Raw genomic sequence first — 139964 nt, 5'->3', positions numbered from 1 at the left:
CATAGCTCCGTGTAAAGCGCCGTCTCAGCATCTACACACACCCATCCAAACAAAAGAAAACAATCAACCACAGCACATGGAAAACACGAGAACCCACAATCTGTCGGCGGAAATGAAACAAAAAGCGGCCGGGGTTTACCCCTCCCGGCGGAAACAGTAGAATGACCGTTCTGCCCCTCGCCGACGGTCCTGGGGTCGTTGTGGTCGCTGAAGCCAGACGAGAAGCTCTCCCCCCTCGGGTTGCCGCAATTATCCTTTATCGAAACCTCCGATGACGTCATTTCTTTAAAGAGCTCAGCACAGATCTCTCATCTGAAACTCTCCGCCGCTGCAATTTCTCAACTTTCACACCCACCCTGAGATCTAAGCAGCCAAAACCCTGAGTCCTGAATCCGCCACAAACTTCCACGCCTCCGCCGCTCTCCGCCTCTCTACCTCTGAGACCTCAATCAAAACCCTAGCCCAAAAGCTCGAAACAGAAGCAAACAGCTCAAATTTCCACCACTCCAACGCTCTCTCTCTCTTCGTCAGTCCACAGCTCAACGAAAACCCCTTTCGTTTCAGCCGTCGACGCAGAGCTCCGTCAATTCTCAACCAATCCTCTCGATTCGACCGTCAATGTCAGTCTCTATCTCTTCTCTATCTCCCTATGCAGCTCACCCCCTCTGTCTCTCTCTCAGCATACAGGAAGCAGCTCCGAGCTTTCTCTCTCCTCTCCTCTTCTCTCTCTCTCTCTATCTACTTTCTCTCTCCTCTATGAATCGCTGTGTCTTAAAAATGAAAGTGCGAAACCCTGAGTGGTCAAAACAGCGTGCAATAATTTTCAACCGCAGTCAATTTCTAACCAAGTCCGGGTGATGACCCGTCGTCTCCGGTGACCTTGCCTTTCCAACCGTCTACACCCGGTCGACGCAAACCCCATACCAGCGACCGCTCCCTTACGTATTGGTTTGTTAGTTTTTTTTATAAAAAGTGGTATGAAAAAAAATTGAGCTCAAAAAAGGTGATTGGTAAACATTTAAAAACAACTTATTTTCATAATTTTAGGTAAAAAAAACTGAAAACGTGAAGCAGTAAAAATAAACTTATTCTCACAGCGCAGAAGTAATTTTTTTTTTTTTCAAAACACAGCATGTTTCGTTAATAAAGGCGACTCTCGGGACAGTACAGAACGACGCTCGCGTTTTGCCGTCCCTAGGTGTCGTTTCCTGATTCGCGCGCTTGAGTGCGTGGTGAGTAACGACGTCGAGTACGGTTTCCAGGTTCCAGGTGTTGGGGGACGATTGATGGGGGTGGAGTGAGGAGCAGGTAACGGCGTTAGGGAGTGGAAAAAGTTAATGTATTTATTGGGAAATGGCGTTGTCGTGCTAATAACGGGGCAGGCCTGGATGGATGTAGGAGGGTAGGAGGAGGGGTCGTCTCATAAACCGTGGTTACTTTTTCTTTTTCTCTATTTATTTTTATTTTTTACTCCAAAAATATTTTTACCACGGTAAAAGGTAGAAATTGACCCAATAGGATTCTCTACAAATTCTTTTAATGAAGATTGGTAAATTGTGTCTATTCATCGTACATTATGCGATCAATTTTATTAAGTACTGTTTATATTTAATTTTAAATAAAAATATTTAAAATAATTTCTGACTGTACGATGTACAATGAACGAATATGATTCATTGATTCTCGAAATCCTCACAAAGAGAATCCGGATTCGAAATTGACATCAATGACGAAATGTGTATATATATATATATATATATATATATATATATATTATGGAAAGGTTCTTATATTATTCACATTGTTTTAAAAAATGAAAACTAATGAAAAGCTTGAAAACTTTGAGTTTTAATGATAATGACAAAATAAATGATAAAATGAATAGTATTATGATTGACTTTTTAGTGTAAAAATGTGATTTTTCGTTAAAGTGAACAGTATCGAGAGTTTTTCATTAAAATTCCCTTTTAAAAATTATCGCTTAGATGTTAAGAGGTTGGCCACCGCCTTACTTAATCACTAGGCATTTGAAAATTAAGAAATGATGCCAAGACCTACTTACCTAGAGCCGCTTAGGTGCCAGAATAGAATTACCTAAGCACCCACTTAAGTCGCGACTGTGACTTAGACAAAAAATAGATAATTTTCATTTTATATTTGAATAAAAATGTAGAAATTAACATGTATGGCGAAATATATGTATATTTTTGAAAGGGTTCTTATACCATTCATTTATATTGGAAGGGTTACTTTTTTGGCTGTTAAACAAAAAAAAAAAAAAAAAAGTTGTTGTGAACCCTTATAAACAGGGTGTAAAATGAATTTACCGAAAACACCATGAGTGAAATTAAAAAGAATCATCCTCCTTTGAAAAAAGAAAATCCTCATATTTTGTTCCCTAGTAGGCAAGCATATGGACCAATGTGAAAATCTCATGTTAAAGGTGTTACACATGTATCATATTGGTTCATTGAATACGAACCATGTTGATTTGATCTCTCGATATTTAGTCTCTATTTTTTCGATAAGACGACTTGAAGTTTTAGTTTTATTTAAAGTAGCATTCAACACATATTTCCGTACTTTATACTTTCATCGCTACTATTATAAAACCAAGTCATCGTTTGGGGTTACAAAGCTTCATGGAAAATAATTGGACATAAATGCCCATGAAAATTATATGACTTTCAACAATGGTTTGGAAAATCCCCCCAAAGCAATTCACTAACAGTAGGTGGGTTAAGGTTTCGTCCACTTTTTCACCTTATAATTCTTTTTTAAAAGAAGGACAACCGGTGACAAATCACAGTTATCCACCCCTTTCGAGGGCTGGAAGACTCACAGATGCATTTCAGCCTCTTCCTGATCACAAGTCTGACTTCCATACCAGTAACGGGTTTTTTCACCCTATAATTTTGGCTAAATTGAATTAATATTTCGTGATAAGGTAGTCAGAAAATAGCCTACGTGGTTAAAAACTTGGGATTTAAATCCTTATGGTGAAAATCGTTAGCAAATTTAATTCAAAAGTGAAAATATCTTACAGAACCAAGACATGATTTTATACCAGCCAATTATCAAATGTTGATGAAAATTCTAGATTAGAAAAATTGAGTACAAATGTGAAAAATAAATTGAACTCTATGGCGTACATAGCGAGCCGGGATTTTAAAAAAAATTCGTACACGCAGAAGTTCATGCAAAAAGGCTATTATTAAGTAGTTTGACAATGATTTTTCTGCATTACTTGGTATTACTTGTAGGCATATATCTAAAATTGAAAAATGTAAATAACAAGTCGATACTAATTTATTCTGCCGTGCTTTTCCGTAATAATAGCTCAGAAGGGTTTAGGGAGAAAGGTCTTTTTGTGGTTTGGGAGGGCAAGTCACGTGTTGGGGGAAAGGTTGAAGGAGGTAGGGTGTACCAGAGGAGTAGAGATTGGGGGTACAAAGCGAGTGTGGGCCCACGTGCATTGTCCAGTAGCAGGTGTGTATGGTCTAAACCAACGAATGTGACCTGCTTTTATGTCTACTTGTAGTTGCTAATAGTGCTTAATGTTATTTATTCAAATTTCGATGAAGATGTTTTTTTCATTCTGAAGAACAACTCTCGGGGTTTCGAGTATTCGGTGGAGTGGTGTCTTTGTAGAACTCATAGTATTTTTTAGACACACGAGTCCAAACACATTCACTTGTTTGAGAACTACCCCTCACACTATCTTCCGAGACCCATCTATAAACCCTGCAAAGAGCTTCATCTTCTTTTCGGGTCCAAGCCTTATCTTTCATTGCAAATGAGACCATTTGAAAATTATTGAAAAAATTGAAGGAAAGATTATTGGAAGAGGTAAGAAAATATGAGAATTGAAATGGTGAAAAATTTGTGACAAATGGTGTAAGAATGACTTAGGTATTTATAAAAAAAAATAAGAATTTTTTCTAATTTATTTTTAAAATTTGGCCCAAAAAAAAAATTAAAATCCAACGGTAACTGACTTCAGCTAGCCGTTGTGTTTGAAATTGTGACCCCGCTCAGGTTGCTGGCTGGTTCCTTTGGGCCAACCGGTTGGCCCTTTGGCCCTTTTTGTCCAATGGGCCCACAAGCCATTTGGCCTGGCTCTCGGTTGGAGACGATTTTCAGGTTATTTTCGATCATCTGGCCCTCTGGACCATTCGGTTAGAAATGACCTTAGTGAGGATCCTCGAGCTACGAATGAGAATCCTCTTTGTGTTTGTGAGGATCTCAGAGATCTACCAATCACTTTCATTTATCATACATTGTGCGGTTAGAAATCATTATAATTTTTTTATTTAAAATTGAATATAAACAGTACCTAACAAAAACTGGTCGCACGATGTGCAATGAACGGACGTGAATGGAGGATTCTCATTCTAAAGCAACAACCGGAGGAATCCCAATCTTTGTCCCGAAAAAGGTTGATATCCTATTCCGGTTCAATAATTAAAAAAATCGAAACATTTTACTTTTATTTTATGAGTAATGTTACAATTATTACGTATTTTTATCATATTTCTAATAAAAATAGGACCTGCTAACATATGTATGTTTCATCTCTATTAAAAAGATGAAACAAGTATGTAGTAACATAACATTTTTGTTATTTTACTCGCTAACAATTTCAATCTCAATTTTTAGGGACACAAAAATCCATTAAACAATTCGCCCAAGAAAATAAATAAATAAAAAAACCTACAAAGCAAAGGTTCCTTCTTGACATTCCCTTTCCCTTCACCCTTTTTCTCCAACGAAATTTTTGGGCTATTCAAGCATCTCTCATGTTAGGTGATTATGGTCTGGAAAAAATCATTCGGTGTTATAAAGTGTGAATGACGAATGACACGTTTGGAACTGCTTCAGTAAGTAACACATAAAATTATAAATGTTTTTTATTTAAATAATAATGCTATGAATAAAATACATATTAATAAGAGATTTAGAGCTCGTTTAGATGTGTTTTTAAAATGACTGAAAGTGTTTTTGGTAAAAGTATTTTTGGAAATAATCCTTAGTAAAAATGCAAGTAAAAAATCTTGAAAAAACACTTAAAGTGCTTCCTGGAATACTCACATAACTGATACTTCTTGTAGAAAACACTTTAAGTGCTTATGGACCCAAAAATATTTTCTCCAAAAACGCTTTCAGTCATTTTAAAAGTATATCTAAACGAGCCCTTATACAAAAGCAGTTGGGAAAAACATTTGCTTCTCCAAAGAGCCTTCTACGACCTATTAGCACTTAAAAATTCCATCTGTTCAAAAATTTAGCAAGCTCTACTCAAGTGTACGAATGAGATGAACGAAATGGTACATAGACTATAGACTCGTTTGAAAGTGCTTTTAAAATGACTAAAATACTTTTAAAACCAATCTTTAGTAAAAATTCAAGTAAATTCTTAAAAAACATTTTTAGAAACCTAAACTCAATTTAATCAAAAGTATTTCCAGTCATTTTAAGAACACTTCCAAACAAATCATACACGTTGGATTGTCCATGTAAAGAAAAAAAAAGAACTCTATGTCACACTAATTTATTGGAAATTAAGAAAATGTTATTGTTCTTTAAAATTGCCGTATAAATTGCATGTAATGTACATGCAAGAGAGAAATGGAACCCAAACTTGCATGTGTTCGAGCAAGCTTGTCTAAATTGTGCGGTGACAAGTGTGTCAAGTCACCACCCAAATTATAAAGCAATAAAAGTGAATAAAACGTGAGTATTTTGAGTCACTATAAGCCAATTCTGCCTCCCTCACCTAACTTATCTTTTAAGCAAAATTTTAATTGTTAGCATCGCCACGTTAGTCTAATTTCTTTTGAAATTGAAAAGATTCACAGAGACATTTCAGCTTCTCTTTAACTATCATCGTGTGATTCATCAGAACGATAAAAGAAATCCAAGATATGTTATATATAGTACATGTCTGAAATTCATTTCCGACCACTGACCTACTTTAGTGAGTTTCCCTCACCTAACTTGGAGTGAGGCTATTTACAGGCCCACATGCTAAAGAGATGTGGTACTCTATTTGCCAATTGATGTACCATTTTTGTGTGTAGTGTCACCTCCATTAGGAGAAATTCAACTTGTATTGAACCGTCTACAAAATTATCAAAGTTTCAGAGTTTCATATACTAAATAAATTATATAAGGGTGGGTAAGGAGACAAGTAAGGAATAAATGAAATACGTAAAGTTAACATATGAATTATATAATTTTATGATATATACCACTCATACATGATGACAATTGATCATATTACTGTTACATTTAGTTGCACATGCACATATGACGATATTAGGCAAAATGATTGTTAGGCAAAGTAAAACGTAAAATGCTGGTCAAGAAGACGAAACAAGTTATAGCAACCGCCAAATGTAATGAAAGATTTGATCTTAATTTAGATAGCAGTTAGATATTTTAAACGAAAAATTAGGCTTTCATCTCTATTGCTCATATTTCATTGATTAAAACCTTTTTTTTTTTCAATTTTTTTATCAAGGTCCTTAAATTTTAATATACATCATTAATTATTTTAATAATAAAATAGTTTTTATATTTAAATATATTCATTTAGTCTTAGAAACGTTACATTGGGTATATTTATATTTATGGCTATTTTTTTATCAATATTTTTATTTTTAGTTTGTAACCATTTTTAATTTGCAACCCTTTTTTTAATTTGTATCAATTTAATTTTTAGTTTTAATTTGTACCCTTGTATTAATTCTTTTTTGTGCCTGTACTTTTTAAACTTTTATTATATTTGTACCCTTATTTTTAAATTTATTTGTACCTATTTTTAATTTTTCTAAATGTACTTATGCTAATTTTATGCCTTAAAATATATCAATAGTTATTTTATAAAATTTGTTAATAATTATGTGGGTACATAATTTTTTTGCTATAATTTTTGTGAAGAACAATATTACTCTAAAACTTAAGTATTTAGTATATTTTAAAAATATTATTTGAATGTGTTTGAATTTCATAATTTGTGGGACATTAAATGCATAAATGCATGAGTTAAATCTCTCTAATAAAGCTAAAGACATCGATCAAAATATTTAAACAAACAAAATTTCAATCTAACAATTAAATTTATTAGGAACCGAAACCAAAACGATCATATTTTAAAAATTACATGATACAAAATGATATCTTTGATGGGCCGATAAAATTGATCTATTTAAAGCAGAATGATATGAATATAATTATTTTTCTTTAAATTTAGATCGATCGAATATTTAAAAAATGAAACGAACTGAACGGAAAAGGAATAGCGTGGGCCCCACATCCAGATGGTGTCTCCTAATTAGATTACAACTAATCCAAGTTGTGGGCCCATCCTTGCTCTGCCTCCTCTCCCCTTAGCAGTTTGGACAACCCCCTAATCCCTCTCTCCTGACCCCTAACCCACAGACCAAACCTCGTCATGTCTTTCTCTCACATACCAAATTTACCCCTAACTTTTTCTTTATTTATTTGCTTTGCTAAAGTCACCATGGAAATCTCCATCACCTTTATCACAGCCCCACGTCATCTTACGGACCACGGGCCCAATGACGGTTACGGACCTGAAACGGAACTGAATTGCGTTTTCCGGAATTCAAATGGGAATTCAATCCAGTTAAGGAACTTTATGGGGGAAACTGACTGCTTTTCGTCCACTAATAACGTACGGCCACGTGGAAGTGAAGTCATTTGGGGAACACGTGGGCCTCTCAGTTGAACGCCAGCATGCGCAACCGTCTTTTACGGTTTCTGAAAATTTGGTTGCGAGTCCTAATCCCCACACGGGGTTCGCGTGACTGGGGGTTAGGTGGGGATGGAACGTTACGGGTCTACGTCATTAATCAAATGTAGCACGTCATACTTATTATTTTAATAAACTTTATGCGGTGATTTTCACGCGATTTTTTTTGTTTCTTACACGTTCCTGTTAATTATGACAATTGATTTTTCTTGATTTTATTCGAAGTATCACGTTGATTAAGAATCAGGTACTTTGAACTTGGTTTACGCGACATTATTGTTACAATGGCTTGAATTTGTAAGTTAGGATAAGATGTGCTACGACTATAAACGTAATGTTCAATTTAAAATGCATCACTCACGAATATGACATCAAGGTAAAATAAATAAATAAATAACTATCGTGAATAGTACCTTTTTTTTCTCAATTTAAGACTTTTAAAGTTCACACAATTTTTTTGCTTCTTACGTGTTCCTATTAATCCTGACAATTGATTTTCTTTGATTTTATTCAAAGTATTACGTTGATTAAGAATCAGGTACTTTGAATTTGGTTTCTGCGAAACTATTGTTATAACGGCGTGAATCTGTAAGTTAGGATAAGACGTGCTATGACTATAAACATAAGAAATTATTATTAGCACTAAAAAAATCTCATTTGGCACTCCAAACTTTCTATAATTAGAAAGAAAAATACACTTATTAGGAGTGTATAATGAGATTTTTGGAGTGCTAATAACAATTCTTTAAGCATAATGTTCAATTTTAACTGCAACACTCAAGAATATGACATTAAGGTAAAATAAATAAATAAATAACCATCGCAAATAGTAATTTTTTTTTCTCAATTTATATCTTTTAGAGTAAATATATTGTTATATAAAAATGAATAAAAGAAATGAAATGAAATAATTTTGTGGGAGATGAACATCAAACAACTAGTGTAATCAAGCTATTACGGGATGACCCATTAGTTGGGGACAAATTTCAAGTTTAGATTTCATACGAGACGTACTGGGTTCAATTTATGGTGCTGGTAAGTCACACGATTGTGACTAGAGGAGGTTAAAATGCATCTATGAATTCTCCGGTCCCAAAAAGATAAACTCAATGGTAGGCCACCAACTGGTACATTTTAGAGAAAAAAAACAACAAAATTGATAGGAGTTTCAAAATTAGTGATATAATAATATGAATAATGGAGACAGTCCCAATGAAAATGTAAGACATCTTGAGTTAATTAATCATTTTTTTTAAGTGTGATTAGAAGGAGATAAACATTAACAGCAATAATTAGAAAAGAAATGAAACCTGATGCACGCATATCCTTTCTTTTCGTGGTGGATGCCCTAGTGGGGAAAGGACTATGTCACATAGATTTGAGAAATTTTTATGGCATGGACCCTACATGCATGCCCTTCCTTGTTCTTGTGAGATTTAATTATTTTTGGCCATGTTGTGTGGATTTAGCAAAGAAACTGTATTTTCATGTAAAATCATGAAGAGCGTGGTGGAAGTGTATTTAGCAATGTCAAAAGAGCTTTCAAATAACCAACAAAAACTTTGAAAAATTTTATTTTTCTTAATTGGAGTTTCCTAGATTAAGCATGTGGAGCGTCTTCAATTAGCGTTTTTGATCAAATACATAGAAAATAATTCGAGTTTTAAGTACTTATGTGCTTCTAATAAAAACATTTTATGCGCGCCATTGTTTAAATACAATGACGAACTCAAAATTTTGATTATGTGAGAGTTGAGAGTAATTAGTAGGATCTCGAGTCTCTACATTTAAATTTTGCGCATTTATGCATTTCGCTCAGTCTCAATCATTATAATAATCCGGTGATCTAGGACACGACGCATCACCTATTATAATAATACGGATTAAGTGAAATACAGATAAAAACACAAAACCTAAATGTAGAGACTTGTGATCTGTAATTTGGTACATACAATTAAGCCGTGTGTAGGTTTCATTTTCACCAATGATCAAATGTATACCAAGTTAATAACCTCTTATGTTTCATAAATTATAAAATAAAATCATAAGAGACTCTCATATGTTAATGTAAACAATGCATCAACGACCGACATACACCCACTATCGCTATCGTACACAACTCATTCATGTACACCGACTCTTATGCGGTTCATATTCCACCTTTGATGTCATGTTGGAGCGTCTAAAGGTCAGTTGGCCGAAATATTCCAAATATAATCAAGTCATTCAGCCCTTCTGGTTGTCTGAACATAAAAGTGAGAAAAATTTTACACATTTGGAAATTTGGAGATAAATAAAAAGGTAAACTAATGAAAATAACTTGAAAACTTTGAGTTTTAACCAAAATGACAAAAACAAGTTGTAAGTGAATAGTATCAAAAGTGATTTTTTAGAGTAAAAATGTCCTTAACGTTAAAAGTGAACAGTATCAGAAGTGTTTCGTTAAGACTTCCTATATAAAAATAGAAGAAAAAAAGGCATACCTTTGACAAAAGCCAATAAAAAAATAATAATATTTGGCTACTCGAATGAGAAATAAGAGTTCCAATTCAAAATTGTTCGTTGTCCATTTATAAAACTTCGTTTTTATAATCAAAACCGTTCATATTATAAATCATTTTATAAGGATCTTATCTGTAAAAGATCAATTAAAATTAAGTTCGTTTAATCATCGACATTGTATAAAAACAAACAAACTAAATTGGTAAAAACATTGTGAACCGTCTATGTATTTGCTAGAATAGATTGACTAAACGACCTTAGTTTTAGTTCACTTTTCTTGCATAGGTGATCTTTACAGTGTGATTGATAATATAAACATTTCTGATTATAAGCATAAACTCTGCGATTCGAACACGACGAATGCCGAAACAGAATTCTTACTCATATTAGAGTAATCAAGCATTGTTGTTATAAAAATAACCGGCCATGAAAGCTGTCAGCTAGGGAGGCGTCTCCTCCTACCATGGAAGAAACTAGGGTTGATGGTTTTGTAGGCATATTTTTTTGTTATCATTAACCTTCAAATCCCATTATTATATGAGTGGTCTGTGATTAATTATATATAATCAGAAATCAGTGACACAATACTCCAACTAATTAAATACACATTAACAATAAGAAGAAAAAAAATATAAATTATAAACTCGACAGCCACAAGATGTGCTGGTAAGATACCATCATTGTTGAGTACTAAATTTGAAGCAAATAATTGTTTAAAATAAGAAAAACTAATGAAAATGGTTTAAAAAATTTGAGTTTTAACGATAAAGATAAAATAAAGGGTAAAGTGAATAGTAATATGTTTGATTTTTTAGTGTAAAAATATGATTTTTTCGTTAAAGTGAACATTACCGTAAATTTTTCGTTAAAACATCCTTTAAAATATTCATCAGATGTGTTATTTGGTATTTTTAAATCTAAAAAGTTACAATGTCTCTCAAATTTCAATCTTTAAGCGAGGGCGGTTTGTTTATAAATTGTTGTCTTGCGTGCATAAAAAACTTGTTTACTAATTTTTGCTCATAAAATAATATACAGATAGAGATTTGAAAAGTCAACTTGAGATTATTAGATTAATTAAAAATGAATGAATATAAAAATAAAGAGCAAGAGGTTCAATGTAACATCCCGGCTCAGGCCTCATTATATCCCGGGCTCGACTCCGCTGTAGCACGATATTGTCTGTTTTGAGTTCCGACCACGGGGCTCGACTCCGTCGTAGCACGATATTGTCCGCTTTGGGGAGTTCCTACAAAACCCAAAGCCAGTAAGCTCCCAAAAAGCCTTGTACTAAATAGAAATGAGAATTTACATATAAGACTTACATGATCGACTCCCCCTAAATGACGTGGGATGTTACATTCAATGATCCTTGAAGCGGCACGTTTTTTGTGTAAATAGTTGTTAATTAAGCATCCATATTCTCATATTTCTTGCTTGCACATACGTTTGAAACAATTCAAACTTATGTTCTTCAAGGACTTCTTAATTTATTCAAATGTTGGGTATAATATCTTAGACTTTTTAATTCTTTTTACTCTTTCTTCTCAGATCAGTCTACCATACAAGCAACACATTATAAGTAGTTAAAAAAAAGAGACGTATAGCCGTATAGTATATAGCTGTTTCCAAGTAAAGTATAGTTCAAAATTAATTTGAAGTCAAGTTTGAAGAATAATTAATCAAATTAATTTTAAAGAGGATGACAGAAAAGAATATCAAAATTAATTTGAAGCTTCATAGCCAAAATGGTCTATGAGAATTTCATAACTCACTTTGGTCTCAGAGATTTAAATTGATACAAGTAGTTTATGAGATTGTCTAACGTCAATTATTTTGATCATTTTGTGAAAATTTTGAGTCCATCATTGTATTTAAACAATGGCGCGTATAAAATGTTTTTATTAGGAGCACATAGGTGCTTAAAACTCAAATTATTTTCTATGTATTTGGTCAAAAACGCTAATTGAAGATGCTCCACATGCTTAATCTAGGAAACCCCAATTAAGAAAAAAAAATTCAAAGTTTTTGTTGGTTATTTGAAAGAACTTCTGACATTGCTAAATACACTTCCACCACGCTCTTCATGTTTATACATGAAAATACAGATTCTTTGCTAAGTCCACACAACATGGCCAAAAATAATTAAATATCACAAGAACAAGAAGGGCATGCACGTAGGGTCCATGCCATAAAAATTTCTCAAATCTATGTGACATAGTCCTTTCCCCACTAGGCCACCCACTACGAAAAGAAAGGATATGCATGCATCAGGTTTCATTTCTTTTCTAATTATTGTTGTCAATGTTTATCTCCTTCTAATCACACTTAAAAAAATTGATTAATTAACTTAAGATGTCTAATATTTTCTTTGGGGACCGGAAAACTCATAGAGGCCCTCCCATAGTCACAATCTTGTAATTTACTAGCGTCATCGAACCAATTACATCTCGTGTGAAATCCGAACTTGAAATTCGTCCCAACCAACAAGTCACCCTATAATGGCTTGATTACACTAGTTGTTTGATGTTCATCTCCCACAAAATTATTTCGCTTCTTTTCTTTTATTCATTTTTTATATAACAATATATTTACTCTGAAAGAGATAAATTGAGAAAAAAAATACTATTCGCGATAGTTATTAATATTTTTTTTTTTTACCTTGATGTTATATTAGTGAGTGCCGCAGTTAAAATTGAACATTACGCTTATAGACTTATAGTTGTAGTGTAACATCCCACCTCGTCTAGGGGAGTGGATCTTATAAGCCTTATATGTATATTCTCATCTTTACCTAACACGAGGCATTTTGGGAGCTTACTGGTTTAGGGTTTTGTAGGAACTCCGAAGTTAAGCGAGTAGCGCTCGAGAGCATTCCCATGATGGGTGACCCACTGGGAAGTTCTCGTGTGAGTTCCCAGAAACAAAACCTTGAGGGTGTGGTCGGGGCCAAAAGCGGACAATATCGTACTACGGTAAAGTCAAGGTCGGGATGTGGTGGGGGCCCGGGCTGGGTTGTGACAATTTGGTATCAGAGCCAATCATTGGCCGGATGTGTGCCGACGAGGACGTTGGGTGACACACCCCGACCGAGATCAGGGCGTGCTGGCCGTCACACGAAGGTGACGTAACCATGTGCGCGTGCGGAAGCTAATTAAGAAGGTAATATAAAAGTACGAATAGTTAAAAACCTAATAACATACAAAGTACTAGTGTATGTGAGACACAATTCAGAGCAAGTCTACAACAGTCCAAAAGGAAAAGATACGACATATGTACACCCGAAGGTGACCCTACAATGGTGAGTGTCTGTCAGAAATTGCCGGGACGCCCTCTGGGGAAAACCACCGAACCTTCTAGACCACTAGAACCTGGAGGGGCGCAAAAACAAAAGCGTGAGTGGGCAAAAACAAAGTTCTTTGAAAACTCTTTAGCAAAACACATTCTAACCCCTCGCCGTAAAACCTGTATACTTCCCAGAAAATGAACATATATACGTATGTATAGATATGTCAATCATGCTCCATGATATGCCATTCATGCTCCATAATATGCCACAACATAATCTCATAATCAAATATAAATACTCAAGCGTAATTCACATCAAGAACGTATAATCTGGCAGCCGGGAGTCACCTAACGTGACATGTACCGCTGCATATAGAGCTCTAATCTCAACTCAACATCTGAATCTGCACACAAGTCGGAGCCACCTAACGTGGTCTGTACGACAAGACTGGGTGTAATATATACGCTCTAGTGCTACGATCACGTGAAGACTGTGCGAATAATCGCGGGTCACCTACGAGTCGGAGCCACCTAATGTGGTCTGTACGACAAGGCTTGCACCTAACTTGGATCCAAGGCGAGCGTGTGGTGCTGGTGAACATACACGTGAAGGACTCTGCCCCTCTCTGGGCGGGAGCACTAACACCGGGGGTGCAGATATGAGCTCTTTAAACATTTCATCTACTATTGCATAATAAACAGGAATGCATAACCACGTGAATACCGCTTACCTGGCACTTACCTGTGCGTCCACAGCACCAAATACACATTTATATATATGTATGCCTCTACTAATACATGCGATGATGCGTAAACAACATTCTTATGATGCATGGCATAAAACAAATAACCTTTTCTATTCTATTTCTGGGAATTTAGATGTATATAGGTATATACGGAAAACAAAAGCCCACTCACTGATAATTAGAAGGGTCGTAGCCCCCCTGCCTCGAGTGCGTACGCTCGTCTTCGGAAAACGAATCACCTATACGCGACAAAGTTACGAAAACATTAATTTAAAAGCACCTAAGCAACTTCTCGTAATAACTTCTCATACATTGCTCAAATTGGACAATTGAATATACCAATGTGATCTACACAACCTCAGGATCACACACATATTTTTAGAAAATTTTTTTTTTTGGACCACGCACGCGCCCCCACGCGCCTGACCCCGCACGGACCTACGCGCCCCCACGCGCGGCCCACGTGCACTGCACACTGACGGCGTCAGTTGACGCCGTCAGGAATATTCCGTTAACTGACGGAATATTCCGTCAAATCTAACCGGATTCTGTCACTGCCGTTAGGAATATTCCGTTAGACTTAACGGAATATTCTCCTTTCTTCTCCGGCGAGACGCCGGCGCCGGCGACGGCGCCGGAAAACTGGGTAAAATTCTAACTTTGTTTTCTCCTTCGTTTTTCAACCATTTTTCACGTTCTTTATACCAAAATGAAGCTTAGGACTAGTAGAATCACGTTAGACTAGTTTTAAGGCCTAAAAGTTGCTAGATCATACCTGTCCACGACTTCAAAGTTCGGCCAACTTCGAACCTAGCCTTCCCGACGTCCAAATTCACCCAACGAACTACTCCGAGGCTCCTTGGGACCTCACAAACACATCTACAAGCTTAGAATCTCCTAAAACAAGCTAGATTAGGTTTGCATGAACAGTGAAATAATCGGACCTCGTTGAAACGACGTGAAAACAACGATATCCTTACCTGAAAATGGCACCTTTGAACTCCTCTCAGCTCCACGAACACGATGGTGGTCTTAGTTTCTTGATTGGTGAAGGTTTGATTATGCTTGTATGTGTGTCCGTGTGTAGAGGAAGAAGAAGAACTCGGGGAGAGTGAGAGAGAGAGAGAGAAAGAAAGAAAGGAGAGACAGAGAAGAGACAGGAATGAGGGAAAAGAGGGAGGGAATCCCGGGAGAGTGAAACGAGGTGTATGAGTGTGTGTGTGGTCCTACACACCACACCATACTACACAAAACTAATCTGATAAAAACGAATTAGGGGGTAAAATCGTAATTTCCCATGTACGTTAAAATGAAATTTGGGACGGGATGTTACAACCTACCCTCCTTAATAGAATTTCGTCCCGAAATTCAAAACAACCTCAATACACCCCTAATAGTCAAAGAATAATCTAGGATACAAATCCCTCATTCGTTCTTCTGTCTCCCATGTAGCTTCTTCAACCGAGTGATTCCTCCACAGAACTTTCACCAAATTCACCGTTTTGTTTCTCAGAACCTTCTCTTTCCAATCCAAGATCGTTAACGGTTCCTCGTCGTACGTCAAATCTGGATTTATCTCTAACGGTTGAGGAGGTATCACATGCAATGGATCAGCAACGTAATGTCGGAGCATAGACACGTGAAAAACGTTATGCACTTTAGCCAACTCCGGAGGCAACTCCAACCTGTAAGCTACCTCACCAACTCTTTCTGTGACTATGTACGGTCCGATGTATCTGGGACTCAACTTCCCCTTCTTTCCAAACCGCACCACACCTCTCCACGGTGAAAGCTTCAGAAATACCCAATCTCCGACCTCATACGTTCTGTCCGTAGCATGTCGATATGCTAAACTTTTCTGTCTGTCCTGAGCTGCTTTCAGGTTAGACCTAATTACCTGAACATTTTGAGTAGTCTCCTCGACAATCTCCGGACCTACCAAAACTCTTTCGCCAACCTCTGACCAACATAACGGAGTGCGACAAGATCTACCATACAAAGCCTCAAATGGCGCCATGCTAATGCTCGAATGGAAACTGTTGTTGTAAGCAAATTCCATCAAATCTAATCGCTGGTGCCAAGCATCACTGAACTGTAACACCGAAGCTCGCAGCATATCTTCCAAAGTCTGAATAGTTCTCTCAGACTGTCCGTCCGTCTGTGGATGATATGCCGTACTATAGAGTAGTCTCGTACCCAAAGCTTCTTGAAAAGCTACCCAAAACTTCGATGTGAATCGTGGATCACGATCCGAGACAATACTTACAGGGACACCATGGTACTTCACAACCTTTGAGATAAACAACTCTGCTAACCGGCTCAAAGAGTACTTCTCTCTCACTGGAATGAAATGTGCCGACTTAGTGAGTCGATCAACGATCACCCAAATGCCATCAAAACCATTATGTGTACGCGGCAACTTGTACACAAAATCCATAGTGATATTTTCCCACTTCCACTCTGGAACGGGAAGCGGCTGTAACAATCCAAACGGCTTCTTTCTTTCTGCTTTAACCTGTTGACAAACAGCGCAACTACTCACATACTCAGCTATCTCCCTTTTTATACCCGGCCAATAGTAAAATGGTCGAATAGTATGATACATTTTAGTTGCCCCTGGGTGCATGGCATAAGCCGAGATATGTGCTTCATCTAGAATTTCCTTTTTCAGCTCCACTTTACTAGGCACGAACATTCTACCTTCTAACATCAACATGCCATCAGAATCACGAACTCTGAGATCTCGCCTCCTTCCTTGATCTCGAGCTCGAATTAGTTCTTGAATCTGTTCATCAGCTACCTGAGCTTCAAGCACCCGATCAACTAAGATTGGCCTAACTTGAAAATTAGCAAGTAATGCCACTTCTCGATCTTCTGCTTCTAACCTTACTCCTGTAGCACGCAAGTCTACCAAAAGAGGAATACGACTAGCGTACAACGCATTGATACGGCCATGTGACTTCCTGCTAAGTGCATCGGCTACTACGTTCGCACGACCAGGGTGATAGTCAATCGTGCAATCGTAATCGCTGAGCAACTCTAACCACCTCCGTTGACGAAGATTAAGTTCCTTCTGGGTGAAGAGATACTGAAGACTCTTGTGATCTGTGAAGATTCTACACTTCTCTCCGTAAAGATAATGTCTCCACAACTTCAACGCAAAGATAATAGCAGCTAACTCCAAATCGTGTGTAGGGTAATTCATCTCATGGGTTTTCAACTGCCGCGAAGCATACGCAATCACCCTACCATGCTGCATCAATACACATCCCAGACCATTCAAAGAAGCATCGCTATAAACCTCGAAATCACCACTATCGTCCGGGAGTGCCAACACAGGTGCATTAGTAAGACAATGCTTCAACTGCTGGAAACTCTGCTCACACTTATCATTCCACTCAAACTTAACGTCTTTCCTGGTTAACCTCGTCAATGGCAAGGCAATCACCGAAAAATCCTTAACGAATCTCCGATAATATCCCGCCAAACCAATGAAACTTCTCACCTCAGTGACAGTTCGTGGTTGCTCCCAACTCTCCACAGCTGCAACCTTTTGAGGATCAACCAGAATACCTTGAGCAGAAATGATGTGCCCCAAAAACGCGACTTGATCTAACCAGAACTGGCACTTGCTAAACTTAGCATACAATTGGTGTTCCCTCAACCTTTTCAACACCAATGTAAGATGTCGGACATGCTCTGCTTTGGACTTAGAATACACCAGAATATCGTCAATGAAGACAATGACAAATCTATCCAGGTAAGGTTGAAATACCCGGTTCATTAAATCCATAAAAGCTGCTGGTGCATTCGTCAACCCAAATGGCATAACCAGAAACTCGTAATGACCGTAACGAGTCCTGAACGCCGTCTTAGGAACATCATCCCTACTAATCTTCAGCTGATAGTACCCAGACCTCAAGTCTATCTTAGAAAATACACAAGCACCTCTCAGCTGATCAAACAAATCGTCAATACGAGGCAATGGATAACGGTTTTTAATCGTCACCCGATTCAATTGCCTGTAGTCGATACATAGCCTCAAAGTCCCATCTTTCTTTTTCACAAACAACACTGGAGCGCCCCAAGGTGAAGTACTAGGCTGGATGAATCCCTTATCCACTAATTCCTGTAACTGCACTTTCAATTCCCTTAACTCAGCAGGAGCCATACGATAAGGAGTTAAAGAAATAGGATTGGTACCTGGAAGCAACTCAACATTGAAATCCACGTCTCGATCCGGGGGTAAACCAGGTAAATCCTCAGGAAAAACATCAGGGAAGTGTCTGACCACTCTCACATCCTCAATTCTACTAGGAACGGTCTCCTCTAGCACCACATGAGCTAGATACCCCTGACAACCTTTAGTCAACAACTTCTTCGCTCGCAAAGCCGAAATAACACCATGTCTTACTCCACTCTGCTCACCCACAAAAGTAACCTCGGGTAATCCAGGGCGGTGAAACGTAACTACTTTCCCGTAACAATCAATGTTGGCACGATAGAAGTGCAACCAATCGTTGCCCAAAATCACATCAAAATCGACAATATCTAACGGGATAAGATCGGCGGGCATAACAACACCCTCTACTAACACTGGACATCCTGGGTACATACAATCTACAACACACCTCTCTCCTCTAGGCATAGCGAATTCTAGGTCGTACCCTAGAGGTGTGGGGCGAGGTTGCGTTACTTGAGCAAATGTATGAGAAATAACGGAATGTGTAGCTCCACAATCAATTAAGACTCTAGCAAAATAACCAAGAATGTTTAACGTACCCATTATCAAGTCCGGGTTGTTCTGAGCATCCTGCAGGGAAATATTGTGAATACGCCCCTGGCCCTGCTGTCGTCTGCCACGACCTCTGCTCGCTTGAACACCGCGACCTTGAGCTCCACGCCCCTGACTGGGCTGACCCATTTGTCTCGAAGACCCTGCACTACTAGTAGCATTCTCATTCAGCTGATACTGTCCTCCTTGGTACCACTGAGAACCACCCGTTGGAGCTGGAGGATACGGCATGTAATTGCTGGGATACGAGGGATAACCACCTTGTGAATACGGGTCCTGGGGGTACTGATACGGTCCCGGAGCATAGGGAACAACATCACCCTGATAGTGATAGGCACCACCTCTACCTGCTTGCCCATAAGTACTCGGACCTTGGATTTGTCGAATTGGTGCAGGTGGCGGCATAAAGGTCTGCTGTGGCTTCTGCTGCTGACCCTGGGGACAATTCACCGCTATATGTCCCATCTGTCCACATGTGAAACAAACACCGCTGCCACGTCTGCACTCGCCGAAATGTCGGTTATTACATCTACGGCAAAATGGGATTCGGTTTCGGCCACCATCACCTTGTCTCTGGCCTCGAGCACTTCCATAAAACCTACCTCCACGTCCTTGTCCAGAGGCACTGAAACCACCGCTAGACGAACTCGAACTGGCACCACCCCTTTTAAAGTTCTGAGTTTGGCGAGGCCCAAGCGACACTTGACTTTTCCCTCTGTCATCTTTCTTTTCGTCACTGTCACTAGACATATTCTCAGAGTCCTCTATCCTCAACAGTATCTCATAAAAATCCTGGTAGGACTCACAGTGAGTAGTAGTGGCCATAGAACGCCATCTCTTCCTAGTGCCCAAGCGAAAACGACGAAGCATCTCCGCCGGATTACCAGCGACATCAGGATAGTAACGAGATAAATCGGTGAACTTACGATAATACTCGTTAGCCGTCATTTTTCGCTGTTTTAACTCAGTGAATTCCTGTTTCTTACGGTCGATATACTCAGGGGGTACAAATCTCCTTTGAAACACGTCTTTGAAAACATTCCAATCGGTCCTCTGAGCTGGAGTCAACCTCCGAAGTTCTTGTTCCCACCAAGCTGCAGACTCCATCTCCAGAAACCAAGAGGTTGTCTCAACCCACCTATCCATAGGAAGGTTCCCCTGGTTATGTAACACACGGAAAGTCTTCTCTATGTGTTCCAACCAACGTTCTGCGCCTTCGTGACCCTCATTACCTTTAAACTTATCCAACTTCAGGTTATACATAGTCTCCAGAGGAGTCCTCTGGGGAGGGCGCATCACTGTTTGAAGGGCTGTAGCAATCACTTCCCCCAACTGAGTAAGATCAGGAAAACTAGACTCATCTGAGCGACGTGGTTCCCGACGAGGCGGCATGATTCTGACAGAAGACACCAACTATTAGAATACTCACAAAGACACAGGACTGCTAAAACCTAGGCTCTGATACCAAGCTGACACACCCCGACCGAGATCAGGGCGTGCTGGCCGTCACACGAAGGTGACGTAACCATGTGCGCGTGCGGAAGCTAATTAAGAAGGTAATATAAAAGTACGAATAGTTAAAAACCTAATAACATACAAAGTACTAGTGTATGTGAGACACAATTCAGAGCAAGTCTACAACAGTCCAAAAGGAAAAGATACGACATATGTACACCCGAAGGTGACCCTACAATGGTGAGTGTCTGTCAGAAATTGCCGGGACGCCCTCTGGGGAAAACCACCGAACCTTCTAGACCACTAGAACCTGGAGGGGCGCAAAAACAAAAGCGTGAGTGGGCAAAAACAAAGTTCTTTGAAAACTCTTTAGCAAAACACATTCTAACCCCTCGCCGTAAAACCTGTATACTTCCCAGAAAATGAACATATATACGTATGTATAGATATGTCAATCATGCTCCATGATATGCCATTCATGCTCCATAATATGCCACAACATAATCTCATAATCAAATATAAATACTCAAGCGTAATTCACATCAAGAACGTATAATCTGGCAGCCGGGAGTCACCTAACGTGACATGTACCGCTGCATATAGAGCTCTAATCTCAACTCAACATCTGAATCTGCACACAAGTCGGAGCCACCTAACGTGGTCTGTACGACAAGACTGGGTGTAATATATACGCTCTAGTGCTACGATCACGTGAAGACTGTGCGAATAATCGCGGGTCACCTACGAGTCGGAGCCACCTAATGTGGTCTGTACGACAAGGCTTGCACCTAACTTGGATCCAAGGCGAGCGTGTGGTGCTGGTGAACATACACGTGAAGGACTCTGCCCCTCTCTGGGCGGGAGCACTAACACCGGGGGTGCAGATATGAGCTCTTTAAACATTTCATCTACTATTGCATAATAAACAGGAATGCATAACCACGTGAATACCGCTTACCTGGCACTTACCTGTGCGTCCACAGCACCAAATACACATTTATATATATGTATGCCTCTACTAATACATGCGATGATGCGTAAACAACATTCTTATGATGCATGGCATAAAACAAATAACCTTTTCTATTCTATTTCTGGGAATTTAGATGTATATAGGTATATACGGAAAACAAAAGCCCACTCACTGATAATTAGAAGGGTCGTAGCCCCCCTGCCTCGAGTGCGTACGCTCGTCTTCGGAAAACGAATCACCTATACGCGACAAAGTTACGAAAACATTAATTTAAAAGCACCTAAGCAACTTCTCGTAATAACTTCTCATACATTGCTCAAATTGGACAATTGAATATACCAATGTGATCTACACAACCTCAGGATCACACACATATTTTTAGAAAATTTTTTTTTTTGGACCACGCACGCGCCCCCACGCGCCTGACCCCGCACGGACCTACGCGCCCCCACGCGCGGCCCACGTGCACTGCACACTGACGGCGTCAGTTGACGCCGTCAGGAATATTCCGTTAACTGACGGAATATTCCGTCAAATCTAACCGGATTCTGTCACTGCCGTTAGGAATATTCCGTTAGACTTAACGGAATATTCTCCTTTCTTCTCCGGCGAGACGCCGGCGCCGGCGACGGCGCCGGAAAACTGGGTAAAATTCTAACTTTGTTTTCTCCTTCGTTTTTCAACCATTTTTCACGTTCTTTATACCAAAATGAAGCTTAGGACTAGTAGAATCACGTTAGACTAGTTTTAAGGCCTAAAAGTTGCTAGATCATACCTGTCCACGACTTCAAAGTTCGGCCAACTTCGAACCTAGCCTTCCCGACGTCCAAATTCACCCAACGAACTACTCCGAGGCTCCTTGGGACCTCACAAACACATCTACAAGCTTAGAATCTCCTAAAACAAGCTAGATTAGGTTTGCATGAACAGTGAAATAATCGGACCTCGTTGAAACGACGTGAAAACAACGATATCCTTACCTGAAAATGGCACCTTTGAACTCCTCTCAGCTCCACGAACACGATGGTGGTCTTAGTTTCTTGATTGGTGAAGGTTTGATTATGCTTGTATGTGTGTCCGTGTGTAGAGGAAGAAGAAGAACTCGGGGAGAGTGAGAGAGAGAGAGAGAAAGAAAGAAAGGAGAGACAGAGAAGAGACAGGAATGAGGGAAAAGAGGGAGGGAATCCCGGGAGAGTGAAACGAGGTGTATGAGTGTGTGTGTGGTCCTACACACCACACCATACTACACAAAACTAATCTGATAAAAACGAATTAGGGGGTAAAATCGTAATTTCCCATGTACGTTAAAATGAAATTTGGGACGGGATGTTACATTGGGCCCCTAAGAAGGGTGGATTGTAACATCCTACATCGCCAGGGGAGTGGATCCTGTAAGCCTTATATGTATATTCTCATCTTTACCGAACACGAGGCTTTTTGGGAGCTCACTGGCTTCGGGTTCCGTCGGAACTTCGAAGTTAAGCGAGTAGCGCGCAAGAGCAATCCCATAATGGGTGACCCACCAGGAAGTTCTCGTGTGATTTCCCAGAAACAAAACCGTGAGGGTGTGGACCGGGCCCAAAGTGGACAATATCGTGTTACGGTGAAGTCGAGCCAGGGATGTGGTAGGCACCCGGGGTGGGATATGACACGTAGCACGTCTTATCCTAACTTACAAATTTGTCGTAACAATAGTGTCGCGTAAACCAAGTTCAAAGTACCTGATTCTTAATCAGCGTGAGACTTTGAATAAAGTTAAATAAAATCAATTGTCATGATTAACAGGAACGCGTAAGAAACAAAAAAATTGCGTGAAAATCACTACATAAAGTTTATTAAAATAATAAATTGAAAATCTCCCCTAATTTGAAAAAAAAAACCATCAATTCAAGGGGACAATTTGATTTGATAAAGATACTTTCAATTTAACGGAAAATTTTCACGTAGTGACCAAAATGATTGTTTGTGGACAATCTCAGAAACTACTTCCATCAATTTTAAATCTAAGAAATCAAAGTGAGAAGTTGTGCTAATATCAGAAATCTTACTTTTGACATTTCTATGTGCTTGCATGGGAGCTACATGCAATTATTGAAATATATATGCTTGGAAATCTTAGCAAGAAAAGTAAAAGAAAAACCCTAAAGAGCAAAAGTAACTTTGTTTAATTTTCAAACATGGAATACAGTGTGTATAAAGGGTTGAAACTATACATGTATTTTTTTTTCACATTTACGACATTCATGGTTTTTAAAATGGAGGGAGGGCCTGGTCAAAGAAAACGTAAATTTGCAGGCAATTTGGTTGTTCATATTTAAAGTGATAAAACCGACGTGCATGCCCGACTTTGAACATATCCTAGGTGAGTTAACCCACCTTAATTTACCCGAATACAAAACCCTAATCAAGATAATTTGCATGCTTTGGTACGTCTACCACATCACGTCGGGTTCTAATAATAATGGTATTAATTTTTAACATAATGGTTAATGTAGGTTGATATCTAGTTTTAACCTTGTAATCGTTCTTGTTGTTAAAGCAGTATATCCGTCTTTTTACACTCTAATTTAGTAAAGTGGTGCGTTTTAAATTATCAGCTTGTCATATGTTTTATGTGTTTATCTTTATATATATATATATTTTTTTTTTTCCACTTGAATGTTAATTTCTTGGCTGAATATTTGATTGAATACCTTACATTTGAATATTGAGTAATGAAGAAGAAAAATAAAGTGCATATAATAAGAAAACAAAATAAAGCTTGGTCATGGTTCCTTGTAGTATACATAAAAGACCCAAAAAATCAGATATATCCATCCAGGGAATCATGGGCAATATATCAATATTTTTGGGAGGGGATAACCTAAAATAATATTAATATTTTTGGAAGCGGGATAACCTAAAATACTATTGGAGCACAATCCTTTTTTTTTATTTTTTATTTAACAATAAAAAAAATACTGCATCCAGGAGTCTGGAATTTTGAGATTAATTTGCTTATTTTCCACCCACTTGTAAAGGAGAAATTTTATGGTCAGATGTGGCGAATCATGCAATCATACGGCTCCAGACACAGATAAAACAACCCTACTTCATCTCCTTTTTTTTTTTTTTTTTTTTTTTTTTCATATTTATCGGTCTCATTTGTGTTCCAACCTCTCTCACATAACATTCATAGCCCACTGCTAATGGTGATCTCAAATAAAAACTACTTGGTAGAGATATTCATTTAGTGTTAAAAACGTTACATTTGATATATTTATATTTATGGTTAAATTTTGTATCATATTTTTTTATTTTTTAGTTTGTACCCATTTTAATTTGCAACCCTCTTTTTAAATAGACAATTTCTCTCTTGGCGTTAGATTTTAAAAAATTTCATTTAATTTTCCATCTATCTTGATCACGGAAACAACTATGAGGGCAAAAAGAGTGAAAAAAATGGATGGATGAAAAATTGAATGAAAGTTTTTAAATTCTAACGCCAGGGGGGTGCGAATTGGCTAATCATAAAAGTTCAGGGGGTAATTGGCTAAAATTAAAGTTCAAGGGAGAAATTGGCAGCTCTATACAAGTTCAAGGGGCAAATTAACAAATACCTCTATATATATAGGAAATCTTTAATGGAAGGGATCCCAATTTTTTTATAAATATGGAAATTAGTTGTGGGGTCCACATTACATAAACTTTAACGATCCGAACCATCTATTTTTCAAGTTGCACCTCATAAATCACCCTTGAAAAATATTAGCCAAATCGAAAATGTTTAAGACATCTAATTTGGTTCAAATAAATTAACGAATACTTTGTTACATAAGAAACAATGAAAATTTATCTTAATAATTAAATAGGCAAATGGTTTCGGATTGAATTGAATTTTTGCAAGGATGATCTATGAATCGAGACTTACAAAATAAATGATTCAGATAATTGAAGTTCGATGTGGAGTGAGCCCCACACCTAATCCCCATTTAAAAAAAATAAAAATAAAGACCCCTTTGCATAAAGGGCGCACGCTTGTGTATTTCTAACATATAAGATACTAACATGTGTACAGGTTACCAGTACGTATTTTGATTAGAAAATTTAGCAAACATAATGTCACCGTACTTGAAGTCATAACTTTGCAATTGTGGACACCTCTAGTTGGAGAAATTTTTCTATGTGCCTAAAACACAGGGCGAAACACCACATATTACTATACACTTGGAGGAAATTTTTTTTCTTTTCTTTCAAGAGTCATTTCAATTGTATAATGACACGTAGTGTTCCGTCCGGTATTATGGACACACTAGAAAGTCTCTCCTCTAGTTGTATCTTAAAATTAGAATTGGAATTGGAATTGGAATAGGAATATATATTAAAATCTTGAAAGTTTCAAAATATACTGTGTTATTCAAGTTTGAACTATTTAGAATGACAAACTAGTAGTCAGTACATACCTTAGTATGAATGTTGAAATTTCAAATTTGAAATAGTTTTTTTTTCAAAAGTAACACTCCACTAATTATAATTCTTCTTGCAAAATGCGACTTTGTAGCTCCTGTGTTAGCATATGATAGTTTCTTCGGGGTTTCAATTGGTTTTCAATTTTGATCTTTCAAATTGTAGGACATACTCAAAATTTTGAGTAAGTAATAAAAAAATTATGAAACAAAAATGCTACTTTTACTATATTTTTCATACATATGCATAATAATGCTCTAATAAAAGTGGGAGTCGCATGTATTGGTGGTCCTACCTCTATTAGAGTAGTGATACAAATGTGGTAAGTGTAGCATTACGCATAATGAAATATGTTGCTTCTAAGGTTTCCAATAAATTCTGATTTTTTGGAAATTGTAATGGATGTTGAAATTCCATTTAGAAAAAAAAAAAAAAAAAAGAATTGGAAGGCAATTCTCGTTCAAAATTCTTTTGATTGGATTTGAAACTCCTTTATTCCGATTTGATTTATCCAAAAACTAGGCCACAAACCATAAGGTGCTAACATGTATACGACATTTGATTAGCAAATTTAGTGATTCTCACATTACTGCACTTGAAAACTAAATTTTAAAAATTTAAGCACCTCTGGGCTCTAGCATGGGCCATATTTTCAACAGATGAATAAACCTTTTAGGAATAGCATAGTGTAAATTGCATCACTGTCCCCCACAATCTCAATTGAGAAATGAGTGGCCTTTGAGCAGCAAGTTCTAGTTCTTGTACTAAAAAGTGCAATCCAAATGCTAGAAATTGAATAAAATCTCTCTTTTCCTGCAACGAGTTGGAACACACATATCCACTTGCACTTTTTGAAAGGGCAAAAATTGAGTTCTATTTGAAAGGGTAGTGGCAAACACAAAAACCCAGTGAAAGATGTTGCAAACCGACATTCTTGGCTTTCCGATTCTTTATGACTCAATTGGCATTAATTGGTACTCACCGAGCAAGTCGTGGATTATTTTGATAATCTTTTTCTTCTCTTTGGTAGTTTAGAACAGTAATATCATTTGTAAGGACAAAAATTTGGCGTAATTGGCAATCGAGGGTTGAACGTTTTACTTTTTGATAAAACAATACTAAGGAAGGGAGAGTCGAACATCTGCACTTGGTTCGGCTATTCGGCTCCTTATTCTTCCTCCATGGACTTCGGTTGAAGGCGTGCTTTGGGTTTCTGTGGCTGCTAAAGTGCAATTCGCACTACTTGGTAGGATTATGGGAGAACTTTAGCGCAGGTGGCTTGCGCACCCCCATTTTCCGTTCATCCCTGCGCTTCGTTGGTTTTTCTTACCAATGGCAGCGGCTTAGCGATGGTGGTGCTGCTATTTTGGTGGAGGAGGCTGACTCTCGTTTCCAGATCTAAGGTTTCAATTAGGGCATTGTTTTGGTCTCGTTTTTGGAGCTTGTTTCTTTACTTTACTTTTGTAATGGGCTGCACTTTTACTTCAGTGTTGTGGATTGTCTTCGAACTTGCCTCACTTTGTATTAGTGTGCTTTGTCTTTAATAGAATTAGTTGTTTCACCTAAAAAAAAAAAAAAAAAAAAAAACCATGTGTAAGATAAGTGCTCTTAATCACTTGATATTAGAGGAGGAGGGCTTTAAATACGTGATTGGCTTTAAATACTACCACAATCACATCTCAGGTGGTACCAAAGGTTTTACTTTTTACTATGAAGATAGGAAAATGAGAAAAGATATCAGAGTTTGCCTTTGGAAAGCAAACATAACAGAGCAAGTAGGCCCAACAAATTGAACAAAATCGTACACACTTGCCTCTGCAAGCTCTGGCTACCATCAGATGGAACGTGCAAGCAGAATGCATCCTTTCCCACCTGCCTTTGCAACCATTGCTTTGTGATGGTTCTTTGAAGTATATTTTCTGCGTTAAAGCATCACAAAATTATACCAGAAATCGAATCCACATGACCGCAAGATATCTATTCAGAAGCAACTCATAGATGCTATCTTCTGGAGGCTCGTAAGTACATAGAATTGGTCCAAAGTAGGCTTTGTGTATGACTCTTGATTAAAAAAATTCGATATTCACTATGTTACATAGTCAAAAGATGGGGGAAAAGTCACTTGGAAGTGTGTCTAACGCTTTCTTCAACCCGAGCAAATGCATCTGTCAGCACATCTATCGTCCAATCCTTCACATCCTCCTGCAAGAAATGTGTGAACAAACGTTTTTTTGCTGCTCGGAAGCAAAACATAAAGGGTAGCAGATGTACAAAGCATCAAACCGTTTTCATTTGGGACAATGGAATATACATTTCCTACTTATGTTCTTTCAGAGAAATCCACTAAAATCAAAATATTTAAGATCTATGGTTTTCTACATTCTAGTGCAGTGTAAGACCCTTCCCGTCGGCAATGAACCAAATTATGAAACAAAAAGCACCGAAGTAAAATATCACAGAGACGATACTTTCTAAAGCAGTTAAGCATAGCAAGGTTGCAACAGAAAATTTTACGAGGGTTGGAAGCTATTAAGGGTGAGAAACATGATACAACTTAAACTCCTCAGATCAAGAGGCAAATATATAGTTCAGAACTTGTGAAAATGTCAGCAAATTTGTCACCAGTGCAAGTCTAGGTATGCAAATATCCAAGTACTAAATGGCCAATTGAAAACCAACAATAAAAATACACGGTTGCTTAAGCACTCAAGTATGTTAGAAAAACCAGTAGTAACGTAACGTTCATGCACATTAGAAAAACCAGCGGCAACCTAACATTAATGTGCATTAGAAAAACCAGCAGTAACCTAACATTCATGTGCATAAGCAGACCCGCTAAAACTAGACTCAAATTCTGTAAATGGCAGCTTGGGGGAGAACATCAGCTGGTGCCATTAGTTATAAAACTTGAGATGCGATACCATTTTTCATTGCATATATACCAAAATGACACTGCAATTTGATGTAGGAAAACAAGACTGATCCTAGCCTATTATCCAACGATCAGCAAGACCAAGACTGCAAAAACAATGTTACAAATATGTAGCACTGGTTAAGAGTAAAAAATAACTTATGCCTCACCATGCGTAATGGTTCTCCAGTTCTTAAGCGTGCATTTGGACGAGCAAGCTTGGATTCAAATGGAGTCCTCGGTCTTACTTCACGAATTTCTTCCCATTCCTCTTGGGAGAGCATCCTAACAGTGCCTTGCTCAGCAGGAGCATTCTTTATTTTGCGTTCAATCAATTCTTGGGACCTTGAGTCGTCATACTGCCAGCGATGAGAGGCCAGTTACATAAGTCACTACATAGACTTAAAACCAACGAAATCCAAAACATTACCTACATCAAGGTATAATTCATTTACGTATTTCATCTTACTTTGAATCAAACATGACCAGTGACAGGTAAGACGACAAGATTATAACTTCCAAGATCTAATTTTTTGATCTGACCTTTCGGCCTTGATCTAATCCTTCTTATCTGTACAAGAAACTAATATTCTCAAGCATTTATAACGTGCAAACAAGTAGGAAACCATTCTTTTCTTGGAATACACAAGCAGCTATAACAATGGCAGAACAATGCAGTGTGCAAAAGGCAGCTATGAATATCATCAAAATCAAATTTTCCACGAGATGCGATTTCTATTCGGAGATTACAATAAAGCAACAAAATTTAGGAAATAGAAAGCAAATAAACAAATGGGGTTGTGGAAACATTGATAGAAAAATATAGTTAATTTTTCTTACCATCATGAGGAGCTTGGCGAAGAGGGCAATGCCAACGGCAGTGAGAATCTGGGGCATTGTGGCTGTGTCGAGGTAGGTCATGGACTCCGGAACCTCGACGAACACCGATTGTTTATCTTTCTTTGAGCTTCTCCTCCTCCTCATTTTCCCGAACTCTGCAATCTTCGTCTTCAAGCTTTCGCTCGGCACATCGTAAGTACGCAGCAAACGCCTCTGCCCCTGCCTCCCAACTGACCACAGCACTCTCTGCCTCACCCAGTTCATACCTGCTGGCTTCTATCACTTTCCTATGCAGCAACAGTTCAAAGACCAAAGCTTCAAAGTAAATTTCACATTTCTCATTGAACACATTGTATAATACCCACTTCATGAATCGAAAAAGAGACAAAAGTCCATTGAACAAAATAAATGAAAGAAAATTAGCCATTAAATATACGATCCAAAATTGCATAACCCATCAAACAATTTGAAAAAACAGATTGAACAAGATGTACCTGATGCTGATTAGATAGGATAATTACAGAGCATCCATGGATTTTTCTGCAGAATTCAAAGGAGCGTTTGTTGTTTGCAGTGCATTAATGGAGGTTACGAGTTCAAGAAGCTTTTGAGGCAGAAGAAGGAGGGAACCCAGCAGCAACTAACAGCAGATGAGAATTTGGAGCTGAAGAATGTACATGGCCATTTGGGTTTTTGAATTGGGCTTCAAAGTTCAAGACTTTACAAAATAGTCCAGCCCAATCACTCTCCCTCTCTCTCTCTCTCTCTTCTTTCTCCCTCTACGCATTTCACCTTCGTCAGATGACTTTGTGTTGCTCTCATGCCTCCATTGCCATAGCTGAGTCGCTCACAAGTTGGGGTATCAGGAAAAAAATGGGGTTATTTTCTCATGGAAATCTCTTTGCATTTCATCTGAGCAATCGAATTGGTATTGCAAAAGCAAGACTTGTGATTCATATCAAATACTGCACCACCACCTCGCAGCAATCAGAGACGTTCAAACAGGACGATGACGAAACAGTGAGAGAAATCTCCACCATCCTCAGAAACCACAGCGACTGGCACTTGGTTCTCAACTCCTCGCACCTCCCCAGGAAGCTGAACCCACATGTGGTCCGAGCCGTTCTGCAGCAGAACCACCAGGTTGGTGACCCAAAACGCCTCCTCAGTTTCTTCCTATGGACCGATACCCACCTGGGTCTTCCCCAAAATTTGCATTCCTTTTCGATTCTTGCTGTTGTTCTGTGCAATTCCAAGATGTTTGAGCAGGCTAATGCTGTGTTAGATAGAATGGTTAAGACCCGAAAACCGGTTTTTGAAGTTTTGGATTCTGTTGTTAGTTGTTTTAGAGATGGTGAGTGTGATGGATCGGATAAGATTGTTTTTGAGATTCTGATTAGAACTTTTATGGCGGCGGGGCGGTTGAACGAGGCTGCTGATGTTTTTCTGGGACTTAGGAAAGTTGGGATTCTGCCAAGATTGGATTGCTGCAATTTTCTGTTGAATGATTTGTTGAAGTGTAATAAAATGGAGATGTTTTGGAAGGTGTATGATGGGATGTTAGAGGCGAAAATGAAACCCGATTTTTACACTTATTACAATGTGATCCATGCCCATTGTAGGGCAGGGAATGCCGGGCAGGGAAAGAGGTTTCTGTTTGAGATGGAGGAGAAGGGTGGTAATCCAGATTTAAGTACCTATAATGTGGTGATTGGTGGTTTGTGTAGAGCTGGGGATGTCGATGAAGCCTTAGCGGTAAAGAAGTCTATGGTTGAGAAGGGATTGGTCCCGGATAGGTATACTTATTCGGCACTTGTTGATGGGTTATGCAGACAGAAGAGATCAACAGAAGCAAACTTGATGTTGAAATACATGTATGATAAAGGTTTGAGTCCTGACAACACCTGCTACGCTGCCTTGATTGATGGGTTGATGAAAGAAGGTTACTTGGAAGAGGCTCTGAGGATCAAAGATGAGACAATTGTTCGTGGCTTTAAGTTGTGCGATTCCACATGTAATGCAATTTTTGCTGGGATGTCTAAAATTGGTAAGATGGAGAAGGCAGAAGCTCTCCTGAATGAGATGAATGTTATGGGCACTAGACCTAATGCCCATACATACAAGTTTTTAATTGACGGGTATTGTCGAGAGCAAAATATGGTCAAGGCTTGTGAGTTACTTAACGAGATGAAGAAGAGGAACTTTGCACCCAATGTGTACACTTATGGAGCTATAATCAATGGCCTAAGCCGGTGTGGAGATATGCAAGGGGCTAATCAACTTTTGAAGGAAATGACTGGCAGAGGTTTGAGACCAGGTGCTGTTATCTACACAACTGTAATTAGAGGTCATGTCCAGGAAGGAAAACTTGGAGAGGCAATAAAAGTACTAAAAGGAATGACGGAAAAGGGGGTCATGCCTGATGCCTTTTGCTACAATTCTCTTATAATTGGCCTCTGTAAAGCCAGGAAAATGGACGAAGCCAGGACTTACTTCGTGGAAATGGTTGAGAGAGGATTAAAGCCCAATGCGTATACTTACGGGGCTTTTATTCATGGGTACTGTAAGGAGGGGAAAATGCAACTTGCGAATACGTATTTCCAGGAGATGTTGAGTTGCGGTATAGCTCCTAATGATGTTATCTATACAGCCCTGATTGAAGGGCACTGCAAAGAGGGTAACTTAACGGAAGTATATTCTACGTTTAGGTGTATGCTTGGACGAGGGGTGCTCCCAGATATCAAAACTTATAGTGTCATTATTCATGGTCTCTCAAAGAATGGAAAAATTCAAGAAGCAATGGGGATTTTCTCCGAGCTCCTTGGCAAGGATCTGGTTCCAGATGTTTTTACTTACAGCTCTCTCATATCTGGCCTTTGTAAGCAGGGAAATTTGGACAAGGCTTTCGAACTTCTTGAACAGATGTGCCGGAGAGGCGTTGATCCAAACATTGTTACTTATAATGCCTTGATTAATGGATTGTGTAAGTCAGGTGACACTGATAGAGCCAGAGAACTATTTGATGGAATCTCCAGAAAGGGTTTGTCTCCTAATGCTGTGACTTATGCTACAATGATGGATGGATATAGCAAATCCGGAAAATTAACCGAGGCATTTCAGTTATTCGATGAGATGCTTCTACATGGGATCCCTACAGATAGCTTCATCTACTGCATCCTCATTGATGGGTGCTGCAAGGCACGTGACCTAGAGAAGGCCCTGTCTTTATTTCGGGATATGGTGGGGAAGGGCATTGCAACCACTTCTCCTTTCAATGCATTGATTGATGGCTTCTGCAAATTGGGGAGGATGATGGAAGCTAAACAGTTGTTGGAAGATATGGTGGATAAGCATGTGACACCAGATCATGTCACCTACACGATTCTGATTGTTTCCCTCTGCAAAGAGGGATTGATGAAAGAATCAGAACAGCTCTTTCTGCAAATGCAGAAAAGGAATATGACGCCAGATATTTTATTGTATGCTTCACTTTTACACGGATACAATAGCACGGGAAGCAGATTTAAGATGTTTGCTCTTTTTGAGGAGATGGTGGCGAGGGGACTCAAGCCTAATGAAGTTACATATTGTATGATGGTTGATGCTTATTGCAAAGAGGGTGATTTGGTAAAATGTTTAAGGCTGCTGGATGAAACTTTGGTCAATGGTGCAATCTCGAACAGTGTAGTGGTTGATGCACTGACAGGTACACTATTCCAGAGGGAAGAATTTTCCAAGACAATGAAGTCACTTGATGAAATGGGAGAACAAGGATTTTTGCTCAGTCTTGCTACATGCAGCACATTAGTTCGCGGATTTTACAAATTAGGGAATGTGGACAAAGCAGCAAGGATTTTTGAGAGCATGCTTAGGTTTGGATGGGTTTCACAGTCCACCAGGTTAGATGACTTAATTCATGAGGACCGAAGTGAGGCTAGCTCCGGAATATGTTGAAGCAAAAAAAGGTGGCGATCAGGCACAAGTCTAGTTGATTGTGACAGAATTTCTGGTTCTCTTCCTATTCATTGCTTCATGAACCAAATTCAAATGCTGGCTCGAGGGTGGACTTAGCAAGTTGTGGTGGTGGAAAAGGTCTGCTTTTGCCAATGCGCGGCTTCCTCATTCTGGGCCAGTGATTGTGTTCTCCCTAAAGGCTAAAGCAAAGTGGTGGATTCAATGGTTAGACAGGTAACCTTTTACCTGTGCGACATAATAGTTTACTGCATAATGGTTTGGAATGTTTCTATTGATTTAATTTTAACCTCATGAAAACTTGGTGCAACTTTCTTTTTTGGTTTGAAACAGATGTTGATGTAAAGAGGATGGGGAGGGCACAGCAGTGGGAGGACATGAAGTAGTCAGTGCACTCGAAGGTCGGTGTAGTGGGCTAATTCAGATGATACGAAGATGGGTGATAAAAGCAAGATCAGGTAACAGACCTTGCAATTTTGCTTGTGAAAGAAGCAACTTAGTTGGCTGATATTTTCATGCTGGAAGATTTCTGCTTCTTCGTGCTCATTTGTTTAGAACTTCTTAGTTCCTCCCCTTAATAATGTCTGATATTACGTAGCAAGTGCCCTTGTATTGTACAGAATGAACGCAGATTAGATATGAAAGAAAATCATTTCGAGTCAATGTAAAGAGGATCTGTTTTGAACATTCTACTTTCTTGTATCTCAACAGTCAGATTTGATAAACGACTAAACTGCGTCTTACTCATGATGCATCTCAGCTGTTCGCGTGTTAAATCTTAATTACCGGTATGCAAATTTGCAGATGATAGAGCAGTCTGAAGCTGCTGGTGTTTCTGGACAGATTGAATTCAACACTGTTTCTAAATTGCTTTTATGTTTTTTATTTACTAAAACTCTTCTCAATATTGACATTATATGTCATGTTTCTAATGATGTTTATCATAGGTTGCATTTTCTGCGCAGATCATTTGATTTATAAACCATGTCTTTTTTTCCTTATCTATTCATTCAGAAAGGCTATCACTGCTAGTGGGCGGTAATGAGTTAGAATTAAGATAGGTAAATTGCTTTTGCAACGAATAAAAGATGGTTTCCAATATTAAATTAAAATTTTGATTTTCGCACTCCTTTTTTTTCCTCTTGTGCCCCCATGTTTATTGATGTTTCTTAATTCTCTGTCAATTTATTTAATCCAAAATCAAAAATAAACAAAAATACATAGGAAAAAAAGCCGTACAGAAATCACTTCCAATCGACAATTCTTATAAAAAATAAGAAACAAATAGTTACCTCATTGATACAAAAGCAAATGAAATTTTGCCTAAACTAAACTGATCATCTACATACAAGTACAACAACAAAATAACTTTGCTAAAACCTACTAGCATTCTTTTTCTATACACAAATCCAAATTATAAAGAACAAAATAGTACACAAACAGATACAAACCAAATCAAACTGCCTCTAATCCTACATTTCGAAGAGGCAAAACGGTCTCACGTTTTCGATCAGTTCTCGTGTTAAGTATGCGAAAAAGTTTCGGTTTTAAACATCATCTGCCGGAGTTTGTTAAAAGAGCCAGCATCCCATTGTCTTTGGAGGCTGATTCTGATACAAGCTCACTTGGTGTTTTACCTTCTCTGTCAGTGGCTTTTGGATCAGCTCCCCTGCAATTGAATTAAACAAGCCGAGCGTTTAATAAAAGCACTTCTAGAAGAACCAGTTATGAGCAGAAGTGCTTCGTACAGAAGCAGTCCCAAATGCACAAATGCTTACCTTGTTAGAAGCAACTTTGCAATAGCAATATTCCCTCTTATAACGGAATAATGTAGTGGTGTTTGACCTTTTGAATCAGTAGCTTTTACGTTGGCACCGTACTGTAAAAGGAGCTCTACCATGCCAATATCGGCACTTTGGCAGGCTAGGTGAAGCAGGGAACAGCCTTCAGCGGTGTCTTCTGCGGGCTGAATTTCACTTTGAGTGACGGAATTTAAGTTACTTGAGGAGGGCTTGTCTCCGGAATTATCTGCAAAGCGACCAAATTGGTATCAAGTATTTTCCGTTCAACCAATCACATTGCATTTTGCAGATTATAAGAGCATACCATCTAATGCTTGCACAGATCTAGAATTAACATCTGCTTCATAACCAACGATATAGCGGTAAACTGCTTTCTTGTCATTAGCACGGACGCTTTTGCACAACTGTTGCCCCATGACATGAAGTTTCTGATTGTTTTTTGTACGACGAACAAAAAGTTTTTCTGCATACTGCATTTAGAAGGAAATCTCAGAGGTTCCGAACAACACATCATATCGAAATTATGCAGTTGAAACAAAAAGGTGTGAGCAGATTATTTAGAAGAATACCTTTGCTTGAATATACCTCTCCTTTGTCGAATTAAGATCGTCATTACATGGCTTTATCATAAGAAACGGCTCATTCCTATCAGCCTTGGAGAAACTACATTGCACGAACTGACGAGTTATTAGCACACTAAGAATATTAGTTTCAATCATATAGATTTACAGAATCCTTAATTACCCTATAGGCATTTTATCAGCCTGCAAAGTACTTCTTGAATACAACATCTCCTCCCAAATCGAGTTTGCGAAAGCATTTCCCAGTGATTGAAACAAGGTTAAGACAGAAGGTTCCCATACTTTCACATCAAGTGTTAGTGATCGAACCTGCATCAAAGCAGTATTAAACAAACCAAGACATCCATAACCATTTCACAGACTAAATCTTAACCTAGACAACTTGCCTTTGATACATGTACACCAAGATTACGATGAACACCAGAGCATTCAATGCAAATAAGAATTCCGAGGTTCAAAGATGCCCAATCTGGTTCAGGTGCACCACAATCAGCACATTTTTCATTACCGCACACTCTTCTCAGTATGTCAATTGGCTTCTCACTTTTGAGCTTGTGCGGCTGCATACTTCTAGAGATTCGTAGATAATTATAAGCTGTGATCTTAGGTGACAGTTCCGGAATAGCTGTCTGCTCAGCATCAGGAGCACTTTCTAATAAGTAGCCCTCGTTTCCAGAGAATTGATCATCGCTTCCTGTAGGGCTAGTTGAGAGACGCTGCAAAACAATTGTTATAACCATTTCAACAACTATAGATTCAAAGATTGCATGTCCGAAAGAAAGCACATTCAGTAAAATTACCCTCTCAAGTGTCTGGAAACTCAACAATGAAGCTATTACTCCAGTTATTTTCTCAATCCAATCCATTTGGTCAAGTGCATTCTCAGCCTGCATCACCAAAAAAATTTGAGGACCTACGTCATATGTTTAACGTGTTAAATTCACTATGCATCTGGCATTACCCTCTGAGAAATTTTCGGAAAAGAAATACCTGCAAAGTGTAGATTTTAGCAGGTGATATAATTCTGAAGCAGAACCTTAAGTCCGTCTGGTCTGCATCAACCTTTATCGTTGATGTCAGCAAGTTCACAGTGTGGCTAGCAACGGATTTCTCATCATGTATACCACCATGGTAATGAGATGAAAGCCATCGACTCAAAAGCCCAGAGCCGTTTTCAGAGGAATTATTCTTCTGTGGAGAAGATGGACTCCCATACTGAAACAGTATGATTAACATCAAGTAAGCAGTGGGAGGCACAAAACAGGGTTTACATAATGTATCCTCTGGCGAATGACTTACAGATGGCCGACTCCATGGTTTGCGATAGTAGTACAGCATCCCTCGACTATCAAGAATGAAATACCTTCTTTTCCAGTCACCTCTCAAATTGGAGGAACGCTTTGATAGATATCCTTGCCGAATGGTTTGTACCTGAAGAGGATATTTGTATCTAAAGGGATGCAACTTGAAAGTACATATTGAAACTAAAAGATATCCAAAAAATATCTGCAACTGCAATTACCTTCCCCTTTGCAGCAGATTGCATCACTTCCTCGATCACTTTATGTGATTTCCTGGAGAAAGGTTGCGGACCATCTCCTTTAGGAGAACCATGGATACCGCTCAAGGACTGCGTACTTTCCCGATCAATCTGCTTTTTGTACTCTTGTATCCTTTCATTGAGACACGTCTGTTCCTGGTTGCAACTTTCTCGTGTCTGTTGTGCGTAAGCCAAAGCCTACACAGAAAAAACAGCAAAAACTCTTACAATCAACAATTAACAGAGAACTTTGCCATGTGACTGGACAGACCTCTTCACGAAAAATACCAAGTGATGAAGAAAGTTTGTAATTGTAAACCTGATGAATGTAGGGTTCCATTGCATGCAGTAACTCATAACTCTGCAAACGGAGGGGGAAAATATCATAAGCAGTGTATATGTTGGATTGCAAATTACGCTAGGGTTGTGTCCTATACCTGTTTGAAGTAACGAAGATGAGCGTCCATCACCCCGCTGACAGCTTCCAGAAACTCAAACCTCTTTTTGGCCTCAATATCAGAAAGAACAGCAACCTGGATGCATAAGTGGACTATATGTTGAAAGCCTAACTGCTTCTGCATTGTATCTTTCTTCAAAACAAAATGTCGTGAAACTTATCTTACCAGGCTGAAGCGGGCTTGCTCAAACGAGGATCTTGCATTCTGCAGTTCCTGGAATGTCTCTCTACCAAATTAGATTTAAATGGTCACCCATGGAAAACTATCTTAGTTCAACCTATACAACAGACTAAATAATACTGGAACTCGGAGGTAAACCATTGTGGATATACCTCCTCTATACTAGCAGCTATATCCATCCTCGTGCTCTTCCTCAATGACAGAAACTTTTCACGTGCCTGTGCATAGAATACACATTACCCTTGTACAAAAACACATATGCTTGCTGCACAAGAAACCATATTTTGATTGAAGAAAAATATTGTGTTCTACAAACTTCAACAAGTAACACGTATGTATGAAATTTTCAGAACAGAAGACCACCTGATCATATACAAGTGAAGTCTTGTCAAAACGCTTTCGGGATTCCTGCATCAATAAGATACTTTAGCGAAAAAAGGAATTTGTTAGACAATGAGAGGGATGAAAGGAAGTACAACACATCACAGTTCATTATATCGAAAGCGATGCCATGTAGAAGCAACTGCTGTAAATATAGTGCATATGTAAACAAGCCTAGTTAACCGTTCGCCTTGTACCTTGACTTCATGGAGGTCAACATGGACAATGTTCACCAGCCTATCATTTAGCATGTGCTCTATCTGAGAACAAACATGAGATTTCAACACATCAATCATATATAAGTATCGTGAGATGAAGAAAAGGTTAAGGTTGAAAAAATATGATTGCTATCGACATATATTGTTCAGATTATGATTTTGTTGAGGAAACCAGACCAAATTACTACCTGTGAACGCAAAACTTCCTTGTACGTCGCGATTTCTCTTAATGCAATTGTGAATCTGGACATAACCTGGCCTGAGAAAATTAATGTGGAATTTATAAGTACTGACAGAAAACAGGCAGACATAAACACAACCATACACAGACATACTTCCTAAAGCTGAAAAAATAGGATCATTGTGGCCTCCCCCAAAACTTTCAAGGGCAGTTATAAAAGCGATTTCACCATCATACGCTTCTCCAAGCCCTTCTCTGAAAAATTAAATTGGATACAAATTATAAGATACATATAACAGTTGCTAATAATTATACAACTACAAAAACAACCTCCGCAATTCCATCTACTTTTCTTAAGAAGTAAAAAACTCTGTGGTTTGAACGGGGGGAGATTGTGGGGGAAGTTTTGGTTTAAATTCTTCATATAAAGAGGGTATAGTTTTCCTCTGTGCATTCATGTGTTTGTGCCCTATTCTTAGTGTAATCTGCTTATTCTCGGATACTAAAATTCTTAAGATTTGATGTTTCGATGTCTCAACAAAGACACGACTGCGAAAGAAAACTGTTCAACGTGGAAGTGGTCTCATTATTCAGCTCGAAAGCATAAGGAGATAGAGAGACTTCTCATCATACGTATACTTTCGGCATCCTTTGTAAAACTTATAACATCTTCCCCTCAGTGACTCTGCACTTTCCTCCAAGCCTTGTATCTGTTTCCAAAGTAGCATACATCAGTAAGCAAACATCAAAACTTCAAGTGTCCAGATTGTGCAGAGTAACGAATATCGAATAAACAACAAATGCAGAGAAAAGTAGCAACTTTCTTCTTCCCATGTAATTTCTTTTTCGGTACGTAGGAATTTTAACGACTTGGTTTCGAATATAATTAGAACATCAAGGTTGCTGCGTTAGCTATCTATATTATGCAGAAATTGTTTCACTGTATGCGTTTATTTATAAAGAACATCAACCAAACTGGCAAACTCTGATACAAGCAAAAATGTCACACCATTGTTAACCATAATCCATAAATTCAGAAAAAAAAGGAGGTGAAAATTATGACGATAAAATCAGCTACCAAAACAAACAATTTGATTTGAGTTTTTTTTGGCATAATTTAACACACAAAAATAATTACAATAAATATAAAAATATAGAAAATGAAGAAACTTGTCGGTGCTAATCTAACAAAATTTATCATTTGAAAAAAGAAAAAAAGAAAAAAGAAACCTGTTGGCGGAACATAGGCGAATCATCTAGCTTTGCGAAATGCATGTTTGGAAGGATACAGAGATCGCCTTCGTCTTGAATTTCTGCAGAGAGAGAGAGGAGGAGGGGGGTTCCAAAAGCTTCTCTTTTTTTATCAGAAAAAAAAAAAAAACCTTCTTCTTGTTGCTGTTTTTTGTTTTTGTTAGAGAGGGAGGGATCGAAAGTGAAGGGAGGTTTGTGCAGTTGGAGGACGAAGGTGTCTGCGATTTTTCATGGCCGTTACTAAAACTTAAATTACATGTCACTAAAATCTCACCCGCCTTTTTCCTTTTTACTCTCTCTTTCCATTTATTTATTTATTTACTATTATTCGAAACTATTACAATAGTTTAGGCTAGGGTGATTCAAACTCAGAATGCATAGATGAAAACTCAATACCCTATACATTAGGATATTAAACCAGATACAACATATTTGTTTGAATCTATACAATGCAATATTGAAGGAGGGAAGTCTAACATAGAACATCGGCTGCAGGAGTAAATGCTCTTTTCTACTCGGATTCTAAGGTAAGTCTTCCAATGTTAAAAGAAGCATAAATTACAGGATCTTATCCCAAAATGATTAAAAACACTTATTTTACAGTTAATATAAATCTTGTAGGATAATTCGGGATATGAGTGGTCGGTCGATCAACGAAATACAACCGGCGGACCGGCCTCTCACATCCCGCAAGATTTGTCATGCATGAAATTCAGTGTACCTAATTGTACTTAAAAGCCAAGGTTGTTAATATAATGAAGGTAATAATAACGTTACGTTGGCCTCCGCCAACTACTTCCAGCAATTGATGACATTGATAGAAACCTCATTGTCGGTGACACCAATCTGTTTTGCCACTTGCCGGTATTAAGTAGTCATGCTGTGAGATATGATAACCAAGTTTCTCTAGAGATGGATACTTCCCCGACAAACCCGACCCCCGCGCCGCACACGGCGGGTTTGGGCAGACCCACAGAGAAGGCCACTATCACATCTTCAACTAAAAACACATAAGAACAAGACTTTTTAGTCAAAATGGTCCCTGAAATTGACATAACTCTTCATTTTGGTTACTGAGATTTGAAATCGATAAAAATGATCTCTGAGTTTGCCCACTATCAATCATTTTGATCGTTCCGTGAAAAATATTTGTTAAATAAGGATAAATGACAAAAATACCTCAATTTCACGGAATGATCAAAATAATTGACGCTATTCTATCGATTTTAAATCTTAAGCACCAAAGTGAAGAATTATGTCAATCTCTAGGACCATTTTAGCTAAAACGCCTAGGAATAAAAACCACCACTTTCCCCTCTAAAAATTTCATGTTGTGCTTATATAATTTTTCCATCATTCGACAACAAAAGTAGAAGTTGCATATCCATATTCCCTGTTTGCTAATTTAAAAACTTGTGTCTCTAAGGCTGCCGAGGACAGTACAATGAACAGAAATCGTCAAATTCTTCCGAGTATGTAGTGAACCTATCGTATAGAAAAAAACTCTGAGAACTCATCCCCAAAACCTTTTAAGGAAGCCGCCGCTTTTGTCTTTCCTCATCCTATGTTGAAGTGACGGGAAGTCGATGTGATTGTAGGCAAGGTCGAGCACAATGGGGTTGCGAGGAATTGATTGAAAGGGAGGAGGGAAGGCTTCAATACGCGGAGCACTTTTCACGTTTGCATCGCCAACTGCAGACTCGTAGACGTTGAGTTTCTCAAGGAGGAATTCCACCTGAAAAAAATATCCAAATCAGCGTATCACATAAAGTGATAATATTAAGAGCAGAATCACAGAGATGCTAATACACAAAATTTCAGAGAAACTCATCCAAAAGAAGGTTAGTATCACGGGGTTAGGAGTCACGGTTTCTCACAACCTAGATAATACATAACAGCTTGAACATCTATAGAAGCCAGTTCTTGAATCTGGATGGTCCAATGTCTGGGCAAGCCTAGACAAGCCAGAGACGGCCTTAAATGGTCCAGATTGGGTATACCTCTTCACTTTTGGCCTCAGTAACTTGCCCGACACATTACACACTAACCAGATAAACACTGATATGATTACCCGAGATTTTTGCACAATTCTGGTTTATTTTTAAAGAAGAGGAAATGATTTAAGTGGTACCTTCTTGTCAACGCCACTTAAGTTGATACTAGATATCTTTTTTGAAAGGTTTTCAGGAGCCTTAAGCTCTTCCATGATCCCCGTGGCATGTTCGATGCAACTGTTGGATCTGCACTCATCACACAATGTCTTCAACTCCTTGATGGCCGCCTGCTATAAAGATAGAACCGATCAAACTTGTATTCATCTTAGAGCTCATTCATGAAAATTGGTATTTGGTACGATAAGAGGTCAACTAATTGAAAGCTCAAAAAGATCGGTCTCCCCGGTTGCATGGGAACCAAAGGCCATATGCTAAACAGAAACCTAATGTAATGTAACCCAAGATGCATCTGACAACAGAGTATTAATTTAAAGTACAGAGGTCAATGTTTATGCAAACATATTTCAAAAAAAAAAAAAAAACCCCACACTAATACGCACCTCATCACCGTTATTCACAGACTGGAATTTCTGTAGGGCATTCTCTGCAAGGGAGCGAGCATGGCAGTACAACACATAAGCTTCTACCCTCTTACCGGCCAAGCTGTATGATTTGCCCAGAAAGAAACACCTGGGAAAAGTTGGAATACTGATAAATTTATAGAATAGACAATATCCCTTGACACCTATATACCAACTCTATTGATAAGAGTAGAACCTTGGTTGTTTGTTCAAGCAGAGCAAAATAACAAGCATGAAACCGTAAACAAGATATAGTGAACCTCGCTATCATGTGCCTTAGTTTTTTCTAAAGGGGTGAAGAAGACAAAAGACACGTAATTTGGTAACTGCAGAAAATTTAAAAGTCAACCTAAGTACAAGAAAACCACTTTGTGGTATTAGCTTTTACGTAAGAGTTCCTACAATGGCAAGAAAAGTCATCATGATACATGTAAAATTGGTGTTTTAGGGCCAATGATTTTGTAGAAGATAGGGATGTCCTGAATTCAAGATTTATCGAGGCATAGGTGTCATCTGAAAAAAAAAGCACAGAAGCAATCCCCAGAACATAACATTGATGAAGAGAAGTATGCCAGAGTTCATAAAACAATATATATATATTAAAAAGAGAGCTCTGCCGAAAAAAAACCTCTCTGCCCGGAAGGCTAAACTTTTTAGTTCACATTCGTCAGCAAAAGCCACTTCTTCTGGTTTTCTGTCTCTTCCTGAGCTGACTAAATCTGATAGATCAGATGTATTCTGCCAAATATCACAACACACATGGTATTCTATTTATAACCTGAGATATCACCATCTAGTAAAAGTAAAGAATTTACACATGATGAAAGGCAAGTTGGAAACAATTCAAAACAGAGGCAACTAACCTGTAATAGTAGATCATACAACCGAACAAGCTCCTCAGGCTTAGTAGCTTTCTCATTTTTTTCATCACGTCTTTTGGTAAGTTTACTCTTCGCAATGGTAACCAACATTTGGTTGCGCTCAATGGTTCGCTCTCCCAATACAGCACTAACAGCTTTATCAAGGCCATTCAGGTCATCCTTCACATTTTCAGAATTACCTGCACTGGCCTATATACAGTGCATCAGAACAGCAGCATGAAAAAGATACAAAATAATGATGAAGCACATGACAAAAAGACAAATCCCTGGGGTCATCAGAAAAGGAAAAGAAAATATCTTATATTGAGAAACTTCCATACCAAGTCACTGCGAATGCAACCCCTTGCCTCATGGTATGCAGTAAAAATTTTGTCAAAAATGCCTAGTTTTTTCTCTGGTGGGAGTGAATTAGTTGATGAACCAAGCAAATCTTTCTCCAATTCTTGAGCTGAACAATTTTTTCACATCAAAACAAAGAATAGCGGTTAGTGGAATTAAAGTATGCAAAGAGAAAGAAACAAATAAAACAAAAGATAGCACTTTATTGGAATTATAAATGTGCAAAAATAAAGAAAGAAACATGACATGATGATTCACACCAAATTTGCACAAAAATTTCATAGAATCTGTAATTTGTGAAATCTAAGGAGGTTAAAGGCCGCATATTTCTCAATTGCAATGACATATGACAAGAATCCGGTTCTGGCTAGGACTTTTCCCTACCTATAACTTTTCTAAGTCAAAATTAAAAGGATATCTTCCTCATAGCAGTTCCCTGAAATATGCATCAAAACCTTGTCTAGTTTTTTTTCCCATTCTGAAGATTGCAAAGACCCCACCCCACATACAGTCCTATTGAATGGTGCACTTTTTCAAATTCCAAAGAGTAGTTCAGTTTTGTGGTTCTCAGATCCTTTTAGAGTTACAGACATACCATCATTTTTTCAGTGAAAAACAAATTTCCATCTTCAGCTAAAGGTTCTCATCATACAAACAAATCACTCTCGTGAGACCTTACTGGCACATACATTTACACTCTCACACACACGACCATGAACAACAAGAGATATGATCTGCTATGCAATGTCCTCTACCAACTAACAAAAACCTAAAATCAGTAGGAATTTTTTATTTTTTATTTTTTAATTTTTTATGAGAACAAGAAAAAAAAAATCTTTATATTGGTGCCATGACTTAAAATAGTAAACAAACTACTGACCTTTTAAAATGGAAACTCGAGTTTTTGGATTTGATATTGGAAATCTATGACCAAGCCAATGAAACTCTGTCATGGAGGCAGCCTGTTGAGATCTTGCCTCGGCCATAACAGCCTATATTTCCAAGTTTCTTCAAGTCATCAGTAAAATAAAAAGAAGCCTCTGAGGGATAAAGGGAGGAAAAGCATCAAATGTATGGTTTACTTTAAAGAAACCAACCCTACCTCCAATTTAGCCTTGAAGAGGTCCAGCGCAGGTCCTTCCATCTCACCAATCTGTAGAAGTTCAGAGGCTTGTAGATTTGACTCTCCAACCTTGTGTAGGCAGTATCGAATACTAGGTTCTAATTCCTCAACACGCTCACGGCACAAAACTTGATTCTCCAGGTCTCCATATTTAGCAAGTTCCTCATAAACAGCCCTAAACATATTAACACAAAGTTATACGTACAATACTCATTGAACCAAAAATACTTGACTCCTACATGCATAACCGTCTAATTCAAAATTCAAATGATGTATCTGTTCCATTAGAATTGTATTATTGGAGCTTAACTTGTAGCAAAAAGCAACTAGAGAAATTATATTCCCTTTTGCAGCACGTATTTTAATCGGTTAGTGCTTTTGAACATTGATACTTTATACTTTTGGGGCAAACACAAACTATAGGGATCAAATTACCCATGAATTTCTAACATAAAAGCAGCATTAATCAATGTATATAATTTGAGATTGAACCTGGCACTTTTGAAATTCATCAATGCGGTGTCCCAATTTTGATCTTGCTCAAACAACAAGCTCCCTTTCATAAAGGAGGCATAAGCCTACATATTAAATTAAAAGTTGCAAGGTGAGAAGAAAATAAACCATGTCCCCTTGAAACAAAAGTTCTATTAAATCAATGAAAATCACATGTTAATCTCATACCATATGATTATCATCAGTGCCAATGGCAATTAAACATCTAGAACACATCATTTTATGACCCAAAAATATTATAAATTTGGGACAGGACATGCACATGCAACTGAAACAAGAAAAAATTAAGCACCTCGGCTTCTAAAGAAGTCCTGGAATCTCCCTTGATTGCACACAACTGTGCAAAAAGTGTAGCCCATTTTACTGCCTTCCTCAGCCTACCAATTAGATAGATTCGCTGACGAGCATTTGGACCATCCAGAACCTGTCTCTTTTCCATGGCATGACTCCACGCTCTCTCCGCCGTATAAAGAACCACATGAAGATACCTATCACAAATCCAGAAAATTAAACTGTTAAATCATGAAAAAAACTCATGAAATAAAAAATATTGTTTCCTAGTTCATACATATACCAAAATTCGTACATTTTCGCTAGTCCAGCAACAAAAATAGACGACCAACATATAATTCAATTCCGAAAACAAAATTCATGAGAAAATAAGACCCACCTCACTTCAGTGACAGTAGATTCAGTAATGGCCCGGCGGTTGTATTTACCGCGGCCATGAGTGAACTTCAACGACTTATACAACCTCCTCAACCTTGCAGTGCAATACCTCCTGCGAAAAAATTCAATTCCAGCAACAAAACATATCAATTTCTACTCACAATGCACACAAACACACACCATGAACAACAATAAAACACAAAATTAAACCAAATGACAATGAGTATGTACCGATAACGAGTGTAATCTCCGTGGCGCAATCCGTGCTGCATCTGAGCAGATTTCAAGAGCTGCAGCACTGTTTAAATCAAAATTAAATTAAAATCCAGACGAAAAATACCGACGACGGATATAATGATATCAGAAACGAAGGGATTTGCAAGCGAACCGTTAATGGAGAATTTAGGGGAGATCTGATCGGAATTTTTGGGCTTTGGATCGTCGATTTCCATGGCGGACGCCTGGCTCTCTTTCCTCATCTGAAAAACTCTCTCATTGAGAAAAAAACACACAGACAAATCAATTGATAAGTAGAAGCATTTCACAGAGAAACGGCGGCGTTTGGTTGCCAGAAAATACCTACCTGGGATAAGGTGATGTCTCGGGTAATGTAATTCGATGGATTGCTCCGGCGGCGGCGGCGTCGCAGTCGCAGTGCTCTAGGTATCTCTCTTTCTGGCACGTTCTACTTTTGTGGTTGGTCTCTTGCCTTTGGCTCTGTTACAGCATGTGCCCTTCACGTGAATGGACAAAAAATTTATTTCTACTCCAATGCGTTCTGAATTCACGGCACCACAATATAAACAATAATTTAAATCAATCCAGATCATCCAATATTTGTAGTATTTAATGCTATACATTTATGTAGTATGGAAGAATTTTAGATGGTGAATGTATTAGGTAAATGCACGTAACTTAGCATATATTTTTGTCAATGAGCTTGACATGTGTGCAAATATTTCTAATTTTGTGTTTTGAATGAGCAATTTATGCTTATGTGCCAAATTGTGTTATATTAGTCGTGGATACGATTTATGACCACATGGCGTCTCGATTTAGTAATGCATTGTATTGGAAAAAAACGCTACGATAGCAGTAAACATGTTTCATCTAAGTCATTCTTCAAGTAAAAGTCAAAATTTTCCAATTCTAAGCTGCTTTTATAAATAAGTAACTTTTTTCTAGTAATAGTCAAAATTCATATTTTTAAGTTGAAAATTCTTTAGCTTTAAGTTTTACATCGTTGTTTTTAGAGCGTTTAAAGCTCAATGATAAGAGGTTTGCATCAAAGACTACATCTTGAAGAATATAAAGATGATAATTCAGTGTTGTGAAAGAAAAAAAAATTAGAACAAAAACCCAAAAATAAATAAGTAATCTGCAAATGGAAGGATGGGCTCGTACAAGTAGATGTACGAGCCGATTCTCCCATATTACTTATTCATTTGGTTCCTCATCTTCTCCATGTCCGACAAGACATGTCAATTCAGTTTCTTCTAAATCCAAGTACTCGAGCGCCCTTGACAAACGAACTCCTCAACATCGCACATTCCTACTTTTCAGCGGTCGAACATCTGGATTACATGTCGATGATAAGCGTTCGAATTTCCATTGGAGCAAGATCAACCACCAGCTTTGTTGGATCAACAGGTCCTCCCCTCAACACTTTAGCTTCTCCTTCGGGGGAGCCTTCTGCTTTCCACACTAGTCGCTTCTTCTCCATTTCCGCTCGTTCTTGGTTTGCAGATAAACTCATTTCCGTTACTTTTCTAATCTGAGTTCCATTGGAACGAAAAAGGTGTTACCAGAAGTATTTTAGATGGTTGGTTTTTCGGATCAGTGTTTATCTTCTTGGACCGATGTTTATGTTACGTACCTTCTTATCTGCAAACACTTTTTTGAGCTCTACACTTGCCATTACCGAAAGATCCTTGTCCTCATCAATCTAGCATTCGATACACCATACAAACATCGGTCTTATTAGAACTCGTTGCTGAAAATGTCAAGTATGAGCAAGGAAGAAACTAAAACCTCGTATAAATGCGCAAGGCGGAACAGAAGTTTTCCATCTTCCAGCTCCTACAGAGTTTTAAAACAGGATTAACAATGTTAATCTGATAGAGGAATTTTTTATTTTCCAGTAGGATGCTGCTTCCATCTTCTCGGGGAGATCACAAACCTGGAGGGTTATTATCGCGACATTATCAGGTAAAGTGTAGGAAGGATCCATTCCGGAAAAGGTTGTGACATGAGAGCTTGTCCAGCTATCTTCATCTTGTTCTGTGAAGGCTAAAAGAAATGGAGAGTATATCTCCTGACCAAATGATCGACGCCATTTAGCGCCCTCTCCCAATGGATCGAGTCTGAGGTAGTACTTTCCGATGATCTATCAATGTATTTAAAAGTTAGCATATCATATGGGGGAGTTATGGTCTTTATGAACACTAAGAACCCTAGCTAGCTAGGGTGAGTTTTTAGGATCATACAATGAGTCCTTCACAATCATCTTGAATGCACACAGTTTCGTTTAGGGCTTCAAATATACCTTTGTCATCGTCACTGAGCAACCTCCTAATAAAAGTGGAGTGTAATCAAGAAGATATTAACGATTTCGTTAGTATTCCAGCATTTCAGAATAAGAGTGAGGAAATTGATTCGTTTCCAAAACAAATAGCGGGAGGCTAATGCCGAGGCATATAAACTCAAGATAGATTATAGCGTTCTCACTAACCGCGTTATTAACTAAACAACAAAGATAGATCGAAGAAAGAAATGTAGATCCAGAGTAAAGGGAAGAAAACCTATGAAGCATGAGTTCCAATTGTCCATCCAAAATGCTGGATCCACCCACAGATCTATCTACTAATACTGACAGCTCTGTGTTGTTATCTTTCGTGTAGATTCCGAGATTAATCTGTAATGACAGAGAACTTTGTCATGTCTTGGTTAAAGATACATACTTGTCGTAAAAGGTAATTTTCCAGAAAATTCGAACATGAGACAACGAGACACATTGATCGATGTAGTAATTACACATACTGGATAATAATTTCCTGCAACAGGTTGATTCACTTCAAGATCCCAGTCTTTTCTATAGTCTCGAATCTGCAAAACAATAATTTCTGTGAAAATTTCTAGCAAGTTGAAGACATTGAACAAGGCTGGTCAAAAACCGGAAAGACAGCACGTTATTCTGCATAACAAATGAGATCAAACACACAACATACTCTTTCGATAAAATCGCGCCCGTTAGAGTCTGTGTAGAATCGTTTGTTCGTTTTCATGCCGGTTGTAATCTTGCTTACAATGTCTTTGCCAACACCGTCATCGATTGGTATAGGGCCAATCTGAAAAATCAGAACATTGTTGTAAAAGGAAATTCTCGAAACTTTTAGTTCTTGGATCTTCAATTGTCGTATCCAGCGGAAACACACAATACAGTGCAGTTAACTCACAATAAATTCAATCTCAGCATGCTCTTTTTCCTTGTACACTCTAGTGACCTGCTTAAGCATATGCAACAAATAAACTGTTGTTAGTATCGATCACGAAACCTTCACACCACGAAAGAAAAATCATACACACACACACACACACACACACACATATACACATATGATCCCATATTTTTATTAAGATTCTGTAACCACCTGGTAAATCCAAGAGTTTATCCTCTGATGTACTTCATCGAGCAATGGTCCTCTCAGAACAGTAAAATGATCAACCTGCAATTCCTAATGGTGAATTTGCTATTTCTTACTGTGACTGCATATGGTAAAATGACATTCATTTACCTACCTTCCCTCCGGATTTAATGGGATATGAACCATTAGGGCGGAAGACATACGCTCCCTCGGCCTTCAGAAAATAGAAACATTCCCTTGTCAATCTTCATCACATATAATCACGTTTAATTACATTTAAAATGTGTATTACTTCATTACCTGTAAATCGACATATCCATTATCTCCAGCGTAGTAGCTAAATGATTGTTTTATCCGTTTTTTGACCTGTATTTATAGTACATATCAAATTATATGCACGGAGAAAATCAATTTAACGAACATTTTTGCAGAAAACAAGTACTGTTTGAGTGCAGAAGTTACATACCAAGCTTCTGCTGTTCATATATTTAGTAAGTTGTCCATCATTTCCAGAATAAATAAGTCTCAAGTTGCCTCGCCCGACTTCTATTGTATCATTTCGACCTGCTTCTGACCTGTACACTGTCGGTCCCTCTGAAGTAGTAGCTGCATTTGTAAGGCGGAAACACAATATCTGAGCCGTCATTAAAAGTTAAATCTGGTTCTGATATGTTTCTTCAGTATCACACGGTAAAGAATTCACATAGTCAACCTTTTCGTGTGGCACTTGAGATGACGTAAGTGCTAAAACCAAGAGGGGGTACAGTTGCTGAAAATGCAAGCCAATAACTTGGAGTATCTCCCAGGGATTTACCAAGATATGCCTTGACATGGTAATTTCTTATGGTCGCGGATGCATTAAGCAGAGGTATGAGCTGTGACTCAATTTCTTTTCCTGTAGAATCTCTCACAGCGACGTTTGCATTGATAACCTATAGAAAACAAGTATCCAGAAAGAAAAAAAACAGGAAGAACATATACTTACTTACCTAGAGATATGCACACATATGCGTGAGAAATATAAAAAATCTTAAAACACAGTAAGGATTTCAATATGGAAGAGGAAATAACTACTCACAGGAATCTTTACGACATCCTTTCTTTTCCATCCCAGAGAATTATAGACAACAATAACCTACAAAAGAGAAATGCATAATCACAAAATAATTCGTTCTTCTTGATTGAAACATAAGCATGGCAGATGGTAAATGTCATCGTTAAACTATCCTCACCAGGGATTTCCCGGTTGACAGATCCGCCTCTGACGGGGGGCAATAGCTAATGTTCAGAAGTGGACACTGAAACAAAATATAAATGGAAGAATATGAACAAAAATTGTAAAGTGATAGGAAATAAGAATCTGTTAACGTAATGTCAGCTTGCTGTTAATCCAGTGGTAAAGTGAAACAGCCGAAAAATGTAGGACAAAGGGTAGTTTAATTTGCCTGTTGAAACTTCCTTGACAGATTCTCGCAACCAGCTCTTGGTTTGGATTCTGTCATGCAAGCAAGCGATTCTGCAACAACCTTCTCAGCCTGCGAGAAATCGAAACCATTTTGTTATGCAAAAGTAAAGAAACTACTGAGAATATCAGGAATGGTATAAGTTTAATCTACCTCATTGTAGCCTATTGAAAGTCGTTTTGCATAATCATCCGCCACATGCTGCCTCTCCGTGCCACTAACTGCATCGTGATGTTGAGCGATTGCTAAGGCGTCAGCCAGAGAATCTGTCTTAGACCCTGATTTACTCATTCCCTTAAAAAATTCAAGTTGCCTCGCTGCCTGATCATAGATTGAAGAACACAACTACCCTAATACTCTTTGAAATCTTACTCAAAACATAATTATTACCAACGCAGGCTAAAATGTTCAGAAGAGTATACCAAATAGTAGCCGCTCATCATTCTAACATAGCCCTTGAGGGCTGGCCTGCTTGTAAAATATCCGGTCCAGTAAATATTTTCTTTCTCAGCGTATCTGATGGATGCGCATAGTTATAGGTTAGCAAGCTGGAAAAGGACCAGGTACCTGTAAATGACGATGAATTTCAAAAAATTTGAACTCACGGAAAGAAGTCTCCAGTCTTGATTGGCCAGGGTTCAATTGTCGCATGTTTGGCATCAGTGTATATTGACGGAGTTGAGTATAGCGCATTCACACGCCCATCCTACGAACATTAATACGAAGGCTTCCATTAACAGGGCAGAAAATGTGAAACAACAACAATGTTACACTTTACAGCCATGGACTAACTTGATTCACGTAATGAATGAACTTATCCATCTGCAGAAACCATGAATGCGCGTACTGATACTTGAAATCCGATCCCATTGTCCACATGATATGATTCGTACGAGTAATGTTTGCCTGAAAACCAGACGAGTGGTTTGCATAAGCCCCGACAGATCTAAACTCTTACCTGAAAGTAAAACTTGGGCAGAAATGAATCGCTGGTAGACAATCTAATAGGATACATCTTACTTGTGAGATTGCAGCAGATACGAAATCATTTACACGCTCGAGCACATTGTAGTCAGACAGATCAGTATCATCCTTCAAACAAGGAAAGCCAAAAGAAAATAAATGAATCTGTCATTACGTTACTACGGACTACATAGGCATTAGACTGTGGACTCACCTGAACAATAGGGGATAAGTCATCAACTTCAAAGTAAAAATCATTTGTCGGAGGTCCATAATTCTCAGGGAATGCACCAGCGAAAATCTACAAACACAAAGAAAAGAGGTTGATTAATAGTACATTTCCAATCTTCAAAAAGTTCGCAACTGAAAGAAAGAAAAAAACACGGTTTCAAAGCTGAAACACCAATCCCTCCAGAACTAACAACACAACTTTGTGGCGCACACGCACCTGTGCAGATGATCCGAGACTCTTAGAACCTCGCCAGACAACCTCAAGGCTTTTCTCATTCTTCCGTTTAGCTCTGTCTTGGTAGTCGATTCGCGCAAAGAAAAGGGAGTCAAATCCAACCTATGCCAACAGTATAACTGATGTTCAACAAATGGTTTCACAAATATCGATCATTCACTAAATGCATGTTACGAATAGAGGAACGAAATGGTTATAAAACGGGCCCTAAGAGTTTCAAGAACCGCGGACCTCAGCTCCCAACAGGTAGGCCTGCACTGCAGAATGTCCGAATGGATCGATCTGCCAGCCAATTCTGGGAGTCACATTGAACTCTTGCTTGATAAACCGATGCCCGAGAGTCGTCTGATCAATCATATCGATGTAATGAGCAGCAGCCTCATCATGCATGCACATCCCCCCATTTCTGCAAAACAAACCCAGATCGTAAACAACAGCAAGACATTTTATTTTCTTTTAAATAAAACAATAAAAATTGAAACTTGAACTGCAAGGCATTGCAGATTTTGTACATGAGTTCCAGTTGACCGGAGCTGACTAGTTGCTTGACCGTGTTTTGGGTCGCCTCCGTTTGGTCTCTCCACCAACGTTGGAAAAAAATCTGCATTAATTAATCAACTAATCCATTTACATTTCTGATTCCATTTTCGTTTTTCTTTAAAAAAAAAAAAAAAACACATCAACAATCAGATGTTAATGAAATTAAATTGGTTAGAGCGGATACGCTCTCCGTATACACTTGACCTTAATTCCCCCTCCTAAACATTAGATTAGATTGGTTTTAAGTAACATCCCCTCTCTCCCCACTTGAGTTCGAACCCATTTGGCTTGTTATATAAAAAAACATAGTATTATTTAGACATAAAATTAGCACATAAAATAGCCTCTAAACCCGGAAAAGGATCGTCGCGGATCCTTTTTGTGAGGATCAAGCAATTACGATCGTTTATCGTATATCGTACGGTTAGATATCATTTTAAATTCAAAATTTAAAATTGAATATAAATAGTATCTAACAAAAACTGACCACACGATATACGATGAACGACCTTGATTGCTTGATCCCTCAGATCCCCACAAAAAGGATCCGACAAGGATCATTTTCCACTAAACCCAACCGTTGATAGTGGGACCCATAACCATACCCCAAATTTTGGTCCCACCTCCCTCTCGCACCACCTCTAATCTAGATGGCCGGATACCCTACAGAAGAACCTATGTGCTCTACTATTGTATGCGGTAGAGGTGGCAAATCAACGCATTGAGTTGTTAATGAATACCTATTAAGATATATTTAGTTTGATTCACCTTATATCCTCATCACTACCAATCCCACCTCTATATAACGATGATATCAATTTTGGATACCACACCGCTCCAATTCATCAATTCTTCTTCACCCACTTTCAAATGGTGCTTGTTGCCCACCCTCTTTCTCTCAAGACCCTGGTAAATAAATACGTGTATCTGTGCGTACGTATTTTCTAACATACAATACATGTATTATACACATACATATATACTTTTTACATTAAAAACCCGTTATTTTCACACAATTTTTAATCATACGTATAAAAATCACATATTTTCAACTAATATTAACGATGTTGATTGCCTGTTCAACATATATGAATTTGCGGTTTTCATCGGCCAACAAAGCGGGAACCAACGAATCCAGCACCATCCGAACACAAGCTACCTGAAAACAGTAGTTTTAATTATTATTATTATTATTTTAATATCATAAAAGATCGAGTGTTCATTAGCAATTGAACATCCAAATTTCAAATTAAGAACCGGAAGATAAATTAAAATTTTAAAAGTGAATGAAGAAAAAATGTTCATACGGGATTTTTTCTTAATAATTTCCTATAATAAAAGCAATACAATTAACTGAAAAGCACAAGTAAATTAATATGAATAATGCTTGTGTTCCCTTAGGGGAACCTACTTGTCCCCTACCTGTCCTCATCCTACAAACATGATAATTGGAACCGTTCGTTTACTTTATTATTATTTAAAGATCGTATATGAAAAAAAAAATCATTTAGTGTAGAGATCTTTTAACCATTTTTATGCACCAAAAAATGGACGTTTCATCATAAGAGCATTTTTATCGTGGTCAAAACCATTGATTGGTTTGACACTTATGGAAGGTTAAATAATATCCAGATCAAATGATTTTTTACAGATATAATCTTCAGATGATGAGAAAGAGAATGAATGATTCTGATTATGATTTTCGTAGAGTGAAAACGCGTTAATCATAAGTGAGAGGTCACGTTATAAGTAGGTTCCCCATGAGAAACACCAGCATTATCGAATTATTAATTAAAAGTAAAATGATCAAATTAAAGAAAGGGATGGGAACCCAACCTGAAGGGAATTGTTGGAGCCAGTATAGTACTGATCAACGGTCTTCTTCCATCCGACGTCGTCGTGGGTGTGAGGTACTAAATGAACGTTGAGCTTCCCGGGAACAAGGCGCGACGTCGTATTGTAAACCATGTACTTGGACTCCCCACGTAGAAACACTTGAACTAGCAGTACCATAACCAAAAGAAGCCTCAAGCAATTAGCTTCAACCGTCATTGGACTCGTAACTCAATTGTTTAAGAACATTCACGCTTGCACCCAACGTTTCAAGTCTTGAAAAACAAAAGAAAGAAAATATATTAAGGTGATGAGAAAGCTCAAGAACTTATTTAAGGACGTCGCAATACCAAAGTCCTGGTCGTTGTGGAAAATATGCGTGTCTTGGTCTTTTGTGGTTGGCATTGGGCCTGTCCGTGATTAAGGAAGTGTTATGGAGGTAGTCGGCAGAACCCTTTTTTTTTTTTTTTTTTTTTTTTTTATTGGGTAAAATCTGTAGACTACATCACTTTGACTGGAGCAGATGTAACGTGTTGTTTGATGTGTAACCAGTTATATGCTAGCCTAGCACTGGGTTTCGTTTGGTGAGTTGGAAGAGATAGGTTGTGATCAATTAAAATGGACATGAGTCTGGTTTGTTGTTTGTTGTGTTAAATGTGAGATGAACATGATTGAACATTATAGGTTATGAGTTCACAATAAATTGGGTTATCTAACATATCTTTATACATAGATTATAAGTCCTGTCTTACAAGTCTCTGCCAATCCAGTTCTATCCTTAAAGCCAAATTTCATCCAGCCCACCAAACGAGTCCTAATGGATGTTTATTTTAGTAGCACTTTCTAAGGGGAGAGAGAGAGAGAGAAGGGGGGAGCACTTTCTAAGGGGGGAGAGAGAGAAGGGGGGGAGCACTTTCTAAGTGGGGAGAGAGAGAAAGGGGGGGGGGGAGCACTTTCTAAGTGGGGAGAGAGAGAAAGGGGGGGGGGAGCACTTTCTAAGGGGGAAGAGAGAGAGGGGGGTGGTTGGGTGTATGATAGCTCTCTTCTTTAAAGCTTATTCCGTAGAAGCTAATATCAAGTTATTGGCATTTTATCCGCATCTTCCTGATCAAGACCCGGAAGGGGTTCACTTTTTCATAGGATTTTAAATATCCTTTAAGTGACATATTTCAAAGAATTTTAAATGCTTTATGAATAAAGTACATACATGTGATGTGATCCTACACCAAAAAATGCTATATAATAAATTCTAGCACAGTTGTGCATTTTCGTTTGCTATAAGCGCTTTTGATTGTCTGAAAACGTGTTTATATTATGAATCATTCGTCTTGAAAACTTCTGAGAATTAGAGCCAGGCTAGTGATCCACATGACATTATCTTATAACAGAAGCAATAATGTATAACAACCATAAAGGACTCTGAACTTCATTTTGATTCAGTGCCTTCAGAATCCAAGTTATCCGAGCACCCTTGAGTGTTCGAGCTTAGTATCGAGCGAAAGCAATGTCTGTACGTCGCACATTCTTACTTTCAGCCGTCGGATATTTGGACTAGAAGTCGATGATAAGCGTTCGGATTTCCATTGGAGCAAGTTCAACCACCAGCTTTGTTGGATCAACAGGTCCTCCCCTCAACACTTTGGCTTCTCCTTCGGAGGAGCCTTCTACTTTCCACACTAGTCGCTTCTTCTCCATTTCCGCTCTTTCTTGGTTTGCAGATAAACTCATTTCCGTTACTTTTCTAATCTGAGTTTCATTGGAATGAAAAATGTGTTACCAGAAGTATTTAGATGGTTTGTTTTTTGGATCAGTTTTTATCTTCATGCGCAGATGTTTATGTTACGTACCTTCTTATCTGCAAACACTTTTTTGAGCTCTACACTTGCCATGACCGAAAGATCCTTGTCCTCATCAATCTAGCATTTGATAAACCAGAAAAATATCAATCTTATTAGAATTCGTTGCTGAAAACGTAAAGTATGAATAAGGAAGAAACTAAAACCTCGTATAAATGTGCAAGGCGGAACAGAAGTGTTCCATCATCCAGCTCCTACAGAGTTTGAAAAACAGGATTAACAATGTTAATCTGATAGAGGAATTTTTCATCTTTCATAGGATGCTGCTCCCATGTTCTTGAGGAGAGATACGAACCTGGAGGGTTATTATCGCAACATTATCAGGTAAAGTGTAGGAAGGATCCATTCCCGAAAAGGTTGTGACATGAGAGCTTTTCCAGCTATCTTCATCTTGTTCTGTGAAGGCTAAAAGAAATGGAGAGTATATCTCCTGACCAAATGATCGGCGCCATTTAGCACCCTCTCCCAATGGATCGAGTCTGAGGTAGTACTTTCCGATGATCTGTCAGTATTCAAATCAATCACATTAGATGCAAAAAATTCTGGTATTTGTGAACACAAAGAACCATAAGGCTGGTTTTTATGATCTTACTGTTAATCCTTTGCAACCATGTTGAATGCACACAGTTTCGTTTAGAGCTTCTCCAACGCCTCTGTCATCATCATGGAGCAACCTCCTAATAGACAGATGGTTGCAACATCAATAACCATGAAATTTACTCAATATCAATCGACATAATTAGGCGTAGTTAAACATGAAAATTCAAAGTAACCAAGAGAACAAACCTATGAACCATGAGTTCCAATTGCCCATCCACAATGCTGGATCCACCCACAGATCTATCTACTAGTACTGAAAACTCCGTGTTGTTGTCTTTTGTGTAGAGTCCGAGATTAATCTAAAATGACAGAACACCAGACTTTGTCATGTGATTAAAGAACCTAATCACTTCATAATTTACAACAGTTTGAATGATGAATTTGGGAAATTCTTGGCCACTTTTTCTTTGTCCTGCTTTATCCGATATATACATACCGGATAATAATTTCCTGCGACGGGTTGATTCACTTCCAAGTTCCAATCCCTTCTATAGTCTCGAATCTGCAAAATAGTAATTTTGCTAAGACAATGTATAGCTGCACCTTACATTCACTTGTTTCTTTCGAGTTGCAGATGCTTCGTACATGTTCTATAGAGGACATTTTTGCACTACAAATGAAACAAGTATACGACATACTCTTTCAATAAAATCACGCCCATTAGAATCTGTGTAGAACTTTTTGTTGGTTTCCATGCCGGTTGTAATCTTAGTCACGATTTCTTTGCCAATTCCATCATCGATTGGTATAGGCCCAACCTGCAAAATGAGAATCTGTTGTCAAAGAAAGTTCTCCAAATGGTAATTCTTTGATATCCACATGAAACGTGCAATGGAAATACGCAACACAATGCAGTAACTCACGGTGAATTCAATCTCAGCATGCTCCTTTTCCTTGTACAATCTAGTGACCTGTTTAAATTTGCAGCAAATAAACAATTGGTAACATCGTTAGCGAAATCTTCACACCATGAAAAAGAAAACCCATATATCATTTCCACACACCTGATATATCCAAGAGTTGATCCTCTGATGTACTTCATCTAACAACGGTCCCCTCAGCACAGTAAAAGAAACCTGCAATTTCTAACGGTAACTCGCTATTTCTTATTGAGATTGCACTTGATAAAAGTTGAAACATTCATAGAAGATATTATGTATGTACCTGCCCTTCGGAGTTAATGGGGACTGTACCATTAGGGCGGAAGATATAAGCTCCCGAGGCCTTCAGAAATTAAAATGTATATCAAGGTTAGGGAAGTAACAACAACAGCAACAATTGAAGACTTCGATATATCTTTGTTTTACCTGTTTATCCGCACTTCCATGATCTCCATCATCTCCAGGGTAAAAACTAAAAGCTTGTTGTATCGACTTGGTGACCTTCAGTTGTAAACCAGATGTTAAATCAGACGCATTGAGAAATAGCCTCAAGAATCGAAACACAGATGCAAGTTGGCAAATTTGCTTACCAAGCTTCCGGTGTTGATGTATTGAGTAAGTTTTCCATCATTTCCGGAATAAACAAGTTTCAATTTTCCTGGCCCGACTTCTATGGTATCATTCTGACTCGTTTCTGACTTGTAAGCAGTTTGTCTCTCAGAAGTTGTAGCTGCAGCAATAGTAAGGAAGCATGAGAACCAAAATTTGAGCCACTATGCATAAGTAGTACGGTATGTTGAATGAGTATTGTATGCGTAAAAATTCTCATCGCTAACCTGTTTGTGTGGCACTTGACACCGTGTAAGTGCTAAAACCAAGAGGTGGTACAGTTGCTGAAAATGCAAGCCAGTAACTTGGTGTGACACTTGGTGATACACCCAGATATGCCTTAACATAATTGTTTCTTAGACCCACTGACGCATTAAGCAGCGGTAAGATTTGTGATTCAATTTCTTTTCCTGTATAATCCCTTACAGTGACGTTCGCACTGACAACCTGTACCAGGTCGGGAAGATGAGATCGTTCACTCGAATAAACAAAACAAGTATTCAAAACAAGATTACATTGAGTAGATTGTATGCGAAGCTAAAACATATTGCTCAATTTTATCCAAAGCGAAAACAGTTCAGGACTTGAAGTAATGATTTCCATCAAAATGCAAAGGTGAGGGTTAGAACATAGAACCGGAAATAATTACTTACAGGAATCTTTACGATATCCTCTCTCTTCCATCCGAGAGGGTTGTAGACAACAATAACCTACGAAAGAGAATGTGTCACGAAATAATTCTTACTTCTTAATCAAAACACAAACATGGAAGTAAAAGTCGTCGCCAAATTGTCCTCACCAGGGTTTTCCCATTTGATAGATCAGCTTCTGATGGGGGACAATAGCTAATATTTAGAAGTGGACACTGAAAGAAGGATAGATATAGTGTCAGCTTCTTACTCTAGTTTTTAAGCGAAGCGCCCCAAAAGTGCACGATAAAGGGTAGTTATAATTTGCCTGTTGAAACTTAGTTGATGAACTCTTGCAACCAGCTTCTGATTTTGTCTCTGTCAAGCAAGCAAGTGATTCCGCAACAACCTGCTCCGCCTGCATGAGACAATTGAACAGAAATCATTTCAGGAAGCGAAACTAAAGAAATTAACTACTGAGAACATCAGGAGAGATCAAGTTTACCTCCGTGTAACCTATTGAGAGCCGTTTTGCATAATCATACGCCACGTGCTGCTTCTCTGTGCCACTAACTGCATCATGATGTTGAGCAATCGCTAAAGCATCAGCCAACGAATCTGTGTTAGGCCCCGACTTGTTCAACCCCTTGAAAAACTCCAATTGTCTTGCTGCCTGTTTGTAATTAAAGCACAGTTACCTCAACAGGCTTCACATTTACTAAAAGCATAAAACGTAATACTTTACCAAGAATTAAAATGATCGTAAGAGTTTACCATATAGTAGCCGCTCAGTGTTCTAGCATATCCTTTGATGGCTGGCCTGCTCGTGAAATATCCAGTCCAGTAAGCATTCACAATGTCGGCGTATCTGATAAATAAGCATGGTTAGAGCCTTAGAGGTCAAGAGAAAGGAGAAGGAATCCGCACCTGCAAGAGAATTTGAATTTCTTAAATTTGAACTCACGGAAAGAAGTCATCGGTCTTGATTGGCCAGGATTCATTTGCTGCATACTTGGCATCAGTGTATATTGACGGCGTTGAGTATAGCGCATTGACACGCCCATCCTACAAGGATTCATATGAGTACTTCAATTAACGCAGAAATCATAAAAGGGGCAGAAGATGCAAAATGACACCAATATTTTCGGCTATGGACCAACTTGATTCACATAATGGATGAACTTATCCATCTGTCGGAACCATGTATTAGCGTATTGATACTTGAAGTCCGTTCCCATAGTCCACATGATATGATTCGTACGCGTGATGTTTGCCTGAAAAGGAGAAGCAAGTAATTCATATAAACGCCGAGAGATTCTCACACTTAAAGTAATCAGCCTAAACTGATGACAGTTTGATCATCTTACTTGTGACATTGCAGCTGATACAAAGTCGTTAACGCGATCCGGCACATTGTAGTCAAACAGAAACGTATCATCCTTCAAACAACGAAAGCAGAAATGATTGAATATTTATAAAACTACAGGGAACGTAGTTGATACACACGCACACACACATATAGAACATCGTGTCAGCTTCATTTGACAGTGGACTCACTTGTACAATAGGTGAAGGGTCATCAACTTCAAAGTAGAAATTATCAGAAGGAGGTTCATAATTCTTAGGAAATGCGTCTGCGAAAATCTACACACACGAAGGATTGATTAATAACATAATTCCAATCTTCAAATTCAATCAATTAACACAGTTTCGGAGCTGAAATACCAAATTCAACACTGATAATTTTGATTAGTCCAACATCAGAAGAACATAAACTTTGTGTTACACACACCTGTGCAGATGAACCGAGACTCTTAGAACCCCGCCAGACAACCTCGAGGCTTTTGTCACCCATCCGTTTAGCTCTGTCCTGGTAGTCGATTCTTGCAAAGAAAAGAGAATCGAATCCAACCTATGCAAGCAATATTGCTGATGTTCAATCAGTGGTCTCACAAATACAATTCGCTAATAGAAAAACTCTAAATAAATTGGCAATTTCGTAAACAAAAAGTTTCGAGAAACGCAGACCTCAGCTCCCAACAGGTAAGCCTGCACTGCAGAATGTCCAAACGGGTCGATCTGCCATCCAATCCTCGGAGTCACATTGAATTCTTGTTTGATAAACCGATGCCCGAGAGTCGTCTGATCAATCATATCAATGTAATGAGTAGCAGCCTCGTCGTGCATGCACATCCCCCCATTTCTGCAAAACAAACCCAAATCAACAAATTCACAACCCAAAGCGAAACACCAACGAAATGATTCGAAACAATGTGAAGGGCATTGCAAGATTTTGTACATGAGTTCAAGTTGACCGTCGTTGACTAGCTGTTTCACTATGTTCTGAGTCCCCTCGCTCTGCTCTCTCCACCAACGTTGGAAAAAAGCCTGCTCAACATATATGAACTTGCGGTTCTTATCGGCCAACAAAGCCGGAACCAGAGAATCCAGCACGTTCTGAACGCAAGCTCCCTGCAAATATTCATAAACATTATTGTTATTTTAATCATAATAAATTAATTAAACGTAAATTAATTTGAAGGAGCATAATAATTTAATCATACCTGAATGGAATTATTGGAGCCAACGTAGTACTGATCGACGGTCTTCAACCACCCCACGTCGTCGTGGGTGTGAGGGACCAAATGCACATTCAGCTTCCCGGCGACAAGCCCCGACGTCGTATTGTACTGCATATACTTGGACTCCGCAGACAGAATAAACTCGGACACAACTAGTACTACTACTACTAACAACAGAAGCCGTGTTACACGGCGGCGAGCTTCAAAGGCCGCCATGTCGTCGCAGGTTAATGTTGTCGGTGTCGGTGACGGAATGCACTGAGACCCTAGAAAAGTGTTTACATATATATATATATATGTATGTATGTATGTATGTATATTGTGAAGGGGCGACAATATTAAGGAAGAAGATGCTGCAAATCAACAAAATCGGATGGACTCTTGTCTTGTAGTTTGGTTTGTCGATGATGTTAAAATATATGCCAAGTTTTGGTCTTTGGCTGCTGGCAGTTAGCTTTTGGTATGGTGCTGCTGCATGTGAAACAACAGTAAATTCTTCCCTACTACGACTAACGAATCAAGTTAGTCAAGGCAGTGCCTTTGTCGTTCCGCTAAAATTTAAACTTATTCAGATGTAATTCGGAAACTGACTCGCATGAAATAAGATTTATCGTCATTATTAACTGACTCGTGATCTAATAATACAATGTGATGTGTAGATATTGAAAATTAGTTTTCGATGCGGGCGCCGGGACCATTGACAAAATAAATTTGGGTTTTGGGAATTGAGATTGGACCATTGGATTGGTGTCATCAGTGTGGCCCTATGAGTGCTGGCTATTTCTTAAGGCTAAGGGCTTGTTTGTGTAACAATTTTGACTTTTCTAATTCACTCAACTATTTGGATGATTGCATCTGATTTTTTGTTATTTTATATTTTTTTTATGAATATTACATCTGATTTTTTTTGTTTTTTATATTTTATGAAGATTACATCGGATTATTTAAGAGAGCACCCTTGTTGAAATGATCTTGTAGTGCAAATCGTTTTGAAATAATAATAATTTTAGACTCATCCCCTCCTTTACTACAACCATAGTTAAGACGGAGGACATGATAATTCATTTTTATTCAACATTCTCGCGAAGGAAGATAGTGTCTATCGATTCATTTACAAATATTAACATGAGGATCACGGAGGGAATATGAGAATGACATCTTTAATTAAACTTATTCTCTTAAAGAGAAGAAGTCGAATTAATATCTCAAGTCAATCAAAAACGATAACAGAAAAAAATTAAACGAGAAAATCTTAAGTTCAGTCATACCACGTCACCATCTATCAAAACACACACACACACAACAAGAAGACCGCTAAGCATTATGGTCAAATACGAGTCTACTATGATGGAGTGAATATGCAAGGAGAAAATTTCTCACGTATTCATACCACCAATAACAAGTGAGTGTTGTGATTTCTTCTCTCTTTTTTCTCTCTCTCCTCTTAATTATCACTTTCCACCAATACAAGCCTAGGAGGCGCTGATGAAATTTTTCATTGGATGCATGTAAGATTCTTTTGAAGGAAAATGAATGACAAATTTGGTATTATTTTAGATGCGGAAGAGTTAAAAGTCGGAAGCATCATTTAAGTAAGAAAAGTTATTGGAGAATTGGTAATTCAGGGGTTAAAAAATTATTTGATACTGCCATATCTCAAAAATGGATGTTATGGACTTTTCAGACTGTTCAAATGAGCGGTACTTTCATTTGGCCTAATAGATTTCTCTCTGTAAGCCATAACGCGGTCGTAGAAGAGGTGGTCCTTTCTAGCCACTTTTCGCAAAAATCAGTTAACGCAATTCTCCCACAAAAGTGCCTCAAACCATCTTCGTAGAAATTCGTCAAAACTTCAAGTTACTAACAAATGAGGTTTTTTATTTTTCAAGGGTTTTATGTTCTTTATAGTTTGTCTTTTCGGGTTTCAAGGATTTTATTAGCTGCTTTTATTTTTCTTGAGCAAGCCTTTATAGTATGTTCTTAGGCCTTGTATTGAGCAACCTTTTCATTCAATAAAAATTCAGAAAACAAGAGTTTCTTTCACAACCTCTGGTATTCCAGAGTTCTATCTAAGGATGATCATTTGTAATCTCTAAACTCATCACTTTCGCTATGTCAAAATGTTAAGAATACCACATGTGAATTACTTGTATAATAAAATTGGGACCTACTTGTATTAAGATCCCTAAAAAGTGATTTACATGTGAACTATAAAATGCGGTTTCTCTAGTATTGTCACTATTTTGGGAGCTTTAACGAAACATTCCTAGTACTGTTCACTTTTAACGAAAAACCACATTTTTATCTTTTCCTGGTATTATTCACTATACATTTATTTGTTATTTTTCATTAAAACTAAAAAAAATTTGAACTTTTCGTTAGTTTTTCTTTCTTTCAAATGCAAAGGGGTTTCGTATATCTCTATTAATTAATGAAACCCTCTTTATCAACCAAAAGATGGTAAAAAGATTACTTAACCTTTTATCACACAAAAAAAAATGATGAGCACTAATGTAATTTCACATGTTCAAATTTTACTGTTTTTTATTGAAATCTTACTTAATGTTAATGTATTTTAAACTATCGAGCGCACAAGTAATGTGGCACGACGGGACGCACTCGAAAATATTCCCAAGCCAAACACAGCCCAACAAAGTGGGGCCCGCGGGAATCGGGTAGCATGATGTCTCTTATCCTAACGAGGATAAGCTCATCAACTATCCAACGTACACAGAGACACAGTTACGCTCCCACTCTCTCTCTCGCCGGTCGGAGAGAGAAGTACCCAAAAACAAAAAATGGCATCTTCCGCCTCGCTATCTTCGCCACTCCACTTCCCCAACCCCAATCCCAGGCCCATATTCTCCCCAAAGCCCACAAAACCCACCACCCTAAGACCCCCTGCCCCCACCACCACCGTCAAGCCCCTCTTCGCCCTCCCTCCCGCCGACGTCGACGGCGCCACTATCGCCGCCATTGGCGGCGGCTCAGTAGCCGCCCTCGCCGCCGCGCTCTCCTTATCGGACCCAGAAAACAGGCGCCGCCTCCAGGCTGAGGAGGTTGGCGGCGGCGACAAGGAGGTCGTGAAGGACTACTTCAACAAGTCCGGGTTCGAGCGGTGGAAGAAGATATACGGAGAGACGGATGACGTCAACAGGGTTCAGAGGGACATCAGGCTCGGCCACTCCAAGACCGTTGAGAATGTGATGAAGATGTTGACCGATGAGGGCCCACTTCAGGGGGTCTCTGTGTGCGACGCCGGGTGTGGGACCGGGTGCTTGGCCATTCCGTTGGCCAAGGAAGGGGCGGTTGTCACGGCTGCTGATATTTCAGCTGCCATGGTTGCAGAGGCTGAGAAGCAGGTGAGTTTTGAATTAGTGATTTTGAAAAAAAGCTGCTTGTTATGGTTGTGGGTTTTGGAAAGAAGTGTTGAATTCGATGGAATTGGGGAAATTGGCAATGTGGGTTATGGTAGAATTGGATTTTGCTAATCTGGGTTAGTGTTTGACTGCTTCTAGCTAAAAGCACTTTCTCGCACCTTCTTACCACCACTCAAAGTGCTTTTGACTACATTTAGCACAAAAACCTTTAAGTATTATATGGGTCCTATAAGCATTTTCTATAGAAGCACTTGAAAAAAAATTTCAATGTGTTTTTGTAATAAAAGCATTTCTAGCTAAAGTACTTATAACCAGAAGTGCTTCTTACAGAAGCAGTCCCAAATGGTCCTTTAGTCTTCTTGGTGATAGTTTTGCTTGAATGTGAGTTGCTGGTGGGTGGTGACTGTGGTTTAATCTCAAAGTTTGATTTTTGTGCAGGCAAAAGAGCAGCTTAAGTTAAGCAATGGCTTCTCAGCAGGGCCAGTACTGCCGAAATTCGAAGTGAAGGATTTGGAGAGCTTGGATGGGAAGTACGACACAGTGGTCTGTCTTGATGTTTTGATTCATTACCCGCAGAGCAAGGCTGATGGGATGATTGCCCATCTTGCTTCATTGGCGGAGAATCGCTTGCTTATAAGTTTTGCACCAAAGACATTGTATTATGATGTGCTGAAGAGGATAGGAGAGTTGTTCCCGGGGCCTTCGAAGGCAACAAGGGCGTATCTACATTCGGAGGCAGATGTGGAGAGAGCCTTGAAGAAGGTTGGCTGGAGGATAAGGAAGAGAGGACTAACCACTACACAATTTTATTTTTCGAGGCTGGTCGAGGCTGTTCCTGCTAAGTGAGGAAGAATGCCATATTTGAGTTCTGCATTTTGCTCTGATACCGAAAATTCTTAGGATCTTCCTCTAACTGGTTGTAAAGCTCATTTACATGTACGTTCTCACGAATCTCATCCTCTTCGTGTATGTATGGCTTTTGTACTCTTTATAAACTAGATGTTCATGTATCAATCTTAATTGTATGATGACAATTTTGTGTCTTTATATGAAATTTAAATTCGTTGCCTTCGATCCCAAGAAACAATTCTGAAATTTTATTATCCTGGTTTCGATTTGCATAGCTAGATGGCAAAAACTTGATAACCATAACAGTAAGCAGATGCAACGATCAAGTTTCCGAAGCTAACAATGATCTGTGTATCTCTTACGGAGTCTGATGTTGTCTGTAATTAACCACTTAAGACTCGAAGAAAGAAATTTGATAGCTTTATGTCAATAACTGGAACAAGAAGAAAATAAAAATGAGCCTAAGATAAAGATGTGTATGCAGCTTCCTAGGATTTTTCACTTTACCACGAAGTTTGATCATAGTTTGTCAGCAATTCTTGCTAGAACATCTGTGACCTTGCCGAGAGCAGTGAGTATGCTGTTGTTTTGCTCCTTCCTTTGTTCCCTTTCCAAATGGCAATTTATGTTATGAGCTTCAAGTTGCGCACTCAGCATGTTGCTGTTCCTTTCCAGAACTTTGACCAGCTGGTCGATGTTGTTGCTGTGTTCGCTTTCATCTGTCGACACCCGCCTCTGCTTCCATTTCTCCTGATAAATATTTTCTCCGGAAGTCTTTGAGCCTAGACTTCGTTTCTCCTTTACCGCCCCTGTATAATCGAATCACAACAAATAAACAAAATTCAAGTTGTAAGTTTGCTTCAATCCCAATGTGTTATGTTTTGACTAGGTATTCAGATAGACCTTTTGCATTCAGATGAAGAATCGTAAACCCGAAAGCTTATAGGATGACGATTCACAATTGTAATGAAATGATTTTGATGCAAAGAAAATAAATCACCTGAATTAGGCATTGGAGTTGTGACTGTTTTTGTTGGACTTCCTTGCATAATGTTTTCGTTCTTCGATTTCTTGATTGTCTTGTCTTGCCCAGACTCCTCAAAATCTGAACATAATCCATCTTCTGCCATATCATCTCGACCGCCATGTAAATCTTTCTCAGGTCCTTCCTCCTCCTCCTCTTCCTCTGCAGCCGCCTCCTCTGTTCCATCACCATCCATCGCATCTGTTTGCCCCGGCATAAACAATGCCAGTGGACAGGCTTCCGTTGCAGTCACTTCCTTTCCATCCAACACATTGTAAACCTCCCGATCAAAGAACCCAGGCAGCCTCCTCTCCCTCCTCGCATCATTCCTCATCACCCAAAAAGACTCGGCCTCTCGCTCTATCTGTGCCTCCCAGTTCCTGATTTTCTTAAAATCCACAAGCAGATTGCTCCATCTTTTCCTGCACTGAACCGGCAATCTGCTCATGCCGCGCTGCCTGCAGTAAGACGAGACCAAATCCCACTTGGGTTCGAAATTTTCTGCCCCCAACGCTGAAGTAGATCGCTGGCCCCTCTGGACTGCATTCTCCACGACCCTCTTGCCCTCTATGAGGACAAAGGTCTCATGTCTGGTCCATCGAGGGTGCCTCGTGATCTTCGTTTTGTCTTCACTGCTCCCGTTAGGCGTTTGCTGCTTGTCAGCTTGGTCAGGTCTAGGACTGGCAGCTTCATGATTCATAGACTCCAATGCCATCAGGAGACCGAAGGGTCTTCTTATCACACAAAAGTTTTGGTTATAAGTGATGAGGACTGTGCTTTTGGGACAATGGCTCCTCCTATAAGTATTTACAGCCCATATATTGCTAGTAAATCCTACAAATTAAGTAAAATTTACAGCCTAATCTTCAATGCATAGGCACTCTCAGCGGAGAAATAATTCAGTGTGACCGTAACTTTGCTACATCGGGTTACCAATCCAGTTATTTTGCAACACGTATATATCTATTAAAAATATACTCTAGGCATCGGGAGTGTAGAAGTCTGTCAACCATTGATGTTATGACACGTGAATTACTATCATCATGTGACGGTTTCATATCTTATGGTTTTTGGTGTAATCTAATCAGTTTTGGCAGATTTAAGGAATTGCCTTGAGCCCAGATGTGGTACGAATCGCCAGTTAAGGAAATCAGAGATTTTGGTGGTTACATATTTGGTATATTATTAATTTTGTGATATGCAAAAATCTGGGTTTGGAGACAACGGCAGATGCAAAAATGATTTCATTATCTTCCAACCATCATTACATAGCCATAATATAAGGATAAACTTTTTTTTTTTAAGAAAGGGTATTATCTACACTAGACCTGTAAACGGGTCGGGTTTATTGGGTTTGGGTCGAGTTCAACGCGACCCGTTAATTTAACGGGTCACCCGAACCCAACCCGTTAAGCTAACGCGTCACCCAAACCCAACCCGTTAATTTAATAAGTCATCCATTTCACTCGTTAACACCCGTTAACAATTTTTTTTTTTTTTTCATTTTGAATTCCAATACAAATTACACATCTTTTAACCAAAATTACAGACATTAACTAACATCGTGTGTGTGTGTGCGCATATATATATCAAAGTGAAAGCGTTTATAAGCATAGTATTGATAGCCTTGCCAACATCATGAACACAAGAGTACCTCCTGATCATGATCAAGAGAGTGTGAGCAGTGTCAAATTTTCCCAATCATTGCGAATGCGTGAAAGAACCGCTACCACCAACTCTGACGAGGCTACTATGCCACATTGATCGAGCTTCCTCTTCATCTTAGAGCCCAACAACTTGCTCCGTAAACTTAAGATGTCGACAATGCTTTTCACATCTCGAGAAAGACCTGAATCCAAGACTCCCAACTCAGTATCATCATCATCTTTGTCGTCGTCGTTAGCAATAGCAACAGCAACATTGACATGTGATTCTTCTGCTATGGAATTGTCATCAGCTGAGTTTTGACATGTGATTCTTCTGATGTGGAATTGTCATCAGCTGAGTTCGGAGAAGATGACCAAAGAAGGACGGGAGTAAAGAAATGCGTTAGAGGTGCTAATACAACAATAGGGGTTTCATTATTGACTATTGAAATTACACCAAAGCTCTCAATAACGGGTGTTAACGAGTGGTTAACGGGTCTTACAGATTCACCCAAAATGACCCGTTAACCACTCGACCCATTAAACACTTACACGAATACTCATTTTAATGGGTTGGGTTGGGTCGGGTTTGAAATGCCAGGTTTAATCTACACTAAGGGGGCGGAAGAGTGAGTTAAGTCTCATAATAGCCTAGCAATAATGTGCTTCAAATTTGCCATCGGCGAGAACCAAACCTAGGACCTCTCACTTAAAAATGAAGAGGAATATCACTAAACCGTAGTATTAATTGACATAAGGATAAACTTAATTATGAAAATATTAGCACCTATCCTAAAATCATGAATTTAATTTGCGAACGTTACCCTGTTGAAAGCAAACGTTGTAGGAACTTCATGCCACATATTCATTAGATAAGCTTAAACCGTACTTCAAACATGTTTACAATTACAATAGGGAAGTGTTATTGACACTCCATGTAACATCCCACATCACCCAGGGAAGTGGATCTTGTAAGCCTTATATGTATATTCTCATCTCTACCTAGTACGAGGCCTTTTGGGAGCTCACTGGCTTCGGGTTCCATTAGAACTCCGAAGTTAAGTGAGTTTGGGTTAGAGCAATCCCAGGATGGGTGACCCACTAGGAAGTTCTCGTGTGAGTTCCTAGAAACAAAACTGTGAGGGTGTAGTAGGGGCCCAAAGCAGACAATATCGTGCTACAGTGGAGTCGAGCCCGAGATATAGTGAGGGCACATGCCAGAATGCGACAATTTGGTATCAGAGTCAATCCCTGGCCAGAAGTGTGCCAACGAAGGCGTTGGACCCCTAAGGGGGGTGGATTGTAACATCCCATATTGCCCCGGGGAGTGAATCATGTAAGTCTTATATGTATATTCCCATCTTTACCTAGCACGAGGCCTTTTGGGAGCTTACTGGCTTCGAAGTTCATTGAAACTACAAAATTAAGCGAGATCGCGTGAGAGCAATCCTAGGATGAGTGACCCACTGGGAAGTTCTTGTGTGAGTTCCCGTTAACAAAACCGTAAGGGTGTGGTCGGGGCCCAAAGTGGACAATATCGTGCTATGGCAAAGCCAATCCCTGGTCGAAAGTGTGTCGATGAGGACATCAGGCCCCTAAGGGGGGTGGATTGTAACATCCTACATCGCCCAGGGAAATGAATCATGTAAACCTTATATGTATATTCTCATCTCTACCTAGTACAAGGCATTTTGGGAGCTCATTGGCTTCCGATTCCATCGAAACTCCGAAGTTAAGCGAGTTTGGGCTAGAGCAATCCCAGAATAGGTGACCTACTAGGAAGTTCTCGTGTGAGTTCCCATAAACAAAACCGTGAGGGTGTGGTAGGGGCCAAAGCGAACAATATCGTGCTACGGTGGAGTCGAGCCCAGGATATGGTGAGGGCTCGGGCCGGGATGTGACACTCCAAAAATCTCTTTCTACACTCATTACAAGTATATATTTTTTTTTCTAAATATACAAAGTTTGGAATGTAGAATGCGAATTTTGAAATGCTAATAACAATTCTCTTACAATATATCAAAGACATTAGTTGTAAGAGAAAATTGGAACATTGGTCCTCGAATTTTGACCCGATTAAAGCTTTGGTCGCTGAACTACAAATTTATGGATGGAGCAATCATATTTTTTAATAACATCGTTAAAACTCTAAAATGAAGGGTTTCAAAAGGCAAATAATTGACTAAAATTCTAACGGAATTACTCAAAATGACCAATACTTCATATTATAACAGATTCATGGACTAATACTTCAATTCAATTTAACATCAACACTTTGATTTTTTTAATTGTAACCATAATGATCAAATGAAAAAAAAATTAAAGCATGTCAACGTTGCACAACTAAAGCGGACAATATCCACACTAGCAACTACGAAGCCTTCATCACCAGTACATCATAACCCTAGTCAGACCCATGGAACCTAAAACAACCAAAATTCTAGACTAACCTTTCATCCTAAACCTCGATTGCCACCATGAATCAAAATCACATTGTTATCAAGCTTATCGCATTTGGCCAACTGCACATAAAAAAAGATGATCCTAAACAAATAAGGTTCTCCGTTTTTTGAGAGTTGAGAGCTGAACATACATCATACGCAACACCACTCTTGCTTTTGTAAAAAGATTACATCCACGACTCGAAACTGTAATGTTATCAAACTCATCGCATCTAGCCAACTGCACATAAAAAAAGCACGATCCCATGCCAATACGGCTCCTCGCTTTATGAGAGTCGAAGAAGGGCAACGTATATCATACGTAACATTACTCTTACTTTTGTAAAAATGTTATTTTCACTACTCAAATCAACGACCTTTCAATTACAAAAGAGTAACTTTTCTATTACTTCAGGCTTAAAGGAATGTATACGAGGCTTCCAAGTTGAAGTCTTCGTACCTGGAATATAGAAAAACAAATATACTATGAGACGACAAAACACAATAGATGAGCAAAGCGGTGCGTTTAAGGGCTGGTTTGGTATTGCTGTGCCTTGAAAAAAAATTGCTTTTGCTGTGCTGTGAGAATAAGTAGCTGTGAAATAAAGTAGCAGAGTGTTTGGTAAACTTTTTTGTAAAAGTGCTTTTGAAAAGAAAAAGAAAAAAGCACTATTATAGTATTTAGTAAACTTTTATGTAAAACAGATGTGAAAAAAAATCGATTTTTCAAAGCTGGTTTTGGGTCTTCTTGTTTTTTGTTTTTTTCCACCCAAAACCTGCGAAGTTCAATCTCCATTTCAATTTACCAAACGCTGCGTTTGATCCGTTTTCCCGCGCGCAACTGGTACAAGTAAACGGAACCCTAGAATTTCCCACAGAGCAAGAAGAGTAAAAAATGGAGAGGGAGGAAGACGACTCAGTGAGCGAGCTTCTCAAAGATCGATTCAGACTCTCCACCATCCATATCGCCGAAGCCGAAGGTAAACGCACGCATTCTCCAATTTTCCACAATATTTCATTAATTTGGACGGTTCTGATTTCGTTTACAAATTCCCCATTCGCTGCGCAGCGAAGCGAAACGACATGGAGATTTCAGGCCCCGTGATGACTTGCATTGCCGATTTGGCCTTCAAGTATACAGGTATTTTGTGTTTAGCTTTGATCTTTTTGCTTCTTGCTTTACAATTAAGAATTTTGGGAAAATTGCGATGACCGCACAGTTTCGTTTAATCGATGATAGAACCGGATGGAACAGAGCGGTGGAATTCTTGTGCTTGTGTGATTGAAAATCGAATCGGAATGCCTATTTTGGTAATGATTTTAGTTTCTGAACTGGGTTTTTGGAGTTTGATAGAGAAATGAAATGTCGGATTAGGAATTGGGCTACTTCCTTACTCGGAGCAGAAATGAATTTCGATGAACGAATGTCGTTTGCGTGGACCGAAGCAATTCCAGTTAGATTTGTTGGTAGGAGGTGATTGATACTCCAAAATGGACTGCCTCTTTTGGTAGGAACATTAGTTTCTGAATTGGGTTTTTGGAGTTCGATTGAAAAATGATAGGTCTGATTTGGAAGTTGGATTACTGGGAGGAGAATGAATGCATTTCGTTTGAAATTCGGATTAGATTTGTTGGTAAGAGGGATCGTGAGAGATATTATGTGATGATTTGAAAATTGTGAGATAGCTTTTGATGCATCATTGTGAAAGAAAGTTTAGATTGCTGCAATTGAAGATTTGCAGCACTCATGGATTACTAATGGAAGATTTGCAATTTCTGCAAAGCAGAACAGCTGGCAAAGGACCTCGAGTTATTTTCTCAACACGGTGGTCGTAAAACAGCAAACATGGAAGATGTCATACTTTCCGGTGAGTCTTCAAGCCCTAGAGTTCTCGTTGATTTCAGCTCCACCGAGACTGAATGTTACAACAATGTGTCCCAAATTCTTATGAACCTAGTTATTATGTTCAGTCATCTATATTTTTTGTTTGAGCTTTTTTCTTTGGACTCTGGATGTACTAATTCTTCTTGGAAAACACGGTTTCAGTGCATAGAAACGAACATCTGGCCGCCATGTTGAGGTCGTTCTGCAATGATCTGAAAGCCAAAGAACCACAATCCGAGAGGAAGAGAAAGAAAGGGTCAAAGAAGGAAGACCAAGCAACTACCAGTGTAGTACATATTCCAGATTCTTAGCTTGGGTATGTCTCTGCCTTAACATGATTTACTAATGCACACCCGGATAGAGGGATTCCGAAAATCGGATAGAGGGATGAAACCTTGTTGTCCAAGTTTGCCAAATTTATGTCTATGTAAGAAATCTGCAACTTGTTTTGACCTTTTAGCAGCCTCCAACTTCTGCATCATGTGACTTTCTGAAGAATCCTGAGTAAATACATATGAAAAACAAAAGCCATTTCAGATTATCTTGTGTCAAATTTCAGATTAAGCACCTAGCTGGTGCTTAATCAGGAAGCAATTTAAAGTGATTTTTAGGAAACACTTGGATTTTTAATTAACTTTTTAACATGTTTCTAATGAAAAATTAAAGAACTTTAATTGATAATCAAGGACTCGTCTGAGATTGTTTATGGAATGTGGAATGTTAAAAAATTGTTTTTTTGAAAGCATTTTGAACTGCACTGGGAGAAAAATTTGGAAGTGTTTATAAGTCATAGAGAGACTTTCTAGAGAAGCACATGACATATGCTTTTTTAGGAAGCACTTTCAAGACTTTGTAGGAATGGTCCCTTAACTTTAACTCAATTGGAGCAATGACCCCTCAACTAAAAATTCATTACCATTGGGCCTTCAACTCATCAAAGCGTGAAGCTATGGTCCCTCAACTAAAAATTTATTACCATTGGTCTCTTTAACTTTAATCCAACTAGAGAAATGGTCCTTCAACTTTAACCTAATTGGAGCAATGATCCCTCAACTTTAACCAAATTGTAACAATGATTCTTCCAACATAACTCATTTTGACAAATTTCTAATGAAGTTGACGAAAATGATCATATCTACACATTTTGATGAGTTGTGAGACCCCAATTTAGCAATGGTCCTTCCAACATAACTCATCTTGACAAAATTCTAATGAAATTGATGAAAATGACCATGGCTACACATTTTGATGAGTTAAGGGACCAATGGTAATGGATTTTTAGTTTAGGGACCATTACTCCAATTTAATTAAAGCTAAAGGATCATTGCTACAATTTACTCTTCTAATAAAAGCACTTTTGCTCCCAATTGGGTAAAATAAAAAAAACACTTCTGAAGGAGTCCCTAGTTCTTGGTATGACCCATGTTTGACCCAAATCTGGCTAGAGTGGGACAGCCCAATCTGAATTAGGGTACTTTTCCACTGGCCCAATGGAAAATACCTAAATTGCACCCACTAAACGAAATTTTATCCAATGTCCCCACTTAAACCGATTTTCAATTTTGTTGCCGGCACGGACATTGCCTTGTTAGGCATACTTAGGCTAACGACCACGACAGGTTGTTGAATACAAAGGGTGGGCACGCCATCTACTTACAAATTTACAATAATTGTTCTGAGTGACGATCACGACTCATGCAAACAATGATCGTAAGAAACATTACATATAAATTCGTCGTACTCAATAATATGTGTCTTGAATCAAAATCTTAAGAGTTGGTTAATTGAATAGGTCGACCAAGTCAGATCATGAGTGAATAGAAAACTCGAAAATGTACATAGCTTCTACTAGGAATAGCCTTTTTAGTGCTAGCATAGTAGGAAGGATGGAAGATTTTCAATCTTATTTTTAGATTTTGGAATCATTTCAATTTCCTGAACGCAATTTATATGAAACGAATTTAGCATTACGTAGTGTTTCAATCTAACAATGCAATATAATATGAAGAAAAAACGTCACAATTTTTATTAATTGATCAGAACATCACAACAACGGTAACGTTGTTTCAAGTAATACGATTCTAAGTTTTTGTGGTTGTTAAAGAAGGGTGACGAAATTGAGTTACCTTTTGACAAGGTCATAGACCTATTTTTGGGTACAAAGGACCAGAGATATTTTGAAAGCAAAATATGTAGTGAGTTTTCAGTTTCCTGAAACCTTTGCCCATGGTCCCCAAGGCAAAAAATAAAAATTAAAAATAAAAAGGTCCTTTTGTGGTTCCAATTGTCCCATCTGTGTCTCTTGCAGCAGAAGCTGTGCGCCTTTTAAAAATGTATAGTTTCTTCGTCTGTCTGAAACCTGCAAAATATGTACATCAGTACCTTAAATATTTATTTACTTTTGCAGAAGAAGAATAAATTGTAAAAGTGTATTTATTTAATTTAATTTAATATTTTTGTGATGGGTGATTGGTGGATGTATTTTGTCCTGCAGTGCAATCTGAGGGCCAGGATTCCTTCAGGAATCACAGCATCAGTAATAATTATCCAGTGTCCACAGAAACCCAGAAATGAACAGTAATATGAATGCATTATGCATGCGTGTGGGATTGATTGACGTGTCCTCTTTGCATCTCAAAACTCTCTTTCATTGTAGGTGTGCAATAATGCACGACGGATTGACCGTTATTGTAACGTTCGATCTAACAATATTATTATATAGAAAAAATTAATGTCTAGTGGTATGTTATTAGACCGAAATGTCACGTTGTGGTGAATCTGTTGTATATAAATCGTTCACTTTTCAGGATCAATGATGGTCTTTCAAATTGTACCAAAGGCACAGATTAATGTGTTGCTCCATACAAATGTGTAAAAATGCTAATCACACTTGTTAATAATTTTAAGGTGCACTTCAGATTTAGTTCTTTAATTACCATATTGATCTAATTTTTTGTCAATTTAAGTCATATGATACATTTAAGAGGGTAATCTTGTCACTTTCTTGCCTATAAAGCTGTTTCATTTTTAAACAAACGACATTATATATTAAGGGGTGGAGGAGTAAGCTAAATCTCACACTAGGCTAGCTATAATAATATGGTTCAAATTCGCTTTTGGCAATAATAGAACTTAAGACCTCTCACTTACAAGTGAAAAGGAATATCACTAGACTATAGTATTAAGCAGCAAATTATCTTGCCTATAAGCCTTCACATTGAATAAATGTTACGAAAGTGATGTTTAATTGATCTTCCCAAATTAACTCATACACTATTTTTAAAATAAAAGCTCCTTAAACTATGAAAAACTACCAATCTACCCTCTAAAGTATATCACATGCAAGTTACGTGACTTAAATTGATGAAAAACTAGATAGAATAGTTTCAAACCTAATATTAGGAATGTACATAATTGGCAATTTTTATTAGTGTAAGGACTGATTTTTTTCAGAAAAAAAAAAAATTAAGGACTTAATTTTCATGCAGGTGATAATTTAATGACTAAATCGACAATTTATCCATAATTTTATTGACAAAAATACATTGTCACAATACTTATCTATATGTATTATGAAAATTTGTCTCTTATTTAAAATGTTACAACTTACTTGTGGTGAAAAAATATATATGTATGTTAGGTTATTTGATACGGACACATGTCTTTTATCTTGCATTCGTGTTCGAGTCTTTTCCCAGTAAATTAGAGTATGTTAGAAATATTGCATTGAAGAAAGATTAAACACTGATAGAAAATTCAAAGTCACTCGAGGTAATGCTAATTGGCTAGTTCGATTATGAATTCAAAACTATAAGTGATATTTGAATAGAAAATAATCGTGTGGCCTTACTCAACTTCGATCATTTGGCATTGTATATGTCAGCTGTAAAGATTTTCTCGCATGTCGCTTCTTAGATGGGATATTCGTGATGCTGGATATCAAATACCAATCAAGCAAAAATACTCAAATGTCATTGGCAATGTTGACATATACACAAGAATGGCCATTCATCCATTTAAGTAAGGAAAATGAAAGCAAATGTCTTATACAAAGGGCAGACATGAAACTGCAAAATGGTCAAATGCTTACTCCCAAAACTATAAGTGCTTTGCGAAAAAACGCTTGACTTTTTCACAATTTATGAACCACAGCCACACAAAAAAGCCACAGTTGCGTGGTCCTAAAACAACTAGGACGTAAGGATTCTGGAGATCTTCAAATCCTAATCGTTTATCGTATATCGTACGATCAGTTTTTGTCAGGTATTATTTATATTTAATTTTTAAATAAAAGTATTTAAAATGATTTATAACTGTACGATGTACATGAACATATACGATTTGAGGATCCTCAGAATCCTCACAAAGATAATCCGATGAGGATCCTCATTCCTAAGACAAAAACAAAACAGAAGAAACAAGCAGCTCCGAGCATGGAAGCCCATGCTTAATTATCATATAACTGGACCCGGCTTCTTTGCACATCCACTTCTCATACATTCTCATCCCTTTCTATTTTGTGCGGTCACGGTTAAGTCACGTTAACATTTTATATTAATTTTTTATAGAGATAATAAGATAAAAAATAATAATAATATAAAATGTTAACGTAACTTAACCGTGACTGCACAAATAGAAAGAAATAGGAATGTATGAGAAATGGAAAGGCAGAGAAGCCTGATCCATATAACTTTGCACGTACGTACAAAGAGCAGCTTTGGCCTGCCACGTGTCCATCTATATTATTGTCCTTTTTGTTTTTGTTTTCTAGTTTTTATAGGCAACACTTGTCTCATTCTCAACAAACACGCATGACCTTATTTTATCGTATAAATTTTATAATCGAAATAAATTATTGTCTCTATTATCTCTAAGGGTTATTTGTGAGTACATTCGATTAAAGATTTTTCCATATGAACCATAGAAATTCATGATTCATCATAAGGATGTTATGTATAACTATAATTGTTGATTTGTTCGAAATATATGGGATCAAAATAGTCTCCAAGTTGAATGAATTTTTTTAGAGCTAATATTTAGACGATGATAAGGATATCGAACGGCTCATATTAGGGAAGAATAAAGATTTTCCTTCTTACTTATCCTTTATTTATTTATTATTATTTCAGTTTTGCTATAGTTGCCATAAATAATGCCGATTAGCGTGTCACTTTCATGCAAGAACAACAGGCTGTAGATCTAACGGCCAGGAGGCCACCCATGCCACGTGAACCTTTTATCTTTAACCGTTCGCCTTATGCGTTTCCCTGTCTTTCGCTTTCACAACGACCGTCCGATTTACCGGAAACCTGTTAGAAGCTGCAGAACCCCAGCAGCAGCTCCTGTTGCCCTGCCTCATTTGCCTGCTATGTGGTGGCCCAATTTCCACTCTCGAGCCTCATGCATATGCTATGAACAGTAGTATTTTTATTTATTCTTTTTTTTTTACTTTTAGAAAGAAATGAGCAGTTAATTAATTAATTAATTAACGAACAAGATTCGATTAGATTTTCAGTAATCTTGGGTTGACTAAATTTGTAAACTAAATGATATGTTACAAATGAGAAATAAGTATGTTCACGCTTAAGTAATAATCTAATTAATAATTTCAATCATCAATTTTTATATCATTTAGTTTACAAATTTAGTCTCTCTAAAATTACTCATCTTAGGTTTTCAAGCCAACTGTTTGATTTTTGTTAGGACGCATAGTGACATGGTTTGGGGTTGCTTTATTTTTTTTTAAAAGCAGCTTCATAAAAAAGATTTTTTTGTGTTTAGTAAATGGAAAAAAATTATGATGCCGAAACAGCAGAAACAACTCTACACATACTTCTAAAAAAATAAAATTTTTTTCATTGGAGGCAGGTTAGCAGTACTAGTTAATGAAACTTTCATATTAACAATCATACCTTTTTTTTGTTTTTTTTTTTTTTTTGCTAAAAGCACTTTTAGCACTATAATTCACCAAGCACTTACTTTTTTTTATAGCTGTTTATTTTCACAACATATCATAAGCAATTTTGAAAAATAATTCAGCTCAATTATTGAGTTCAAGATCTTTAGCCTGCAACCAGCTATATAAATTTAAAATGTAGTCTACCTAGCAGTACTCAAGTTAAAATTTGCGCAAATACAAAGGCGTGATTGAATATTTGATTGAATTAGTGTTCTTGTTAATATCTCTAGTATATGGGTAAAATTGAAATGGAGTTCTAACAACCAAAATTCTGCCTAACAATTTGTACAGGTTCAAATTAGACCTTGAATTAATAATCAAGCACAAACTTTTGACCTTAAAGGATAATAAATAGAAAATTATTCTTCTCTTTTGTTGCCAGTAGCTTCTAATTCCATCAAATAAGGCGGTAATTTTTCGACATGACACAACAACACACGAAATTAACGAATTAAAATTTAACACTATTTGACACTAGATTGGTTAACAATTGAGTCAATGTCAAACATTCGATGTTGACGGGGCAAACTTTTTTAAATTAAATTCATCGATGATATATAATGTATGAGTAAATTAGTCCCTAAAACGAATAGATTTTTAAAAAATGTATATCACTTATACGTCCGTTATTCCTTCTCACCTTCGTACCAAATGAGTAGGCATCCGATTGTACACTAGCGAAGCCATAATTTAATAATAATAGGGTAACAATTTTGGGCAAAAAAACTTTATTGGATTATTTCGTCGAGGTTATGGTGTGTATCTGCCCAATTATGCTACGTTTTGAAGATTTTTATCGAGAACTATCAAGTGAGGCTTTTTATCAAACACTTGTTGCGCATCATAAGATCGCACAGAAGAGATAGGAGAAGAATGACAAAGGAAAGAAGAAGAAAATTTACAAGTAACTATACGGAGGGAGTTGCACAAAAGAAGCAACAATTTGTAGTTTAGTATTTTGACTCATTTTTAGTTTGTCGTAATTGTGTAAAGGTGTCATATACAAATATACAAATAATATACACTAAAATTATGAAGCTATTGAAGTCATGAGCAGCCAATGACACTATATTGACTTCGACACTGCTATTTTGTATCTTGTACACTCTAGAACTAATGTTTCAAAAAAATTGTACACTTTCATGGAAGCATGAGAAGATAAGCCAAGAAAAAAAAAAAAAAAAAAGGGGTAAATAATATAGAAAATATAAGAGGGGCCAAAAAATGCAGTCGTCCTTCTATATTGTTCGATTTTTGCATACATGGATTTTGCCTTGACCCTGAGCCTTTCAGGAAGGCACTGACAATTAGAGACGACTTATAGAGAAACATAATTTAATCGTCAGGCTGCTTTTGGGGGTTCTAGTTAAACAAGTTCAGATATGATCATTGTTTTTAAAAATGTAGCATTATTGACACATTATTTACTTTTCATACATCTTTTTATTAATTTCGATGATTTTATCATCTTCAATTTCAAATTTATTTCCCGCCACGATAATGTGAGTCTTGGGAGGTGGATTAAACAAAAAGAAGACAAAAGTTGGAAATTGTGGGGAAATTTTGTTCTTCTTTTTACTCGTATTGCCTTTGGGTTTGGTATAGAAATGAAATGATGTTTCTTAAGAAATAATTTTGCAGATCTAAAAAGAAATAAAAAGGATGTACCCCCTGCGGGACCCATCCTGCTCCATCTTCGTATTTGTGGCTACTCGGTGAGATGTTATCCACGTGTCAGCCTTAAGTACCTGGCTAGAGTTTTATACACCAATCAATTTATTTCCTTAGCATTTCTCATGTGGGTTTGTCTTTTTTTTTTTTTTTTTTTTTTTTTTTTTTTTAAACAAACGATATTATCTATACTAGAAGAAAGGAAGTGGGTTGAGCTTCACAATGGACAAGCAATAATATGGTTCAAATTATTCTTTAGCGAAAATCAAACGTAAGATATTTCCTTAGCATTTCTCATGTGGGTTTGTCTTTTTTTATTTTATTTTAATAAACGATATTATCTATACTAGGAGAAAGGGAGTGGTTTAAGCTTCACAATGGGCAAGCAATAATATGGTTCAAATTCTTCTTTAGCGAAAATCAAACGTAAGACATTTCACTTACAAATAAAGATAAATACTACTAGATCATAGTATTAAGTGGCGTGAATTTATCTAGTTAATTAAATAATTTTGGTGGTTAGAGCTATTGCCCCCTATTATTATTTTTTTGTTAAGAATAATGGTGTTCTAAAAAGAATCATGTAGTATGATGATTCAAAAATAAACTTTATTATATTTTGTTATAACAAATAATTTTTTTGATTGATTATTAATTGCACCATCAGATGATCATCATGTGGCACACAAGTCACACCTCACAAGTCACAGAGGTGAATTGTGATATTGAGAAATGTTAAAGTGGACTCTCTCAAAATTGGAAGTTTTCATACATTATTTGCTACTTCATGTTTTTGACATAATGTTTTATAATTTTGGTACGGAAATTGAGGCTAACTATGAGATGACAAAGAATTAATGGAGAGTCCAACTTTGAGAGAATCTCCTTAGCATTTATCTTGTATTTTTTTTCTTCTAAAAAAGAGACTGTCACTCAGTACTACGGTTTGGTGGTATTTATCATCACTTGAAAATGAGAGGTCTTAGGTTTGAATCTCGTGAATGGAGAATTTGATACCAAATTAGCTGCCCATTGTGTGGCTTTGCTGAACTCCCCCTCCTTTTAGTGTAAAAATATCGATGTACTAAAAAAATGGACTAGTTGATTGCTTCGCCACGATAATCCATCATTCTTGGGGTTAGAAAGACTCATAGAGACATTTCAGTCTTCCATGACCACTATCATGTTATTCATTAGTGCCAAAAATCGATACCAAGATGTGTTATGTGAAATATGAGTACGAAATTCTTTTGTGAAGTGTGCTTGCCAACTATGGTTAAGGACGTGACAAGTTGATATTCTCAAAATCTTGGGAATATGAGCTTTTGAATACCCAATACAATTCGTCAATGATGGTGACTTTGATTCTTTCTTTCATATTGTACCATATCAACATTTTCATCAAATATTATATATAATTTTTGTATATTTTATGCAAAACTTACTAATAAAAATTCCATCCAGTTGTGCATATATTTAGATAAACATGAATGGAAAAATAATAATTGGATTCTATTGCATTAAGAAACTTCCATATGAAATTGAAAAAAGAGAAATTCAAACACAAAACATCGTATCCTAGTACATCATTTGAGTAGACTTTCTTTAATTATGAAAATACAGAGAACAAAACACAAAATACAAAAAGTTTCAAAAAATTAAACAAGTTGTACAATGTTGATTTATATCTCTTAGTTGCATAAGCAAGTTTCAAACCAGTTAATTAAACATTTGAAGAATCATATAGTCTTTTTTAGGATATCAAGTCTAACTCACGTAATTTTTTTATATATAGATTTGCAATAAATTTGATATCTAACTACAATTAACATTTTTATGAAGACGTGACTTTATTTTTGTGTGATACTTCCCCAAAGCCTCACGCATTCAAATGATTTACCCCAATGCGGCAAATTAATTCATTAGGTTGTTAACGAGTATCAATTAAGACTTATTTTGTTTGATTTTGCTTTACACCATCCTCACTACTAACAATCTCATCTATACATTATAGTAATATCAAATTAAACGAGTCTAATAGGTATTCATTAACAATCCAATAAATTGATTTGCCACCAAATTTGTGTTGGTCCCTCCCACGTGGACAATCACTTGCTCTTTCCCGCTCGGCTCGGCGCGGCTTAACCAGCTTTAAGTCCAAAATAAACACATAGGCCATGGATACAATATTTAAGTATAGTAATTAACAATGCACCATTATTAAAATTTGACATTTCGTACTTATAAATAAACAATAATAGAAGAAGATAATTTATTTTATTCGTTGATTCGCTGAGAATGGAACTAGCTGGCATAACTATGATTAAAAGGTCAATGATCATCTGATTAAATATTCAAAAGTTTCATTTGGATACTGGGAGTGTAAAATCACATTACACTCTTATAAAATACAGAACTTTAACGAAAAACTTCCGGTACTGTTTATTTTAACAAAAAAATCACATTTTTATACTAAAAAGTCAATCCTGGTATTATTAACTTTACCTTTTATTTTGTCCTTATCGTTAAAATTCAAAGTTTTCAAGTCATTTTTATTAGTTTTCCTTATAAAATATAGGGTTAATACTTTTAATAATTCTCCAACGACGAGGTTACAAGTGAACGTTCAGCTTTTTAAACAATTTTCACCGTTTAATTTCTTAGAATTAACTTTCACTGTTCAACAACCGGACTACTAAATACTTCCATACTATTTGAAGAAAAATTGCATGTGAAGATCCAAATTATCATGGCAACATTCGGATTATTAGAATGAGACTGAATCAACTTTCATTGTTTAATATCCGGACCCTTGTTAATTCTTGTTTATTAATATTTTTCAATTCATTCAATACGATAGTTAAAAATTAAGATGAATATGTAAGAGTTAAATATGAAAGTGTGGATAACACATCTTAGTGTAACTTTAAATTAGTATAAAGTAATATAATTTGGGAATTGTTATTGACACTCCAAATTCTTCATTCTACACTCCAAACTTTCTATATTTAGAAACAAAAATACTCTTATGAAGAGTGTAAAATGAGATTTTTGGAGTGCCAATAACACTTTCCTATAATTTTCTAAAGTAATAGGAAACACCAAAAGCAAAAGGACAAAAGACGCAGAAAATAAATGATTGGCTATATTGCCATGTGATTGGTTACTATAATGTTGAAAAAGTAAATCCAAATTGGCTGCGAATCTCTACTTTATTTATCTTAAGATAATCAGACACTGACATACATAAGATTAATTAGTTTAATCAGAAGAGCCTCATCTATAAAGAGCATGGTGTTATTCACACACGTATTTCGATTTTCGATCGTTTTATCGAATGAGTTGAAGAAAAACACATAACAGAAATTAACAACCGACATGAAGAGGTAAAAATAAGTATGCAGATAACACTATTTTCTTGTGACAAATATAGCATTAATAAGTTTATTTGCAAATTATTAGGAGGATAAGAAGACATCGAACATGTTTCAAAGTGCATAAATCATTATTTTCTATCAATCTGATAAATCATCATCTACAACCTGATCTATATTTTTCTTTTTCTTTTTTAATATGGAGACAATTGTTAGCATATTTTAATTTAAGGTTAATCTCTGTTTACTACCATCAAGTTTCGTGGTTTTCAACATTTAGTACATGAAGTTTTTTTCGTCCCAAAGTCATACCTAAAGTGTTAATTTTGAGACATTCTCATACATCCGTTAAGTTTTCCGTTAGAACTTCTGTTAATTGATGACGTGACACCCATATGGACAATTACTGGACAAAAGGCCAGCGCCACTGCATCACTGGCAGATTTTGAAGCTGCTTTCAGCAACTAATGCTGAGTCGACAAACTGCATATGTCCTCCTTCACACACATCATGCGATTCGTACCACAGGAGGGACGGACATCAACAACCGCAAAGGGATGTACATCGAAGATCTTGGCGTACTCAGTGGCGAGGAGGGAAGGTTAATGGGCGATGATAGTCGCCAAGGAAGCCTCCACGGGAGCAACATGGGACTCAAAGGCAGAGTCTCAAGTAGCAGCGGATCAACGGGCGCGCATAGAAGGGAATCCAAGAATCGATACGGGTGATACCATTGTAAGAACCCAAATCTCAAACCCTAATTCAACTTTAACTAATGCACATAGAAGAGAGGGAAGGAGGAAGATAGAAGGAGGAGAGCTCCAATATTTTTTTTGTATTGATTTTTTGGTGTAAATTTTGATCTGGTATAAGGGCTTGGTGGGTTCTTGCAGAGGAGAGAAGGGAGGGAGAAGAACTGACGGAGTGAGGGAGAAGAGGGTGCGGGGATGAGGGAGGAGACGACTATTTGTTTTTAAATTTTTTAATATTAAAGTGGGCCTATATTGACACGTGGCACTCAGTAATTGTTCACGTGAGCGCCACGTCATTAGTTAACAGAAGTTCTAACGGAAAACTTAACGGATGTATGAGACTGTCCCAGAATTAACATTTTAGGTATGACTCTGAGACGAAAAAATTTTTTATGTATTAAATGTTGAAAACCACGAAACTTAAGGGTAGTAAACAGAGATTAACCCTTTAATTTAATTTAAATTTTTATATGTATTTTCTTGCATTGAATGTTTAGGACAGGTTAATAGGCGAAGTTTGTAATTATTCTTGAAACCAAAACATTTCGTACACGAAACCTCGACCTATCCGATTAGGGAAGACAGAACATAACAAAATATATCATTTCTTACATGCATGTTTAATTTCAATTTTCCTAAGATTCACAATGATTATCAATAATATAGTTTAAATTCGTGTTTAAAAATAATCGAACATAAAATCTCTCATTTACAAGTAAAAAAGAATACTAATGACCATAATATTAAGTGGTTTAACAAATCAATTAATCCATATACTTTGCCTGTAGACAACCTTTTCTTAATTGTTGGAATATTCCAGTTTTCAATTGCATGTTTTTGGGGTAAATGATTAAAAACATATTCTTTTTTGTTTTTTATTTTATTTTTTAAATTGATTAATTTGTCAAATAATTAAGGGAAGTGTTATTGACATTCTAAAAATCTCATTATATACACCTCACAAGTGTATTTTTCTTTCTAAATATAAAAAGTTTGGAGTGTAAAATAAGAATTTTGGAGTGCCAATAACAATTCCTATAATTAAATGGTATATTAATAATTTACTTCATAAGAGCGACGAGTTTCAAAGCGTGACAATATATTAAGAAATATGATATTATCATATTAATGGGTAGTTAAAAGTAATTTTAGAATTTTTTTTCTTTCTTCCAGGCGAAACAATAACAGTTTTATTAGCATTTTAAAAATGATCCAAACTTCAAATAGGTCATCTTAGATTATTTGAAGAATCCTCAAACAAAAATGATTCCAAAACAGAAAAAATGCTAACTTGGCTAATCTAATAGTCACTGTATCGGTCGATCTTTGGGTATGGAAAACATGAGAACACATCCAGCACTCAAAAGTTAACTGACCTTCAATCCTGGCAATTAGAAATTCAACCACTTCATAATCCGCAACATGTGAAACTATGACGTAATCTAGTACTCTAAAGCAAAAAAGACTTCAATTTTAAAAGTAATTTTGTAATGGGGTTTGTGCATCAAGATATGAAATTGAAAAAACTACTAGGTAAATATATAATTTCGTATTTTGGCTTTATGTTGATGGACATTTCATTTCATAGCATAGACAGTTAAGCCAATAGAAAGAATTTTCTCTCACTAAAGTCATTTAAAACAATATTTTTTCCCTTGCAAGGTTAAAATGTTGATTAACAAATTACATCCTTAATCTATTAGAAGCCTCGAGTTTTTCAATTCAGAATGCATATGTAGCACAAGTATATGCGATGGCGCATATTAGAGACACTTACAATGTTTAATGGCTGAAAGATCCTTTGATGGATTAATGTTTGTACAATGTTATTCCTCAAACCAACTTTACGACAAATGTTTTAGGTTCGTTCAAGCATAATCTAGATGGAGTCTAAATATAGTTTCAAACTCTCCTTCCAAATATAGCTCGTGTGCAGATATGAGTTACATAGTATTCGCTAGATTATCGAAAAGAGAAGAAAATAGGAACCGAGCTTGCAAGTAGCAAGCTAAGTAGTACCCAAGTAACATGAGTAAAAAGTGATGGTGGAAAATGGGTCGTATCATAAAATCATAGATTTTTAGTGTGTCGAGAATAGAGTACAACCCAATGGGTAAATGGAGGGATAGCATGTCTTGCTACACTACTTCAGGCTTGCTTTGGGGTCCTAGTACACCGTGTAATAATATAATGGTTGGAAACTTAGAGAAAAAAAAATCAACAATTGTATTACTACATTTGGTGTACTGAAATGTGTTCTCCGCATTATTTAAAATTTCTCTCACAAAAGGTCAAAACAAAAGCTGAAATGTAAAAACTCAAAACTGGTTGAGAAGAGAAAGAAAGAAGAAAGAGTGTGAGGGACTGGTTAATTTTGTTTGTCCAAAATCCAATCCTATCCAATCCAGTCCAACACAACTGAACCCAACTCTGGCACTCCCCACAGATTTTAAAGCCTCCCGTGGTTTTCTCTCTTTTGAGTTTTGTGTGTTTCAGTTCAGTTTCCATTTCTTCATGTTTTTTCGTTTGATTTTATCCACAAAACCTCAACACACATTACACACACACACACTCTCTCTCTCTCTCTCTCCTCTCTCCTCTCTCCTCTCTCCCTCTCTCCTCACACACAAAGAAACCCGCGCCCATTTCTTTCTCTCTCTTGTCTTTGTCTTCTTCCTCCTCCTCCTTCTCCTTCCTTTTTTTTTTCTTTTTATTTCAAACCCACAAAGGCAACCCTCTTCTCTCTCCTCTGTCCGACGTTTTCAGTTTAACAAATCCAAAAACAGCTTCATCCATTGATTCTTTTCCTCTACAGTGACTGACCCACCGGCGCGACCTCTCTTCCTCGCCGGAATTCCCCTCCTTTTCCGGCTACAAGCTTTTTTTTTGGGTTGGAAAAATAACTAGGTAGAAGCAAGCACAGAAGAAAAGGAAGAAAATTTTGGGTTTTTGTTCTTATATTCTCTCTCTCTTTCTCTCTCTCTCCAATCTTGTGGTGTGTGTGACAACTTGCAATGCTGCAAAAGAAGAAGAGGGTTCAGATGCAAAGGTGCTGAGATCTTGTTGTTTTACGAGTTTCGATTTTTTTGTAATAAAGTTTCATATTTGTCTGAATTTTGGACATGGTGATCAATTGTGCTGGTGAGCCTTCTGTTTTACAAGGTCAGACCTTGTTCTTCATTTTTTTCAATTTTTTTGGGTTTGTAATTTGTTGTTAAATTTCCTCTAATCTGTCTGAATTTTGAAACTTTGAGTTCATTTTTATGAATATTCTTAAAAATTTCAAGGGTTAAAACTCCAACTGCTTTCATGTTCTTCCTGATCTTTTGCTCTTAGAGTTTCACTATTTTTCAAGGGGTTAAACTTCAATTTTGATGCATTTTAGGTTGCTGAAGAACTTAGGAAAACCAAATTATTAAATTTTGATTATGTTTTCCTATCTTTTTCTCTGCAACCAAATGGGGCAAATTGTGTTTGGTTGTTGGTAGGTGAGCAAACATTTTCACTTTCTTACTATTTTCCCCATTTCCTTCATCTCCCTGAGGTTGTAAGGATTAAAAAATATCGTAAGATCTTAAATTTTTTAGAGCCTAATGAGTAAATTTTCATGCTTTGTGTAATTTGATCTCTGCTTTTCCTTGAATTTCTAAATGCCGTTCCCAATTTCGTTTTCGAAATTTATGGTTGTATAATAAATAATCTGAAGTGGATCATCCTAGTTTTTTAATTGTTGCTGTTGTTGTTAATTTTCAGGTAACGAGTCATGTTACATAGACAGATTCGGCAATTGAGAAAGCTCGAAAATTTACTACATTTTTCGGTTTTGTTTGGTAATAACTTCTGGTTTTGGAGTGCTGCACGATGCCATTTGAAATAATGGATCAAAGGGGTGTATCTGTCTCTTCCCACCTCTTTGATGAAATCCCTTTTCCTGCTGAGGTAATTCTTTGTCTTGTTACCATGGAAGTTGTTCCATTTTTAGTATTTTGTGAAGTTTTCGCAACGTTTTGTTCAACATATTGCGCTGGTGTTTATTAGGCATCTTACCCTGCTTAACTCTATCATAAATTATTTGCCCCATTTTTAGCACATCATACCTTTTTGCCATTGTTCTTAATGTATATCGCTTTGCAAACTTTGATTCGCCAGAGACAAGTCGGATTTCAGAAGCTGAAAACCATGTCCGATTACCAAGGTAAGCATCCTGTTAGGAAACTTGCCTGAGAAAGTCTATTAGCTAATTTGTTGTGTCTGGTTATCTTCTGTTTTCGGTGGTTCTCTGGGTTTAGTTATACCACATTACCTGTTGAAATAATTTTCCATCCAAATAGATTCCCCTAACTTATTAACAACTGCCGTGACGTGTGGTGTGGTGCTAAGTTCACCAGTCTCTCTCACTCAATGCTTAGGTTTGAATCGCCACATGTGTCTAAATAGTTAGATCATGCCTCTTAAAGAGGGGAATGAGCATAAATAGTAGTTGTGATAAAACAATCCGAAGATTTAGAAGTATTTGTCTTCACTTAGGTCCAGGGGATGACAACTGGCTGTCCGAGTCCCAACTTCACAACAGAGGTTCTTATTGCTCTATAAAGTAATCGTTTAACGCTCTAAACTTGGAAGTCTATTGATTGAAAGAAAATAAATGTTCCATGGATCATGAGTTGGTTCTGTTATGGTTACCTTTTCTGCTAGAAGTTTTGAATGCCAGAGCATGTTCGGTATTCTTTTTGTATCCACTTTGTTTTAAAAAATGATGAAACAGCTAAATTACTTTTAATATTCATTAGTTTCAGAAACAAAAAATTGGTTTCAAGAAGGATACAAAACAACCCCTAATGTTTTTTATGGAAATTTGAAATTGTATTTTTGTTTATTTCAGACTATACCCTTGACCCATGCTCATACTCTAAATTTGAAATTTGAATTGATACATTCTGCGGTAAGAAACCATAACTTTTACTAATCTCCTGTGTAAATATTGTCCTTCAGCAGGAGTCGGTGGAATGGTACCGGCACCTGGCAGCATGTTGGGATCTTCAATGCCATCAAAAATGTATTTACCAAACGGGGCACAGTCGGTGGATCACTTGGATCTGCCACAATCCAATCTGGCTGGGGAGCAAACAGAAAGGCTAAGCATCGGTGGAGGGGTTCCCAACATCTCCAAGGCCTCGTGGAAACCTATGGATCAGCAACCAAAATTGTGGTCAGACTTGTCTGCAAAGCCAACACCTTATAGCTCGGTTGGTGGCAAAACTGTTATTAATGGCGCCCATCATGAAAGTAGCCTGTTCTCAAGCTCTTTGTCTGAAATTTTTAGCAGAAAGTGTAAGTTTTCCTTTTAAAGTCTATTAATTATTTTTCTGTTCGTTGCATGCGGTTAATGTTACTTTCTGTATTCTCATATCAGATACTTATGTTTACCATACACTCTTTAGTTTCATCAGTAGATATATTAATCTGCAGTTCTACTTCTATCATCCATTACAAGCATGCAAAAGAAGAGGCAAAATTTGATTTTCGAACAAGAAGATTTCAATGCTATGTCTAACAAGTTTCGATCTCAAATATTATCTTGCATAAAGTTTATGCGTTTCAATTATCTGGGTCCAAAATCTTTCTTAAACTTAATGTCTATGCAAAACACACGTTTTAATTTGTTCTCTACTTCTATGTATGTACTAATGTTTAGTCGCACATTTGCATTTGTTGGGATACGTCTTGATTGGGTTGACTTAAGCTGACTATTTTCACATGCAGTGCGATTATTGAGGAGTGATTTTGTATCTCATCAATCTACTAACAACGGTGCTTACCAACATGAGGAAGAGCCCTTTGAATCTCTTGAAGAAATTGAGGCACAAACAATTGGAAATCTCCTTCCAGATGAAAATGACTTGTTTTCTGGGGTGACAGATGAGCCGGGTTATAAGGCTCATGTTAATATTGGTGATGGATTTGAAGATTTTGATCTCTTTAGCAGTGGCGGTGGAATGGAATTGGAAGGCGATGATCAAGGGGTTTATAATAGCTCAATTGCAGGTGAACACCCTTTTGGAGAACACCCTTCCCGAACACTTTTTGTCCGCAATATTAATAGCAACATTGAAGATTTGGAATTGAAGGCTCTTTTTGAGGTGCTTATACCTCCTTTTCAAGTTTTTAATTTTTCTATCATATATTTTATTTTAGTTTGACAGTCCATGCAAGCCAGCTAAAATGACAATTTTACTTTGTTCTGCTAGCAATATGGAGACATCCGGGCACTTTACACAGCCTGCAAGCATCGTGGGTTTGTTATGATTTCTTATTATGATATAAGGGCTGCCCAAAATGCACTAAGAGCACTTCAAAGTAAGTCACTGAGGCGTAGGAAGCTTGACATACATTATTCGATACCCAAGGTATGATGATCATTTGCTATTCACTTTTGTTGTATACGCTAGATTTGCGACCTTGCTCTTCCTGTCTTGTTTATACTTTCTCCTGTTGCTTTGTTCCAATCATGCTAATATACTTGCCAATATGTCAGGACAATCCTTCTGATAAAGATATTAACCAAGGAACGCTAGTGTTATTCAACCTTGATTCTTCTGTTTCTAATGACGAGCTTTCTAAAATTTTTGGATCTTATGGAGAAATTAAAGAAGTAAGTCAAAGGATTTTCCCCGCTTTTATCTTGATTTGCTTCTAAGAAGAAGAAAGAACTTAGTATATTTATGTGGTTATTATTTTTGTTTCCAGATCCGTGAGACTCCACACAAGCCACATAACAAGTTCATAGAGTTTTATGATGTTAGAGCTGCAGAAGCTGCTCTCCATGCGTTGAATAGGAGTGAGATTGGAGGGAAGCAGATCAAGCTTGAACCGAGCCGTCCAGGGGGCGCAAGGAGGGGGTATTGATAATTTATTCTTACTATTGATTACCAATATGTCTGATTCTCAATTAAGTTTGAAATTCTTAATTTTCTCCTTTGTAAGAAAGAACATTCCTTTTGCAGTTTGGCTCAAGTTTCCGAGCAGGAGCAAGATGAATTCAAATTTTGTCATAGCTTGTCTGACAGTTTATCAACAGCCACCAAGCGTATGAATTTGTTTGTTAAGAATGGTTGCTTCGATTGTGTTTATCTTGTAATAAAATGGATACCTTTCTTTTAATACAGCAACACTTCATCCTGGAGTGGTCGCATCAAGCTGCATGGTTAATGGATTTAGCCTGGGCTTACACTCTGCACTCCGTTCACCGGTGAGCACATTTATTGAAAACGCTTTATCTCATCAGAGTTCTAGTGTTCAAGATGCCTTGCCCGCTCCAGTGATGGGGGCATCTATAGGGAAAAAATTTAGCCTCCGTGACCCCGATCAGTCTCTGGATGACATGAATTTTGGTAATCAGAGTGTTCCCGGCATACATCCACATTCGCTTCCTGAGTATAATGAAAGTTTAGCCCATGGTATTCCATGCAACACTGCTGGTGCTATCGGAAGCATGAATGGGAATCTGGGACTTAGAATGAGAGAAGGAACAGACAGAAGGTCCACTGTCAGTGCAAATGGTCACCTAGTGGAACTGAATGGAGGAGGTACTGTTTAACCGAATTATTACTTGTAAACGTAGTCATTATTTTGGTGAAATTGTTGTTTACAATTTCTCTTCTTTCTTACACAGCTTTTGGATCTCCTGGAAATGGGAGCCGCCCAGTTCATGCTCATCCCTATGTTTTGAATAACTCCAACTCGTACCAGCAGCATCCTTCAAGTCCCATGATGTGGCAGAATTCACCATCATTTATCAGTGGTCCTACTGCGCATCACTTTCCCCAAATGCCAGGATTCCACATGACACCACCTCATATGCTGAGCGGTACTTCACCTGTGCACCACCATGTAGGATCAGCTCCAGCTGTTAACCCTTCCCTTTGGGAAAGGCATGCCTTTTCAGGGGAGTCTTCTGACACTTCTAGCCTTCACTTGGGTTCTCTTGGCTTTGCACGTTTTGCTGGTAGTCCCCAGGTGCATCCTGTGGATGTCTCTTCACACAACCTCTTCTCTCTTACTGGTGGAAATTTCTTGGACATGACTACCAGTGCCCGGCAGCGCTCTTCACAGGAGATGGGCCACATGTTTCCCGGTAGGAATTCAATGAATTCAATGCCTACCTCTTTTGATTCTCAAAACGAACGTGGTGTTAGAAGCCTGTCTCACCGAAGAAATGAAGCAAACTCTAACAATGCTGATAAGAGACAATATGAGCTTGATATTGAACGAATACGCCATGGGGAAGACAGACGCACCACATTGATGATAAAGAACATTCCCAACAAGTACGTATATTGTCCCCCAACTGTTCTGATTTATTGCATCATTTATCTTCACTCTATAGTTATCGTGGGCTACAGTATGATAAGATTATTGAAAACTGCAATATTTGTATGAATTGCTATCCAGTTGTGTGTAGTGATTTTCCTGCTTTGCTAAACTAGTTAACGGTTGTTACAGGTACACTTCAAAGATGCTTCTTGCTGCAATTGATGAGCAGTGTCGAGGAATTTATGACTTTCTTTATTTGCCAATCGACTTCAAGGCAAGGAAACTGTTTAGATTATCATCTTTTCGGGTTAAAAGCTTATTGTTGTCTAATTTAATGTTTGCATGTTTATCTTTCACAGAACAAATGCAATGTGGGATACGCATTCATCAACATGATCGATCCTCATCAGATTGTTCCATTCTATAAGGTTTGACTGACTGAGATGTATTAATTTGCCGAAATGAAAAAAAATTTATCTGCTCAGAGGAACAAATCCTTTTATATTCATGACATTTTCGTGTGTATATGTTGCAGGCATTCAATGGAAAAAAATGGGAGAAGTTCAACAGTGAAAAGGTGGCATCACTTGCATATGCTCGTATTCAGGGAAAAGCTGCTCTTATTGCCCATTTTCAGAACTCAAGCTTAATGAACGAGGACAAACGCTGCCGTCCCATTCTCTTCCACACGGAGGGTCCAAATGCTGGTGATCCGGTAAGATATCCACAGTTCCCCCTTCCCTTTTTATAGTCCTTCGCGAATCTATGAGGCTGTCGTTTTTCCAACTTAAGTAAGATTAAGATCATCGTAAATAGGGTTTTCGGTTGAGAGAATCTTACATCAGGTTCATTATGTCTCCATTACCAAGACTGACCCGTTTACTTTTTGTCTCTCTCAATAGGAACCCTTTCCCATGGGTACCAACATCCGATCAAGACCAGGAAAACCTCGAACAGCCGGCTACGATGATAACCCTCATCACGGGAGTCCTTCGGCAACTGTAAACGGAGAGGAAAAATCCAAGGAATCCGAGCGAGACTTGTTGTACCCAGATTTCTAACCACTCAACCTGATACTGCCTACAACGAGCATAACCACTCCAATTCATTGCATCAGGGGTGGTCTATTGACTTCAGTTTTGACTATAGAGGAGTGCTTCTACTAGGTTTCGGTCACCTAAAACCGAGAGGGTTACTTCACAACAGTTTGGTATTTTCTCTGATGTTTCATAAGTAAGCCAACTTATGGACACAGAATGTCTTGACAACCTTAAAATTTTGGAGTCTTGTTTGTTGAACAATGTCTCAGTGTATAGGCAGGCACTCACAGAACCCTGTGCTTGTTTTTTTTACCTTGTTTTTACTTTTACCTTTTACCCATGTGGGCCCTTTTTTCTGGTTGGCCAATGGTGGAGACCCACATTTACCTTTGAGTACTCCGGTTGCTGAAATTTTTGAAATTCGAGTCGTGCGTTGATGCTATCTGAATGTGTTCTCTTGCAGTCTTTTTGTTGAATGTTCGCCTGTATCTTGATAGTTCCTTTTTGGAACCCCTGAGGGATAAAATTCCCTTGGATCATCCTCTGTTAAAAGAGAACACATTCACCATAAGTAAAGTGATTTTCGAACATCTCTTTTTTCTTTTTTTTTGTTCTTATCTTCTTTATGCACATTGATGTTAGAATAAATCAAATGAGAATCTACGTACGAACTAAATAAGAGTGTGAAGAAGGAAAAGTAGGTGTGCCATTGATCGTTTGAAAGCTGTTATTTGCACTTTACATAAATCATCACGCAGTTTTAAAGTGCAATTTCTCTGAGTGCATAATAAGTTTTGGAAGTTGTAATATTGCACTATGAGTTTGTTTGGATATACTTTTAAAATGATTGAAAATGCTTTTAGAGAAAATGATTTTGGGTTTTAAAAGTACTTGAAGTGCTTTCTTCAAGAAGCATTATGCTTCCTCCAGGATGCACTAAGTGATTTTCCGTGATTCACTTGCATATTACTAAAGATTGGTTCTACAAATATTTTCACCAAAAACACTATCAATCATTGTAAAAGTATATCCGAACGAGCTCTATATCTTATGCAAAAATACCAATCAAATTAACGGTCTAAGATGTTATGTCCAGTATGTTATTGACACTTTAAAAAGTCATCATTTAATCCTTAACATTTGATAAAATATAAATCGTTTTCTTTTTGTCTACCCAAAATAGAATCATCAACCATGTACCATTAACAATTTTTTTTTAAAAAGATTTTTTTTAATACTAAATTTATAGTTTTATCTAATGCTTAAAGAATGTAATTTGTTATTTAAAATTATTTCTTAAATTTAATTGGGGTTTCATTGCCAAAACTAAAAGTGTTGTATCCAGGCCGCCTAAAATCCGAATCAAAGGTTTCCTGCTGCCCCAAAATATATGATTACAGAAGACAAATAACTATTGAATGAGTGCTCTGAAGAAGCCCAAGACGGAGGACGTAGAAATCATAGACGGCGGCGGCGAACAAGCAGCAAACAAGGTGAAGATGGCGGAGGAGGAGAACGGCTACCCAGATAGCAGACAAGAGCAAGAAGAAGCTCTCGTTGCTCTGATCGAGCATCGCACCCGCGAAGTCCACCACCTCCGCAACCGCGTCTCCTATTACAAAACTCAGGTTGCACCCCACCATCCCCCCTCTCTCTATTGTTTTTGGTCAGTTTCAATGGTGACATTTTGGGTTTTTTTTTTGTAAATGTTGGTTTGCTTGTTTGTTTGTTTTCATTTCGCGTTCTGCTGTTGCTATAAAGTTATGAACTTTGAATTATGGCTTTTGATTAACCTGTTGCTACAAGGCTTTGTTAGGCTTTAAAGTTTAAATCTTTTTGCTCATTCTGACTTACCCAAGTTGAATACAAAGTTTGATTAGTACTGACTTATTGATTAATTACATATGCCCTAAACTAATTTCATGGAAAATGGGCACCTAGTTTTGATCGCACTCCAAAAAATCTTTTTAGGGTTCTTGAGATGAAGTTAGAAATTGAAAACTCATAAAAAGGTTGTTGGTTTTGAGTCTGATCATAAACACTGCTTTAATGTGTGGAATTGCGTTCATTTATTAGCCGAATGCCCTTGTGTAAACTCATTGTATATGAAGTTATGAATCGTAATTGCTGCAAATTAAAATCATCAAGTGAAGACATTTATACAAATTTTCAGATATGCTCGAAGCGATGAGTGTTTCTATGTGTTTTAACTTATGAGATGCCTTCCGAAGGGAGTTATCCGCTAATTGTTTATTTGGAAAAGGTATGCAGCTTGGGGAAGCAGAGAAGAGGTTAACTGATACTGAAATTAAGTTGGCTCGACTTCGACGCCAAGACAGAGTAGGGTCAACTAGGAGTTCACCCGCTAGTGGAACGAATAGTGTAAAGGTGGAGCGCAGATCAACAAGTCCTATCCATTTAAATGACGGTTCTTCTAGACACCAGCATCAATCGAAAACAGAACTTTTCATTCCTGCTGTCAGCCCAAAAGTTTCCCATCCTACAACGGTGGCAAGGTCTAGTGGGAAAGCTCCAGTTAATTCTAGTGCTCAAGCAAGTCCATCTGTTTCTAGTCAGCCTGTTAGTGCTAACAGAATGAAAGGGGACAAATCTTATAGAAATTCTTCAAAGCAGGAAGTTGAAGTTCAAGATAAAGGGACAAAACGGAAATTTGGTAAAACTCTAGCATGTTGATTGGGTCCTTATTCTGTTTCTTGACTGTCTGTCTCTAGGTCACATATTTCAATTTTTCTTTGTGTCTGATGCAAAAGTTATATGTATTTCAGAAAAGAAAGAACACAAAGAATTAGTCCCATTGGTTCACACTAGCTCTCAACCATGTAAAATCAACTGCTATGCGAGCAGTCACATCTCAAGTCAGCACAAGAGAAAGTTGAGAAGTCTTTCTTTGTGCCCAGTGAATGATCAGCTTTTTGTGACCAGGTAAATTTTACTTGTCATTAATGGTCATGATACCTGTTGTGTTTATTTCACTCTTTCAGGATTTCACCTTTGAAAATGTGGGGAAAGTAAAGTGGGGGTATATTTATTCCCTCCGGTTATAAGATGAAGCTGTGTTTTCCTGTGTCCAGATCTTTCGGTTAATAGTTGTCTTTGGGTGTGAATTAGCCTCTAACCTTAAATCTGTAACATACATATCAAATTCTCAAAGGATCAGATATCTTTATCCCTTTCAGGTAGTTGCACATATTAATGTGTATTAACTATTAATTATAGATTATGGCCCTGCTTTGGAACTAATGTATCTGTCTTTCTTTTTCATAAGTTGGTAGTATTCTCTTGTACTATGTCAAACGAAATTGAATCCCTATCCTGAAATTTTAAGTAATTACGTGATATAAAATAATTTGTGTAAGCAGCCCAACAACAGGCAATGGAATGAATTTACACTTGAAACTGAAGTGTAAAAGAAAGCTTGAAGTATATTGGTTACTTTGTCCTACAAGGCTACAACTAGTAACTACAAGATGCATCAAACGTTAGCAAATGTGATTAATTTTAACAAGTGCTTTGGAATGTTTGCAGTGCTTTAGATGGAGTAGTCAACTTCTGGCAAGTTCAGTCCAAGGGGTAATGCCCAAATGCCCAAATCTCATCATTTTAAATTATTATTTCTTAACTTCATAATTGTGTTCTCAGTAGCAATATAAAGTGGATCAAAATGAGCATAAGGTCATATAGTCGAGCTTTCTCCTATTTTTTGTATATATTAGGAAAAGCATGTATCCGAGCATAGTTATTGCATGCCTTTGATAGAGATGTATTCTGACTGTTGGTGGACTGTATGTCCTAAATTGACTAAGGAGGTGCAGTATCTCTTTGTTTCAAAAACCGGTGGGGGTATTTATGTGGCTACTATTCCTTGATCTGTTTAGAAAGGCAAAACTGTGATTATATCTTCGTGCTATGACCTCAGGATTTGTAAATTCTTGCAGTTTCAATTTTCCGTCTCAGGTCTTAAGCAGTGCTCTCAAATTTCCAGGCATTCGCTTCTACTTTGCCCAACTGAGTAGGCATCCCTTTTGTTTCTTTTAATTGCAGGTCTAGTGCTTCTCGGCTTAGTTCTACTGATTGTGTATCCCCAAACAGGAGATGGCCAGAAGATATTGCCTGGCATCCTGATGGAAACAGACTATTTTCTGTGTATAGTGCTGATGGTGGCGACTCGCAAGTATCAGTTCTAGATCTAAATAGAACACAAGGGGTAAGGGCTACGTTTAAAATTAATTGTTGCAATTGCGTGTGGGGTACACTGAGGTTTAAGCAGCATGCCCTCTGCCCATGAGTTCCAAATTTAGAGAATTGACACGCTGATTCTTGGCATTTTGTGCATTTACAGAAAGGTCGTGTTACTTTCTTTGAAGATAAGCCTCATGTGAGGGGGATCATTAACAACATAGTTTTTCCACCTTGGGAGGATACCTGTTTTGTCACTGGTGGCAGTGATCATGCTGTTATAATCTGGAAAGAGACGGATGCGGAGAATGTATGGAAACCAAAGATATTGCATAGGAATATGCATTCATCTGCTGTTATGGGAGTAGCCGGGATGTTCCAAAAGCAGATGATACTATCAGCCGGAGCGGACAAGAGAATTGTTGGGTTTGATGCTAACACGGGAAGAGCAGAGTTTAAGCATCAGATAGAAAGTAAATGCATGAGTGCCTTGCCAAATCCTTGTGACTTTAATCTCTTCATGGTTCAATCAGGGTGAGAAACACTGATTTTTCATCCAGAATATTCATATCATCAATACGTGTGCTGTCTTGATATTCGCCTTGTCAGTGCTCCTAGAACTGAATCCCGTTTTGTTCACCTTATGCATTTGTATGCTGCCTCATATTATTTGTGAAGACGCCTCATGGTTTTTGACGTGTATTTATATTATTAACCATCAGCAGTCTTTTGGAAGAGCCGTTGCCTTGCTATACTTTATTAGTAATCATATATTAGATTAACTAAATACATGTATACATTTTGGACGAAGGCTTTTCTTCAGTTACGTTTTCTATGTATATTTATATGAACTTTAGGTTTTTAACGATAACCTGTTTATAACACACAGGACGCATGAGAAGCAGCTCCGACTATTTGATATCAGACTGAGGCAAACAGAAATCCATGCTTTTGGGTGGAAGCAAGAGAGCAGTGAATCTCAGTCAGCTCTGATCAATCAGGCCTGGTCTCCAGACGGCTTATACATCTCATCTGGTACCGCAGATCCATTGATCCACATATTCGATATCAGATACAACGCCAACAAGCCTTCTCAGTCTATAAGTGCTCATCAGAAACGGGTTTTCAAAGCTGTATGGCTCCACTCATGCCCCCTTCTCATTTCCATATCTTCTGATTTGAACATTGGTTTACACAAAACCACGTAGACAGTACAACGTTCCAGCTAGCAGATACTACTGGCCCGGAAAAGATCTGTTACTTGTTTTCAAGAGTAACGACTTTACGTAGGGCATTTTTGTAAGAATTGAGTGTAGACATGCTGTCGAGATGGTGGAGAATTGTAAGTAGTTTTTTCGACGGGACGTTGCTGCTAAGTGAATTTTGATTTTGAGTGTGTTGGATGCAAATTTCTTTGAGGAAATGGAAGATATGATACAGTGCTTCTATTGAAATCATTTGTAACCATCATCTCATACACGACACGTCGTTCATTTACAAAATTGGGCTCATGGACCGGATGATGGATATTCCGGCAGTCCAAAGTTTGCATTATTTGAAAGCGTTGTGGTCTTTACTCACTTTTTAACCTTTAACAAGTCCTTATTGAATTTTTTTTTAATTTATTCGATCTGACAGCTGAAAATTTAGAAGAATATGAGATGTAAAGATAGGTGTGTAGATAACATCATCTTATTTGAATGGGTCCTCGGTTAAGATTTTAGAAACACTTTTCATTATTCAAGCAGGTCGCCACTTCCTTTCGCTTGTATTAAAAAAGCATACAGGAAGATAATTTAAATGTGAGTGCAAGAGATCAACACTGTTCTAACCAACTTGACTAATCTCGTCATGTATGAAAACAATTATTGCCAATTCCTAGTAAAATTTTCTCATAACTCAATTATCAAAATTTTGAAGTATTTATTAATTTTATTTGTGAATGTAGCATTTTTGGTGACGCTTACCCATGTAATTGTTTTATTTAACAAGACGTCACTGTGGTGGATAACCCGTTTTATGTAGGTTCTTTTCATTTCTAGTGACAAATTAGTTTTGGTGGAAAGCGCATAATGACACGTACCATAGGGTTTTCACCTTCTCCTCCCACACTCAAATTGTGCGACTCCTAAAAATTTCCAACTCTCCTTAGACGCTTCAAGTCTCCTCTCCTTTGCATTGGTAAGTCCCAATTTCTTCATTTTTCTGAGGTTTTTTTTGTACGATTTTTGCATTTCTCTGATTTCTTTTCAGTATTTAAAGAGTAATGTTTGACTACTCCTACTCATTACTCTTCGAATCACAGAGTTTTGTTTATGATCAGAACAATTCATATTATGAATCACTTATGCAATGATCATCTCTGCAAAAATAAATTGAAATAAAGGTCGTATAGTCAATTTATTATATCAAATACATAGACGATTCGTAAGGCTTTTATCAATTCATTTTTTATACAAATTGATGACTATACGACTTAAAGTGATTTATAATATGAACAATTCTTATAATAAACACAAAATTTTATGAATTAGCACGAACAATTTTGAGCATGAACTCCTACTCATCTTTGAGTAGGGACTCCTACACATCTTTCAGTATGAACAGTTTTAAATGCGCGTCCAACTGGGTTTTTTTTTTCTTTTTTTTTTTCCATTATATTTGGGCATTTTTAGTGGCTTTTGAGCTGAATTGGTGAATTCCTCTGTCGATTTGCGTTAAATGGAAAAATTAAGTTTTGGGTTGATGTTGTTCTGAGCTGTGATCAACATTGATGCATTTGCTGAAATGGGTTTTTCAAGTAGTACCTTGTAAGTTTTTAATTTGTTTTATTTACTTTTTCAAAATTTTATAGAAAAAGGGAAATGTAGGTCAAGAAATTGGGTTGGAGATATTTCACATCATGGTTTTGGTGAAGTTAGGTGACTGGTTGAAAGGAAGATGTAAGCAAAATTTTCTTGTAGTGCAATTTAGAGTGAAACGTGACACTTTATGGTACTCAGATGTAGATATTTGAGACCCCAATTGGCATGGCTTACTTCTGAGATGTGACAGCCCGCGGATCACGATCGAGATGATGCAGTGAATGGTTGGAAGTATTTTAGGGAGCTGTAAAATGTTGCTAGGTTTGTAGGAATTTGCAATGAGTTAATGCCACTTTAGTTTGTACGTCGAACATTCATTCAAGGAGTTCTAGGATTTTGCAATGAGTTTTGCTAATTTAGTTTTGCGTTTTTTACATCTGTTTCTTGTTCTAGTTGTGAAATCGTTAATGGAAAATTGTTTTGTCTGGCATTGCCGAAATGGTGGCGTGCTACTTTCGTATTAGGCTTCAACATGATCGAGGGAAGAAATGACGGGTTTGAAAACAAGGGGCCGGCTGCAAACTACATGAATGCCAACTATTACCCGGCTCGTGCTCCTTTGAATTATGCGTACGACCATCTTGCTGCTTCTGCTTGTGCTACTGAGGATCATGGGGTGCGTAAGGACCATCTGGGTGTGGAGGACTTTTCTGGCTATATATTTATGTGTAATGGAAGAACAAAACCGGAATGCTACCTGTACCGTGTCTTTGGACTTCCTGCTGGAAGAAGGGAAGTTATAGAGATGGTCAGGCCGGGCACAAAGCTGTTTCTATTTGATTATGATGTGAAGTTTCTTTATGGGGTATATGAAGCAACCACTGCTGGAAAGATGAACTTGGAAAGGACGGCTTTTGGTGGAAGCTTTCCTGCACAGGTGAGTTTAGATTTCTTTTTCGTATCATCTCCTACTAAAAGGGTCTTTGTTTAAGTTAAAATGGGAAGAGAAAATAAGCTTTCGTGCGAAGAAAGAGTTTTTAAATGACAACGCACATTGGACCAAACCGCCATTGGTATCACAATCTGCTTAATGATTCGTCTTTTAGAATTTCCTGCATTAACATATTGTTTAGTAAGAACTAATTAGTATTCACTTGAATTTTCTGTATAGGTAAGATTCAATACTTACAAGGAATGTCTCCCCTTGTCCGAGAGTGATTTTAAACATGCTATTCTAGATAACTACCAGAAAGGCTCAAAGAAATTTAACCCCATTCTCAATAGCCAACAGGTAAGTTTCTTTGGCAACGGAAGCAGTTCCATTTCATCCTTATCGATTGGATTGCTGTCGCTTGATCAACTGTACTTATTTTTCTGTTGATTTTATGTGCAGGTAAGCCATTTATTATCACTGTTTCATCCTATTACCACACAATCACCTGTCAAACATGACAGATCCTATAGAAAGGACCAATATCATCCCTACCCAAGGCTGCCTCCTTCAGGCACTACATACTTAAATTCAATGCGTCTCAGTCAACCCCCACAAGTGTTAGTGCCTCGTTATGTTCCACCGGTGGTCCTAGTTCATCAGTGGGATGGTCGTGTATCCACAGGAAACATGGGTCTTTCCCATCATGCAGAGCACCCCGCACTGTCCAATGCAGGTTCACAGTCAGCAATTCCAACTCAATATACTGAGGAACAGTTTCAATCCCCAGCAAGCCTGCCTTCCGTGAAGGATCCAAATGCAGCCTCGGTATACAGCAGTCTTACTTCACCACTCTTGGAGCCTCAGTATATTCCACCGAATGTCATACAGCAACAGCCTGTTAGCTATGGATACATATCATACATGGGCAACATTTATCCTGCTGTGCAACCGCAAGCTATGCCAGCTCCAAATCAGACATACTATTCTGCACAAGTTGCGCACAGTTACTCGGCTGAACTACCTGTCTCACAAGCGCCCACATCATATGAAAGGTACTTATCCTTAGGTAGATTCTTTTTTTGGAAACTTGGAGTTCCCTGCTCCACCAAGCAAATTGCATCTCTAAATGGAAATGCTAGCCAAAGAGTATTGTTTCGGAAGTTACAATACATGCGCTTAATCAGACCTCATAGCCCCTGTGACCTTCACTTCACAGCCTGATTAATTTGCTACTCGCACTTCTATGGTGCTTTGTTGAACTAGAGTTTGAATATTTACTAATGCAGGAAATATTTGGGTGAAGAGAAAGAAAACAAATCACGCAATTCGGGAACTGTTATATTTGATTTGTTAAGCGGAGAGTTTCATTGCAAATAATCATGCTTAAAAAGAGCATCCCGGATAATCATTCTCTTTTGAATTCTTAACTTTGTTTTTAGTTCTTAGATGCTATCCTGCAAGTGTGATGCCTACGTCTCTTTGTTTTGACTTGTCTTTGTTATCAAACTGAAAGTATCATGGTCCTTGTGTTGCAGCTATCACAGTCATGAGGCCACGCAGAATGCAGTTCCTAATGATCAACATACGAGCTTGGGGTACAGGTACAATCAGTTACCTTCGCAGGCGGAGACTGGAATACAGCAGGGGAATGCTGCCAAATACTACAGTCTCTACCAAGTGCCTACACTCCAGTATGTTTCATCACCTGTACAAACACACCTCAACAACATTGGAAGCACCTGGGCTTCCAGCAGGGACTCTTCATCACTGAATTCCGCCCCAACCCACTAACCTAGAGTCAACCGCTAAATTGGAGATCTCAAACATGCTGGTAAATTGAGCATCGCGTCGCCTGGTTGTTATCACTCCACCTATTTAGTTCAGGTTCTTGGTTTAGAACAATATTTCCGTTGGTTATAAATAGTTACTAGGAATGTTGCATTAGTATCGTAGCTCAGGTGGTAAACGCTACCAATGTAAAACGGGTAGGCAGCTCTGGCCTTGCAGGATGGCTGGCATTTAATCTTGAAGATGCAAAAAAATACATTCAAACGAATGCTTCGTGTTTAAGATGGAAAGTACAATTAGTAGATGTTTCGTTCTTCTGGTAAATGCGTTAGTGCAGGATGATTTGTGGATCAGCTTTGAGTGATGCTGCAGAATTCAACTCGAAGTCGAATTCCCATTCTAGTACTCATTTTACTTGGCTGGCAGATGGATCTCTCCTGTTTTGAATTCGTTCAATTGTTGATGAAAACAAAAGAGCGGATTTCGTTTTGAGGTAAGAAAATATTTTCGATATTAGCATTATGTCGTATGATTTCGATTAGCATGAGGTGGTAAAGATGCAAGCATGGATCATTTGGAATTTGGTTTCATTGTCTTGCCACTTTCCACATCCATTGTCTTGACCTTCACCTTCACCAATCCATTGTCTTGCCACTTTCCACATCCATCTTGTCATTGAGAAAAACCAGTGACCATGTTTTCTGCATGACATCTTGCACAGGTTCGGTGTATTTTGGTTTCACTTAATCTCACGTAATCTTATTTCGTGTGAGAAATGATCTAATCAAGCGGTCTTACCGAATATCTTCTATTTAGCGTGGGAGCTGTCGTAATGAGAATCTCTTTTGGACAAAGAAGTCTTGAGCTCATTGGGCCCTCAAGAAGGTTATGGGAAATGGGTTCGGAGTCGGACAGAGAAATAGATCATCTACCATCCATTGTCTAGTGGTTGACCTCAATGCTCGTTGACTCCAGCAGGTCTAGGAATGTCATGCCACCAGACTCACCACTCTTACGCACTTCTTCCTGGGGTTCATACTTTTTATCACTCTGATCACATGATTTAGCATGTAGTGTTGAGATGTCATTATTTGTTAAATTATGTGTTGGATCACGTAATTAGATAAAATGTATAATAAAAAGGATAAACACATTGAAATTTCACGTAACTAGTTAGATCATATAATCAAAGGGATAAACACATCGGAATTTAAAAATACCCGTTACGTTGTTGTTTTAGTGCATAAGTGCATGTATGCCCACACCTTTTGAGCTGAGCTTGGAGGATTAAAGATATTCGAATGAGAAAAATTTTCCATTTTTTAATTTTTGTTTGTTGTTTTGGGCAGTCGCTTCGTACCTTTAAGATGGGAAAATTATCCACAACAAGATTATACTGTGGTTATATTTTAAATAAATCATGTACGATTATTTGTCTTAACTTTCTTACATAATAATATGTAGTGGTGGAATGAGAAAATTACGTCCTTTTTTTATATTTTTGTTTGTTGTTTTGGGCAGTTGCTTCATATTTTAAGATGAGAAAATTATCTACAAGAAGATTATACTGTGGTAATATTTTTTAAATAAGTCATGTACGATTATCTATCTTAACTTTTTTACATAACAATATGTAGTGGTGAAGTCAAAATTGTATAATAATGGGATCATAATATAAGCTCTAGAAGTTTGATCATGTTTTCATTTATATTGTCAATAATGTGTTCTCATATTTTAGAGACGTCATATCACAAGAGGAAAAAAAAAACTAATATAGAGCAAAAAAGAAGACTGAGTTACACACACAATAAATAAGAACGGTGGAAATCTTTTGTCAAATGTGGAGTGTGATTTTAACATGCCTTCTTAAAAGTGTAGCAAGTTGTTTGTTCTTTCTTAGTTCTTACTAGGTTCAAAAGGAAATTGAGAAAGAAGAAAAAATAGGAGTGAAGAGTTGTGCTACAAAGGCAAGAGTGACCGAGATAAGATGAGCTTGAAGTGGAGTAGGCTGGTCAACAAACGCTAAAAATCACCTACAAAACATTTATTTTATTGAACTTAGTATAGGGGTCAAAACAGATGAACAAGGGATTACATAGGAAAACTAATGAAAAGGGTTTGAAAACTTTGAGTTTTAACAATAAGGACAAAATAAATGGTAAAGTGAATTGATTTTTTAATGTAAAAATGTGGTTTTTCGTTAAAGTGAACAATATAGGAAGTTTTTCATTAAAGTTCCCGAATTACATTGAGTTGTTGGGCTCATGGGCACTCAATGGCTTCACTATACTTTTGTTACTGACAATACGTGATTGGTTAATATTCTGTCATAACGATATTCATGTTGCATAGATGATCTTATCAACCTTATTTTTAACATTGTAGCCTTCTTTTTCTATTAGATGGGTGCACATCAGGAGAGATTCTCTTATGCAACTAAAATTTAGCTTTATTAATGCGAATGTCCTATCTTGTTTAGAAAATGTTTTTTCGACAATTGACACGTAATAAATTAAAAAAAAAAAAAAGAATCTCTCATACACCAAAGTAGGGTTGGGCATTTAAAAAAAAAAGTCGAGTGAACCGTCCGAACCACACTGGTGGCTTGGCTTGGTTTGGTTTTTTATTATTTATTTATTTATTATAATTTTCGGACCGAACCGCACCTACCTTAATTGGTTTGGAAGTCGATTCTCAAAATTCTTAGGGTGCGGTTAATAGAACCGACCACATATATTTAATTTTGTTTTTTTCAATCATAATTAGTACGTGTAGTCATATAAATGGTTAGTTATTTACGAGTTATCATGTTTCCATCACATGAAAACAAAACTTGATTAGTTTAAGAGTCCTTTTGAAGAAGAACAAGGGGGACCATTTAGAGAAGGAACAACTGTTGCTTTGGTGATCTCCTTGGGTTGCTTCATTTGTGCTTTCCTTTGAGCAATCACTCGTATTAGTGCTATGTTTTGTAGCATTTGGGAGAGAATTTTGTTATGTATTTCGTCTTCACACAAGCCGAGAACCAATCCAAACTAACCCGCCACTACTGGTTAACCAACTTGATTGGTTTTAGACCCAACTTAGTCGATTTCGTTTTGTAATTTTGGTTTGTCCGACTAAGTCGGTGTGGTTTCAATTTTGACCTAAAACCGATCTAAACCAACCCGCGTCCACCCCTACACTAAAGTAATGGACAATGGGGGTCATTATTATGTTATGCTTTTTGTACTAAGCTACTAACTTATTAGTCAGCAGGCCTCCACTTATAGCCGATCGATCAATTCTATGCCTCTTAAGCAGCCATGCACGCCGGCATCCCCTTTTCACTTTTTGCTGGCCATGTCTGCTTCCTGTCTCTGCCTTTTCTTCTTCTTCATCTTTAATTTATTGACTTTAATTAATCAATTTTTTTTTTAAATTACTTTTGCTTATTGAATAATTATTCCTCGTCAATATATGCCATTATTTGTAGCGTGTCCTTAAAGAAACAAAACTAAGCCGCCATTATATATGACCTTTAAAATTCATGATCACAACGATTTTATATGTATTGGAAACCCGTTCAAAATGACAGCTTTCCAGTTCAATTCATAAAGTTCAAGCGCCTTTAAACTGTCGGGGACCAAATACATTGTGTGTTCTTTGCGCAATATTTGCACATGTAAGCCGCCCTCTTAGATTAGACTCGAGAGAATAAATTTACATGCGACGTGTCACACGAAGAGAGGTAAATAAAAAGAGACATACATCTAGTTTTAAGTAACATTGTAGTTCGGTGTCTGTGGTAGTTAAAATTTGGTATCAGTGGAAATATCAACATATGTTGCTTTCGATGAAATTTTAAAATGAAATTTTAGTGAATGTCAAACATTGATTTAGATGAAATATATGAATTTTTTCGATATTTAACTAATATGTCGAAAAATTGCCGAAATTTGTTGATTTTAACCGAATTCTAAAAGTTTCTCCCATATAAGATGAAGTCTAAACTTCACCTGCCCTTTCTGCATCTTTATTTGATTTTTTCGTCACTTTCACGGAATATCGACCGTATAAAAAAATTTCAAATACTGATGGCCGTTAGACGATAGTCAATACACAAAATATAATCGTTCGTGTTAGCTAGTATCAATATAATTAGTTTATAACAATCTATCCAACAAGTGGCAAACATCACATGTGATGAATTCGGATATCCGGTTGCATGCTCGGACATTTTTCAAATCTCAACCGCGAAGGTTTTGTTTTGTTTTTTATTTATTTATTTTTGTTTAAATGGAAATAAAGTAGTTTTATCATGATAAATAATATATTGCTTCGTATTTTCGACGTAAGAGATAAGGAAACTCCCAACTAGAAAAACAGAAAGAAAAAGTTGGAGACTTGGGTGGATTCTGGAGGGTCGTAGCTGTTTCCTAGCCACAACTGTTGGCGGTGAATAGGCTGCAAGCCTGTCACTTACGTGACTTCTCCGTGACTTCAACTTTTTTTCAGTTTTTGGTTTTCCTATCTTTCAAAGTTGTCGTAAGTAATTTTCGCATTCGGTTGATTTTTGCTTAAAAATGAAGATGAATAAGATGCTAAAAATAAGTGAAGGAATAGAAAATGAGAAAACGAAATTGTTAAAATTACTAAGTGAATAATTGCCAATTAGGTCTTAGTTCACAGATTGCCATGTTCTTCTCAATACTTGAACGAGTCTCAAGTTCGAATTCTCCACTCTCAAATTGTTAACATATCGTTAATAATTTGTGACACCACATAAAACAAAAATATGTGCCAATTACTCTAATTTAGAGAGAAGTTAAAAACTTTGTATCATGACACACCGTTCAACTTACACTTTTGAATTTTTTGTGTTTTGGCAAAATTAGGTGTGATTAATGCGCGATCAGAATTATAATTCAATCATCAGTGTAAAAATAAAAGACACAATAATAAACTCCATATTTCAACCACTACGGGCTGACTAAGTGGATAATGATAAATTTTAGGTCAATATTTCACATGGCACGTCTTGAGTTTGATTTGTGGACCTGCTATATCGTACGATGATGGCAAAGGGGAGGTTGAATTCCTCAATGAGTCATTTCAATCCACGAAAAAGTGAACTACTATGACTAAGCTACTGACTAGTTTCTTTTTTAAAAGAAAAAAAAAATGAAACGTATTATAATTTTGGTAACTTTATATATCATGTCACGTCAATATGTCACACGTTTTTATTGTCACAGGCTAAATTTTAGGTTTGAGAAAGTTGATATCAACTTCCATGTGGATTGAAGAGCAAAGACTAGTCCACTCCAATGAAGAAGAAAAGGACAACATTTTCTTTTCTTTTGTTCAAAAAACCATAAACTCAGGCGAGACTATTTTTTAAGGAATTCATAGTCTTTTTTTTTGGTAAAAGGAATTCATAGTCATTGATTATTGCTAGTTTTCGGTTTTTTCGTCATAAAAAACAGCAGAAAAACGCGGTTTATTCAACTAATTCGCATTTATTCTAATTTCTAAAGCAAAAACGCGTTTATTCATTTTTCCTTCTCTAAATTATCGACCGAACAAAATGTGGGCCCAATCCTATGAATGAATAGAATAATAGTTAAAAAAGTTGGTAGCAAAGATTTTTCGAGAGTTTGAATTTTAATTTCGATTTCGGTTTTTCCGGAAATATAAAAGGAGGAAAAATACAAAGGAAGTTAGTGGCAGAGCTGACGGAGGGCGAAGAAGTTGACTGGCGGAGGAGGGGGTTGAGCTTTTTGGAGTCTTTTGGGATGGGCAACTGCTTTTCTAACGACGCCGGCGCCATGTCGGCGGTGGGCGGCACCGCCGCCTCTCATGCCAATCCCTACGACGCACCGAACGACGCCGTCGATCTCTTCCTCAGGTCTCGCGGCTACAACGGCCTCTTCTCTCAGATCGAGGTTACTTCGCTCTCTGTCTGCTTCTCTTGAATCTTTTGAGCCAAATTTGTAGCTGTTAAGTAATTAGTAACTAGTAATTAGCAATTAGTAGCAAGTAATTAGCAATTAGTAGCAAGTAATTAGAAATTAGGAAGTAGCAGTTTGGATTTTGGATTTTTGAGTTGTGTTAAATCTGATGGCTACTGTTGTTATACACGCCAATGTAGTCAAGAACAGTAAGAAAGAGCTTGAATTAGTGAGAATTTGCAAAATTGGTGCTCAAGAATCGGATGTTCATGAAAAATCTGGATTGTTCACTTGGATTCACAATCGAAATAATTTGAAATGTAATGTCGTTCAATGAATTCTACTGCAGCCGAAGCTAGGTTTTACGATTTTTATTGAATTTTGTGGCTTGTTTTTTGTTAAGTAATGAATTTGCTCCCAATTTGGGGTCTCTCAGTGTTTGCATCTGATATACTGAATATTCTCAACAATTCGAATGCAGATATCACTTGCTGCTGTAGACTTGCGTGATCGGGACGTTCTTTCCAAGGTTTGTCACTCTAATGAATATGAGTAGCCATTACTTGCATTTCCACTGTTAAATTCATAGGAGTCTTGATCATTGATGTTTGTATGGTCCCCGTTGCTTGCCCCGTACTCTTATTCTGATTTTCTCGTGTTTTACAACATGCGTTATGCTTAAATGAACCTCTATTTTTGCTATTTACTTAATCATATTGTTATTTAAAACCTGAATTCTTCTTTTGACTGGTGCTGTAGCTACTTTCAGCATTAAGTTAAAGCTCAGTTTTCTTGTATTGCATGATAGTAATGGTGGTCCTTTTTGAATGTCACGCTCCTTGTAGCTAGATATTTCTTTATCTATATTTTGCTCTCATGCTAGATATTTTAGTTGTGTAAATCTTTCCTTTGTTTCAGGAATGTCAGTCTGTTATTCATGAATTTTATTTTCTATAGAGTGATCCGATGGTGGTTATCTATACAAAAGGAAGAGATGGAGGACTTTCAGAGCTTGGTCGCACTGAAGTAGTTCTAAACTCATTAAATCCAAAATGGATCACAAAACAAAATATCACTTATCATTTTGAGGTTGTGCAGACTCTCGTGTAAGTTTAAGCTTTTATCTCCGCTTTAATTAAAAAAAACATGTTTTTGGTCCCACAATTATGTGCAATGATTTAATGGTGGGTGACTTTATCTCCATAACAGGTTTCGTGTGTATGACATTGACACTCAGTTTCATAATTCAGAAGTGAAGGTACAAAATTTACGATGCTGTGCCTATATGTAAAGTTATTCCTTTTCTTAAGCTACTTGACTATCCATTTATCCTCTTAAAACTCTCTATGCAAGAGGCAAGAAAATATGGTTATTTTCTCATTCCGCTAAAAGCCAGGTCATAGAATTTGTTTGCTGCTCATATTTCTGGATCCACTTTGTTTTGGTTTGCTCATATTTCTAGGTGGACACATTGGTAGGGGTAGCTTCATAGTATATGTATTAACACAAAGATTTGCTGCATCGCACTCTTGTTCAAGTGCTTGCAAGCATAACTGGTTCATAATGGATGGTGTTACTTGTGCAGATGCTTAAGCTAGAGGAGCAACAATTTCTTGGCGAGGCAACCTGCGTATTGTCTGAGGTGTGACTTAGCGACCATTCTCTGTGGAATCGTTGAACTACTGAATCTCTATGATATTCTATCTGAACTTGTCAAAGTTGACCAATATGTGCAAAACCTGCTTGAACCCAACCAACTCCTAGCTACTAAGTGGCTGGTTTTGTGGTCTGTGAAAAAGGGCAAGCCTAAACATGAACCATAAAGTTAAAGGTTGAATCCAGGTTGACCCATTGGAACTAACAAGTCAAAGATAAGAGTCTGCTAGTTTTGGCTTGCTTGACCTAATCCTCACCTCTCAGACATGTCACACACAACACCAGATATACATACACACATACATTTGATGAACAATTAATTAATATCTCTAATCTGAGAAGTAATTTAGTTCACCTTTCTAGTGTATCTGGTTACCAAGATAAACTACTGGAATTATTTATTGAAGGACTACCTTAAGCTCTGGCATCTGATTCTTTTACCTGTTAATTCGCCTTTCTATTTGTGCAGATAATTTCTAAATCAGACAGGTTATTAACCCTCAATCTTGAATATAGAGAAGAGTTGGGCAGACCAAATCCTCATCGAGACTGTGGAAAACTCATTGTGCATGCTGAGGAATCTTTTAGCTCAAAGACAGCGATAGAGATGAGTTTAAGGTGTTCAGATTTGGAATACAAGGATCTCTTCTCAAAAAGTGTAGGGGCTTCTGAGTTATTATTCTTTCCCTTTGGTTATCTACTTTGATGAGCATTACTAGTTATGCATGCTTGGCCAAATGGAAAATGGTTTGTGTTTTGACACGTTCATATTTGTCTTTCAGGACCCCTTTTTGGTAATCTCAAAAGTTGCAGAGAGTGGGATCACAATTCCAATTTGCAAAACAGAAGTTATAAAAAACGATCTCAAACCCTTGTGGAAACCAGTATATTTAAATATTCAACAAGTTGGAAGCAAGGTATTAACAAGTTTCTTTTTAGCTGCTAGAATATGTGTGAATTAGTGGAGGTCAGGTTTGCTAGAATCTGCTTTATTTCTTTAGCAACTTGTCCATTTGGCTGCTGTCACTAAAAAATTTTGCTGACATTAATAACCATGTAGTGAAACATGCAGATTTGGCTGTTCAAGATTTATGTGGGCCTTTGCGGATGAGAAGCAATGCTTCATCATCTGTTTATTGATAGCTTGAGATATTGTACTTCCCCTGTTGCTTGTAATAGTTTTCTCATTTTAATATTTTTCGTTAATCTGCAGGACAGCCCATTGATAATGGAGTGTTTTAATTTCAATAACAATGGCAAGCATGACTTGATTGGGTAAATAGATATCTATTTCTTCCTTCTAGTTGCCTAATTCCTATGGAGTAGATGAGCAACTGTTTTTTGCTGGCTTTGTTTTCCTTTTCTCCTCCTTACAGTACTATACTTCCGTTGAATATACAGAAAAGTTCAGAAATCACTGGCAGACTTGGAAAAGCTTCATGATAGCAGACAAGGAGAGCATTTATTTTTACCAACTGCTGTTGGGCATGATTTCCACAACAAGGTAATGTTATAGTATGGCAATATATTACTAAGTGGATTTCCATCCCAATTTCTCTTAATTTATAAGTTCTCTGACTTCATTGCAGGTACTGAAGAGCCAACTATTTGTGGACAAGTTTACCGAGACCGTCCAGCACACCTTCCTTGATTACTTGGCTGGGGGCTGTGAGTTGAACTTCATGGTTGCTGTTGATTTTACAGGTGCTTACCTACTCATAAACATTACTGTACATCATAATTCCTTTGCTGCAAATGCATATATCATGATAGAAGTGATTGTCACTAGAAGTTGAGCCTTGCAAATCAGCAAGTGCAGTTGCGTGGCTCCAGTTGTCTGCTAAAGAAAAGTGTTGTGGCACCATACTTGTACTGTGATCATTGTTATTCTAGCTTATTGCTTTAAACTTTTCTTACTGTTGCCCTCTTATAAATGCAAACTTGATCACTGTGGCTCCTTTAACACATGTTAAATTGTCTTATCAAATTCACTCATATTCCTTGTTTATCAGCTTCAAATGGAAATCCTCGCCTGCCTGATTCTTTGCATTATATAGATCCTACAGGACGCCCAAATGCATACCAGAGAGTGAGAATTAGATCCCTTGAATTTTGATCTTTGCAATTATTCCTTTCTTTGGATCCATATGATTGTGACATTGTTTTCCAGGCAATCATCGACGTTGTGGAGGTTTTACAGTTTTATGATTCAGACAAGCGCTTTCCTGCCTGGGGATTTGGAGCCAGACCAATTGACGGTCCAGTTTCCCATTGTTTCAACTTGAACGGGAGTAGTCATCACTGTGAGGTGGAATACTTTATGACCAGAACTTACTTCTGTTAAACTTTGTAGCTGGTTTCTCTATCTTAAGGATTATGTGAATCTATTTCTTTCAGGTTGAAGGAATCCAAGGAATTATGATGGCATATGCAAGTGCCCTCCAAAATGTTTCTCTTGCAGGACCAACTCTTTTTGGACCCGTAATTACCAATGCTGCATTTAATGCCAGCCAGTCTCTTGCAAATGGTGGACGAAAATACTTTGTTTTGTTAATAATCACGGTAAGCATAATGGGTTTGGATGGGCGGTCCAATGCATCCCTGAAGTTCTTTTAGTACTTGCACGCAATATCTCTCAAGTTGTTTTAGTGTACTCCAACATTTTCCAGTTTCTTTAGTTTCGACCGGAACTTTGTTCTAAAATTTTACTGCCGTAGGATGGAGTGGTGACAGATCTCCAAGAAACCAAAGATGCCCTTGTGAAAGCTTCTGACCTGCCATTGTCAATCCTAATTGTCGGAGTTGGAGGAGCTGACTTCAAAGAAATGGAGGTATTTCATTCCCTTTTGTTTTTAATGCTGGATATCGTTCTTGGAACAGTCATATTTTTTTTAAAAGCCCGAATGCTGTGAAACTAAATATCTCCGCTTTTTCGTTTTGAAGATTTTGGATGCTGACAAGGGCGAGAGACTTGAAAGTTCTACTGGACGTGTGGCTTCACGTGATATAGTACAGTTTGTTCCATTCCGAGATGTACAAAGTAAGCCTTTCCATATGCTTTTAACATATCCGCTTACCAACTTTAATTAGTAGGCAGTAACTCCCCCTTTCACCACCAGGTGGAGAAATTTCTGTTGTTCAGGCACTCTTAGCAGAACTACCGGCTCAATTTCTGACTTACATGCGATCGAGAGATGTCAAACCAATTTTATGATCATGTAAAGAACTGTACATATGCAGATTGATATTCTCTTCTTGATCCTCGTCCAATACGAGCCTGAATGTCTTTTGTTTTCCTTCCTTACTCGTTGGCTGCATGGAAATCCTAATGCAATTGTATTGAGGAACAATTTTATGTTGCATTATCACATCCGAGACTTGGGATGACCGCAGCTGCACAGCCCTCGCGGCCTTTGTGAGACTGACAACTTAAGTTCCTGCAGCTCTCTTTACCAGGCTAGCGTTCTACAATCGGATGCGCTAAGCGTGGAGAAGGCAACGGGTTATCTTTCGAAACCAACCATTGGGAGAAGGGTGCGAAGAACAGTTTCAGAATAGTCATACAAGTATTTTCATCTTTTGGAAGTGGTTAATCTTTTGCTTTTCTTTCTTTCTTGTTCCCCCCTGATTTTTCGTTTCTGAATTTTGTTTGCCCTGTTGCAAAATTATATTGCTTTATGAACTTAAACATGAATGATGAATGAAAGTACAAGATGTAGGGCTCGTTTGGAAGTGTATTTAGAATGATTGAAAGCACTTGTAGTGAAAACGTTTTTGGAATCAATTTTTAGTAAAAACGCAAGTGAATCTTGGAAAAGTACTTGAAGTGCGTCTTAGAATAAGCACATACTTGGTGCTTCTTTTAAGAAGCACTTGAAGTGGTTTTGGAATTCAAAAATATTTTCTCTGAATGTGCTTTCAGTCATTTTAAAAGTATTTTTAAACCAGTTTGAATGCACATCGGGTTCTCTCTTGGATATGATTGTTTTGAAACAAATGGAACCCTTTCAATTGTTTTCTCCGGCGAAAAGTCCACGGATAGGCCATGGATTCTTGGGCCTGTTTACATAAACGAATTATTTTGCAGGCTCTTCGCTCGGACAAATTTATGTCCAAAAAGTGGCTGGCCTTTAACGCCTGTTTGAGACTACTTTGTACATGATTAAAACGCTTCTACTACGTCTCATAGAAAAATATGTGTTTTGGGTCATAAAAGTGCTTTTAGAAAAAGCATTTCTGAAGCGGCCTTTTAAGAAGCATTTGCAAGTGCTAGCACCTAGATGTTACCTAAAATAAAACGTGTTCTAATACAAGTGATTTCTAACAAAAGCAGTCTTAAACGAGCTCTTAATCAAATTAAACCCACCCACCTCTCACTTATCCACTTCAGTACTAAAGACTTGAGGCAACGGTTAGTTCTGCAGAAAATATAATCAAGGTTGGTAATTAAAGATGCTACAAAGTACACTTCGTGCTTAGCTAGGCTGCGTGATGCCTGCTAAGGTAACTGCCGCAGTTCAATTTAATAACTACATTCCACGATAACAATTTATGAATACATACGTATAATTAGGGTTAGGGCATAAAAATTGTCAAACCGAAAAACTGGACCGAACTAAAGCTAAAAAAAATGTAAAAAAAATCAAGTTGATTATAAAATTAAAAAAACTGAACCGAAATAAAAAAGGACCAGTTCAATCCACTTTGGTTCACGATTTCATGACACTAAAACCAATCCGGATCGAACCAAACCGGAATTTAATAATACATCTGTTTTTATTTTTATTATATTAACTTATAGCCCAATAACCCTTTAGTCTAATAATTACAAGGCCCAATTCAAGATTTTTTATTGTTATGTTTATGGATGTAGGCCATATTTATTGACATGTTTACCATTTCGTTCCCTAACTTATATAGAATCAAAATGTATGTAAATCTCACAGTACAATTATTTAGTAGTTGATTTCACATCAATTTTAGTTTTTCCGTATTTTCTAACATCTCGAATTCATGATTTGTCCTATTTCAAATAAGAAAACTTACTATAATATTGTGCATGAAAATGCATGCTATACAAGCTAATATTTTACTAAAACAAAGATGAGACTCACATATATTAATGGGTCTTACATCTATTAAAGGATAATATAAATATACGATAAGTGTAGCATTAACCGTAGTTTACCATTCATGCATGATGCATGATTTGACATATGTGAATTCTACCCCCTTTTTTCTTCTTTGGATAAGCACATGAATGATCAAACCATTTCCCTTTCTGATGGCTCCACCATGACATCCATGAACTATTAACATTGAGTATTTGTCACCACTCAGTATTATGGTCTGGTGGTATTTCTCTTCACTTGGAAGTGAGAGATTTTAGGTTTGAATCTCGTGGACGGTAAATTCGATATCAAATTAGGTTGCCATTGTGTGATTTTGCCGAACTCGCCCTTCTCTTAGTGTAAAAATGTCGATCTATTCAAAAAAAAAAAAAAAAAAAAAAGAAGAAAACCATCGAGTATTTGTCAAAGAAAAATAAAATTAACAATTTAATTTATTAATTTAGAAGAATAATGATAAATTTAAAAATGGAAAAGTAATGTGATAAACATCCGCAGTCATTGTTCTCAAAAGTAAACGCGTCTAGTTCAAAAAGCAATAGAGAGGATGGAATAGAGGGCGTTAAAGTTGGACCATTTCCTTTTCAGTTCAGCACCCAAAATTTTACACCAACTAGGCGAGGAGATAGGCTGGGAAAGATATATATTATATATGACTGTATCAAGCCCTAGCATTTCTCCATCTTCTCTTCTTCCTCCTCCTCCTCTTTGCTATTGTCCTCCCTCAGTGTCTACCTCTCTTGATACTGTACAGTAATTTCATTTAACGCAAAAGGAGGATCCGAACTTGGATGCAGAAGAGGAAGCAAACTGCTCAACTGCGGATCTTGATTCATATTTATATAATGAAGCAAAATAAGATAGTTAATTAATTGCCATCTAGTGAACAATATTTGTGGTGCATGTTTGCTTGATGATTTGGCACAAGAATATATATCTTTTGCAAATTTTCAACGGGTTTTAACAAGGTCATAAGGTGGATCGCAAGCATGGGAAGAGGTCCTTTCCTGGTGATGAATCAGAGAAGAAAGAGGAGGATCATCAAATGATCTTCGATCCGTTTTGCTCATCTGCTCGATCTCAACATGAGATGTCTGCCATGGTCTCAGCTCTAGCTCAAGTTCTTGGAAGCAATAACAGCCAGACCCCGGCTGTTCAAGAGCCGACGGAGCCGCCACTGATCACGCCCCAGTCCAGCGCCATGGAATTTCATGATGGTCAATCTCCTCAACAGGCTCAAGATCAAGGTTTAATATTGATCAGTCATACTATTGACCATGAGTATTATTGCTAGTACTTAAATATTCTTTATTAATTTCCAATTTTTAATTGATTTAGTTCCGGTGTGTAGAATTAAATATTCATATGACATCGATCCAGTTTCAGTTTATACGCTGTGACAGTTTTTTACCTGTAAAAGTAAGCATGAACATGAAGTTGTGTAGTGATCTTATTCTCAACAGGTGCCCTATTGAAATCCTCTATATTGTTCCGTTTCCATCTTCAAATTGTAGATGCATGTTTTTAATGAGGTTAATGTTTTTATCTGCAAAAGCAGCACGGATGCAGTAATAGCAGCTTAAATCGGGGGTTGGGTTTCTACCTATGCATTCCCGGTTCAAAACTCCTCCTCCCCTAAATTATTGTAATAGTTTCGAACTATCTCCCCTCTCCTAATAATAGTAAAAATTAAAAAAAAAAAAAAAACTGAAGTTTGCCCTCTGTATTTTGGCCCTAATGTTTTTAATGCATGTCTGCTGTAGCTCATTTGTGTAGATTGTATATATTGTTACACTCTTTTTCTCATCATAATAACAACTACTTTGCTACTTTGTTTCATAGCTACAATTGTTTTCTCTATGTAGCTATTCTACCAAATAAAGATGATTAGTTAAAGTGCACATATTTGATTTACAATTAACAATACATATCAATATGCAAATTAGTGTGTATATATAAATATATATATATGTTACCCCTTATATATGGACCCATTTTTTAATCACCATCCCCTTAGTTAGATGAATTGAGCGCTGAATATCATATCTATATATCATTTATTGTGTTTCAATATACATAAGATACTGTTTAGATCAACTTGGGAAACTACATAACATTATTAATTTGTGAAGGGAATGTGAGGAGAAGGCACTATAGAGGAGTGAGGCAGAGACCATGGGGAAAGTGGGCATCTGAGATTCGTGACCCGAAGAAGGCCGCTCGAGTGTGGCTCGGCACCTTTGAAACCGCAGAGGCCGCAGCGCTTGCTTATGATGAAGCAGCTCTCAGGTTTAAAGGAAGCAAAGCTAAGCTCAACTTTCCCGAAAGAGTTCAGGGAAGAATTACTGAATTAGGTTACCTCACTACAACTAGTACTGAACAAAACTTGCCAGCTGGGGCATCTCAAAGTATTACGGACCACCACCAGCCTCTTCCTGATCATCAATATCAACTGCAGGCATTCCCTAATAATGTTGCTACTCCTCATGATCAATATGCACCATATTTTCTGAGTGGTAACGAGTGTGTAAATTATGATGATTTACCAACTACTCTTAGTGAAAGAGAAGGATTTGCTTTCCAGACTTCAGAAACTACTTCATCATCTTTGTTACCTTTCTTACCATCTCATCAACAAGAAGATCAACAACATCCCTTAAGCTATTCTATGCCGGCGTTCGGTTCCTCTTCTTCTTCGAGTTCAAATCCTCCCCCTAGGAATAGGAACCGTCGACCTTGACAGCAGTACTTCAAGGGGACGGTACACATCCAAGTTCAAGTTCCCGGGAGATCGATCGTGGGAGAATAATGATACTATTTCCTTCATGTTTGTGGTGTATTTTTGTTTCTTGAATTAGACGCTCTTTTGTCGACAAAGTTTTAAGAAGGTGATCAAACTGTTTTGTTAATTGATGATTGCTTTTAGTTTGTTTGACGAGATTTTCAGCAGCTTACATATGTCAAATAATAGTCTAATGAAAATGAATTACTTTTGAGATTGATACATACGCGCGCGCGCATATATATATATATATATCTGGGAAGTGTTATTGGCATTCCAAAAATCTCATTCTATATTTTTCACAAATGTATTTTTCTTTCTAAAAAGAGAAAATTTGGAATGCAAAATGAAAATTTTGAAATGGAATAACAATTATATATACACACACACACACCCCTATATATATGATGATGAGATTACAGTTGAAGGCATGAATTAATTTACATCACATACTTGTAAATATGAATTTAGCCAAATTGGTATAGTGTCGACTAATTAGTGATCATCGAATTTGGCTATGTGTGACACATCGTGAGTCAGCCTAAATATATTTGATCTCATATCATATGATTTCTCACAGTCAATTGCCGCCGCCGGCCTTTATATGTGACACGTTCCAGATGCATGCTAATTATATTTCTAGAGGTCCTTGAGTAGGATTATGTTTGGGGTTTATGAAAAATTAATTTATGAACTACGAACCTCTTTTCTGCATTTGTCAAGGCTTATTACTCTCTTTTATTTTTGGGTAAAAATATCAGGAGCAATTTCATAGGAAAACTAATGAAAATGGCTTGAAAACTTTGAGTTTTAACAATAATGACAAAATAAAGAGTAAAGTGAATAGTACTAGAATGAACTTTTTAGTGTGAAAATGTAGTTTTTCGTTAAAATGAACAGTACCGGAAGCTTTTCGTTAAAGTTTCCCATTTTCATTAATAAAAGTCGGTCAAATTAAAATATTCGGACTGATCAAATAACATCAAATAACAAAGCACCAAAGTTCACAGATAATTGGTCGGTCATGCAAATATTTGAAAAGAAATTTCATTGACAAACTAGAAAGAACACAAAAAGATATGTCATAGACATGAATTACCGGTGCCATAAAGAGACCAAGATAGCGGAAACCAGAACCACGGCCAAATTTAACCATAAGATGCCATACATATACGAGGAAGGGACATCCGCTCATACATTCTCCAAGGCTCATGATTCTTTTTACACTAATTCGTACACAAAAATGGAAACAATAAACTAAACGTTGTTTTCGTTTAAAGGGGGAAGGAATTGACAAGGAAAAAGGACCGTTAATTTAATTTGAACCGCACACGTTGCATGCAATTTAAATGTGGTAAGAAAGAAACCCTGGCACCCAAAAAAGGGGTTTAAAAGTAAGGAACTCGAAGAGTATAGTGGAAAAGTAACATATACACCAATTAAAGAGTCTCTCCCTCTTTTGTCAATAATCAACTCCAATAATTAATATGTATTTGTTTATAATTCCGTACGATATCTCCCGAACCATCGAAGCCCCTTGTATATCAAGTGGGAGGGGTTAAGTTGATTAGGCTTTTCACCGTTCACCTAGAAGGAGGAAAAAACTTGATACCATCGTCCAAACTGCTACATATATCCACAAAAAAAGAAGAACACCATGTTTGCTAACAATTAAATAGAGCATTCAAAGCAAATAATTATTTTTATATTTTTGGCTTCTCAATATCATATAGTTTATATAGGTTACGTTTTTTTTTTTTTTTTTGAACAAACAATATTATCTACATTAAGGGGTGATGATTGAGTTAAGCCTTACACTGGGCTAGTAATAATGTGGTTCAAATTCACTTTTGGTGAGAATCGAACCCAAGACCTCTCACTTACATGTGAAGAGGAATACCACTATACCATAGTATTACATTAACCGTTTGACCAGTTAATTAAAAGAGTAATAGTACATTTATCATAAGTTTTATACTACGTTTGTATTATTTCTCTAATAGAGATAAGATCTGTTAATACAAATATATTCCATGTTTACTAAAGAGATGAGACAAATATGGTATAGAAAATATAGCAAGAGTGACATTTAGTGAATGAAAAAAAAGTCAAATTATTTGTAATATATCACACGTAACACTGAAGAAAGTTGAGGTTCCACCGTAAAACCAATTATCAATATGGGAAGTAGCCCAACCTCTTATAAGCCTATGCAAGGTCCCTTCTCCCATTAATGTGGGACTCATTCTCAACATGCCTCTCACGTGTGGCGAATTTTCAAGCCTAACACGTGGACAACACAACAGGGTCACATGCTTATAAGCCCATGCAAGATCCCTTCTCCCATCAATGTGAGACTCATTCTCAACACGCCCTTCACATGTGGCGAATTTTTAAGCATTACACATAGACAACACAACAGGGTCACGTGGAGCACATGTTTCAAGCCTAACACATAGATAACACAATAGGGTCACGTGGAGCACGTGTAGCCGTTAGACTTCACACGTGGGACAACTTGCTCTGATACCATGCAGAAAGTTGAGGTTCCACCATAAAACCAATTGGCAATATAGTGAATAGCCCGACCTCTTATAAGCCCATGTAAGGTCTCTCATCCTATCAATGTGGGATTCTTTCTCAACACAATTTATGTTTAATTTATACACTTAACTATATAAAAGGTATTCACCTTCAACATTTGAGAGGTATATTGTTTCAAAACTAAGAAATTCTAACTTTCAATTATCTTCATCCTCTAGCTAAGTCGTTTTCTACTCGCATCACACTGGTCACTCACTTATCTATTACTTCTTGGTTTCTACATACAATCGTGATTTTACAACTAGGTAAAATATTTTTCCTCGCAATATTTTATATATATATATATATATATATGTATTAATAAAATGGTTAAACATGTACAACAATAATATCTATCTAGAAGTTATGTTGAGGTACACTTTTTCTAATGTTGAAAGATGTTACAAAGTCAAATATCATCTTCTACTATTAAATAAAATTATATATGTAATTAAATCCCATAGAATTGAAGTGATATGCATTACATCTCATATTTTATTGAAATTTGATAAAATATTTTGACCACTTTCTTCTATTTTTTTCCTTGACCAGTTTATTCTTTCGGTGGGTACCTTGGAGCGAGTATATATTCGTTCATGCAGATAAGTAGAAGTTGCAGTTAGTTTGTACTACAGCTACCTAAAAATGCATAATCCATGGACGAACAAAACACAAAAGTAGTACTCTCTTTAACTATATATATATATGGAAGAACCGTGCATGGTAGCACTTATTTTACATAATTTTTGACACACGATTTTTTGTGGAACTTACTCCGTAATGTATTTTAATGATCTGAATCATGTATTATCTAGAACGTCGTTCATAAATCATCCTTATAGAAAATTAGATAAATCCAAAGTCATTAAAAATTTATTTGTAGTGAAGAAAATAGACGAATACGGTTCTATAAAGAAATTTTAAACCCTTAATTCAACATGTATGGTTTTAGACTTTGGTGATTTTTGATAAACATAATTTTTGAGAAAAGACCTAAAAAATTTACGATTTGATTCGTTGAAATATATTACTATGTGACCCTCACAAAAACATATGTAAAAAATGGTGGGGTAGAAAAATGATGCTTGGGATTATTCCCATATAATATGTATAAATATATATCTGCAATTATGCATGCAGTGACTTTATTATATAGTTTCCCTTGCTCAAAAGTAAAATACAAAATAGAACCATCGAAAATCGGCTGAATTGACTCAGTCCCACTCACGGCTAAATTGATTTGATCAATCCGTTAAATAATTTTTGTAGTTATGACTTAAGGTCCTACTTCGTGTGGCTCCTTTGGACGGCTTCTCTTTTACGATTCTCTGTCTCCTCCATTTGTCAATCTTTTCGGCTCTAGCTAGTCGTTTTTGAGCTCAACTATAGCTTGTTTATTTGTCCTTCTGTTATTTTGTTTTCTTTTGCTTTCTAATTTCTTAATTCTGGAAAAGTATTTTCACAAAAATTCCATGGGAGGTATGCTTCGGAAAGTTGTATATATATATATATATATATATATATATATACGCGATCATGGATTTAATTATTTCAAATTACGTGTGTGTGTATATATATATATACACGCAATCATGGATTTAATTATTTCAAATTACGTGTGTGTGTGTGTATATATATATATATATTTGAGCTTATGGAGACTCACTTCGTGAAATCACACGATTCGATACCCTAATATTCTAGTTAGAAAAGCCTAATTTAGCTGAAAAGAGTTTGAATAATTTTAAAAGAGTTTACAAATCGTTGTGTATCAACGCCAACAAAGCCATAGCAGCCCAAAAACAAGGATAATGCTTGTGTCCCCCATAGAGGGATTTATTTGTTCACCCACTTACGATTAACAAACTTTTATTATCCGAACATTATAAGTGGAACTGCTCATTCTCTTTATCATCACCTAAAGATCATATATGTGAAAGGTTATTTAATTTGGGGATCTTTAATTTTGTCATTTATACGCATAAAACAAATGGACGGTTCATCATAAGGACGCTACTCGTTACCAAAATTGTTGATTGGTTTAACACGTATGCATGACTAAATGATCTCCAAATTGAATGATTTTTTCATATATGATCTTCAAATGATGATAAAGAGAAGAGTAATGCTAGGGAGACTAAATTTGTAAACAAAATTTACAAACTAACTGATGTGTCACCAATAGAAATGAGCACATTTATCAAGTTTGAAGTAATAATCCAATCATCAACTTCCATGTCATTTAGTTTACAAAATTTTGTCTGTAAATTTAGTCTCCATATGTTCGGACAATAATGTTAATTGTAAGTGGTGGGGGGGGGGGGGGAGGAACACAATCATTATTAAAAAATTATTCGATTTGGAGATCTTTTAATCATTCATATGCATAAAACCAATGGACGGTTCATCATGAGGATGCTAAGCTAAAACTGTTGATTAGTTTAACATGTATGGATAACTAAACGATCTACAAATTGAATGAATTTTTTATTTTATTTTATTTTTTTTTGTAGATATAATCTTTAATTGATGATAAAAAGCTTGAATGGTTTCATTTATGATGTTCGGATGGTAAAGGCTCGTTAATCGTAAATGTGAGAACAAGCAAGTTCTCCATAGAGGGACATGATCATTGTCCAAAAGGTAAATAAATAGACACGGTAATATTTATTGTTATGTATCAATTTACATAAATGAAACAACCAAGATACTTTGCTCAGGGAGCATATTCAAATGACTTTTAATGAGCATTTTGCATTTCTTATTAGCCTGAAAGCTCTCAAATGAGCAATTTTTATGGGATGCAAATATTCATCTTGACGGGTACATGTAAATTTATATCTATATTTGCATCTTTAGAAGGTGGGCCCTGCAAGTTGAAGAGAAAATAAGAAGGCAATTACGTAAACCAAGAGCAAAAATGAATGAGATACAAATTTACATCTCCCATGTTGGAGTTAAACAAGTACGCCAAATTTATAACGAAGCAAGTTTCCACGCCAGGTTGGAAGGTTTCCGAGTTCCAGCTAACACTGTTACTTTCAAGAAAAAAAAAAAGATTTACATGAAATAGAAACACCAAATAGCAAACAGATTCATCTTGTGACGCTAGGCTGGAAGGGTGTTTGAGTTCGAGGTCGAGCTGATCCTGTCGATGTCATCACTAATAAGGAGCAAACTTTGAGCTCATGAGGATCGTAGATATATTATTGGTTACACGAGAGAGGATCATAATACTCTTTGATCTCTTTCGTGTAGGCTAAAGCAAATTACTTCTCTTTCTGGTCAAGTTTAGAATATGTCAATTTAAGAACATTAATTATTGATAGCTAGAACCAATATCTCATGAAAAATCAAATTTTTGTTGAAGTTGAGAATATCCACAAATAATAAACTTACTCGCTAGAATTGAGGGTTTGACAAAAATGGAAAACGACAAACATTATTTAAAGCAAGAAAAAAAAAACTAAAATGCTTTAAATATTGTCATGGATTATGAATTGTACTCGGGGTGCAACATGATTGTATGTGTTAGGGCTGCTTTGATATCGTTGTGCTTTTAAAACAAAATTTTTATGTTGTATTGTGAGAATGATTAATTGTGTTAGGGCTTGTTTAGTAGTTGCATCAAAAGATAGAATTAGTAAACACGAGAAGTCAGAAAGCATAAAAACTTTAAAGGCACATGTATGTCCTTAATATTATTTATATTTCAAAGAAAAGCATTCCAAAACCGATTACTTCAGAAAGAAAAAAACTGACTTGGTAATTAAAAAGGATTTCAATCCTAAGGCCATTCATTTAGCCTGAAATCTCTCAAAATCCATTTCCAATAAAAGAGCTAAATCCTAGTCAACATCGGATTAAATCCTTTATCACTGAGCCAAATGACCATCACGCTTGCCAAACATAGCAAGCCCAATAACCTAGGGCTACATGTTTTGTGGGCTCCACTTGCTTTTATTATTGTCTCTCTTTTCGCATTTTGATTATCCTTCTCTTCTCTCTCTCTCTCTCTCTCTCTCTCTCTCATCTAAGGACGAGCAAGGAAGGGTTAGACAACGTAATTTGGTGGTAGTGTTTGGTGTCATTGTAGTGTTGAGTTGGGTGAGATTTGGTGGTGTTTGATTGTGTGAGATCTGGTGGTGGTAATGTTGGCATTTGATTATGTGAGATCTGATGGTGGTAGTGGTGTGAGGTAGAAATGATAAAAATATAGTTCATGTTGCATAATTAAATAATAATATATTAGATGGCTAAAATGTAACCCCAAACTACATTTGGCCCTCATGACTGAAAATGGCCTAAAAGATCAATTAAAGTCAGCCAAGTTGCTAGGTGAGCGTTTTTTTTCTTTTCTTAAGTTAAGCTTAATTTTAAAGTTCTTTTTATTATTTTTTATTTTTATTATATATATATATATATATAGTCACTTAGTACTACGGTCTAGTGATATTTCCTCTTCACTTGTAAGTGAGAGGTCTTAGGTTCGATTCTCGCCAAAAACTAATTTGAACCACATTATTGCTAGTCCATTGTAAGACTAAGCCCACCTCTCTCCCCCTCAGTGTAGATAATATTGTTTGTAAAAAAAAACATTTATATAAAACTTATAATCATCATGATATATTTCTAATTAGTATAATTTCAGTTTTAATTCCAACAAATAAACATGTTGAAAAAGACGGTACGTAACTCTTGTTTGATTGTAATCCAAACTCGGAGTTGTTAAGCAAACTAAGCTTAGTACTTTAAACTCATGTCCTTCCCATCCCATATATATGTTGTTTAGATTAGGATTAAGATTATTACAATTGAATGACTAGCATAGTGGTGTAAGATGGAATAGTGTTTTCGATTTTGAAAGTAAAACTTTCGAATTTGGAAACCAAAATTTCCAAAATTTCAAATTCAATATTTTCTGAAAAATTGGAATGAAAATTGAAATGCATTTCCATCTGCCCCGCGCGTTTTGTGGGTGAAGCTTCTGCCTTCCTCACATTTGCTCTATATCCACCTCTAACTAGTAGGCCTTTACTGTTAGAAACTGGAATTTTCCTCTACACTCTATATTTCTAACCCCCTGAAATTAACTGATTTAGGGGAGGAGAACAGCTTCATTACTAGTGGTATCTTCACGGGCATTGGAATATATTCAAAGTGTTTCGAACTGATTCTGACCAAAAAAAAAAAAATCGAAGTATTCTGACTTTTTAAAGTTATATACTCAAAATATGCGTTTTGTAATCCAATTTTATATTTTATTGTTAGTTTTGGATACCTTTTGTTCATTGTTTTTCTATTAAACATAAGTAAAAATGTGGGACCCACAATTCACACATTATCATTTAACCGATTGGCTAGCAAATGTATGACATTTCCAAATTATGTTCCGAAATTTTCAAGATTACTCGGATTCTGAAAAATTCTGAACTTGAGATTGTGATCCTATCCAATCCGTTCCAATTTCAAAATTTTGAAACCGAAATTGAAAACTTTGTTTCCAATCCGATCCATACGAAATCAGACCTAAACTAGCATCGCATTTGAGTAAGGGTTTGACTTCCAACGTCCAACTTGACAAATTTGCATATATTTGTATAGGAATGCGGTGTAAAGGAATAAAGAACAATAAATATTGAACTCAACTAAATTCAAATATACATATACAAGGAATCATTAATGTTGGAGGACTAATGGATTCTTCAAACGTTCACACCACGATAACGAAATATGTATAAAGTCTAGATGTTTCTGTAGCAAACCCTATCTCCCACCTATCTTCCTCCTCCTCTCATTGTTCTCCTCTCATCTCGTTCTTTTCTTTCCTTAATCTACTGTCTACTTTTAATGTACGCCGTAAAGCTAGAACGAATTTGAATCAGTTGTTGGTGTCCCTCTCGATTCTGACTCATATATATATAACGTCAAAATATTAATATCTAGATTCACAAAGTGGATCGAAAACATGGGAAGAGGCCACTGGCTTCGATTGAATCGGAGGAGAAAGAGGAGGATCAAATCTTTCCTGTTTACTCGACTCGATCTCAGCAAGACACTTCTGCCATGGTTTCAGCTCTAGCTCAGGTGATCGGAAAAAATATTGACCAAACTAATAACCCACTTGACCAAGTGCAAGGAATAAATCCATTAATCACCTCACAGTCCAGCCCTACAGAGACTCAATCTCAACCGGTACTACTTCGAGATCCAGGTATTATATTTTATATATTATCAACAATGAATTAATCTTCTTTTTGGTTCTCTGTGAAAAAAATAACTTTTTGGTATATTTCCAGCAGAACTACTTGATCTCCCTCATAAGGGATTTAGGGAGCTTCTGTATAACTAATCATATGGTTTTCTTCCACCTTTTAGTTATGTGGATTGTGGCGTCCCTATTTTGTCCTACTGCTCACTCTTTATTTCTGGCATTGAGATTGGATGAAGAGGTTGTGCAGAAATCATTATCTTTATATAGTTATAGATTATCACTCTAGCATTCCTTTCTCTAGTATAATACTTCAACTTATTTATTCATTTTTTCCTGATTTGAACTTTATACATATATTAGAAGAGATAAATACCCAAGTGGTGCTGTTGACCCTAAAAACTACCAAGCCTACGTGACGCGCATGCCGAGTAATTAATGAGCTAACTACGTCATTAGGTTGTTTGCGGGGCGTGCCAACTCGTCGGCCGAGTTTGGCCGGAGAGTAAAATATGTTGATATGGCGTTGGGCGCACTGATGACTTCTTGATCTTGTGACTGTGGCCGAGAAAGGAACACGTCTCGGCCTTTGGCTTCTAGAGCATGAAGACAAGGCTGCTAGTTTTGCGAAGTTCAATTTCAAATTCGGCTTTCAATGTGCCAAATGTAGTAACCTGGTAACACCTCACTTCCCTGAGAAGGCTGGTGAGATGACCTCTACCAACAAGGACTCGGAAATCCTTGTTGATCGAGACTTGGATAAATAACCAATTGGTCTCGAAGCAGTGCTCTCTATCCAAACTGAAGGTGCTCCTTGGTCGGTTGATTCTACGGCTCCAGTGCTGTCTGTCCAAACTGAAGATGTCACCGGTTGCCTTCACAGTGCTATTTATCCAAACTGAAGATGTGTTGGCGAGAAGAAAGAGGGAGAGGAAAAAATCTCAGGGTTGTTGAGAAGCTTTGCATGGGGCAATTTTTGTGTTGATTTGTAAGGGTCTTGAATGATGCACTCCCCTTTCTATTTATAACAGCGAACCCCCTTTTGGCCGAACTAAAGATTCATTTGGATTAGAACTCCTCAACCTAATATGATCAGGTTTCTGCCAATCCTAACCCCTATAGGACTTTGAACCAAGCTTCTTAACGAACCAGATTCATCCCCTAATTCTAAGCATCCTCAGCTTTAAGACTCCTTATTGCACTAGGGTTCGACTACCTCACCCTTATCTAAACCAATCCTCTCCGTGATAGGTTTCGGCCAACCTTGACTGGACGGCTCATGACAAGATTCTAGATAAATGTTACTGGACTGAGAACGACTCTAAGCTCAGCCCAAAATATTATTTTGAGCCCAAACAGGTGCATATTAGAATTTTGTGATAATCATCTTCATCGTCAATTTTTTTTCATAAACCTGTCTTAATTAGTAAAGTACAAGTTCTGAGCTAATGTTAGAGGGATCATATTTTCAAACAAAAAGTGAAATGTCATAATGTGTCAAATAACAATTGAGCACCACGGATAGGAATTGAATCTAAGAAGGAGTGAGTATTGACTATGTTCAACTAGCACGATCCTTCTAGCATTACTCAAACTTAAGTACCGTCTCCGCTTATGTATGAAATGAATCTTCTTCAGGTTTGATATTTTTGAGAAATTAATATATATGTTTGTGTGAAGGAAATCTGAGGAGACAACATTACAGAGGAGTGAGGCGGAGACCATGGGGAAAGTGGGCTGCTGAGATTCGTGACCCGGTGAAGGCAGCCCGAGTGTGGCTGGGCACTTTTGACACAGCTGAGGCTGCAGCACTAGCTTATGATAAAGCAGCACTCAAGTTCAAAGGAAACAAAGCTAAGCTAAACTTCCCCGAGAGAGTTCAAGGGAGCTCTGAGTCAGGTTGCCTCACATTAATAACTACTGATCAACATGACAGCTTGAACATTAATCCTCCTCATCCTAATATTACTCGACCAACTTCTTCCAGTGCTTTCGATTGTACACAATATAATAATGTCACATCCTCTACATCCTTGTTGTCGTCGTCCTCCATGCCATCTCAAGTAGCGGCAGAGCTCCCAAGCTTTTCGATGCAGTTCGGTTCTTCTTTTTCAAGTTCAAGTTCGGGCCCTCCTCATAAGTGTAGGAAAGACTTTGACAGCAGTCACTCAAGATGATAAGAGTGAATTAATAGCTATGGGAACGGTAGGAGATCAGATTGAACGATCGATTAAGGAGAGTAAAAGCCTCATATAATTTTGATGCATATATGTGTTTTTCTTTCCCTTTTTTGGTTCTGTTTAATTTCTGCTCGTCTAAAACAACTTCTTTCTTATATCAAATTAAGTTCACTTCAGTTTGTATTTGATGACAACTAATTTGACAAGAAGCTAGATAAATTTTTCATGCATGTGTGCGCCACCCTGCGTATGATATATATTGCGAAGTTATTTTCGTATATCCCTTTTTACATGCACACATCTGGACATAGTGTGCAGAATGAGAAAAAATGTATATTTCGAGCATCATTGGAGCTTTCCACTCCTTCCCTAGATGTTATCAAGACGGAATAATGAAGTTAATTTGAGCCGTTATCAAGACGGAATAATGAAGCATGCAAATTTTGGTGAAAGAGAAAATTCCACGATGTAAGAGAATGATTTTAATTAACCCAGGAAGCTTGCTAACTTAACTAAGATAGAGTGAGGGTTTGTATACACACCTGGCGTAGAACATAATATGATAAACATTACATAGCCCATATTAGGGCAAAATTTAGAGAGCTGAACCTTGACAGATACGTTCATGGTTTTATATCCCCTATATTATATATATAGATCTATCACCTATGTATGTACATGGTAACTTTTGAGTTTATATATATATATATATATATATGTTATTGATTACTTAAAACCTAGACAGATCTTGATCAGTATACGCAAGAGAGTGAAATCGTGTGGACTAAATGGGGTGGTCATCGAATTCGGCAGTGAGTGACAGAGGCTTGGAGTTTAAACACGACAGATAAGTCCGAAAATTGCGGTTGTTTTGGCATCGATTTGAAATGTGTGGTTACTGATAATAAGGGTCTTACACATTTGTCACTACCGATTTAGAGTAATATTATTTCGGTACATAAAGTTGACACATTTGTTGTTATAATATTCTCCAGTACAGGTGAATCTTGCATCAAATTATATGGCTTACTACTTTATTAGGAGAGATTATATTTACACACCCCAAATTATTTCTTCCACACCTTTTTACTTTTTTCATATTTTCTACACACCACTAGCAGTTCATAGAAAAATATTAAAAAATTAAAAGGGTGTAGGAGAAGTAATTTGGAGTGTGTGAATATAATCTCCGAACAAGGTGTGTGATTAACAAGTGTGTTAGTTTTATATTTTCAAGTAAAAAATAAGTATGTTATTAAATTTAGGATAATGGACGATGCAATGCAATTACGTTAATCATCATTGTTAAGACTTTCAGTTCCTATATCATATTAATAGAACTACTCTACGAAGGTCCTCACTTTAAGGACTTAATTACAAGGTCCTTGTTCATATGAGCCATCAAATTAATCTTATAGTAGATTAAGCTATTAACTTAAATAAAAGATTATTAGAGTTTTATGCAATTGGATTTGCTGAGTTTAGATATTTCATGAGGAGACTAGGTTTTGCAGATGGAAGAGATTCGACATGACGTGAAACCTTCTTCTCTTCGTGTGTATTTTGTTTATTTGTTCTATCAATTATTATTTTGTCTCTGAATAACAAAAATTATTTAATCTGAGGCTCATATGAAAAAGTACCTAATAGGTTCTTAAAATGAAAACATTAAGAGAGTTGCTGTGTCATCTCTACTAATTAATGAAGCCCTTTTTGTCAACCAAAAGATGATGAAAAGACAAATTAGTCTTCTATCATACAAAAAAATTGATGGGCAATAATGTAATCTCACAGGCCTAAATTTTACTATTTTTTATTGAAGCCTCACTTACAAGTGATGTTAAAATATCTCTAATATTAAAAAAAAAAAAAAAAACCTCTCACTCCCCCATGTTCTCTCTCTCCCTCTCTCAAGTGTATAGGCAAATGCTAGTATTAAATAGAGGCATTAAGATATAGGTCCAAAAAATTGACATACTATTGGCTTTAGTCCAATTTTTTGAAATTTCTGATTTAGGTCCACTTAAGTATTTTTTAAACCTATTTTACCCTTTGTTTTCAAATTTTGAATATTTAAACATCTGCAATCTACTAAACATTTAAAAAACGTTTCAATTCTTTACCTTTTAATAAAATAAAATATTTTTATCATAGATTAAGTTGCAAAAATATACAACCTAATTAAAAGGTACTAATACATAAATGTACATATACCTATAAGTAAGATATCAAACAAATAAAATATATCTAATCAATAGGTAGATAAACGAATTGAAAGGTATAAATACACAATTTACCTACCTATAAGCAAGATAAATTACTATGTAATATAGGAAAACATATAGAAGCAATTTGTGATAGAGATAGATAATAAAAATAGAAAAATATAATCAGCCTATACTAGAGGTAGGTTATATAACAAGACCTTGTGATACAGGTAGATTAATATTGGCCATGAAATTTTGAGTAAAAATACAACTCAAATGAAGATCCAACTTTGACCACGAAACTAATTTGAACATGACAAGCAATTTGATAAAAGAAGCCAACCAACCTCCATTCTTTGATCAAACAAAATCAAATTTCTTATATAGTGGAAGCCTAATAAGAGAAGAGGAAAACTGAACAATGATAAAGAAGAAGAAGATTCACAAGGCAAATGATAAATCCTAACTAAGAAAAAGGTTTTAGATAACAAACTAAAAAGAAAGAATAGATAAATGAAGAAGAAATGAAGAGGCGTATCCTCACTTGGAGATATATAGGAAGTAATTTTATTCCAACAATTATCCTATCATTAAGGGAATTTTATTCTTTAAACCTCAAATAGGTAAAACTTATCACAAATACTAATCCTAAAATCAAGGGATAATATTGATTACTTATAAGTAATTTTAGGGGTAAATTGGTATGAAAATGAAAACAAAATGACATGGAATATAATTGGACTCATCTCAAAAATGACTCATAAAATTGAATTCATATCAAATTTTCCCTATTAAATATTATTTAAAGTCCATGGTGCCATATCCAAATTAATGGATCTATTCAAAAGTCAAAAGTATAGTTTTATATCATCTTTGTGTTTCACTAATATTTTTCTCAATTTTCTTTTTTGGTCAGTGTTCAACTTGGACAGATGGATTCATATCTTAGGCAAGAACCGCCATTACCGAATACCTCCAATAATGGTATATGCCATGTCCAAAACATCATCTATAAAAAATTCCTAATTAAATATTGGGTGTGCATTAATATTCCTTGCACATTGATTTCAAACTTGGAGCAAAGTCTTACTAGATATGACCCATCTTATTAAGAATTTCAGTCAAAAAATTATATGAGTGAAACGTACGTAATCTTCTTTTAAAAAATAAACAGGAACTGCATTGATGCTGTTTTTTAAATATGCGTTTGTTACATGTTTAATTTTTACGAAAATTCTCATAGAATTAACTTCAAGGTTCGTTACTCCACATTTTATCAAATTCAAATATTAAGAATTAGAACTCCAAATTATACTTCTAACAAATGTCAAGCATATGAATAGTTTTGCATTTAAAAAATATAAACGCAAGTTGTACTGAAACAAAAAACAAAAGAAAAGAGGACAAAAACAGTAAATTTTCCACTCCTCGTATGAGCGGTGAGATGACTGGTAAGTGGGCCGCAATTTTGTTTGGGGCCGAAAGCAAAAGATATCGGCTGGCGTTGACTTCAGTTCCAGTCTCCACGCCAATTTGCCAAATATGGATCAACTGTTTGACTTCTTGGTCTACTGGTTCTGTCTGTGTTAATTTCATAGCCGACTCAACTTGTTTTGTCGGCTCCAAACTTCAAACCTTTCGGCTTTCACATTTACTTTTTCTTTCATTTCACTAGTGTAAAATGTAAAGAAATGATTTCTGCAACCTTCGTTTCTCTTCTTGCACATTTTTGTTGAATTTTAGCTTTAAAATTTAATTAATTAAAAAAAAAAAAAAGATTTTACACACCCTTTTGAGTGATTCAACAAATAAAAAACGAAAGGATTGTAACTACGAAGGAGCGTGTATGAGATAAAAATAAATGTCTTATGTTTGCCCATGAAGGGTAATAAAAAAAGAAGGAAGATGAGTTCTCATTTCTTTTATCACTTACGAGCCGTATTAGATAAAAAACTTGCACTCGATTTTGAATGAGAGAAAGAAGTGAAGAATCATCTTTTCGACTCTGACTCTTAACTGTTTGGGGATGTTATGACCAGGCTGCTCAGTACACATATTTATATTTCTCATATTTTAACAAAAAATAAGGTAGTGTCACTAATGGGGTGGGCCGGTATCAGACTTGGTATTAAGCTGGGTCAGATTCAGTGCTACTTCAAGTTGGTGTCGGACCGGACCGGATTTTGGGCCACAATAACTACTTGTTTACTCTTCTTTTCTCTTCCACTATGCTAATTGTTCCACATAAACAGTTGAGAACATACAAAATGTCATTGCTTCAGTGGAGTTTTTCATAACGTAATACACTAATTGGAAGAGTTAGGAATATGTAAACTTCGTATACTCGAACGAAAACAATCGGGGCATGTAAAAATCATGAAACAAAGGATTCTGATGATATTGAAACATTATATTTAGGTGGTGTAACCACAGAGGCTTAATAACATATACAACAGGAATACAACAGTATGACTTAGAACAAGACCAAAATAAGTAGAGGAACATTTTTTGTTTTTTCATCATTGTTTTCCTTGTCCTCCTTAGAGCTTTAGGACAGAATGCTAGAATAGGCTTTTTGCAGGCGGGTGCTGGCTTCATCCATGTCCACCGACCATCGTTTTCCTCATAACATTGAACAGTATAGTTTAGATAATCTCATACAACATCAGAGCATAATGACTAACTGTAAACATTTAGTGACTACACACTATTCAGGGGCATTGTGTCCCCCGAACGCAGTCGAACAAAATATTCAAAATCCAGTTAATTATTAAACCTCGTCCATGGTGCAGGCTCATTGTCACATTTAACAAAAAGGTACCGGCAGACTGAAACCCATAGGTGAACAAAAACATTTTTGTTGGAAGCTAAATAGCTTCTGGAGTCGAGGGATCGAAGGCAGCAAGGAGCTCTTGAGCATGGCTGTTGTCTGCATCGAAGAAGAAAGAAGAAATGAATGGTTTTTAGTCCCAACGGCTAGTTTTTCAGTTTAAATGTATGTGTGAGTGTGTGAGTGACAAGTGTACACTCTAGATTAGATCACTTAAAACCCAAATGAAGGGCTAGGAATTAATCTGGTTGTTTAAGTCTGGAGTAGTAAGGATGAAATGGTTGTTTAAGTCTATTGTCAATCACTCTCTTGAAGAAGTATGGGTCATGGCAATGCACTATACCCTACAAACATTCACCTACTTAATGAAATTATGGCTGCTGCATCTTACACAGCCTTTGAAGCCGTCAATCACATCTCTAAGTTCTCTTCATTCTTTGCCATTCTAACCCTAAGAAACTAATCCAAACAATCAACCAAAACACCTAAACAAACAAACAAACTTTATCATGGCCTTATAGCCTAGTTTTTGATCTTACAACTATCTGGGCGTAATCTGTGCAAGTTGAGATATTTGGGAGCATCTACGTAGTGTCCTCAACAACAATAACCAACAAACAACCCTGCAAATGAAGGGATCTAGTAGTAGCAGTGAGCTAAAAACTCCAATCTTTGATGGGGAGAACTATGACTTTTGGAGAATAAGAATGACAACCATTTTCAAGTCCTATGATATATGAGATACGGTTCAATACGGGTATGAACTACCTCAGATGGAGGTCGATGCTCTAGAAGAGGACCTTACAGAATCACAACTCAAAACACTAAAGCAGAACCGGATGGAGGATGCTAGAACACTTGGAATCATCCAAGGTGCTGTCTCAGACACCATTTTCCCGAGGATAACAAATGAAGAGACTGCAAAGGGAGCTTAGGAAGTTTTATAACAAGAGTACAGAGGAGACACCAAAGTCAGAAAGGTAAAACTTCAATCCCTTAGAAGAGATTTCGAGTATACAAGAATGAGGGAAAATGAGTTGTTGAAAGATTACTTTACTAGGCTATTTGATGTTGTAAATAAGATGAAAACATATTGTGAAGAACTACCAGATGAAAAAATTGTCTAGAAGTTATTGATTAGTTTGACTAAACCCTATGATTTAATAGTGAGTGTCATTGAAGAAACCAAAGACACTGAAACCCTTAGTGTGCAATATGTGATGACATCCTTAAGAGCTTTTGACCAAAGGCTCTAGAGGCAAGCTGATTTTGCCACTGAGAAAGCATTTCAATCACTTTCTGTTGGATCTAGTAATCAATCTAGTGCAAGCAAACAAAAACCATAGTGGAAGGGCAAGTACAAGAAATGGGAAGGAAATGGGTATCAAAACCTTAGACCTAACCAAGGTAGCAACTCAAATGAAGGTCCAAGAACTAAGCAACAATGCAAGCACTGTGACAAATTCCATTTTGGGGAGTGTTGGTTCAAGTACAAGCTTAGATGTCACAAATGTAACAGGTTTGGGCACATTATGAAGAATTGTAGATCAAGAAATGTGCAGCAAGTGAACTGTGCAAACCAAGGTGAAGAAGAAACAAATGTGTTCTGTGCTTTCAATGCAAAAGTGGAGAAAAACAATGAAGTGTGATACATTGATAGTGTCTGCAGCAACCATATGACTACACATAAGTCATTACTCATTGACATTGACACAAACTTCATTGGAAAAGTGAAAATGGGAAATGGAAACATTGTCAAAGCCACTAGAAAATGAACTCTGGTCATTAACACCAAGAAAGGAAGAAGATGCATAAGGGAAGTCATGCTAGTGCTTGGATTGGATGGGAACCTACTTAATGTGGGCCAAATGATGGAGCATGGCTATTTCCTACTCTTTGGGGGAACTATGGTCGAGATCTATGGTGACAGGTCCCTATTAAACCTAGTGACTAGAGTGGAAGTGAAAAATAGAAGCTTTCCACTTATGTTGAAGTACCTAGAGGAAGTGGTAAGGAAAGCATGTGTGACAAGTTCTATGAAGCTATGGCATAAGGGGCTTGGTCACTTAAACATGACAAGTCTAGAAAATATGCAAAAGCATGAAATGGTACAAGGTATACCAAAGTTGGATCAATGCAGTGAAACCTGTGAAAGGTGTGTGTTTGGAAAGCATCACAGACATCCATTTGAAGTTGGAAAGGCTTGGAGGGCAACAAAGCCACTCAAATTGATTCACACGGATGTGTGTGGACCAATGAAAACAAGAACAATTAGTGGAAACAAGTATTTCCTAACCTTTATTGATGACTACTCGCGGATGTGTTGGGTGTATTTCATGAGGTTTAAGTCTGAAGTATTCACAATATTCAAGAAATTCAAGGCAATGTGGAATTGCAAAATGGATACCAAATCAAAAGACTAAGAAGTGATATGGGAGAAGAGTACACCTCTCTTGAGTTCAATGCATTCTGTGAAGATGTGGGATTGGAGAAGCAACTTACTGTGGCATATTCACCACAGCAGAATGAGATTGCAAAAAGGAAGAATATGACTATAGTCGAAATGGCTAAGTTTATGATGCATGAGAAGAACATTCCTTATACATTTTGGGGTGAAGCTGTGAACACCTCAATGTACCTATTAAATAGGTGCCCTACTAAAGCACTAGATAAGAAGGCACCACTTGAAGTGTTCAGTGGAAGGAAGCCTTTTGTGAAACATCTGAGAGTGTTTGGCTTAGTGTGCTATACTCACATTCCTCAACAACTAAGGTAGAAGTTGGAGAAATCAAGCAACAAGGGTGCGTTTGTGGGTTATGGAACTAGTGAAAAAGGGTACAGAGTTTACAATCTGTTAACTCAGAAGATAATCCTATCAAGGATGTTATCCTTGATGAAGACTCAACATGGAATTGAGAAATAAGTGTAGAATCGAAAGACAATGTCTCTCTACAACTTGACCTCAACAATGGGCAAACAAGGCATCCTATGAAGATCTCAATTCAAGAAGAAATCATAGAGACTGGTGACACACAAAGGACTCCACAACAAGCAAGCATGAGTCCATAATCGAGTCACTCACAGATAACAACTCCAAGTTCAACTCCAATGAGGTTGAAAAGCTTGGATGAGATCTATGGTACATGTAACTACTGTGTAGTGGAACCAGAAACATATGAAGAAGCTGAGAAAGACAAGGCTTGGAAGAAAATAATGAAGGAAGAGCTTGAAATGATAGAGAAGAATGACACTTGGAAACTTGTAAATCGACCAAGTGACAAGCCAGTGATTGGAGTGAAATGAGTGTATAAAGTGAAGCTAAACCTAGATGGTTATGTGCAAAAGAACAAGGCAATATTGGTAGCTAAAGGCTACTCACAGAAGCCTGGTGTAGACATCAATGAAACCTTTGCTCTAGTAGCAAGGTTAGACACCATAAGGACCTTGATAGCCTTATCAGTTAAAAAGGGTTGGAAGCTCTATTAATTGGATGTCAAATCGACATTTCCAAATGGAGTGCTAGATGATGAGGTGTTTGTGGAACAACCTCAAGGGTTCACAAATCAAGAGTTTCCAGATAAGGTGTGCAAGCTAAGGAAGACAATTTATGGCCTAAAACAAGCTCCAAGGGCTTGGTACAGTGAGATTGATTCTTATTTCACTGAGAAAGGATTTCAGAAAAGTCCTAGTGAAGCTACACTCTACACTAAGATAGAAAGCAACAACAAGACACTCATTGTCTCAATCTATGTGGATGATGTTGTCTACACTGTAAATGATTATGCAATGATTGAAGAGTTCAAAGAAGAAATGATGAAGAAATATGAAATGACTAACCTAGGCCTTTTGCATCATTTTCTTGGCATTGGGGTAATTCAAGAGGCAAACAACATCTTCATTCATTAAAGGAAGTATGCTGAAACCTTGCTTGAA

At 37.2% G+C, this 139964-nt stretch overlaps 16 protein-coding genes across 25 annotated transcripts in view; 9 read left to right on the top strand and 7 right to left on the bottom strand.

Moving 5' to 3' along the window:
• Window positions 1-790, bottom strand: part of LOC137709841 (auxin response factor 2B-like) — a 5195-nt gene extending 4405 nt beyond the window's left edge. Inside the window, exons 1-2 of the mRNA XM_068448822.1 lie at window positions 140-790; window positions 1-31 (exon numbers count right to left, since the gene is read on the bottom strand). The exon at window positions 1-31 is cut by the window's left edge and continues 82 nt beyond it. Coding sequence (XP_068304923.1) covers window positions 1-31; window positions 140-281 — 173 coding nt within the window. The 5' untranslated portion in view covers window positions 282-790. The remainder of the gene's footprint in view (window positions 32-139) is intronic.
• Window positions 791-27576: 26786 nt separating this feature from the next.
• On the bottom strand, window positions 27577-30380 carry LOC137711509 (uncharacterized). Its single transcript, XM_068450748.1, has 5 exons — window positions 30228-30380; window positions 29734-30020; window positions 29064-29252; window positions 28105-28184; window positions 27577-27901 (listed from the first exon to the last, which is right to left on the bottom strand). The coding sequence occupies exons 2-5, from the start codon at window positions 29995-29997 to the stop codon at window positions 27817-27819; spliced, it is 618 nt and encodes a 205-aa protein (XP_068306849.1). The 5' UTR covers window positions 29998-30020; window positions 30228-30380; the 3' UTR covers window positions 27577-27816.
• A 168-nt stretch (window positions 30381-30548) lies between these two features.
• LOC137710831 (pentatricopeptide repeat-containing protein At5g61990, mitochondrial-like) lies at window positions 30549-33826 on the top strand. Its single transcript, XM_068449968.1, has one exon. The coding sequence runs from the start codon at window positions 30607-30609 to the stop codon at window positions 33685-33687; it is 3081 nt and encodes a 1026-aa protein (XP_068306069.1). The 5' UTR covers window positions 30549-30606; the 3' UTR covers window positions 33688-33826.
• A 1132-nt stretch (window positions 33827-34958) lies between these two features.
• Window positions 34959-40401, bottom strand: LOC137710506 (ADP-ribosylation factor GTPase-activating protein AGD3-like). Its single transcript, XM_068449547.1, has 20 exons — window positions 40277-40401; window positions 39680-39756; window positions 39201-39301; window positions 39054-39124; window positions 38845-38907; window positions 38630-38674; window positions 38419-38484; window positions 38252-38299; window positions 38066-38161; window positions 37948-37989; window positions 37611-37826; window positions 37388-37519; window positions 37079-37303; window positions 36889-36975; window positions 36475-36804; window positions 36252-36397; window positions 36077-36170; window positions 35812-35977; window positions 35484-35733; window positions 34959-35374 (listed from the first exon to the last, which is right to left on the bottom strand). Exons 1-20 carry the CDS (start codon window positions 40319-40321, stop codon window positions 35260-35262), a joined length of 2415 nt encoding a protein of 804 aa, XP_068305648.1. The 5' UTR covers window positions 40322-40401; the 3' UTR covers window positions 34959-35259.
• Window positions 40402-41615: 1214 nt separating this feature from the next.
• Window positions 41616-47143, bottom strand: LOC137710399 (uncharacterized). 4 transcript variants are annotated; one of them, XM_068449403.1, is made up of 14 exons: window positions 46981-47143; window positions 46786-46876; window positions 46629-46695; window positions 46399-46509; window positions 46021-46216; window positions 45708-45793; window positions 45195-45390; window positions 44973-45084; window positions 44074-44201; window positions 43736-43942; window positions 43501-43610; window positions 42852-42981; window positions 42429-42581; window positions 41616-42032 (listed from the first exon to the last, which is right to left on the bottom strand). In XM_068449403.1, exons 2-14 carry the CDS (start codon window positions 46874-46876, stop codon window positions 41811-41813), a joined length of 1809 nt encoding a protein of 602 aa, XP_068305504.1. In that variant the 5' UTR covers window positions 46981-47143; the 3' UTR covers window positions 41616-41810. The 4 variants fall into 4 exon arrangements, with proteins under 4 accessions (XP_068305504.1, XP_068305507.1, XP_068305506.1 ...); XM_068449406.1 differs by having other exon boundaries at window positions 42429-42578; XM_068449405.1 differs by having other exon boundaries at window positions 46786-46884; window positions 46981-47136.
• A 502-nt stretch (window positions 47144-47645) lies between these two features.
• LOC137710505 (probable alpha-mannosidase At5g13980) lies at window positions 47646-55572 on the bottom strand. Its single transcript, XM_068449546.1, has 28 exons — window positions 55310-55572; window positions 54549-54632; window positions 53446-53534; window positions 53165-53339; window positions 52916-53035; window positions 52682-52768; window positions 52525-52596; window positions 52297-52410; window positions 52110-52210; window positions 51927-52020; window positions 51658-51825; window positions 51487-51576; window positions 51274-51339; window positions 51120-51176; window positions 50754-50973; window positions 50508-50647; window positions 50342-50407; window positions 50196-50255; window positions 50048-50122; window positions 49853-49900; window positions 49625-49744; window positions 49437-49502; window positions 49199-49311; window positions 48884-48968; window positions 48577-48783; window positions 48429-48476; window positions 48274-48342; window positions 47646-48171 (listed from the first exon to the last, which is right to left on the bottom strand). Exons 1-28 carry the CDS (start codon window positions 55523-55525, stop codon window positions 47977-47979), a joined length of 3045 nt encoding a protein of 1014 aa, XP_068305647.1. The 5' UTR covers window positions 55526-55572; the 3' UTR covers window positions 47646-47976.
• Window positions 55573-56591: 1019 nt separating this feature from the next.
• LOC137710310 (probable alpha-mannosidase At5g13980) lies at window positions 56592-62831 on the bottom strand. The gene is made up of 27 exons (XM_068449242.1): window positions 62446-62831; window positions 62181-62353; window positions 61910-62084; window positions 61674-61793; window positions 61439-61525; window positions 61249-61320; window positions 61042-61155; window positions 60846-60946; window positions 60656-60749; window positions 60387-60554; window positions 60210-60299; window positions 60052-60117; window positions 59906-59962; window positions 59480-59699; window positions 59234-59373; window positions 59070-59144; window positions 58927-58986; window positions 58767-58838; window positions 58626-58673; window positions 58401-58520; window positions 58199-58264; window positions 57949-58061; window positions 57755-57839; window positions 57458-57664; window positions 57309-57356; window positions 57154-57222; window positions 56592-57052 (listed from the first exon to the last, which is right to left on the bottom strand). The coding sequence occupies exons 1-27, from the start codon at window positions 62677-62679 to the stop codon at window positions 56858-56860; spliced, it is 3069 nt and encodes a 1022-aa protein (XP_068305343.1). The 5' UTR covers window positions 62680-62831; the 3' UTR covers window positions 56592-56857.
• A 2352-nt stretch (window positions 62832-65183) lies between these two features.
• Window positions 65184-66917, top strand: LOC137710447 (magnesium protoporphyrin IX methyltransferase, chloroplastic-like). The gene is made up of 2 exons (XM_068449469.1): window positions 65184-65825; window positions 66282-66917. The coding sequence occupies exons 1-2, from the start codon at window positions 65262-65264 to the stop codon at window positions 66687-66689; spliced, it is 972 nt and encodes a 323-aa protein (XP_068305570.1). The 5' UTR covers window positions 65184-65261; the 3' UTR covers window positions 66690-66917.
• Window positions 66918-66929: 12 nt separating this feature from the next.
• LOC137710445 (trihelix transcription factor ASR3-like) lies at window positions 66930-68431 on the bottom strand. The gene is made up of 2 exons (XM_068449468.1): window positions 67693-68431; window positions 66930-67501 (listed from the first exon to the last, which is right to left on the bottom strand). The coding sequence occupies exons 1-2, from the start codon at window positions 68429-68431 to the stop codon at window positions 67212-67214; spliced, it is 1029 nt and encodes a 342-aa protein (XP_068305569.1). The 3' UTR covers window positions 66930-67211.
• A 4221-nt stretch (window positions 68432-72652) lies between these two features.
• LOC137709849 (protein MHF1 homolog) lies at window positions 72653-74123 on the top strand. Its single transcript, XM_068448831.1, has 4 exons — window positions 72653-72783; window positions 72873-72944; window positions 73591-73671; window positions 73851-74123. The coding sequence occupies exons 1-4, from the start codon at window positions 72699-72701 to the stop codon at window positions 73997-73999; spliced, it is 387 nt and encodes a 128-aa protein (XP_068304932.1). The 5' UTR covers window positions 72653-72698; the 3' UTR covers window positions 74000-74123.
• Window positions 74124-88106: 13983 nt separating this feature from the next.
• LOC137710466 (protein MEI2-like 1) lies at window positions 88107-95387 on the top strand. 5 transcript variants are annotated; one of them, XM_068449492.1, is made up of 16 exons: window positions 88107-88606; window positions 89198-89383; window positions 89594-89639; window positions 90437-90775; window positions 91208-91584; window positions 91693-91851; window positions 91980-92096; window positions 92192-92343; window positions 92449-92531; window positions 92611-92693; window positions 92844-93030; window positions 93117-93771; window positions 93947-94031; window positions 94117-94185; window positions 94293-94472; window positions 94660-95387. In XM_068449492.1, the coding sequence occupies exons 2-16, from the start codon at window positions 89306-89308 to the stop codon at window positions 94816-94818; spliced, it is 2769 nt and encodes a 922-aa protein (XP_068305593.1). In that variant the 5' UTR covers window positions 88107-88606; window positions 89198-89305; the 3' UTR covers window positions 94819-95387. The 5 variants fall into 5 exon arrangements, with proteins under 5 accessions (XP_068305593.1, XP_068305592.1, XP_068305591.1 ...); XM_068449491.1 differs by having other exon boundaries at window positions 90440-90775; window positions 92611-93030; XM_068449490.1 differs by having other exon boundaries at window positions 88108-88493; window positions 92611-93030.
• Window positions 95388-95852: 465 nt separating this feature from the next.
• LOC137709912 (uncharacterized) lies at window positions 95853-100806 on the top strand. Of its 2 annotated transcripts, none has more exons than XM_068448893.1 (7): window positions 95853-96425; window positions 97069-97471; window positions 97584-97740; window positions 98344-98388; window positions 98860-99022; window positions 99158-99528; window positions 99884-100804. In XM_068448893.1, the coding sequence occupies exons 1-7, from the start codon at window positions 96216-96218 to the stop codon at window positions 100200-100202; spliced, it is 1668 nt and encodes a 555-aa protein (XP_068304994.1). In that variant the 5' UTR covers window positions 95853-96215; the 3' UTR covers window positions 100203-100804. The 2 variants fall into 2 exon arrangements, with proteins under 2 accessions (XP_068304994.1, XP_068304996.1); XM_068448895.1 differs by having other exon boundaries at window positions 96288-96425; window positions 97061-97471; window positions 99884-100806.
• A 259-nt stretch (window positions 100807-101065) lies between these two features.
• On the top strand, window positions 101066-105099 carry LOC137709913 (uncharacterized). Its single transcript, XM_068448896.1, has 5 exons — window positions 101066-101175; window positions 102323-102735; window positions 102970-103089; window positions 103192-103784; window positions 104268-105099. Exons 2-5 carry the CDS (start codon window positions 102331-102333, stop codon window positions 104521-104523), a joined length of 1374 nt encoding a protein of 457 aa, XP_068304997.1. The 5' UTR covers window positions 101066-101175; window positions 102323-102330; the 3' UTR covers window positions 104524-105099.
• A 4951-nt stretch (window positions 105100-110050) lies between these two features.
• LOC137709911 (protein BONZAI 1-like) lies at window positions 110051-116088 on the top strand. Of its 2 annotated transcripts, none has more exons than XM_068448891.1 (16): window positions 110051-110447; window positions 110935-110982; window positions 111411-111559; window positions 111663-111711; window positions 112039-112095; window positions 112579-112767; window positions 112892-113026; window positions 113323-113384; window positions 113511-113613; window positions 113699-113813; window positions 114122-114198; window positions 114280-114417; window positions 114507-114671; window positions 114827-114940; window positions 115053-115149; window positions 115229-116088. In XM_068448891.1, the coding sequence occupies exons 1-16, from the start codon at window positions 110298-110300 to the stop codon at window positions 115321-115323; spliced, it is 1743 nt and encodes a 580-aa protein (XP_068304992.1). In that variant the 5' UTR covers window positions 110051-110297; the 3' UTR covers window positions 115324-116088. The 2 variants fall into 2 exon arrangements, with proteins under 2 accessions (XP_068304992.1, XP_068304993.1); XM_068448892.1 differs by having other exon boundaries at window positions 110372-110447; window positions 111372-111559.
• Window positions 116089-117791: 1703 nt separating this feature from the next.
• Window positions 117792-120251, top strand: LOC137711593 (ethylene-responsive transcription factor ERF113-like). Its single transcript, XM_068450849.1, has 2 exons — window positions 117792-118485; window positions 119371-120251. The coding sequence occupies exons 1-2, from the start codon at window positions 118284-118286 to the stop codon at window positions 119976-119978; spliced, it is 810 nt and encodes a 269-aa protein (XP_068306950.1). The 5' UTR covers window positions 117792-118283; the 3' UTR covers window positions 119979-120251.
• An 8302-nt stretch (window positions 120252-128553) lies between these two features.
• Window positions 128554-131109, top strand: LOC137709804 (ethylene-responsive transcription factor ERF114-like). The gene is made up of 2 exons (XM_068448788.1): window positions 128554-128817; window positions 130495-131109. Exons 1-2 carry the CDS (start codon window positions 128670-128672, stop codon window positions 130989-130991), a joined length of 645 nt encoding a protein of 214 aa, XP_068304889.1. The 5' UTR covers window positions 128554-128669; the 3' UTR covers window positions 130992-131109.
• The last annotated feature ends 8855 nt before the right edge of the window (window positions 131110-139964 follow it).

Source organism: Pyrus communis, chromosome 12 (assembly GCF_963583255.1).
Source record: "Pyrus communis chromosome 12, drPyrComm1.1, whole genome shotgun sequence".
Lineage (NCBI taxonomy): Eukaryota > Viridiplantae > Streptophyta > Magnoliopsida > Rosales > Rosaceae > Pyrus > Pyrus communis.
The sequence above is the reverse complement of the archived record's forward strand: the minus strand, read 5'-3'. Positions and strand labels throughout refer to the sequence as shown.

Bases quoted from the DNA above. Each gene is read 5' to 3' on its own strand.
- LOC137711509 (XM_068450748.1), bottom strand. From the start codon at position 29,997: ATGAACTGGGTGAGGCAGAGAGTGCTGTGGTCAGTTGGGAGGCAGGGG. The intron at 29,253-29,733 runs GTAAGAAAAATT...CATCGCTGGCAG, and splicing joins TCGCCAAGCTCCTCATGATG to TATGACGACTCAAGGTCCCA. The intron at 27,902-28,104 runs GTGACTTTTCCC...GCTTTAACGCAG, and splicing joins AGCGTTAGACACACTTCCAA to AAAATATACTTCAAAGAACC.
- LOC137710831 (XM_068449968.1), top strand. From the start codon at position 30,607: ATGGGGTTATTTTCTCATGGAAATCTCTTTGCATTTCATCTGAGCAAT.
- LOC137710506 (XM_068449547.1), bottom strand. From the start codon at position 40,321: ATGCATTTCGCAAAGCTAGATGATTCGCCTATGTTCCGCCAACAG. The intron at 39,302-39,679 runs GTATGATGAGAA...TTAATTTTTCAG, and splicing joins AAAGGATGCCGAAAGTATAC to AGAAGGGCTTGGAGAAGCGT. The intron at 36,976-37,078 runs GTATTTCTTTTC...TTGGTGATGCAG, and splicing joins CTAAAATCTACACTTTGCAG to GCTGAGAATGCACTTGACCA.
- LOC137710399 (XM_068449403.1), bottom strand. From the start codon at position 46,876: ATGAGGAAAGAGAGCCAGGCGTCCGCCATGGAAATCGACGATCCAAAG. The intron at 46,696-46,785 runs GTTCGCTTGCAA...TGATTTAAACAG, and splicing joins CCCTAAATTCTCCATTAACG to TGCTGCAGCTCTTGAAATCT. The intron at 42,582-42,851 runs GTGCGTATTAGT...CTATCTTTATAG, and splicing joins CTGTGAATAACGGTGATGAG to CAGGCGGCCATCAAGGAGTT.
- LOC137710505 (XM_068449546.1), bottom strand. From the start codon at position 55,525: ATGACGGTTGAAGCTAATTGCTTGAGGCTTCTTTTGGTTATGGTACTG. The intron at 53,535-54,548 runs GCAATCAACATC...TAATTAATGCAG, and splicing joins AATTCATATATGTTGAACAG to ATTTTTTTCCAACGTTGGTG. The intron at 50,123-50,195 runs GTAGGTAAATGA...TAGGAATTGCAG, and splicing joins CCATTAAATCCGGAGGGAAG to GTTGATCATTTTACTGTTCT.
- LOC137710310 (XM_068449242.1), bottom strand. From the start codon at position 62,679: ATGGCGGCCTTTGAAGCTCGCCGCCGTGTAACACGGCTTCTGTTGTTA. The intron at 60,750-60,845 runs GTGAGTTCAAAT...CTTATTTATCAG, and splicing joins AAGACCGATGACTTCTTTCC to ATACGCCGACATTGTGAATG. The intron at 60,555-60,655 runs GTAAACTCTTAC...AATTACAAACAG, and splicing joins CACTGAGCGGCTACTATATG to GCAGCAAGACAATTGGAGTT.
- LOC137710447 (XM_068449469.1), top strand. From the start codon at position 65,262: ATGGCATCTTCCGCCTCGCTATCTTCGCCACTCCACTTCCCCAACCCC. The intron at 65,826-66,281 runs GTGAGTTTTGAA...ATTTTTGTGCAG, and splicing joins TTGCAGAGGCTGAGAAGCAG to GCAAAAGAGCAGCTTAAGTT.
- LOC137710445 (XM_068449468.1), bottom strand. From the start codon at position 68,431: ATGGCATTGGAGTCTATGAATCATGAAGCTGCCAGTCCTAGACCTGAC. The intron at 67,502-67,692 runs GTGATTTATTTT...TCGATTATACAG, and splicing joins AACTCCAATGCCTAATTCAG to GGGCGGTAAAGGAGAAACGA.
- LOC137709849 (XM_068448831.1), top strand. From the start codon at position 72,699: ATGGAGAGGGAGGAAGACGACTCAGTGAGCGAGCTTCTCAAAGATCGA. The intron at 72,784-72,872 runs GTAAACGCACGC...TTCGCTGCGCAG, and splicing joins CCATATCGCCGAAGCCGAAG to CGAAGCGAAACGACATGGAG. The intron at 72,945-73,590 runs GTATTTTGTGTT...TCTGCAAAGCAG, and splicing joins TTTGGCCTTCAAGTATACAG to AACAGCTGGCAAAGGACCTC.
- LOC137710466 (XM_068449490.1), top strand. From the start codon at position 89,306: ATGCCATTTGAAATAATGGATCAAAGGGGTGTATCTGTCTCTTCCCAC. The intron at 89,640-90,436 runs GTAAGCATCCTG...ATTGTCCTTCAG, and splicing joins AACCATGTCCGATTACCAAG to CAGGAGTCGGTGGAATGGTA. The intron at 90,776-91,207 runs GTAAGTTTTCCT...TTTCACATGCAG, and splicing joins TGAAATTTTTAGCAGAAAGT to TGCGATTATTGAGGAGTGAT.
- LOC137709912 (XM_068448893.1), top strand. From the start codon at position 96,216: ATGAGTGCTCTGAAGAAGCCCAAGACGGAGGACGTAGAAATCATAGAC. The intron at 96,426-97,068 runs GTTGCACCCCAC...AAAGGTATGCAG, and splicing joins TCTCCTATTACAAAACTCAG to CTTGGGGAAGCAGAGAAGAG. The intron at 97,741-98,343 runs GTAAATTTTACT...GAATGTTTGCAG, and splicing joins GATCAGCTTTTTGTGACCAG to TGCTTTAGATGGAGTAGTCA.
- LOC137709913 (XM_068448896.1), top strand. From the start codon at position 102,331: ATGATCGAGGGAAGAAATGACGGGTTTGAAAACAAGGGGCCGGCTGCA. The intron at 103,090-103,191 runs GTAAGTTTCTTT...TTTTATGTGCAG, and splicing joins CCATTCTCAATAGCCAACAG to GTAAGCCATTTATTATCACT. The intron at 103,785-104,267 runs GTACTTATCCTT...CTTGTGTTGCAG, and splicing joins GCGCCCACATCATATGAAAG to CTATCACAGTCATGAGGCCA.
- LOC137709911 (XM_068448891.1), top strand. From the start codon at position 110,298: ATGGGCAACTGCTTTTCTAACGACGCCGGCGCCATGTCGGCGGTGGGC. The intron at 112,768-112,891 runs GTAGGGGCTTCT...TTTGTCTTTCAG, and splicing joins AGGATCTCTTCTCAAAAAGT to GACCCCTTTTTGGTAATCTC. The intron at 114,199-114,279 runs GTGAGAATTAGA...ATTGTTTTCCAG, and splicing joins GCCCAAATGCATACCAGAGA to GCAATCATCGACGTTGTGGA.
- LOC137711593 (XM_068450849.1), top strand. From the start codon at position 118,284: ATGATCTTCGATCCGTTTTGCTCATCTGCTCGATCTCAACATGAGATG. The intron at 118,486-119,370 runs GTTTAATATTGA...TAATTTGTGAAG, and splicing joins TCAACAGGCTCAAGATCAAG to GGAATGTGAGGAGAAGGCAC.
- LOC137709804 (XM_068448788.1), top strand. From the start codon at position 128,670: ATGGTTTCAGCTCTAGCTCAGGTGATCGGAAAAAATATTGACCAAACT. The intron at 128,818-130,494 runs GTATTATATTTT...GTTTGTGTGAAG, and splicing joins GGTACTACTTCGAGATCCAG to GAAATCTGAGGAGACAACAT.